At 38.6% G+C, this 132,673-nt stretch overlaps 6 protein-coding genes across 31 annotated transcripts in view; 4 read left to right on the top strand and 2 right to left on the bottom strand.

Annotated features, from left to right (window-relative positions):
• Positions 1–32,116: 32,116 nt before the first annotated feature.
• Positions 32,117–35,052, bottom strand: fgf20a (fibroblast growth factor 20a). Its single transcript, XM_082536468.1, has 3 exons — positions 34,354–35,052; positions 33,431–33,534; positions 32,117–33,298 (listed from the first exon to the last, which is right to left on the bottom strand). Exons 1-3 carry the CDS (start codon positions 34,676–34,678, stop codon positions 33,053–33,055), a joined length of 675 nt encoding a protein of 224 aa, XP_082392594.1. The 5' UTR covers positions 34,679–35,052; the 3' UTR covers positions 32,117–33,052.
• Positions 35,053–38,639: 3,587 nt separating this feature from the next.
• Positions 38,640–82,156, top strand: micu3a (mitochondrial calcium uptake family, member 3a; the record flags this gene model as incomplete). 10 transcript variants are annotated; one of them, XM_082536421.1, is made up of 15 exons in its annotated part: positions 38,640–38,956; positions 48,994–49,141; positions 51,514–51,545; positions 55,088–55,166; positions 59,847–59,894; positions 61,489–61,571; positions 63,794–63,865; positions 65,040–65,081; positions 68,172–68,267; positions 74,719–74,813; positions 74,928–75,099; positions 78,189–78,297; positions 78,441–78,598; positions 80,519–80,583; positions 80,985–81,098. In XM_082536421.1, the coding sequence occupies exons 1-15, from the start codon at positions 38,696–38,698 to the stop codon at positions 80,989–80,991; spliced, it is 1,467 nt and encodes a 488-aa protein (XP_082392547.1). In that variant the 5' UTR covers positions 38,640–38,695. The 10 variants fall into 10 exon arrangements, with proteins under 10 accessions (XP_082392547.1, XP_082392545.1, XP_082392548.1 ...); XM_082536419.1 differs by lacking the exon at positions 80,519–80,583 and having other exon boundaries at positions 80,988–82,156; XM_082536422.1 differs by lacking the exon at positions 80,985–81,098 and having other exon boundaries at positions 80,519–80,587.
• Positions 82,157–82,190: 34 nt separating this feature from the next.
• Positions 82,191–111,596, top strand: vps37a (VPS37A subunit of ESCRT-I). Of its 3 annotated transcripts, XM_082536431.1 has the most exons (13): positions 82,204–82,315; positions 101,188–101,334; positions 102,658–102,732; positions 103,987–104,104; positions 104,898–105,001; positions 105,214–105,427; positions 106,127–106,197; positions 107,291–107,418; positions 107,508–107,566; positions 107,960–108,028; positions 109,025–109,168; positions 109,850–109,938; positions 110,113–111,596. In XM_082536431.1, exons 2-12 carry the CDS (start codon positions 101,225–101,227, stop codon positions 109,928–109,930), a joined length of 1,173 nt encoding a protein of 390 aa, XP_082392557.1. In that variant the 5' UTR covers positions 82,204–82,315; positions 101,188–101,224; the 3' UTR covers positions 109,931–109,938; positions 110,113–111,596. The 3 variants fall into 3 exon arrangements, with proteins under 3 accessions (XP_082392559.1, XP_082392557.1, XP_082392558.1); XM_082536433.1 differs by lacking the exon at positions 101,188–101,334 and having other exon boundaries at positions 82,191–82,315; XM_082536432.1 differs by lacking the exon at positions 82,204–82,315 and having other exon boundaries at positions 100,862–101,334.
• Positions 111,597–112,890: 1,294 nt separating this feature from the next.
• On the top strand, positions 112,891–120,123 carry nsmce1 (NSE1 homolog, SMC5-SMC6 complex component). Of its 14 annotated transcripts, XM_082536458.1 has the most exons (8): positions 112,902–113,031; positions 113,775–113,894; positions 114,530–114,651; positions 114,794–114,871; positions 116,127–116,273; positions 117,577–117,693; positions 119,002–119,128; positions 119,985–120,123. In XM_082536458.1, the coding sequence occupies exons 1-8, from the start codon at positions 112,920–112,922 to the stop codon at positions 120,017–120,019; spliced, it is 858 nt and encodes a 285-aa protein (XP_082392584.1). In that variant the 5' UTR covers positions 112,902–112,919; the 3' UTR covers positions 120,020–120,123. The 14 variants fall into 14 exon arrangements, with proteins under 14 accessions (XP_082392578.1, XP_082392584.1, XP_082392581.1 ...); XM_082536454.1 differs by lacking the exons at positions 117,577–117,693; positions 119,002–119,128; positions 119,985–120,123 and adding exons at positions 113,567–113,621; positions 116,772–117,568 and having other exon boundaries at positions 112,997–113,031; positions 113,730–113,894; positions 114,535–114,651; XM_082536460.1 differs by lacking the exons at positions 117,577–117,693; positions 119,002–119,128; positions 119,985–120,123 and adding exons at positions 113,567–113,621; positions 116,772–117,568 and having other exon boundaries at positions 113,009–113,031; positions 113,730–113,894.
• A 976-nt stretch (positions 120,124–121,099) lies between these two features.
• On the bottom strand, positions 121,100–122,263 carry LOC309708538 (trace amine-associated receptor 13c-like). The gene has a single exon (XM_082536659.1). The coding sequence runs from the start codon at positions 122,126–122,128 to the stop codon at positions 121,133–121,135; it is 996 nt and encodes a 331-aa protein (XP_082392785.1). The 5' UTR covers positions 122,129–122,263; the 3' UTR covers positions 121,100–121,132.
• Positions 122,264–130,322: 8,059 nt separating this feature from the next.
• Positions 130,323–132,673, top strand: part of caly (calcyon neuron-specific vesicular protein) — an 8,790-nt gene continuing 6,439 nt past the window's right edge. Inside the window, exon 1 of one of the 2 annotated variants that reach the window (XM_082538061.1) lies at positions 130,323–130,466. The gene's annotated coding sequence lies outside the window, so the exon portion shown is untranslated. The remainder of the gene's footprint in view (positions 130,467–132,673) is intronic. The other variant, XM_082538060.1, reaches the window with a different exon arrangement.

Raw genomic sequence — 132,673 nt, 5'->3', positions numbered from 1 at the left:
TCGCACTGGAAATTCTGGGGGCTGCAGACGCTTTTGCGTAGGATTAATCTTAGACGGCAGAGGGCAGCACAACATAACAGACAAACTGCTTGCATTTGATCAAAAGAACTGTGACGAAGTTAAAGTCCCTGCTAAATAAAAAGAAGATTTTAAATGTATAATTAATTAGTTCGTGCCTATCGAACAGTTGGTTTTAATTCAGCTGTTTATTTTAGTATGAAGAATAAAAGAAAAAGAAAAAAAAGGTGGAGCTAAACAGTGAAAATGAGAAAATAAATAGATCGAAGTAGTGAAAGAGAAGAAAGTCACTGACAGAGAAAGCTAGCTAGAGAAAAAGTGACAGTGATGGAGTCTCGTCTTCCTCTGTAATGACCAGGAAGGGCCGAACAATAGTCAGAGGTTTCCCTCTGACCAAGTTATACAGTAATCACTTCCTCTTGATAACACTCACACACGCAGAGGGTCATGCGACTGTAAGGGCTCAGACTCATGTGCTGTACTGTGCTGTATAAACACACCAATTTTTTCTACTTCCTCGCCTACAATCAAACGCACAACACAATGCTCATCACAGTTGTTTCCTCTAATGCAGCACCTCAAGAGTCTTTCCCAGACCAACTGCCTCTCTTCTACACACACACACACACACACACACACACACACACACACACACACACACACACACACACACACACACACACATATATATATATATATAAATAGGGCATGCAAACATAAATCTATCCAGCTCAGGTTTACTTTAAATGTGCTTTATATATACAGATAAAACAGCTCAGCCCACTGCAGCTCGACCTCTGCCCACCTGTATAGCCCACTGAGAAGGTCACCAAGCAGCTACAAGGCAGATGTTATACTGAAAAGGTTTTTATACTGAATATTATACATCAGTGTCAGTCATTTGAATGAATCATTAAAAATTTAATTATAAAACAAGGAAAAAGAATGTAAATTCTCCATTTGTGTCATCCTTCCCTGTGTCTGTTTCTCCGGCTCTGCTGTTTTCTCAGTCCTGCTTCACTGTTACTGTCAGATGCAGGAAACCACAGAGGATAATAGAGATGAATGACTTCTCATGCTCTCTGACAACTTATTTTATTGTCATTGAGAGGTCAGAATGTCCTTGAGTGGACAACCAAGCAGCTGTGAGCCTTCAGCAAAAGTGTTATAAGAAACACAAAGACTTAAAGCATCCCTCTCTATGAAGACCCACTTCTTTAATGAAATGTGAACTTTCTGGACAATTACCTGGTGAATTAGAGTGTGCTACCATGTGTGTGTTTCTGTTGGACTTTTGACCTGGAAGTGCTTATGGTTCCTCAGAGACACCCCTGAGGGTGTGGAGTGTTTCTGTCCTGCCCTGTTGCTTTGACTCGTTGTTCGTGTGAACAATGTGGAGTGATTGGAGGAAATTCCACTGTGCAAGTTCAAGGCATTCACACAGTCACACCATACATACAGAGCCCACATACAAGTTAGCAGGAACGCTTGCTCTTACACAACACAGTATCATATATCAGGAACTCCAATGCAGACCTTAGCAGAAAAGTATTAGTTCAATTTTATAATTTATCATAAAAACATTTCTTACCAAATTACAGATGTAAAAATGTACTGAAATGACTAAATATCACTTTCAATTCAATTTTAACAGTTTTCCATAAATAAAAACATTTCAAAAAAGTTCAAATGAAATGACAAAGCAAGCAAACACAATAAATGCATTTTAGTAATTAATGAAAAAACCCACAACATATATATTAGAAATGCTAAACAGATAAAAACTGAGAAGGGAAAGAAAGACAGAGGTAGATATAGACAAGGGAAACAAACAGAACGACAAGGCCAATATGATATATATGAAGAAAGTAGAGTTTCTTAAAATGCTCCTCTAATATTTTGCCATATAGGCAGAGTTTGTGGACACATGCAAAGTGATTTCTCATATTTGGGGACTTTCAGTACTGTAAAACCAGTCCCTTTCATATTTTTCCTTTTACCAGGTTAAGTGTACTTTAATGGCACGGACAACTTTTACTATATGATGAAAGTGCAGCATGACATTTACGCTCACAAAAAGACACATAATCATTACGGTGATTAATGCATTGTTTATTGATGCGTTATTGGTCAGTTGTGAGGTATTTCTAAAAGATTTTTAGTACCAAGATTTTTGTTACTGAATGAGCGGTACAGCTTTTACTGGTACAGCATCTGGGCTACAAACTACAAACTGCATTTAAGAATTTATTAGCAGCTGCTAGAATGAGAATTGCCATTTACACTCAACAAACATTTCATTAGGTACACATCACTACCAGTGGGTTTGAACCTTTTCCCAACTGCCTTCGTTGTGTCATAGATTCAACAAGGTGCTGGAAACATTCCCCAGAGATCTCAGACGTCCATACTGACATGATGGTTGATCTGGTTGCTGTAGATTTACCGACACCACATCTGAATCTCCCATTCCACAAAATCCACCACATCCCAAAGGCGCTCTTCTGGATTCAGGTTTGGTGACTCTGAAGTCCATTTGAGTACAGTGAACTCACTGTCACTGTTCAAGAAACTAGTTTGAGGTCATTTGAGCTTTGCAATGTTGTTGCAATATTTTTCCAAATTTGTTTTGTCTATTTTTAATGAGTCAGTGTGAACTGTAGCCTATGTCCTATTCTTACATCAGTTGCACCACGTATGGTCTTCTGCTGCTGTAGCCCATCTACTTGAAGGTGGTGCCTTCAGAGATGCTCTTCTGCATACTTTGGTTGTTACTGTTACAAGTTATTTTTTACTTATTTGAGTTACTGTTGCCTCTCTGTCTTTCTGTCCCCTGGCCATCAACAAGGAAGTTTTTCAGAGCATTCTCTGTAAATGGCTGTGAAAATGTGAAAATCCCAGTAGATCAGCCATTACTGAAATAATCAGACCAGCTTGTCATAAGCCAAAAACCTGCCACATCCTGAGTGATTTTACCTGTCTTCCCAATTCTGTTTGAACTCAGTTTGAACTTCAGCAAGCCTTCTTGACTATGTTTACATGCTTAAATGCATTGAGTTACTGTACTACAATTTGCTGATTAGATATTTGTGTTAAACAGTTAAACAGGTGTATCTACTCTGTAGTCTATGACTGTATAAGTAAAGGTGACCATTTACCTTTATACAACATTTATACATAACATTTTTACTAAAAGCCTCCCTAATATCCTAATAATGACAGTTAATGGCTTACTAGCAAAAGGTAAGTCTAAAGTTCTAAGTATTTCATTACCTTTTAGTAACGTCATCATTTATGGCTTATAAACCCTGTGCAGGGCTCTCAATGTTGCAGCTTAAAAGGTAGCACATGTTTAAACTGTGGCTTGTGCATTAAGTGTGATAATATTGGTAATAATCCTTTTACAACTTCCCTCCCTTCCTCCGTGCTGGCCCTACCTTCCTTCAGTCTGTCTCCCTATAGATCTATCTTATCGTTCGTCTCTTTTGACTTCTCTCCCTCCCATCCTCCCCGATTCTCAGAACAACTTGAGGTGTCTATGGGAAATCATTAGTATAGATTGCTCTGCAGTGCTGCATCAATACACACACACACAAACACGCCCACACAGACATCAAGATAACATGCCCTCCCCACTTCTAGCAGGGGAGATATGTTGCAGCCCTCTTTGCTGTTTAAAGTGCATTACCAAGGACAGATTCTTGGCAGGACTTTACTTGTTCTAAGTGTGTTAGTCGCTATTGTATTTTAGAAATGGCCTGGACGCAGTCGAACAAACGCATTTCCAAAAACGATGACAAACACTCGTGCAGTGTGGCAAAGACAAAGGTGTCCCTTGTCTGTCTGTGAAAGTCAGCGGTTCTCAGATATCAAAGCCGAGGAGAGAGCAAGAACCACAACAGGATATGGGTTAGAGTGACAGAGAGAGATTTGAGTGTGTGTGTTTATGTGAGATGTGTCAAACATGGAGGGAATTTCCATTGAGAAAACCAAAAATTTGATACTGATATTAGACATCTTTCAAATTCTCAAACAAACTTACATGAATGCTTGCATTTTTTTTATCACTATGCACAGTTTGTACTTGCTATCAAGCCTCAGGTACAACCAATTGCATTTCAAACATCTCTCTTTTTTGCCCTTCTCTTTCTCCTTCTCGCTCTATGTCAGATCTGCATTTAGCTCCTGCCTATTAATATTTCATGTTGGCCCTCCAATACCTGCCTATCAATATCCCAGACATGACACACCTCAGGTGCAATCCATCATACTCATTACTGACCAGGCTGCAGAATTGTGTTTGTGTGTGTGCATGTGTTTGTGTGTGTTGATGGATCATTTCTTTTTGCTGACAAAGCCATAGTTGTTGGTCTATATAGACAGACTCAACAGCTGGGAGATCGAAAGCCATTCATCATTTACTTTAAAACTACACATTAACACTGTTACGTGTGCACATAAATGCATAGACATTCACATAAATACACAACAGATGTTTACTGTCAATCAGGCAACTAAGGAAAAAAATATATGAAAAATTAAGAAACACTGAATACATTTTTTTTAGCTGGGTTTAATTAACGGATCGTTTCATTCTTTAATATTAGTAACCAAAATTGATTTTTAAAAAAATGCAATTCAATGCAGCTCTTTGCATTTCTGGTGTACTGTATGAAAAAGATATAAAGTAGTCAGGCTTTAGTATGGGGAGAACCAAACAATTTGCCTGGATCGTGTTGCCCTGCCGTCATACTCCTCTGATGTCAAATGTGTTGAACAGACTTTTCTGCCTTCATGTTATTGAAATGCTTAAATCCGGAGAGCTAAGCATACCTGCTGTGCAGCCATGCACACCACATGTCTATACAGTACTTTTAGCAGATAATTCCCTGATTTTTTCCCATGTTGCTACATTAATATGTATAAATATACCAAGTTTATGTTGCGGTAAACACAAAATCGGTCAAGTTTGTGTGTATTTATTTTGATGAATTATAAAAAACTGGCTGTTCACTGATACCAGCTGCAGTCAGACCAGTTGTGGTTAGGAAATTTGAAATGTTTACATTGGCTCTGTGAACTAGCGAGAAAAAGAATATTTCATGAAGGTTTTTGACTTTTATTATGCTACACTGATGCTTGGTGAGAATACAGAACTGCTTCAAAGTCAAGGTTGAATTTTCCATTTTAGATAAAATCACAGCTACTGTTTCAGGAAAGTTATTCACTGCAGAAATCCAATTTAAGTTTTCATTTTTCTCAGTCAAAGATGTAAACTGCACAGGAGGTCAAACCAAAAATAAGAGTGTTCCTGAAACATGAAGGCAACATAAGTACAGCGTTTTGTCCTGAAAAGAAAGATACTGCTGTGCCAACTTGACACAGATGTGCGATAGTTAACACCTGTGATAACTGTTTGTGGATGTAGTAAAAGGGAATGAAGACGTTTCATTATATTGTTCTTGGGCCAGTCCAGTCAAACTATCATCAGCATGCAAATGTTAGTCTTGTTTTAATCCATTTGTGTGCTTTCAAAGCAGCTGTGCTATTTCAGCACCTTGGTGACACGCTGTAAAACGTGGAGTTTGTGGAAAAAGTGCACCAATTAACCCAGTCCAGTAATGGTGCCATGGTTCTTACCCATCAATCCATTTTATTAACCCATTTTTAGCCTGCGCACCTGTTGGCCCTAATTTGTGGCTGCATACTTAAGCAAATAAATCCACAAATTAACAAAGTTTAGTTAGGCTCTGAGCTGTATAGGCTCTGCTCCTGAATTATACATTGATTTGTATTTTTCAAGTAACATGCAGCCTCGGAGAGACCAAGTGGCATTATCTGTGGATCAGCCAACTCCCCGTAACAAGAAAGGGAATCAAAGCAGTGAGAGAGACAGGGCGGGGCGGAGGGGGTGCAGAGATGCATGGTAGAGAACTTCAAAGGTGAACACAGAGTTCACACAGATATGAGGCTCATACAACAGGGCAGAGCCCACATAGACATACAAAAAAGAGACGGGGCAGAACTAAGAACATACGTACAATATACAGAGTGTGTGTGTGTGTGTGTGTGTGTGTGTGTGTGTGTGTGTGTGTGTGTGTGGTGGGGGGTCTGCATTGCCGATACTGTCAACAATAACTTCTTTCACTCTTGTTGTGAGTCTGTGCGTACCAAAAAAAAGAAGCAGCTGGCAGGCTGTCAAGAGAAGTTGGGGGGCTTTAGGAGTCCAGTCAGGTCTTTGGAAGGTTAGGTGGTGGATAGATTTTATTGTGGGGGTCTGAGCCAGGTATCAGGTGTATCTAGGCTGAGAGGCCCCTTACATGGGCATCCTATTCACCTGCTGCCTGGATCTGGACAAAGACTGGGGCTCTGGGGCTCTGCTAGGCCACAGACAAACCAAGTAACCCTAGAAGGTCTTAATGGCTCCAAGATGAAGGGAAGATGGTTGAAAGATTACAACATGGGAAAATGTTGGGTTAAAAACACGGCTTTTTGATGATCTGAGGTGCTGCCGTCACCAACGTGACTTGTTTCCCACACTGCTATTTTAAATGTTGATTCTCAGAAACCAGTTCAGTTTTTGCAAGACTACACCTGGTGTTGCCAGTTTCATTACTTGTGTGATTAAAAAATGTAAAGACCAAATTTATCTGATTATTGCAAAAAAAAAAAGCAAATTGTGCCTTTCATGCACTGAGCACTCTGATCAGTTTATAAAAAGCTTTTTTCAAAATTTAATATATGAATTTTCGTTATTTTTATTTTTATTTTTTTTGTACACATCTTTAAAATTAATTATTATTAATTATCAGTGTTTCTTTTAATTTTGTTTCTTTAATTGGGGCAATGCAGAGAGACACATGTTGAATTTGGTTTAAATTAGTTTTGTGGAAGGGATAGTAAAAATGAAACCTTATTAGTGTAGTTAGTAAGTAAATTGTATTTATATAGCACAATTAAAACCAAACTGCTTTATAAAAAACTAGAATAAATAGTTTCCTAAAAAATGTATGCTACATGTATGTACAGTGTTTATGCAATAACTCAATAGCTCAACAGCAGCTAATTCAGAAATCAGAAGTTTATAAAAGCTTGACAGAAGAGGTATGTCTTTAGCTTACAGTTCTCGTCTGTGTCAGGTGACTGAGGAGCTCATTCCAAGGTCTTGGTGCAACAAATACACTTTGACTGTGGGATCATCCGGAGTGACTGAAACACAGACTTTAAAAATTTCAAAGGAGTATAGGGCACATCATATCTACCACATATGCAGGTGCAAGACCACATAAGGCTTATACTGAATTCTGTAATGCACAGGGAGCCAGTGCAAGGCTGCTAACACTGGAGTAATGTCCTCTCTCTTTTCTGTCCCAGTCAGTAATCTGACGACAGCATTTTGGGCTAGTTACTAAAAAAATACTAAAAACAAGCAATAGATGACTAATTCCAGTATACCAAGCAGTACAGTAGACAAGTTTAGATGTAACAAAGGAATGCTTAAATGTTTTAAATAAGGATTACTCCGGAGATTGTTCTTAGTCGGAAAAATACTGCATTTATTTGTTTCCAAAATTTCTAATTTGCATAAAAGATTATCCCACAGTTCTTAACCTTTGTTTGAATAAAAAGGGTAAAAAAAAAGTCCAGGTTAGTGGAGAGGTTAACCCTATAACCCCATGTTTCCAGCTAAAATTAGATAATGGTATTGCCCAAATTGCCCAATTGGTTTTAAGCAGAATAACAGTAATTATAGAAAGTCATAATAGAAAGGGGAGATGGTTCACATGTTGTATTAACAGGCATATATGTGCACATTTGTATTATGATACTCTAAAGGTGAAAAAGTTCAAACCTAGTACACTCGCTCACCACAAGCCTTGCTAATAATGGCATGTGTGATGTCTCACAAAATATTAACCAAAACAGTGGTTTGCGTCTTATTCATGTCATATAATAAGTTATTAAAAAAACTCTTACAGCTGTTTTTGATTGTGAAGTTGGAAAAAAAATCCAAGTACATCAAGGAGTGAACAGATGAGACTAGGTCTTGTGCAAATACTTCAAATGCTCAGCTGTGTTGGAATGATGGAAAAAATTGTTTAATGTAATTCTATTACATCTCTGTGTGTGTTCTTGTTGAAAGAGATTGTGTGTGTGTGTGAAATCGATCCTTGTTTCAGCACCAGCCTCCCTCTGAGACGCCATTAATAAAGTTTATGAAAGAAAAGACGTTTTGATTTCTGCATTGTTCAGTATGTTTTGCTGCTGAAACATACCTACTGCAGTAAAGTAAATCTAAACAATAATTATCATACCTCACTGACATACAGACGTACAGAACTTTTTGTTGAGGACTAAATAAAAACAAGGTCTAAGGCTATACTCACACCAGGCATGTTTGCCTTGTTCCGTGCCAAAGCACATTGTCCCTGCTCCCATGCTGACATGCACTCACACTTCTCGTAACAATCCAGCCTCCTGTCTCTAACTCGTAGGCTCGCTTTCATAAAACAGTGCCGACACGCACCTTTGAAAATCACACTTCAAGAGAAAAATGAATTTCAGGATTTCATGCATTTTTTGGCTTTATTGGGGACATTTTATAGACAGTGAAACACCATCCTTACATGCCTTATATACATTTGTTAACTACTTAACAAAGCAGTTTTTCATGAAGGCAGCTGTACTGGGTGAACATTCATGATTATACTACATGAAATCTAACTGAACCACACCAAGACTCACCTCTTCAAGCAGTCCAGCGCACAATATGCTTTCCTGCACCTGTGCAGAAACCACACTTGTCAAACGACTTTGGAAGTCAGATGTGCTCAGGAATGATACAGATCAATTAGTGTGAGTCATATAATTAGGTCCATCTTTGAAAGATAAATTAGGTCCATCTTTCGCACATTTGAAAATATTTCCATATTTTTACAGTGGCACGGTTTTTTGTAATTTTGGCACCGAACGCTACAACAGTGGATTTCAAATCAAAGAAAATATGACTGAAGTGCAAGTTGTGAGATATTTTGGCCAAGACACTTTTGCAAAATAGATTTTTAATCTAGTCTAATCAATCCATTTGCACAAAGGTCTGATTGTTGGGGTTTTTTAATGCTGTGATGTCTACATTACAATATAAAGTGCCTTGAGGCAATAGTTGTCGTGATTTGCTCCATAAATCACAATTAAATTGAATCAAATTTCACCCAATAGAGTTTTCTGTGATTAGTTTTTTGATCATTATTAAGGATTACCGAATTTTAAAAAATCAATTTTAGAATGCATTAATAGTAAATTGTGGGCTGTTTTGCAAAAAGGGATTGTTTGCAAGGAAGGTTTTATGGAATTGTGTAGACTGCACAAACTGTGACATTACGTTGACAGAGGATTTCTATTTTTTTTTTTAAAAAGCTGCAGTTATAGGAGATGAAAAGGTGAAAGCTGCGCTGGGGAATGATGAGAGAGAGAGATGCAACTATGGTTGGTAGAATGAAAAAAGTGCAGACATCAAAGGGTAGAAACAGCTGGTCAGTGCATGTGTGCCTGTCTGTGTACATGAACACACCTTCAAAGAGGACCCTGGACCCTGATTTCAACATGGCTACAGGGACACGAACACTCATGCACCCATGCACCACTGTCCCACATACACATGCTGCATTTGCAAACCCCACCTGTCATTGCATCTGTGCATGCGCCTGTATGAGTGTGTGTGTGTTCCTTGTCCGTGATTAAAGCACACAAAAGTCACACAGATAAATCACTAGCTCTGTGGATGTTCACGGGGTATGCGTGTCCTGACATGTCCAGGCCCAGCACAAGAGATCGGCCTGGAGTTGCTGGAAGAAAGAACCAGACTAAAAACGGAATGCAGGAATATTTTTCCTTGCATACGTGTACGTTAGACTTTGTCTTTGATGTGGTGGAGGAATTTTATAGGAAGTATTTCACTGTTAATATTATTTTTTAAAAATTGACATTTGCTGGTTTTAATCTAAATCCCATTAAAATCGAATGTGTCGTCCTGTCCAAGTGTTTTCAGATCAGTTTGGGGTTTTTTTTTCTAAAACTGCAATTACTTTCATTTACAGTCATTTACAGTTGCACTGCTACAGAATTAATTCATGATAAAGTGTGATCATTGCTTACGTTCAAGATTTGTCAGTCATTTTAAAAACGTATTAAAGGTAAACAGTTAGCCAACATTGGGTATTACTTTCTCACACTACTCTGTGACACTGAAGTTAGCAGATTATTACATGAAGGAACCTTTTAAAAAACAAAAAACAAGCGCGTCCATGCTCACAGGTGTACACACGGGTGATCACACCCACAAACTACACCCTTTTTGGCTCCTACCTCAAAGCACACTGTGTTCTGTTGATCTTATGTGCTGCACAATAATGTTTAACATTTAGTATTTACTGTCATATTCCCATATATCATTGTGATGTTGTTTATTCTATTACTCTTGTTCTCTTCTGCTTGCTTTCTTTTTTCTTTCTCAGCAGGTGATCCAGGTGATTGATATATGCATTTTTTTTTCTCTGCCCGTTCTGTTGGTTTTTGTCTTTTGCCCTTCTCCCCCGTCCCTCTTCTCAGCTGTTTCTCTTTCCCTCTTGCTTTCTCCCCTTCTTTCCCCCAGTCAAGTCTGTCCCGTATTCAGTAAGTGAAAATAAAATAAACAATAAAAGGTGAATCAAATGGACCATTACGGCAAGGCTGGGATGGTCAGTTTGGTAAAGTAAATCCGTTGGGCATCTTTCTTTGCCTTTAGACACTGAAGTTATCAATGTGCCTCACTGGATTCTCTCTAGATATTCCAGCTTACTTCCAAATCCAAAGATGTGTTTGTTAGAGTCAGTGATTCTTTTAAATTGCCTGTGTGTGTGAATGGCTGTCTATCTCTCAGCAGCAGATTATCAATCTGTCCGGGCAAGGCCGGGGTACACGATTCTTGCGACAGAATTGGACATTGTCCAATTCTTGCGGCATTGCCCAAAGTTCATTCGTGAATAATCAGCAGAAGTAGACTGATTTAAGTCCCCACAACATGTAATATATGTATGAATCACAGACACACACACACACACACACACACACACAAGCAACCATGAAAGGAAACTGTTTGTGTATGTGGGAAGGTGGTGATCACTCATATCCTGATCTTCTGATAACAATGTGTGTGTGTGTGTGTGTGTGTGTGTGTGTGTGTGTGTGTGTGTGTGTGTGTGTGTGTGTGGTTTTTATCAGTGTTTAAGATGTTTTCTATTGTCATAGTTGCTGTCTGCATTCAAGTAGATCTACAGCAGTATGTATAAGACACACATTCCAGAGCTCTTCTGCCATTTGTTCTCCAAACACACACACACACACACACACACACACACACACGCTCACCAATGCTTTTACAAATATTGTCTGTCACCTCCACATGTTCTAACTCCTCAGGTATGGATATTCTCATCACAGCCAAACGCATCCCGGTGTCTTTCTGTACTTCTTTGTTGAAGTTTCTCTCACTATAAATGAAATCATCGGCTAGATGGAGGTGACACAACCACAAAATAGACATGATCCTGTCTGTGTGCTTGTTTGTGCCTGTGTTAACAAAGCAACAATGACCAAAACTAATCATTTGTGTCATGTGTACATTCAAGTATTTTATTAGGGCAATATCATTTTTCAAGGGCATTTGTCCTTTTTATTGTTGTCAATTATTATGCAAAGACTCAATTCAAAATAGTCTCTAGGTCTTGGTTATTTTGGGTTCATCTGTCAATGGGGAAACCAGAAACCGATGGCTTTGAAGCTGCAAACAGAGGAAAATAAATTACTGCAATTTCTGTGTCAGTGATGCCATTTGTCACCAAAAAGGTGACAAATGGTTACAAACAATATATACACGTTATTGAAATAATATTAGCATTTCATTTTTAAACATCATCATTATGGATACTGTGTTGTCATGACACCCGTAGTGTGCAAGATATAATCCTTTATATTTGAATTCGCAGTTTCATGTTTCAGAAAAGATCACACAGACAAAAACCCTGAGGAAATCTGTTGTTGTTATATAGTCATGTTTTGTTCTGAAAATTTGGCTGCTGTCTACACCTCTGTGCACTCACATATACTTTGAGAAGAGGTTTAATAAAACCTCCCTGTCAATCTTTCACATTTGAGGCTTAAGAGTTGTCACACTAAAAGGCAGAAATCACCATGCTTTGATAGGCTCTCCACACTGAACAGAAATCTGAACACAGCATGCTTGGACATGTGTGTGCTTATGTGTTTGTGCTTTCAGTGCATCATGATGTCAGGTTCCACAGCCAATAAGGCTAACTGATATCAACTCCGTTAAGTAGCAGAGGGGATTGGTAATCAGTTTCAACTGCTTTGGTGTTAATGAAATTAGCAACATGAGCACTAGAGGGGAAACAGTGAGACAACTGGCAAAACGAAATGGTTTTATAAGATAAGATAAGATAAGATAAGATAACCTTTATTAGTCCCACACGTGGGAAATTTGTTTTGTCACAGCAGGAAGTGGACAGTGCAAAAGTTATGAGGCAAAAATTAGAATACAATAAGAATAAATACAGTACACAACTGTACAGAATAGAATAAAATACTATATACAGTAGAATAAAATAAAATAAATATACAATAAGATAAAAATAGAATACGAATGCTATATACAACTGAGTAAAAATACAACGATGACAGAAAGGATTATTGCACTTAGTATTATTGCATATGTATGGATGTGTGTGCTTGATCAGTTAAAGTCTTTATTATGGAGTCTGACAGCAGTGGGGAGGAAAGACCTGCGAAATCTCTCCGTCCCACACCGTGGGTGCCGCAGTCTCCCACTGAAGGAGCTGCTCAGTGCTGTCACAGTCTGCTGCATGGGGTGGGAGATGTTGTCCAACAGTGATGACAGCTTAGCCGCCGTTCTCCTGTCACTCACCACCTCCACTGGGTCCAGAGGGCATCCTAGAACAGAGCTGGCCCTTCGGATCACCCTGTTCAGTCTCTTCCTGTCCCCAGCAGAGATGCTGCCGCCCCAGCAGACCACACCATAAAAGATAGCAGAAGCCACCACAGAGTCATAGAAGGTCTTCAGGAGTGGGCCCTCCACTCCAAACGACCTGAGTCTCCGCAGCAGGTACAGCCTGCTCTGCCCTTTCCTGTAGAGGGCGTCTGAGTTATGAGTCCAGTCCAGTCTATTGTTCAGATGAACACCAAGGTACCTGTAGCTGTCCACAGCCTCAATGTCCATACCTTGGATGTTCAGTGGTTGCAGTGGAGAATGCTTGTGCCTGCGGAAGTCTACCACCAGTTCCTTGGTTTTACTGGCGTTGATCTGGAGGTAGTTCTGCTGGCACCAGTCCACAAAGTCTTGGGTCAGACCTCTGTACTTAGGGTTGCCAACTCCCTGAAAAATAAATAAGGGACACCTCGTGGCCAGGGCCGGGCAACCCAGTTGTCTTCACCCTTCCCAGTGTGGTGAATTTTCTAGCTCTTTTTTTATGTGTGAAATTATTTTTTTAACCCTTTGACTTGAATTTGATTTAAGTAGATGTGTATTCTTTGTGATATGAACACATATGAAACAAATGATCATTTAGCCGTTTATTTTTAGCTCAAAATGACAACATTAACACAGTAAAACAGGTCTCTTTCTTTAACAGAAGCCTGTCATGCTTAACTTTTGAGAATATAAGTAAATCTTTCTTTAAAAGAACTCTGTCCTGCTTAACTTAAAATAATAGAAAACAATAGAAAGAAAAATATTCTTGTAACTGTGCACATTTAGTGCATTTAGTACAATTGGCTTCAGTTGAGGTATTATTTCAGCTTTTCTAAAGCTAATCAGCTGCTCCTGTTTGTAAACCCGCTTGTTCCCATGATTACGCATCATAACTCATCATCATTATTCATCTATGTATTACTTTTATGTATTAGTCATCTATTTGTTGTAATCATCTATCCTTGCAGTTGTTTATTACACAAAATAAATTATATTATCACACTTCTGGCCACATAGCGCTGATATTCACTGCACATGCCCATATTAACGTTTTCCAGCCAGGTGTTTTCCTTTTCCCATTCTTCCCTTTCTCTGAGGGGAACAAACATTGCTGCTCTAATGCTGGGCTTAAGCTGGGCAGACACTGTGCGATTTTTGGCCCATTTTGAGACGATTTTTGAGTGATCGGACCGATTTTGGCCTTCATCGTGCGTCGTGTAGTATACGTGGGGTAAAGAGAAGTGATTAACACCTCACGACCAGCTCCCGATCATCAATCGCTCGTGAGGGTCTCACCACAGCCGCTCACACTGCTCACGCGCAAACACGTAAACGTTGGTGAAAAAGACGGAGCAGCACGGCTGTGCAGCGTGTGATCTGGACACAAGCGATGGAGGCACAACTTGTAGAACTTTGGAAAGCTCATCCGAGCCTTTTCAATGTGGCATCACAAAATTATCACGACCACAACAACCGTGAAAATAGTTGGATCTACACTGCTGCTTAATCACAGCTGCCTGATCATGTTTTTCATTAGCAATTTAGCAAAGTTGATGGTGGTGGTGTGTCTGTGTGAGTGAAAGACAGAGAGAGAGAGATTTTCTGTTATAACCTTCATTTTATGGAGGCACAGTGTGAGCACTCAGGTCGCATCAGAGCATCGGGCGGTATAGTGTGAGACCTGCATCGTGACCTACCAACTTCTAACCCCTGCGAGTCAATCGTGCAGTTTGAGCAGGAGCTGAATAACGTGACTGAAAAAATCGCACAGTGTATGTCCAGCTTTAGGTGTACTGTCGTCCGAGACTTGCACCGCAGTGTCGGCGTTTGTTTCCCTGTTGGCCATGCTTGTTGTTGTGGTCATCTGTTGTCTTCCGGTATTTTCTCCGCAAGCGACCTTTCCTCGACCAATGAGATGAGCGGTAATCTGAATTGTCATACTCGAATTGTCATAAGTGTGCTGTCAGCTCATTGGTCACAAAGCAGGAGAGGGGCTGGGAATTATGTTTTCAAACAAAGTGTTAATTCCATTAAAAGTTATAGACTACTTTTGATTCTCACTGTATTACGGGACAAAGTGCGTCCCTTATTAGCTCAATACGGGACGTGTACTTTTGTTTCGAAATACGGGACGATTCCGTATTTTAAGGGACGGTTGGCAACCCTATCTGTACTCCTTGTCGTCCCCATCAGTGATGAGGCCGACTATTGCAGAGTCATCAGAGAACTTCTGCAGGAAGCACTGGGTGGAATTGTGGGAGAAGTCTGCAGTGTAGATGGTGAAGAGGAACGGAGCCAGAACCGTTCCCTGTGGGGCCCCCGTACTGCAGACGACCCTGTCCGACACACAGCCCTGAGTCCTCACATACTGTGGTCGGTCGGTGAGGTAGTCCAGGATCCAGGTAGTGAGGTGATGGTCCACTCCAGAGTTCACCAGCTTGTCCTTTAGAACCGAGGGAAGAATGGTGTTGAAGGCACTGGAGAAATCAAAGAACATGATTCTCACAGTGCTTCCAGCGGTCTCCAGGTGAGCGAGGGAACGATGTAGGAGGTGAATGACGGCATCATCCGCGCCAATGCCAGGCTGGTAGGCAAACTGAAGTGGGTCCAGTGATGAGCTTGTTAGGCGCCGAAGCTGAGCCAGGACCAACCGCTCCAGGGTCTTCATCAGGTGGGATGTCAGAGCCACCGGCCTGTAGCTGTTGAGGTCCTTGGGGCGTGAAGTCTTTGGCACTGGTACAACACAGGAGGTTTTCCAGAGCTGTGGGACTCTTCCCAACCTCAGGCTCAGGTTGAAGAGGTGCTCCATCACCCCACACAGTTGGTCCGCGCAGGACCTGACGACCCTCGAGCTGATGCCATCTGGACCCGCTGCCTTCTTGCCATTAATCCTCCTCAGTTCCCTCCTAACCTGGGTGGTTGAGAGAGACAGGCTGGAGCCTTGTGTTGAGTGTGTATTGGATGCTGCAGTTGGGGGTGGGGGGGAGTGAGCAGGGTGAATAGAGGAGGTGTGAAGTGTAGGCCGGTGGGTCCTACAGATAAGAGCAGGTTCATCTCAGTATAGTGACAAATATGAAAGGGTCTGGAGAAAGCTTGGATAACACTATTGTAACTTCGTTACAGCGTTACAGGTTTAGTGGTGGGCTCAGTGATGGTCTGGGGAGGTATATCCAGGGAGGGACTATCACTGAGCTAAACAATGACACCTTGATTGCCATTAGGTATTGGGATGAAATCCTTGGACCCACTCTCAGACTCTACCTGTTGAGGTGGATCCTGGGTTCCTCCTGGTGCACGAGAATGTCCAGCCTCATATGACGAGAGTATGCAGGCAGTTCCTAGAAGATCAGTGAAGTCTTGGTCACCTGACCTAAATCCAACTCCTCTGGGATATTATGTTTCAGTTCAATGACATGTCACACTGTTCAGTGGCTCAGTGATGGTCTGGTCCAGATCTGGAAAGAGATCCCCCAGGATACCATCCTTTATCTCATTAGGAGCTTGTCCCAACATTTTCAGGCAGCAATACAAGCACATTGGGGGCACACAAATTACTGAGTAACATTTTAAGTCGCTGCATATTTTTTTATAACTGTTTGGACAAAAATGGGGAAGTTAATATGTATTAAAATAAAGCACACCCACACGTATCTAAACATTTTCTAAAGTGGACTGTAAAATTCATTTCAGAAAATTAGTTTTGGGCAGTCAGTCTTTTCTTATTAAACAGCACAGAGCTAAGATAGTAAACCCTGCAGGACTCACTACAGTCCTATAAAAAACTATAATACATGATTCAATAGCTTGGGGAACAATGTTTAGTAATAAGCAATAGCTTGAAGTATTCATTTTCATTACTTTATCAGTCTTTCACATAATTCAGGAAGAATTTAAGCCCACCTTTAAAAAAAAATCAGTTCATTGAGGTTTTCAGACATACACAGCTTTCTTAAGGTGCCAAAACAATATTTCACTCGTGTTGAAATCTGGACTTTGAGTGGACCAACATTGCAGTTTCTTTGAGCACTGCAGGTTCTGGCCTGGGAGTGAGTTTGGTGATGCATTTATTCCTTTTCGCATTGTGTTAACACAACCAAATCCTCCAAACCATCAAATTATGAAAATTCTGCTTCTATAGAGGTGATCACACTTGCTGATGATCAGTTAATCAATTGCATTTGACTAGCAGCACCTTGCAACTTACTCTCTTAATTACTGGCAGGATGTGTGTAATTTTGTACATGATTGAACAGAGTCCTGTGAAAATGTCTTTTTTCTTTTTTGTTAGATACTTGTATATTCCTTTTTTAAACCTGCCAGTGTCTATGAATGAAAAAAGTAAGTGCTCATGTTAATTAATGTGTATTGGTCTCCTTTTTTAAAAAAAATTCATAAGAAATATTAACATTAAATACCAAAAAATACCACGACTTCCACATGACTAAAAAATATAAACTTTTGTTTGTGTTTGTTCAATATTTTTCTTTCTAACAAACAGTTTCTTGGCAATAATTCTTATACCACTGGAAAGCCTTTTTTTATTTCCCCTTTAATTTTGCCACATTTGTAAAGAAAATGCTGGGTTGAGCAGCAGAGTTGAGTATGTGGGTTGCACTCATGTAAAACTTACCAAATCTTATCTGCCAATACCAAACAGCTTATTCTGCTACTGACACTTGTTTTGAGCTTCTGGTACCCCAACAGCTGACAATCAGGTCGCGTGACCAAAGTCCAGATTCTGCCTACAGCAGTTGGATTATACGGTCAAAGTGTGTAGAATACACAGAGAAGGCTATTATGATTGGGCCACATCTCTCTCAACGGAAAAACCAGACTTGTCATAATACAGAGGAAATCTCAATGCTGGGAGATATCAAAATGAGCATGAGGAGGTGGTGCCAGGCTCTTGTGACTGTATATGTTTTTTCCACATCCTACTGTTTGTTAAAAAAATATATTATTAAATTGGCAATATGTCTTGTTTCTTCAGAATTCAATCATCCAATCCAATAAATGATGCCAAACAAGAGTCAATAGCAAAATAAGCTGTTTGGCATGGGTGCAACCCACATACTCAACTCTGCTGCTCAACCCATGAATGAATCCTTACAAATGTGGCACTATTTGAGGGGAAATAAACAGGCTTTCAAGGTTATTGCAAATAAGCATTGTTACATCAAAGAAATAATTGACAAAGTACAAATTTTGTTATTTTTTGAACTAAATTTAGATCACGAGATCAAAAGCTTGATGTGTAAGACGGTATATAACTATATCAGAACATCATGCAATCTACAAGTGTGATTAAAAAATTCAATCACGCATGAAAACACTTAGCTACAGTGGGGCAAAAAAGTATTTAGTCAGCCACCGATTGTGCAAGTTCCCCCACCTAAAATGATGACAGAGGTCAGTAATTTGCACCAGAGGTACACTTCAACTGTGAGAGACAGAATGTGAAAAAAAAAATCCATGAATTCACATGGTAGGATTTGTAAAGAATTTATTCGTAAATCAGGGTGGAAAATAAGTATTTGGTCACCTCAAACAAGGAAAATCTCTGGCTCTCACAGACCTGTAACGTCTTCTGTAAGAAGCTTTTCTGTCCCCCACTCGTTACCTGTATGAATGGCACCTGTTTGAACTCATCATCTGTATAAAAGACACCTGTCCACAGCCTCAAACAGTCAGACTCCAAACTCCGCCATGGCCAAGACCAAAGAGCTTTCGAAGGACACCAGGAAAAGTATTGTAGACCTGCACCAGACTGGGAAGAGTGAATCTACAATAGGCAAGCAGCTTGGTGTGAAAAAATCAACTGTGGGAGCAATCATCAGAAAATGGAAGACATACAAGACTGCTGATAATCTCCCTCGATCTGGGGCTCCACGCAAGATCTCATCCCGTGGGGTCAAAATGATCATGAGAACGGTGAGCAAAGATCCCAGAACCACACGGGGGGACCTGGTGAATGACCTGCAGAGAGCTGGGACCAAAGTAACAAAGGTCACCATCAGTAACACACTACAACGGCAGGGAATCAAATCCCGCAGTGCCAGACGTGTTCCGCTGCTGAAGCCAGTGCATGTCCAGGCCCGTCTGAAGTTTGCCAGAGAGCACATGGATGATACAGCAGAGGATTGGGAGAATGTCATGTGGTCAGATGAAACCAAAGTAGAACTTTTTGGTATAAACTCAACTCGTCGTGTTTGGAGGAAGAAGAATACTGAGTTGCATCCCAAGAACACCATACCTACTGTGAAGCATGGGGGTGGAAACATCATGCTATGGGGCTGTTTTTCTGCCAAGGGGACAGGACGACTGATCCGTGTTAAGGACAGAATGAATGGGGCCATGTATCGTGAGATTTTGAGCCAAAACCTCCTTCCATCAGTGAGAACTTTGAAGATGAAACGAGGCTGGGTCTTCCAACATGACAATGATCCAAAACACACCGCCCGGGCAACAAAGGAGTGGCTCCGTAAGAAGCATTTGAAAGTCCTGGAGTGGCCTAGCCAGTCTCCAGACCTCAACCCCATAGAAAATCTGTGGCGGGAGTTGAAAGTCCGTGTTGCTCGGCGACAGCCCCAAAACATCACTGCTCTCGAGAAGATCTGCATGGAGGAATGGGCCAAAATACCAGCTACTGTGTGTGCAAACCTGGTAAAGACCTATAGTAAACGTTTGACCTCTGTTATTGCCAACAAAGGTTATGTTACAAAGTATTGAGTTGTATTTTTCTTATTGACCAAATACTTATTTTCCACCCTGATTTACGAATAAATTCTTTACAAATCCTACCATGTGGATTCATGGATTTTTTTTTTCACATTCTGTCTCTCACAGTTGAAGTGTACCTCTGGTGCAAATTACTGACCTCTGTCATCATTTTAAGTGGGGGAACTTGCACAATCGGTGGCTGACTAAATACTTTTTTGCCCCACTGTAGTTACAAAAAGAGAGCACTTACTGAGTATTAAGAAAGCAATAAAAAAAATACTCAGGTAATGAAATACAAAGAAGAAAATGTAATTTTAAATGTCTGTTTTCTGCAGTGGTTTCTCTTATTTCTTTAAACTGAATCGTCAAAATAAATGTTTTTTCTTTGCCTATAAGGCAAACAGGGGAATTAACTACTTACAGCTGTGTGAATATTTCTCACTAACTACTAAATTTCTACAGCCTTTCTAGCATTTAGAGAGGTGTGTGGATGAAGAGAGATAGCAAACCTCTTGGAAGAAAAGCTTCATACAAGCACAGGTGCACACTGAAAGAGCAGAGCCAATACATGTTAACACATTTAGCATTGATCACAAATAAGAGATAATCAATTTATCTCCAATTGAATTCACATCAAGCACAAGGGGCGACCCACACAGGGGAAATGCATTTCAACAGAGGAGCAGAGGCGTTCTTCTACTCCACCACTGATGGTGTGCTTGATGCACATTTGTCATGTCGAGACCTTGTGAAAAATTCCTACCAGTTATTCAGTAAAAATCCATGGCCTCCTACTCCCCTACTGTTTGTGGGAAATCTCTGCTGTCATTTCTTTTCTCCCTTGTCACTTCCCATCAACAGAGCTTTGTCCTCCATGTCATAACTAGTCACTGGGGTTATTGGGTATTCATGATTACTATACAGACTGTGTAGACGGCGAGAACACACATAGGCTTCTCCCCACAGATGAACACACAAATGCTATTCCATTGATCTGTTAATCTAGTGGGTTGGAGAAGTGCAAGAGTCTCATTTAGTTAAAATCATTACCCTTCCCACAAGATAGATAGAGATATAGGGATTTAGAGAGAGAGGAGAAAACAAGGACTTGGAAAGACAGAGTGGGGCACACAATGACACAGAACCGATAAAATAATCCCGATGCAAGGAGAGAAAGAGATAAAAAGTTAAACAACGTGAAGGGAAATTTCCTTTGCCAATGCTGCTTCACAAAAAATCTGTTTTCCTGACTTTTTCAGTGTTTTTTCTGCCTCCCTGCCCTATGTTCTGTAGGCTCCAACATATCACATGGACTGCAAAGGGCTTTGCAGTGGGAATTCATTGTAGCGGTCGATAGCGCTTGGTGAGTGATCTATCGACAAAGTAGGAGCGTGTGAGAGAAGAGTTCAATACACTTCAATTTAGCTCCACTTGCTTTAATTACTTCCACCATGTGTATGTGTGTATGCGTGTCCGTGTGTTAGAACACATGAAACTAATAATAAAATTACTGATCTCGGGGTTTGTTGAATGTGTAGACAGGGCTTACGGAAAACTGTGTAATGTGATTGAGTGCAGTTTTATAGAGCATGTCATCAAAGCATTTTCCTTCAAAACTGTCTGAATTCTTCAAGGTGTGGAAACATTCCTCAGAAATGTTGGTCCATATTGACATGAAAGCAACTTATAGTTGGCGCAGAATCTCCCATTCCACCATATCCCAAAGGTGGCCTGTTAGACTGAGATTTAGTGACTGTGGAGCCCATTTCAGTATAATTAACTCAGTGTCATGTTTGAAAACTGAGTTTTAGTTATCCAACAAAAAGCAACCATCAGAAGATGGGTACAATTGGTCATACATTTAAAGCAACAACACCTGGGTAGGTTGTGGTGTTTAGAAGATGCTCAGTTCCCACTGAGAACCCCAAAGTCTGCCAAGAAACGTCCCCCACACATTATACTACCTGAGCCATATAATGTGTGGGCTACAGGGCTGGATGGATCCAAGCTTTCTTACTGTTTATGCCAAATTCAGACCCTACCATTGAAATGTCACAGCAGAAAGTGAGACACATCCGACCAGGCACCATTTAAAAAAAAAGACTTTTAAGACTCTTTTGTCTAATTTGTTTAATTTCTAGCCTAAGTTTCTTGTTCTTAGCTGACAGGAGTGGCACCCATTGGTCTTCTGCTGCTGTTGTCCATCTACTTCAACATTCAATTTGTTGTGCATTCAAAGATGCTCTTCTACATATGTTGAAAGTAACAAATTACTACCTTCCTGTCATCTCAAAGTTGTGTGACCATTCTCTTTTCACCTCAGGTATCAACAAGGTATCTGCACTGCTGCTCACTCTTTGACCTAACCCCCCTCCCAAAACAAAACAATACAGAGCTGCCTTAAACCTACATTTTTTTTCCAAAGGCCACCACAGGAGGACTCCCCGCAGTCTGATTTTAAAAATGTCCATGAGAAAAAGCCCAGCAGCCTTTCCCTGCTTGTAAACACATACCTGCTGGCTTTTTGATATTGTTCACTGCTTTCGTGTCATTTTTAAATCAAAGCGATGCTTATTTTGTAAAATTACTGTTCCCAGCGAGCGTGGGACGTTCATCGTTTACTCAGTCAGATCAGCCCCTTGGTAGTCATGTCAGGTTTTAAAACACCAAGCTATTGATGCCAGAAATGCACAGCTTGAAGTTTCACAGCAGGCTGTCACTAACAAGTGAGTAAGTGGACATTTGCCACACTAACCTATGATTCTTTATCCTTAGAGTTTTTATGTTTGGATCACTCTTTGAAACCCCAATAAAATGCCTGTCTCACCTTTGTGTCGCTTCACAAAATGCTATGTTGTTAACACTTGTCCCTGCTGGCGAGAAAATACTCACTGCTGCTGCTTTTTTCAGCAGTCATCAAACTCTGACTGGTGTTTACAACTGTCCAGTCATAAGAAGAATTAACAAGTCTACTAGGGTTTGATGCACCACAATGAGGTAAAGAAGAGGACACAGACTCCAGACATGGACAAGCAACATAAAGGTGAGAGTTATGATTTTTTTTTTTCAAAGAGGAAGTATTAGTTTCCCAAGAGAAAAAAATTCAGGGATGGAGAGTATCTGTTTTGCACACATAAATCTTTAAATTAAAAAGCAAAGAACATACAGTCCCTTTATTTTACAAAGGAATCTTCCAGGTCTGTTTCCTCTGTGGTGAATGGGTTACTCCCAAAAAATGTAATTGCGCACACAATATGTCCTTTTACTTGCTTCTTTTACATCAAGCTAACAAAGCCAAAACAACTGGAAACTGACCTTTCAAAGTAGTTTTTTAAATGAAACTGAATAATATCAACTCAACATATTTATCTATATAGTTAAAAAAAAGATTTTTTTAATCAAATGTTATCTTTTATATGCTGTAAATGGTGAATATTATATTCTACTCAAGCATAATATTGGTAGTTATCATCCTCTTAGCATTCATATTTGTTCTCTTCTGTTTTCTCTTAAATGCAAATTTGATTTTTCTGTTTTCTCTTCCTCATTGCACTCTTTCTCCCTGTAGTCCCCTTTGTGTCGTATGCTAATGGATAGTTCCCCTCCTATTAAGAATTTAAGAGTGAATTTGTCCACGAATCCATAACATTGAGCAAACATGTTCACAGTAAGCCTCATAAATAATTTTACATCACAAGGGTGGAGAACCACAGGGGATTAAGTGTCTACTGTCTTATCTTTAATCCCTTCTTTTCCTTCATTACTTCCCCCCCCCACATTTTCATTGTTTCTCAAGTTACGGTATCACTTCCCATCTATAAAATGTAACATAAGTTAAAAAGGGAAAACAATCCAATTTATTTGATCTAGAAGTTTATTTTTTTTTCTTAAGCTTCACAATGAGGGGAACTAAAGGTTATAAAACCCACTATAAACAGCAACCTGGCATCCGAAACCCATCTGTAATCCACAAGTACAGGTTCTTAACTTGATGAGTAAAATGATTTGAGACTTGTGGTAGTATTGAAAATGAAGCTGATTGAAAATGTATTTCTGTGATCAAAAGAAAATTGTACAAGTATCACCTAAGGGGCAGTTACTGGAACACTGACCACTTTGCACTACACACTAATTTTCACCATTTTGGTCCAGACAGGAATTTGAATTGTGCATTACACATTCCTGCAGATGTTTCTTAGATTTATGATGTAGTGCAATTTGCACCACTCTCTTGCACAGTCTCAGCCTTACTGTTTTTAACTTTCCTTCACCCTAACCTCATCTATCATCAGCATAAAAATTGGATTTATTTATTTAAGTATTCTACTTACCAATTTTCTTGCCTTCATATTTCACCCCACAATAGACTTGTGACTTGCCCAAAGTGTCCAGGTTTGCACTGTTACAGCAGGGACAGGCTCCACCACCCCCATGACACTAAAACGAATAAGAAGTGAAGACAATGGACAGATGGATGTAAAGGTGGACATTTTTTTTTGCCTAAGGATGAACTGTGATCAACGTTAGTGACCTCAATGATGTTTTCAATCTAGTAAAAATAAAAGGGACAATTTTAGTTTCTCCAATATTTTGGATTTTGGCCAAACAGCTTTGAAACTTTCCCATCAGCCACAGCTAATAGAGTACTAACAGACTAAGACAAGATGGTAAAGATATGTAAATTATTTAACTCTCTGAACATAAGTATATTAATATTACCGTGTCAGCAGAGCATTTAGCTCAAACCATTGCTGTATAGATTCACAAAACTAGCTAGCTGGATACAGATTTACATACTGCACGTAGACACATGGCATGTTTTTGTGTGCTTTTTTCTAAGACAGAAAATATGATATACACTTTGTGTCTACTACAGAAAGAATCAGCCAGTGTACTAGCTCATGTAGTGCATGCCTGCGCACTATCTTCCCTGCGATCTTCTGCAACCTATAATTGACTTTTATATGCATCTACACACAAGGAGGAGGGTAATTCTAGCTTGAGTCTTCTTTTACTCTACACTTGAGTTCGCTGTTCTTTATTTCAAATAATTTAATAGCAGTACAAAAAAGGAAAACAAAGAAAAAGCTAGAGTGGCTGAGGTGCTTTTATTCTTCAGTCAGTTTGAGGTACGAGTACGACTAAATGCAGGAAATGAACTTAAATTATCTTATGGTCCAAAAGAAAACATCCAACCTGGCTAGCTTAATGGGTTATTTTGCTTGACTTCTTTCCCACAATGTGCATTTCCTGTACAGCTTTCAAATACCTCTGCTCCTGTTGTTTTTTTAGTCACACCTGCAGGTTGGACTGAGTTTGTCATCCACTTTATACCTCTGTTTGTGCAAAAACATGCATTAAATGACACCACAAGCATCATTCAGTCATCTAAATTAATTAAAAAGAAGGCAGAAATTGCAGTTAGAGGAAAAACCACTGATTTTATGAACTCTTGCACTGCCAATTATGCCCTGTTGATATGTTTGCATGACTTAAAAGGTAAGGTAATTAAACTACTGCCAGCTGCTAACTGTCAGCAGCCTCTATAAACTAAGAAAACATTGTGATTGTGCAAAAAAAAAAGTTGATTTTTAAAATAAAATCCGTAGAATGTTTTGATCTTACAAAACTTCACCTTTCGTTTTTTTCCCCAATCTCGTGTCCTACCCATGTCTTGTATAATTTGTGGTTTTTAGGTGTGTGGATATGAGCTGAAGTCAGTGGTTAGATGGGTATTTTACATGGACTCTACCTTCTGCTTAACAACATGTTCAACGACTGCTTAAGAACTGTTGATGATAACAGGGTTGAAAATGTGCGCACCGGTGTGAATCTTTCATCTGCAATATGTCAGGTAACACTCTTTCATTGAAACAGACCCAGCAAAAACAGCAGGAGGGTGTGGAGTTGCATTTCAAGTACACTTGGTTTACTTTTTCCTGTGATGTGGTTTACCTCAGTATTGTTGTGTCTTCTGAGATAATTTATCGCTTATTTTTTTCTAGTTTTTTCATGTCCTTTACGCTTTAGTTTCTGTTATTGTCAATGCTTTTGCTTGTAAATTTGTGAGTAGTTTTAATGCATTAAGTAATCTATATAATATGTATTAGATTAACATCTATTGACCAAAAAAAGCCATTTGAACTTGTCCTTGGTGGAAAAAATATTAAAAGAATTAAAGGAAAATTTAGAAATTATTTTTTAAAGCTTTATTTTTTGGAAAGACAGAATAGAAAGATTTTGTTAAAAACAACATGGCCAATGGCAGAGACATACGCAAACGGCTTTAAAGCTGTGTGGCTACCCCCTGGTTTTAGTTCTCTTTATCTGGGACTTCCATTTGGTGCACAGTAAGGCCTCAGTCACACAGAATACCACTAGATCCTCCAGTTGCAAGTCAAAAATCAGTATTTCCCAACCAGTTGGCTGTTGGTTCCTGAAGGTTGCCAGCTGATGCTGGGTGAAGAGGAGACTGCACTAAGATCTCCTTGTCATTGCTTTGGTTGCAAGCAGCCTGTAGTTTGCATGAAAAACATCAGCTGGTCTACAAACACTCTCTGAGATGTAGAGAAGTTGGAATAAAAGTGACAAACAATGGCAATTGTGAACATTCCCCTTCAAAGTAAAGGTGGTGCCTTGCCACTGCAATCAGCATATTTCAAAGGGTAAAACATTTATTTTGAAGGTGAATGCAAATCAGAACATTTCAGATTTGCGTCACACTTTTGACAGTTTGACTACCACTCGGCAATTAGTCTATAAACAAGTCAAACTACAGGATTACTTTGGCAACCAAAGTAATCACAAGGAGGTTTTTGGTCCAGCAACATATACCTCTTTGAGACCAATGCTAGCGGTTGCTGGTAAACTCTACAAACAACTTCCCAATTGAACACGGCACACACACTTCTCCTTAGGTTGTGCCAAAGGCTCACTGACCAGTCTATGCCTGTTTGACTGGGGGCTTTAGCAATCGATTTCACAACGACTGCCAGCAACCTTCACTCGTAACAGATTGCTGAGTATTCATTTTCTCTTCATTACCAGTGGTTGCAAAATGACTCTGCCGAATGAGTGTCTAGGTCTGTCTGACTGAGGCTTAAAGCTAGATAAACATCTACACCTACGAGATACCACCAACAACCTTACAACAACATATAACACACATCACAACTGGCAACAGCCACAACATTTTTATTTATTTTGAGTTGCGTTGCTGACCATCCAAAGAACACCATTCCAGGATTCACTCTCCCTTTTCTGCAGTTTTACTTTCCACTGATATTTATTTAGCTGCCAAATGTTCCATCATGATATCCAACCATTCGATCTATTGGTACTCATCAATGCATCTTTAATCAAACTATATATATTTTTTCAAACTTAGTACCTTGAGATCATTAAAATGAGAGAAACTGAAAATGTTCTCATTAAGCTAAAAAAAGATCCCCAAAAGGTCCATCATTAAGGCAGGCTAAAGCTCAACTACTCAGTTGTTTCTTTCTAGTTTGAACAGCACTTAATTAAGTTTATTAAGACGTATCTATCATAAGGTGGATGAGTTCATAGCTGTCTAATATGTCTAAGAATTTGGGATGAACACTTTTTCTTCTGTGAATTCATCGCAGCTGAGTCACACCCACAGAACCATTAATCTCACACACAGAGACCTGATGAAAGCTTGAGTACGCACACCTTAGGAGTGTGTGTGTGTGTTGACGTCTGCAGGAAGAACACCTGTGTGGATTCTGCTTGTTGCACATACGTACCAGCACACACACTTTATTTTTAAGGGAATACGTTATCACTGTTACGCTTAGAGCTTATAGTTTGTCAGAACAGTACATCTAGAGGCACATTGGCTTAAAAGTACTTTGCTAAAGAAGCAGCGTTTGAAGAAGGTTAAATTTAATTTACTTTCAGCGTTCTGCCCACAAGTTCAAAATTTTGTGTCAAAATAAGGTACTATACTCCTGAAGCAGATAATATCGAATTTTCTTGTTATTTTAGTGGAGATATAAAACGTTTAGCCTTCCAGGAGAAACAACAGTATGTGTAACAGAGTAAGACAAATGCCTCAGAGGAGCTTTTTTTCCACTACTTGGAAGAGAAAGGCGAGAAACATTAGTGGGAGGTTTGACGAGATTTAAAGAATTTTACCACATTTTTTCCCCTTGTTTTCTATGATGATTCCTGCATGGATCCAGCAGTGGAGATCTAACCAGTCAGTGGAAAACCCCACAGAGGATAGACGGAGAAAGAAGAAACAGGATTGAGGCATGGCAATGCACACACACACACACACACACACACACACACACACACACACACACACACACACACACACACACACACACACACACACAGGCCTTCACACATCAGTCAGACAGCCCTCTAGTCAGGAGAACCCCTGGCTCACCTTCACACAGATTCACAGATCACACGCACACACACGCACACACACAGAAGTTGTGCTGACATGAATCTGTGCAGTCACTTTGAGTCACATAAACATGCCTCTCCCTCCCTGCAAACACACACACACACTTCAAAGGAAGATTGTAACCCGACAGACCAGCAAAGCACTAAGAACCCATATAGTTTTTTTCCTCTCTATTTTATCTTCTCCGAAACCCACCTGTTTCTTGAAAACTTTTAAGTCATACATGCCTCTCTCTTTTTCCTAGTTTTTAAGATGTTTCTCTCTTGCTGTGTCTGACATGAAGTTTCAGTCAGTATCCATATGCTGGTACTCAGGTACCGTTTGTGTGATGTTCTTTTCCTCTTAGCCTACACTGTACACCCCTATCAGAGGATTATACACACACTGAACCGTGTCCTAACTAGACACAATGTAACCGTGCTCCAGCCTGTACAACTGGGCAGATATGAACGAAAGCACTATGTAATCTTATCTGAAACATGTTGCCAAGCTGATGAGCCAGTATGCTGGCACCATCCTATGCATGACAGTATCTCCTTGATGTGAAATGCAGCTGGACACATAAAAGAATATCAGGCAAATAAGAAGGAGCTGCTCTCTTCCCAGTTTCACACCAGCCAGATGTTTCAGGGTACAGGTAGTCTTCCATCAGTGCTGTACAGAGTTAGGCTTTGTTAGGCCATTTTAGCCTTGACCCCAGTACACAGGGGTCCTGTGGATGTCACAACAGGGGGTTATTCAGGACTCCGATAACTATAGAGCCTGTTCAAGCACTTAGCCTGCACAAAGTAGATTAAAGGTTACCAAACATTACGTGGGGGGCAAATCCCTTAATCACACGTGGGCCTCAGGTAATTCTAGTCCCGTGTGAAGAGTACTTAAGGTGTGCTAAAGTAATTCTAAAGATTGACATGTTTCTTGGTTATGCTAACTAGCCTACTCCAGTTTCACTCTCCTTTAAGAGCCTTAATTAAATTTTGTTTGAATTATTAAACTTTAACAAACAGATGCACAGAGTAATAAAACATGCTTACCTCAAGGGCCATTTACAAGCTTTTGATCTTCATGCACAGCTTTTATCCAAAGATAGATTTGGATTATTTTGTGGACTATCCTAAGCACCTTTGCCTTTAATTCATTTTGCTATACCCACAAAAGCTTGCAGTGCACTTTAAGTAGCATATCTGTAAAATGTTATTATAGCTAGTTAAGTTGCTAATTATTGGTAGCTCCATGAGATGTTTGAAGAAGGAGCGAAGTTAAGTTGTTCTCACTGGGAACTTTGTTTTTGCCTCCACAGAGGTTTAAGCCTTTACATAATGTTTATATAACCACACAATAATATATAGAATCTGTACAAAAGGAGCCAGATTTTGGTAATACAAGCTTCAGTAGAGGAGGCTTTGGGAAAAAACAGTAAATGAAGAACACATTCACTGACGTGCAATCTCAAAAGCACTCACTGTCATCTTATAGTAAACAAGGAACGGGAAGTCTTGCCCCAGACTTCTAGTTATCTGTTATTTGCATATCTGCTGCAAAGTTTTGCAGTTGTAGAAACATTTCATCACTCATCCAAGTGACTTCTTCACTCTCAGCCAACTGCAGGTTTCCCCAACCTTATAAACACTGCAGTTGCACAATGACTGAAACTAGCACCAAGTTGCAAGCTCAGTTTCATGATCGTTAATATGCAAATTATCATGACCACTGATCAGTGACTATGAGTACTATTCACAAAGTTGGGATGGTGATGATGAAAGAGTTCAGCAATGGTCATTCCCTTTTCACATATAAAGCCTCCCCGAGTTGTCAAAGGAGCTTGCAAAGAAAAGCGTCTGGACTTCTTTAAGTTGCTTGAAGACGTTTCACCTCTCATCCGAGAAGCTTCTTCAGTTCTAAGGTCAAATGGTGGAGAGTCCCAGATATAAATATATATATTTATATCTAGATATATATCCCTGAGTTCCATCAAGTCAAATGCAATCAACTTTCTGTGATTAAGAACTGATGATTTCATAAGACTGGGCCTTTTATAGTAAAAAAGGGGAACTTTAAGATCATAATTTTTGAACAGCTGCTAACTGGACTTTGAAGTGAGCAGCTAGTAAATAATCCTTTGAATTATAGTGTTTGGTCAATATCGATACTGAACTCAACACACCGTGTTGAATGAAACCTGGGAAATATTCTGTGCAAAATGCTTTAAACACTACTAAACAAACATCATGCTTTCTCGTCTTGATGCATTCTCAATCATCCAGGAAAGTAAATCTCCAAAAGTTGATTCTGTTCATCTGGACGTAGCGTTTTGTGGGAGAAACGTTTCGTCACTCATCCAAATGACTTCTTCAGTCTCAGCTGACTGCAGGTTTGGGAGGTCCCCAGCCCATTGTTCCTTCAGTGGGCTGGTTTCAGTCATTATGCAAATGTACTGTTTATAAGATTTGGGAAACCTGCAGTCAGCTGAGACTGAAGAAGTCACTTGGATGAGTGACAAAACGTTTCTCCCACAAAACGCTACGTCCAGATGAACAGAATCAACTTTTGGAGATTTACTTTCTCCTTCATCGTACTCGTCTTTGTCATGTTAGCTTTACCTTTTTAGTAATACAGATAACTGAACACTGTGATTGATAAATGATTAAGGCAGTGAAGACTCTAATGATGATTAAAGCTGGCTGAAAGTCAAACAATGGACTGCAATCTCTCTTTAACTTTTGCCATTGTGAAATTTGACCAAATCAGTTTCAGGTGTGTTAAGAATGAGGGATGACTCACACAGGATATGTGAATGAAAGAGCCATAGCATTAGCCCTGTCAATCACGTGTCTAGTTGGAGATCACAGTAACTCATTGCCCCATCTCGCTGTCTTCCGTACTTCAAATTGTGATCCATTTAACTACAAAAAAGATGCTAAATATTTTTTTTCCAATTCAGGCTTTTTTTTTTTTTAAAACAAATTTTGTGGACGTTGTTAACTAAGAGAGGGCTGATAATCCAGCTATCAGGTTATCTGTGCCATGTAACATGTATAGCATGATGTATAGTATATTGAAGGGGAAATCTAGCAATATTACTTGTCAAAAACAATGTACCAGTTTTTTAAATGACTATTTTAACTGTATAAATAACTTAAATTAATATCAGTGTATAAATCAGTACTATGTGCAGCTCTTGATGTGATTATTAAGAATGGAAAAATGCCCAAATGATGTCATTTCAGTTGTCTTGCTTTTTTTTGGAGAGTAACAAATATTAAAGTTGAAATATGGGAATTTTTCTGTGTGTGTGATTGAATCACAGAATAGGGTAGCTTTCAACTTTTACTTCCTCGTATCTTCTTTCTTCCTGTTTTCTGGATATTGCCCCTGCCTCCCAGTAGACAGGGACTGACAAAAAAGGAGGCTTCTAGAAGAGCTGAGAGGGAGGAATCACACACGTGTGCTATGCAGAAGTCTTATATAAACTTTTTTCACACAAAAATGCTACACCACCACAGTTTAACATTGCAAAAGACTTAAAGTGCATCTATTTCTTATGGATGTCTATTTTTAAGGTTAGTGATTGGTTGTTCCAGACAAGTTCTCCAGATAAATGTTGTACTAGTCATAAAGAAGTCAACGTTTTTAATATCATTGCCAACATGCAGATTAAGTTAACCACATTGGCTCAAACAGACAAAGCACTGGAAAGATTGGAAAGACTGATATGATCGATATTGCAGTTTAAGAAGTCATAGCGTCAATATGCAGAACACAAAGTCTCAAAAACTATGAAAAGACCTCCTTCAATGACCACAAAACAACAGTTTATACTATGATGATAAAATAAATAAGAAAAATCTCGTGCATATTCTGGATGTTTTTATTTTATTTTATCTCATAGCTGTAAAAATATAGTCTCAAAATAAATAAATATATGAAATAAATATACTGTATGTCCTTGGAAAGGAAAACTCATAAATAAGAATAAAGATTTCAAAATGTCTGTAAAGGTGTCTTTGTCAGTCCCATCCATTGTTTGACAGCAGTCGGAATTCCTTCACTGGCTTCCATAAGAGCTCCATTACAAAACACACCATCCCACACACAGGACACTGTTATTCTTCTCTTCCTCCTCATGCATTTTGCAGAAAAATCATAGTCTGGATTGATTTCAAAGGGTACTTCACCCATGCCATCACAACAGTCATTTCAGTACATGTGATTATCCCAGCTCTAAGACCCGTTTTACAGAACAAATGTGGCTGCCTTCCAGTGCATGAACTTTTTTTAATGTAAACCAGCCACACTTTATAGTGGATTTTGCATGTAAATTATTTGTTTACTTAGCAGCCACAGTAATGTTGGAATAAAAGGTCGACTCAAAACATCAAAATTGACAAGACACAGCAGTAAAAGGTTACTAGCAGCCAGTGGTTAATCTCAGCTATCAAGTTCACAGCTTTGTCCTTTTGAACATGCAGTCTGGGCAAGCAGATAGTTGGATTTCATTAGTGAAACTTAATAAAAATTTAAAGATCATCCGTTTGGCCACCAGGGCTTTTGCATAGGCTGATAAGGTGAAAATATGTGGAGCCCCAGTAGTCTCTGTCATGGGGCTCTTCACAGGTTCCACAGAAGATCCCTGATGCTGTTCAGTCACATTCCCCAGCCAGTCGGGTTTTCTTTCCTTCCTCCATGCCAGCAGTGGGGAGTGTTGATTTGGTGCACTTTTACGATCCTATTTTTTCCACATAAACAAGATCATCCATCTCCCTTAAGGGGATGACCTCGGGTGCACTTCTGCTTTTAACCTTGCTTTTCACCAGCTAATTCATTCTGCCTCAGCTCTGACCCAGTATGTCTCTGTACAGCTCTGGAACTCTTTCTGGATCTACAGGTCTTGGTAGGAAGTGAGTGAACCTCTGATGCCTCCTTGATCTTGTTCCATCACGGGACGTCCCATCTTTGTTCAAAGCAACAAAATAAAATGAACCTTTCTCTCCATGCCGATAGATGTTAGAGGAGTAGGTGTTGTACCAGTTTTCTTCAAATTGCTCTCTGAAAACACATTCTGCTGACAGCTTCTCCTGCAGAAAGAGAGGACAACAACGGATGAGTTTTAGGGTGCAAAATGTGCCACCTACTGGCTGTGGACATCATTCTTGAAAAACAGAAATATGTGTGTGCCAATATGTATCTGTTCAAAGGTGTATACTTACAGAGCCGTACAATTCTCCCTTGCTGTTCATGGCAAGGTAAAGGCCACTGTCCACCCCTTTGATGCTGACGAGTCCCACAGCTAAACTGATGAATTCCAGTATACCTGCAAACACACATTACATTACATTAATTAAACAATCATTAATCAATTAAGCAATCATTAGCATATCTGGCAACATGGAAATATTAAATAGCAATTCATATTTGGTATAATAGAGCACTAGTCTTGCTGACAACGTTTCAGTTTACTAAATTGTGTCTGTTCTCCATACAAATTCGTAGAGTATGTCCATCAAATGCCTCTGACAAGTTAGGTTAGAGTGGTTTCTGGTATGAGGTTACAACCAAATCTCAAATGAAATGAATCAAGTACCAGAGGCGCTACAACCTTGCAGCGATAAATAATCTACTTTTGATGTGCCGCAACCTGCAGCTTTTTATCTTGATAGCTGGAGATAAGTTTGTAAAAGCGTCCAATCTAATCTGAAAGAGGAAACGTGGTAAAAAAAAAAAAAAAGTGCAAATATATAATATCTCAAATGTTGTTCCACCTGGAAATAGCGGCTGCATTCATGATTAGCGTTTGATTAAAGCAGCCTGTATTGGCATGGGTATTTCAAGTCACGACGGCTGTGACTGTAGGAGTGATGCAGCTATTTCCCCGTATGAGTTATAAGTCCTCTGTTATAACTCATGGCCACCTCTATTTTATATATTATTTGGTATACAATCCAGTAAGCTTTTCGCTGCTGTATGCTGATTATCACTATTTCCTCCCCTGTTTAGATTCTGTTTGTATGTGAGTCTGTCAGCGTCTCCACCACAATGATACCTGACAGTGTGTCAATCAGTCTGAAAATTCAAAATAGCTTTTCTATGCTCTTACTACTACTTGTGCTGCCAGAATTCACAGGCTCTGTACCGAATCTGCTGTGGTCTTTCCTGGTGCCCTGCACGGTGCCGTCAGGATGAATCTCCAGGTGGAACCCGGTCCTGCAGTACAGCTGCCTCCGCCTCAGAATCCCCTTCAGATGGCTGAGGTCCGCCAGGCTCCGGGACAGCCTCTCCGCAGACATTAGGTGCTCTTGCTGTTGTCCATGTCCCCCCATTATCAATCCGGTCGCCGAATTGTAGTCCACCGCCCCGGCAGGGGTGAGAATAAACTGAGAGCCAACGGGAGCCGGAACGGCACCAAAGCTGTCCAAAAATCCGTTGGCGAAGCTCCCAACCTCGGCCGCTGCCCCCATCACAGATGACACACCAGATCCTGTTTGCAGCGTAGGAGCTCCAAGTCGAGTTCCAAGTGATGAGTAGAGAGCCTCTATATGAGCAAGTGAGCGAAGGTCAAGCCGAAAGGCGAAGAAAGGGAAAAAGTTGACCGTGCGTGCAGAGAAAATCCCTGTGATCAGACTGGCATCTAATTGAGATTAAACTCCTGCGTTATCTTGATGTTGGATGAGTACGCATCCCCGCTTGCTGCAGCGTGTGTCCCCCGTCTCCTCTCTTCTGCTATTTATCCTTCTTTCCTCTCTTCTATTCTCTCCTCTCAACTCGGGATACTCCCCCTTTGCTCCTGTGCGCACCAGGGTTTTCCTCTCTCTCTCCCTCTCGTTCTCACCCCCCTCTCTTGCTCTCTTGCTCTCTCTCGCTAAATTCACTTCAGCCTTTTATTTCTTCTCTCAAGTGATACCTCCCCCAGCAGCAGTGTGTAGCGCAGTGAAACCAGTGAAAACCACTCCACATTTATAGCGCACTGCCTCCTATTAACCCCAGGTTGCCTTTTATGCAAATATGGCCCGATCCCCTCTCTTTATGGCTAATTTTTGTTCTCGCTATTCTCCCGTCTCACCTTTGATGTTCAGTCTTAGCGCAGGGGCACGTGAGAGGAAAATTAATAACCACTAATAAAAATTAGCATGACAGGCGTATTTTCCCTTACTTCCCCTCAAGCCACATGAATGTTTCCCTAACTCACAAACGGACAAAATGTCATTTTTCTCGTGGACACTTTAGCAGCAGATTAAACAGATTAAACTGTACAGGTGTTTATAAGAGTTGCTGCGGAGCGCGCGTCTCTGCAACTTGGGTGTGAAATAGTTGTGGAGAGAAAGAAACAGCGTGTGCATGTCAAATAGGCATGAAAGTGATGTTGCCATTATCTTAAATGCTTTACATCTCAGTGCCCCCATTTCGAAATGGCTCAGGTGCAGAGAGAAAGAGGGGCGAGGAAAGCCCCCATTTGCGTAATTTTCGCACTCGAATGTTGATTTATTGCTCCTGTTTTATGTAACCCAGCCGCACATTTACAGCACCCGCACACACAGACACACACAGCCGTACACATGCACCCACACACACCTGTGCAAACGACATCACTTGACTGTCAATCCTTTCATTGATCTTTCCACGATGCTTTGAACAACACTGGAGCTCATATATACCCTTAATTGTGGTCTTACGAGACGAATCAAAGAAACAGAGGCTTCAAAGCGCAGGGATCTTGTAAGGGGATCAGGCAATAACAACCAGAAGACGGGAACGGGAATATACCTGTTTGAACCACACGCTTAGAAAATACCCCGACACTTGACACTGAAGGGCTTGGGGGGGGGGGGGGTAAAATAAGTGCTATTTTGAGAGACAAAAACGGAGTTTGTTGTGGAAACAAATATTTTAGTGATCATAACAATGAACACGCTCCAGTGGGAAACGTTATACTGAGTATATCAGATTAATGTAAAATATCAGTCTACTATACTGAAGTTGACCGTGATCATGGCGGTTTGGTAATAAAAGCCTGTGGATTCCAAAAAGACGCTTTTTCGAAACACCGGCGAAACAGTCCTTTCTTAATTTTTATGGTGCGGCGTCATTTATTTAGCTCTGAATTGCTCAACACTATTTATCCTCTAATACAGACTGTGATTTTATTTAAACCAAGGGCACGAAGCATGGTCTTGTGTTCCAGATCATGGCATTGATTGGGGCAGCAATACAGACACATGGTCGTGCACACAAACGCACGCGCTCACACTGCCTCCCCTTCCCCTGGGAGTCCCGTTGATAAATGAGTTGAAGGTCCAGAGGTGTTGCTGTGCCATACTCGGGTCATTTTGTACTCATGTCAGGTCTTGCAGCATGACAAAAAGTCATATACCCACACCAATAACACGGGTCTACTTGTCACGCTGCAGGACCTGACATACTTATTAAGTACAAAATGTTTCTTATGACGCCAGTTTTCTGCACTGCCTTTGCACACGTGTGTGTGACAGACAAGTTAGAGGGCATCTATGTGTGTGGCGCGTGTCCTTCTCCCTCTTTCCCTCGGTTCATTAGTATTTATGACCAGCACAAAAAGAACTTTTTTTTTAAAGGGCGACAGGATCAATCGTAATCGCCTCAGGCCGATCTGGTCTAGTATTGGATATCGATTTGGCCTCAGTGAAGACGTCAACTACTACGCCACATCGTCCTGGGAACTGTTCACACAAGGCGCAAGTGATCAGTTCCCAGGACCACATGATTCGCTCCAGTGTAGGTTTTCTTTTACAACGCTGCAAGTGGGACATGGAGGGAAGCCAAGCATATAGGAACATAGCTGTCATGGAGGAGGAGGGTGACGATGATGATGAGGAGGTCCCTAGGGTTATACCCCCACCTCTAACCCCTCACCCACACACACACACACAATACACACACAAAGAAATCACAACCTAATCGAATGCCTGGATAATGGAATAACTGAATAAGTAGCCTAGAGGTTATTAATGCAAGTGGTCTCCAAACTAGGGTCTAGCGAACCCAGGACACGATTCAGAGGGCCCCATGAAAGTGCAGACTTTAATTTCATCATATTTTAATCTTCATAGGTCAGTCAGAAAATGCAGGAGAAAAAAAAAGAAAATCATATTTCTGCAATCTTTCGTGTATAGATAGATTAAAAATAAGTGACCTGCATGCAGATATGGTACTTTGTATCTACCTGAACCCCTATGAATACCTCTATTGTTGTGATCCAGCAAAATATTGAATTTTTTGTGTCAAAGTAAAGATTTGGAGACATTTTACAGCTTTTCAAATTGCAGTTTCATAAAAAAAATGTAACCAGTAAACCAGGAAACTTAATTAGGATTAGTCACCATGCTACATTAATGATGTTTGGGTTGTGAAGAAAATAGAAATCAAAGCAATAATTGAAGCGTTTAATATCAATACTCAGTCTTTTAAATGGTTGATTTCTATCAAGAGGTTTTAGACATTGTTTGATCTGTTTTCAGCTTATGGGCCAAGTGATCCACTGAGCTTCATGTGTGAACAGGTGACAGGCCATCTATTAGACTTCTTCCCTTTATTGTTTTAGCATCAAAGTCATCAGAAAAGCCCCATCAGGTTAACATTAGCCCTACATGTGAGGACTTAAATGAAGAGTTCATCTTTGATATTTGTTTGATATCTGCTCTTTTGGCTCCTTTGATCCATCACTTACAACTGGAAATTCGACACTACATTGACCCTTCGTGAATGACAAAGGCAAAGTGACAAATATCGATATCAATAATATCATTACTCATTTAGAGACACCCCCCCCCCCCCCCCCAAAAAAAAAAAAATACAATCTCTTTAATTTATTTCAAGATGTGCCCATGCTCACCTGACAAGATACTTAAGATGATACCGTGGAATATGTTTTACTGAGTCGTTTTCTTATTCTTTCCATGTGTGTCACAGTTAGTCTGCCAGCTGCCAGTACCTTATGAAGTAGTACAACTGTCTTTGCACATTTTTAAAATACTTCAGAGTAGTCGTTATATACTTCTATTAGGTTATTGCAGGCCTAACTTCTAAATGAGAAAACGCATATATGTTCTACTTTATTCAATGCCACTTTTCAGACGCACTAATCCGTTTAGAAAATAGAGCTGTCTATATATATTTCACTATATTTCACATGCATTTTAATTTAATATTCAGTATTTTTGATTTTGGTGTAGGCTGTTAATATGGCCTCTTTTATGCGAACTGGATAAGCTTGAGTTTAGCTTCATAATAGTTTATCTCTCTGTGTTTATAATTGACCTTGGTTAAAATTAATCACTCAGCGAAGCATCAAATCCTCCGCGCTGTGCGGGACTTTGTTCTCTGTCATGCCAAGAACAGAAAGGCCGTAAATCTCGCGATGAAATCAGGGAAACGCGATACTTTTGAGCTGCCCTCAAAGTTACAATCACAGCAGCCAAGCAGAAGCTAATACCACGGCAGCAATGGCTGCTTTCCGCAGAGTGGCAGCACTGGCCGGCAAGCTCAACCTCTGGTCGGCGACAAGAAACGAGCTGGTCGGTGGGCAGACGGCCAATAGAAGAAGGACCTGGAGGTGTCTGGCAGCCGGGGTTTGCGTTGCAACGGGTGGCGCCGTACTTTACTTCTACAACGGTTTAATAAGCGGCGGAGGCAGGAAGAGGATAAGGAGGCACAGCATCAACGGTTTGCTCCCGTCCATCCCGACTGTTGAAGCCAAAGAGAAGGTAGGTGGCACAAACTGAGCTGCTGCAGATAACGACAAAACCGAAGCTGCCGCGACACACAACGAGGTGGTTGATTGTTGGTCGAAAATGTGTAACTGCTGACACACGGGGCTCAGTGCTCAAGACTGTGGAAGGACATAGTCGAGAGAAGAGGGAGAGAAGGCAAAGAGCGCTGGGTATTTCCTCGTTTCCTTCCGCTAAGATTAGACACACAGGCCCAGTCAGACAGGCCCACTTCTCTTTCTGTAGCCATGGTGAGCTTGTTTTTTATAGAATTTTTTTTCTGGGGTGGATAAAGTGTGTCACTCATTCCTAGGACGCTCAGTGGAAACAGTTTGCTCACTGCTTGGCTGTTGGGCGATGTGAAGGGCGCTCTCCGCTCGAGCTGGTGCTGAAATGACAGCAGGCTCGAGATGTCAATCAGACAGCTTTGTGCAGGTCAGGCAGACAGAAGTTCTCAGAGATTTCCATGAAAATAATAAAGTCATACATTAAAGGTTTGATACAATAAAACAATTTTAAAAACCCCACCATACTATAATTCAAAGTTCTAAAAGTTAAAGTTATCTCTGTAAATCATAGCACATTACAAAAAATATATATATTATAGTATTGAGTATAATTGTTGATTCACTCAAATGTAAAGCACTATAATAACTCATTTGTGATATTAGTATTAATAACTATGAGCCATATGATATCAGTAATTTCTATCTGAAACAAAGGTGTAGGAAGTACAACTTGAAGTGACTCATGTATACTTAAAGCATCAGTTATGCTAGGATGACCCACAATATAGATAAGGCAATATACAATTTGTTGTATATAAGCTGGCCAAGATATCAACACATTATTAAAACATGTAGTTGTTTTAAATGGATTTCCTTGCCATGCTTAATTACAGTCCTTCCATCCACTCATTTATCCATTTTCTTTTGATTGACCAGTTCAGGTACGTGGGGGGGCTGGAGCATATCCCAGTTGTCATATATTGAGAGGTGGGGTACACCTTGGATAGGCTGTTTTTGCAGGGCGAACACAGAGAGCCAGACAGCCGCATTCAGGTGGTCAGTTTATAATAACCAGTTAATCCTAAGCATGACTTTAGACTTGCAAACTCCACACAGAAAGGCCCATAGGCTGGGTTTGAACCTAGGATTTTCTTGCTAGTGAGACAATGTTAACAAACCTCTGCCTCCTTCATTACAGTACTACATTAAATCTAATCTAAATCTATAAACCATAATGTATATGCACCTTCCCAGAAATGTAACTACACATTGCAGAAATGCAAACTTCAGCAAATGTGATAGTGTGTCTATGTGTCTATTTGGAAACAATATCCAGCATATCCACAGTATAATGAAAGAAATATGTTGTGTTGTATTTTTCATTAGCTTTTTCATTATGCTAATAAATGGTAAAATGGCCTGCATTTGTATAGCGCTTTTCTAGTCCCTAAGGACCCCAAAGCGCTACATTCAGTCATCCACCCATTCACACACACATTCACACACTGGCGATGGCAAGCTACATTGTAGCCACAGCTGCCCTGGGGTGCACTGACAGAGGCGAGGCTGCCGGACACTGGCTCCACCGGGCCCTCTGACCACCACCAGTAGGCAAACATGGGGTTAGTACTATACTAATATATTTGGCATGCAGCCAGGAGGCAGCCGGGGATCAAACCACCGACCTTCTGATTAATGGCTGCTCTGCCACCTGAGCTACAGCCACCCCATAAAATAGCTAATATTCTGCTAGTGTTTCAACTAAAGGCGTTTGTTTCTCCTTTTTCTCAAATTTTATAATGTGAGGGTAGAACAGCACAGATACACCATTACACAGCCATACATGCACACTACAGTGTGGATTGAATGCAATGCTTCAAATGACACTTTGTGGTGGTGATTTTAATAAGAGTAATGTTTTGAGAATTTTTTCTAATCAGGATTTCGTTTATCTGAACATAAAAAAATTTTTTTCCAAATGGGCTGAAATGATATCCTTGGATGTCTGTTAAGTAAGATAACAGAGACTCCCTGCCTTAAGATTTGTTGAACAGTTTTGTTTAAAGTCCATTTTTAGCCAGGCAAAATCATCTACATTTGTTTAGCAATTGTTGCATAGTTAATGATCAAGACTTTTAGCCATGCTTCAGAAGTCAAAAATAGGGCTGCTCGATTATGGCAAAAATGATAATCACGATTATTTTCACTGAAATTGAGATCTCGATTATTTGACGATATTTATTTAACCCTTTAAGACCTACCATAGAAACAAGTCCGCCAGAGCTTATATTATTATTTTTTACATGCTGTAGTGCCATTTTTGGGAGCATTTCAAGTTGCTATACATCAATGCAACTGTTATAGCCCATATTTTAGTAATATGTATGCATTAAGTCCATAGTAATTACATTAATTTCAAAAAAGTGCAATAAACAACAAAAAAATTGAAAATCGTTTTTGTTTTTTTTTTACATATATTTCTACTTGGGGAAATTTAAGAGGCTTATCCCTCAAAACTTTAAATACAAAAAAGTTGCAAAAAATAGTTTCCCACCACAGGAAATTTATTTTGAGTGTCTTCATAGTTTTATTTTGGAGATACAGCAATTTTTATATACTGCAGGAAAAACAAAAAACAATCCTATGATGCAAATTTGCAAAGAAAACAGCATGTGCATCAAAACAAACTATTTCCAGCAGTGCAATTCGAGTTCTAAGCATCCCAGCAACTATTCAGAAAAGTATAGAGTCAAACATGACTTATAAAAACACCAGTATAGGCTTTTAAGGCCTACAAGTAAAAAACTACATTTTCCGCCAAAATGACGTCACTTCCGGTTTCGGACAGGAAATGGCGGACATGCGATAGTTTGCGTTGACATCTTTTTCATTGTGGGAAGTGTTACGAACAGCTGATCGGATCGGCAAAGCGTGTTTCTGGAATATTATGTTTTTGTTCCTGCAAGCGCTTTTTATGCAATTTTTGCAAAGCTTTATGTGGAAGGAAACCGTGACCGAGGACAAGCTGATGGCATAAGATGTAAGTACAACTCCTCCGGTTTCATATGCAAAACAAATTATTGCGCTAGCTTACGCGGTTCCGGTTCTACGGGGATTTTAAGGGTTAACAATAACAATGTATTGAATAATGACTTTAAAAAATAATGTAAAATAGTGTGCAAATACTGATAACAGTGCAAATGTTTGCAATATAAAAAATAAATGAAAAATGTAAACATCTATGCTTAGTGAACTTTGCAGTGTTGCTCTGTGGTGCAGCTATGACACCGTAGCAAAGTTTACACACTATGTCTACTTGATCCACGTCTGACTCCGCGAACCCATAATGTTTCCACACCACTGAAGTTTTTTTTTTACCTCTCTTTTCAACCAACGGCAGTCACTCTCCTCTCCAAATAACTTCTGCTTAGCTTTCCGAGCTTCCCTCGGGTCCTCTTAATTGTTGTGATGCGTGTTCAAAATGCAGAGAGGTGCGCTCGATTTGCCACACGGAGCAGCGCGAGAGTAAAGCACGAGGGAGGGGCTAATAATCGGCTCAGTCATTTTTAATGATCGTTGAAAGCCCAGATCGTAATTGTGATTAAAATTCGATTAATTGAGCAGCCCTAGTCAAAAAGCAATACTGAGCATGAAAAAATACTTTCTAAGGCTTTCTGAAGGTCTTTCAAAGTTTTTCTTTGGACATTGGCTACTTTTTCACTCATTTTCAGTCCAGGCCTTCTACTTGATCATTTTCAGAATTAGGATATAATTATTTCAAGCATAAAAAGAGGACCTAAATCAAGGGGTGTACTAGTGTTGTGTCCACACATAACAGGCAAATTAGCATAGACCCATTTTAAATTGTATTTTTAGTCTTATTGTCACTAGGAACCTGCAGTAAAAACACATAGCTTGTTGCAATTCCTTTAATTGAAAATATTAAAAAGCACCAACGATAACAAAGTATAACAGGCATAAAATTATACTTTTACACCAAAAGGTGATTCTCAAAGACCTGTTAGCAGAAAACTAAGCATATCTCACTATTTATGCAGTGCATCCTTAGCAGGCCTAAAATGGCAGGCCTAAAAAAACTATCAACAAAAGTTGAACAATATCTGATATTTATTAAAAAATCATACATTAAAACATTTCCAAAGACCCGACGCAAGACCTGAGAGATGCATCTAGTATCTCGATAATCTGTCTACTGCTTGCCAAAGCCCCATTAGAAAAGGTCTTAATGGAAGGGTGGCTGTCAAGAAGCCATTCTTAAGGAAGAGAAACAAGGAGAAAAGGGTGAGGTATTAAAATCATCTGGAAAGCATTTGAATGGCAATGGCTTCATTTATTCATCATGACAATGATCACAAATGCACTGTGAATCCAGTGAAGCATACCTTGATAGAAAAACACACAGTAAAACACTATCAGTCATGGATTGGCCTCCCCAGAGTCCAGACCTGAATATTATTAATGTAGTGGAGCCACCAATATCCAAAAAAGCTTTCAAATGTCCCTCAGAAAGCTTGCCTAAGATAGTATTGCCTTTCCAGCTTATGAGAATGTACAAACTCTGTTTTTGCCTTATATCCCACGCTTCCATGTTAGCATGTTTCAATGAATCATTGCAACTATTTAATTTTCCTACAAATTGGTTCTTTGCTAAGTTGTCTGTTGTGTGCAAACACGATACTGGTTCATCCCTTAAGTTAGGTGCTCTTCTAATGCAACAAAAAAAAAAATTGAAAATGGTCAGGTAGAAGGCCTGGACTGAAAATTAATTTAAAAGCAGAGTGAAAAAGCAAAGAAAGGCATTGAAAGACCTTCAGAAAATCTGGAGAAGAACTGCTCACAACTTTTGAAAAAGATAAAGGAAAGCCTGGCTCCTTGGAAGCAAAATATAAAGAAATGGAGGGTGGCTTAAGACTTTTGCACATAATTGGCTATAGATACAAACTGCATTTAGTAGCTCATTGAAGTGGACAGTAGCTCAGTGGCACCATTTGCATATCTATCCAGATTGCAAATGTAAAATTATGTCTTCTCAGCCAGCAATGTTGCTTCTTTAGGCTACGTCCACACCAATGCGTTTTCGTTTGAAAACGCATCATTTTCTCTCCGTTTTGACACTGAGGCTACGTCCACACGTACACGGGTATTTTTGAAAACGGAGATTTTCCGTTAAAAAATAATCCCGTCCACACATAAACGCAGAAATGAAGGAAAACGCTGCTAGGAACATGCCAAAGCAACAGGTGGCGATATATTCCTAACCGTGTAGAAATGTTGGCCAATCAGAAGTCTAGAAGCCTCGGTAGGAAATAGTAAACAAAGCTGGGGCGTAGAAGCAGAACCAAGTCGTATGTGTGGAAGAACAGTAACTGTGTGTGTATGTGTAAGAATTTAAACACTGCAGACAGTACAATTAACAGTAACAGTATTGTAGAAATTCATTGCACCGAAACAATAACGTGGCGCACAGTGTGACATCAAAAAGGCGCACACCTTTGACGCTGCGTTTTCTCAGTTTTTCTCGTCCACAGTAAATGCAAAAACTGAGTTTTCGAAAATATCCACCCTGGCAGGCATTTTTAGAAATCTTCGTTTTCAGTGACCGAAAACGCAGTTTACGTGTGGACGAAAGGTGCAAACGCATAGAAAAATCTGCGTGTTCAAAAATACCCGGGTACGTGTGGACGTAGCCTGAGATGGCGTTTTCCCCAAGGAAAAACGCAGCAATTTGAAAACGCTCTCGAAAACGAATACATTTGAAGACGATGCATTTGCGTCGCAGTGTGGACAGGGAAAACGGAGACTTTCTAGAAGGGTGACACATTTTAGTCATGTGATGCATCATGTGACCAATTAAACAATGATAGCGGAGGGCATTATACAGCAGTTGTTTTGTTTGCTCTCAATTTTGACAGCCCTATTAAAGATTAATATCAGTTTGTACATGCTCCAGATAGCTTTTCTTCAAATTATTTAATTCTTACTCGCTTTTGCAACTTTGCACTTTTGTGTTACTCGCAGCAACAATGTCACCTCATTGTGAGTCCATTTAAAAAACTCGTTGCTTTTCCTCAACCTTTTGCCGCCACGTTTCAACGATTCAAAGTAAATAAACGGCTGACAGAAATGAGGCAGGCCGAATCTTCTTGCGCTTCACACACGCTCAGTACTGGAACGTAAGTGTTTTCGGCCGTTTCAATGTGGACGCACAACTCTGTGAAAACAGCTGAAAACGCTAGTGTGGATGTGGAGCGTTTTCAGACGAAAACGCAGTTTTTTTAGTGTTTTGAGAGTTGGGGGTGTGGGTGTGGGGTGGGGAAGGGGGGCATTTTAGAAGATGCAGACATAAATTTTACTTTACTGGGGAAGGAAATGGAATCTGAATAATTTGCCTCAAAAAGTTGGATGACTCATCTGTAGTGACTGAACCTCACTGCAGCTATTCTGGTAAAAGAAAGCCACAGAGGCAGAGAAAAATATGGGGCAGTTGAGACTTGTGCTGAATGGGTATGGGATATATGTTCACACGATCATTTGGCTCTTAAAGGGTTCAGAAGTGTAAGGGTGAGTTCACTGGTGGCACAGAGGGTTTATCAAAGAATGTTTGAGATAGTATTTTTTAACATATGAAGAAGTATACCTGCAGACAAAGTTAATACGTGTAAAACTGGTGGATTACCCCTTTACAAAACCAATGTCTATTTAAAATAACCAATTAATATAAAAAATGACTTCTAGCAAAAGTTTAAATGCTAAGCCTGAGTTTTCTAGGTCATAAGAAAGAAATTAAAACCGTCCTATCAAAAATATAAACTAGAAAAGGAAGCTGCACACCTATTACATTGTATCTGACAAAAGAAGCTCCTACCAGTGTAATGTGTTACACTGTTTCCTGCCTGGCTGTAAGTGCCTTGAAGGTGTCTCAGATGGAGAAAAACAAACAAATATAGACCCCAAAATTACAAGCAAGTACATAACCATTAGAGCTGGGCGATAGAACGATAACGATATGTATCGCGATATAACTTTTACTCGATAGAGAAATTAAGCTATCGCGATAGACCTCGCCGCTCTTGTCCTCTTAAAATAAAAAATAAAAAATAAAAATTAAAAAAAAAGGTCAGCCAATCCAAACTAAGTAGCGCAGAGCCGAACCAATCACAGCCGCAGCGTCACGTCGCGTGACTTGTTACGTACAGCACAAGTGCCAAGCCGCATGTGTGTTTGTTTGGGAAGCAGCCAGCGGGTAATGGAGCCAGCGCGTAATGGAGGAAATGAGTGTGCCGACTAGAAAAATCAACCGAGCGTGACCGAAGAGAAAACAGATGATGGTTCCAACGCCGGAGAGATTGTCGAACGGAAGAGCCATAGAAGTTCCGTAGTGTGAAGGTATTTCGGCTATTTCAAGTCTGACAAAAAACAGAGTAGCATGCACTGTAAATTGTGCCGAAAGCAAGTCTGGAAATACAATAAACTGGTGCATGCGTCACACTGCGCGCCACGTTATTGTTTCGGTGAAATGAATTTCTACAATACTGTTACTGTTAATTCTACTCTCTGCAGTGTTTAAATGCTTACATATACACACAGTTACTGTCCGTCCACACACACGACTCTGTTCTGCTTCTATGCCCCAGCTTTGTTTACTTTTTCCCACTGAGGCTTCTAGACTTCTGATTGGCCAACATTTCTGCACGGTTAGGAATCTAGCTCCACCTGCTGCTTTGGCATGTTCCTAGCAGCGTTTTTCTTCATTTCTGCCTTTATGTGTGGACGGGATTATTTTTTTAAAACGAAAACGGAAAATCTCCGTTTTCAAAAATACCCGTGTACGTGTGGACGTAGCCTCAGTCTCTGACTGGAAGCGCTAATTCGTCATTCGGCTTTTGTCAGACTAAAGTAACTGTTAAAACTGTTTGAAAAGCTCAGCTATACAACAAGGAGAGATTGAGAATTTCCTTTTAGTTCTCAGTTTATTTGATATTGACAAAAGTTAGTCAGTTTTGTCTGTTCTTCTGTAAAACAAACTAAGATTTATTTTTAGAATTAATATTTTGTTTCTAAGTGGAATTGACAATTTAGTCTGTTTCGTTTGTTCTATTTTGAAACTTAAACGCTTTAGCGGCTGCCTTTTGTGTAGTTTGCAATATTTGCCTTTATTTATCTGAAAAAGTCTCATGTTCCTTAAGTACATCTACCCTGTTGAACTTATTATGGGAAATAAATATTTAAATAAAAACAAGCTGCTGATTATTTCACATTTTACTTGTGAGCAACGGCACATTTAAATCTTACAAATATAGTTATTTGGCTTATATCGTGATAGATATCGTTATCGCCTGAAATGAAAAAAACATATCGTGATATGAAAAAATCTCATATCGCCCAGCTCTAATAACCATCCAAGGGTACACAAAGCCTGTTGAGATACAGTCTATCTTTTACAAAGGTAAAAGACAAGAAGTAACCTGAAATTTAAGAACAAACCAGAAAGAGGCACAGGTCAGGCTGCTCACTTGAAATCACAGCTGCTACAAATTACAAGCTTTGACTTGTGAAACAGTTGCCATAATCAGCCGTGTTGTGGTTGTAGCTGGAGACTGGGCTGGACCAATCACAGATGGCAATTGGACGACAAAGAACAGGTTCAGGCACCAAAGCAGAGCAGCACACACTAATAGTTAACCACACATGGGAGGGAGCCCAGCAACCTGGAGTGGTAATACACCTTATATATAAAAGGGTTTATGTACCCTAAATGGTACTGTAAATGACAGAATGGTGCAGAATAGTGACATTAAAATAATAATGGTAGTGGTGCTTTTCCACATGTGCAAACAGTCCTATGCTTTCATTTGTATTGTTGCTTCACTGTGTTTAGACTCAGAGAGAACAAAATAGTTGTTGACCTGCAAAAGCCACTTTTTTCGTTCAAAAAAATGTTTATGGATCAATAAGTCAACTGATGAAGAATCACACCTATAAGCAGAATTGATACTGGGATTTTTGGATAAAATACAGTGACAGTTTTAAGCGTGAAACTGAGCAGAAGGGTTACAGAGCTGCAGCTGCGAAGGGAACACACAACGTTGCCCGAGGGGAAAACACCTGGAGCATCTGCTGAGCAGTTGTGAAAAGACAACAGAAAGTTTTAGTTGTAGTCAAGACACAAAGCAGCGAGCCACACTGAATCTACTTTCTAATCTCTGCAATTTAATTGGTTTTTCTTACATTTCTTTTTCATGTTGTGCAGCATGGCATGTGAACTTAGCTGCCTTTGCAAAACTTTCTAAACTTCATTCATTAGTGAGAGTTAAAGCCATGGGTGCCTATGCTCTTACTTTTGAGTGGGGTGCATTCCCATGAAGCCAAGCACTGATCTCCAATTCACGCTTTCAAAAGCCCCCCTTGGTGCAGGCATCATCAAAGCTTTATGAATGAATCTGTATGCTCATTAGCATGTTAGCTGAGCGGAACAGAAACCACTGTGTGCTGGGGCCTGCAGCTAAACAGGTTTAAATATGGAAGCCTCTCTGTTAATTATACAGTTTCACGCAGTATAGTCGGTTGGTGTAGAAGCTCTCCTACTCTGCAGCTAATCAAGTTGAAGCACTGGCTGCTTGCAGAGAGCGAGAGAGAGAGTGAGAGACAGATGCTAATCAAGTAGAAAGTAGTGACAAAGTATTTTTGTGCATGTGTGCCCATTTTCCCATTACTGCACTGTGCCAGCGGCGCTCGCTCTATTTATAACCACAGGGAGCTAAATGGAGAGAGTTGATGTCAAGAATAGATGAGTTTCCTCATTATAGAAATTGCTTTGTGTGCACAGAAATCTGTCACAGGTCGCATTCACATTATGTCCACTGTGACACAAGTGGAACATTAATTGCTTATCCCTGATTTTAATCACTTAATATGAGAATTAGGATAGTTATTTAACAGTATAAGTGGAATGCATATACTTTGTTTTGTTGTTTTTCTTTTCTTTATTATGGGTTTTCTCTGCAGGCACGTCCATTTGACTTTGAGGATGGAGATGTGTACATGTCTTCCCATGAACATCGTTTCCGCTTGTTCAGCTCAGTGGAGTATGAAGGACAGCTGTACATGACCCCACAAAACTTCATCGAGTCGGTTACCATGAGTGAACCGAGAAGTACGTATGAAAAAATAGCTTGTTTTCTGTTGTTCTCAAAATTGTGTCTCCTTAAGACAAAAATATTTGGGGCTTATTTTATCTGCTTAATCTGCATATATGACATGTACCCAGAGTACTTGACTGCTTCATTTAAATCAATCATTTAACACAAATTTATATTCTGCTTTTATGGGACGTGTATATATCTCAGCACTGCAAAGGATTGCTTTCACAGGGGAACTACCAGAAAATGCAGTTTGTAAATTTCTCCCCTCCTCAACCAAGATCCAAGGAGGAGGGAAGTTTATTTAACCAAGAACTGAATGTCTTGAGAATATCTTTTACAGGGGTGTTAAGCATGAACCTAAATTGTCCTGAGGCAGCAGTGGTCACCACTAAACCATCGTGCTGCTGGCTATTTCTATGAAACACATAACCAAACAATATCATCAGCTGTATCTTCACAGTCTCTCCTATATCCTATTATTGAATATTATTAACTCCTGGTAGACCTAGTTCTGCTCTGCAGTCTCAGTGAACTCTGCATAGTGGCACATGAACCATTTGTCCACCTGGTTCAGGTTAGGGTGGCTTCCAGATCTCTGGTGCAAAACAAGGTCTACTCATGCAGTCCAAAATGGTGGAGTTGGAATCTGTCCAACCACGGCCGAGACTGAGCAAACAAGCTGGCCAGTGAGTCTTCCCGTAGGGAAAACACAGGAAGGGGGCAGGGCTAGCTGGTTGTCCACAAATAAATTAGTTCTGTCAGAGTGCTAAAAATAAAGATGGAAAATGTGCAGAAAAAATGCTAAAATCAGTCACCACTGTAAACTTCTATGCTTCTTTTGCCATTAAAAACTTTTATTTATATAAATACAACTCAAAGTGCTTTGCAATTCAGCTGCAAGGATAATTAAATGTTTTAAAGAAAATCTATAACAGACAGACTTAAAGACTTGTCAGTTAAAGGTTAGATTGAACAGCTGAGTTTGAATGTTCACAGAAAGTTATCCACCAATCAGTAGGTCTGCTATTTAAAAGCAGCGTTCCACCTTTTTGTAATAGCTAACACTGACATCTAAAGAGGCTTTCTGTCATATTTTGAAACATTTTAATTTAGTTATGCACATGATTAATTGACTTAAATGTTGCTGCTCTTGCTAATCGGTGCTAGAAGTACAAGTCGATTAAATGAATCATTCATTTTTAATGAATGAACATGCCAGCTGGGTCTAAAGTCTTATGCAGCTACTCTACACAAGCCTAGATGGCAGCGCCTCTCTCTTTTCAATGAGAAATTGTAAATATGAAAAGTAAGACAAATGACTGCCTTACAAATCGTTTCTTCAAATGGCTCTTAAGTACACATAGTGTTTGATAAGGTAAAATAGCAACCTCAGAGGTTCCTGGGATTCATGGAGAAACATAAAATGATAGGAAGTCTATAGTGTAGGACGGGGAAAAGCTAATTTATACTTCAAGAATTTAAGATATAAATTACATTTAAATTTAAGCAAGATTTGATTGGATACTTGAACCCTTTGTTTTTATAATTTAATTGACAGTGAATACCTCATGTTTACTGATCCCTGTTTGGTGGTTGATTTTAAATATTACATATGTATTTCAGTGCCAGGTATACAATTTTTTGCCATCTCTTAAAAAACTTTAAAAATATGGTTTTAAAACACATCTTTGTAATTTCTGTTGGCCCACTGTCATTTGTAACAGATTAGCCCTGGCTGGCTTCTTCAAAGCAGGTGGCTTTAAAGCTATTGTTTAGTCTGTGGTTAATGTTAGTCAGACACACACATTCCATTTGCTCTCATGTACCCTTTCTCTTACCCTGCAAATATCTAATCTGGAGAATCATCTTAAAATTTTCCTGTGCGACCACTGCTTTAAGTATCTCTTCACATGTGGAAGTTATCACAAACAAAAAGCTGCTATTTATTTATTTAATGGATATATAATTGCGTTGCGTGCAAACTGTGCACCTGTATGTGTGTGTTTACATCTAGCCTTGGCTCGCTGACATACGATACAGCCGCACATGCCCTCTCGGCAGCTGACATCCTCGAATGGCCCCTTTGAAGTTGAATTAGATGAACTTTGTTGTATAAAACAGAACAAAAGTAGTATGTGCTTTTACAGGGACATTCCACATACTACAAAGACAAGCACAGGGCACTTGAGATGGTACAAATGGGCCTGTGATGATGACAGTGTATATAAAATGAGTGTGCCTGTGTGTGTGTGTGTTGTGACTGTACCTGGCACATTAAGACCCATTTCTAGATCACACAGATGCTATCTGACTGAGCCCACCCAAACTCTCTTCTCCTCTTTCCCTTCTTCTTCTCTTCTCTTTTGTCTCGTTTCCCTGGCAGGCAAGAGGCCCTGGAGGTCCCTGACAAAACAGGTGGGAAACACACTCTAACTGTTTTTCGTGCTCCTCTATATTGCAGACAGACATCTGTTGCATGTTACATCTAAATCAGTATACACTGCAAAGTTTAAAACCTATTTTCCTAGTATTTGTCATGAGTTTCTGCATACAAATGTCATGATTCCTCATACGTATGTATTGCAGATTATCTCTAAGTTCAGCAATAATCAGGTTTACTAATTTAAAATCCAAATGTAAAAATGTAAGTGCATTAAAGAAATACTGTATGCAAAATACTGAGGCTCTGAAAATTTCATACAGCACAAACAGGATCTTTAGCTTTATTTAAACTGTAGATCATACCATTGAATGTGAAAATACAGGATATCGCCACATCAGTACTCACCTGGTTATAATCTCAGTACCCTGTGCAGTTTTCATGTTGCACACCCTCCCACACTCATGAAAGCTATGGCTTGCTGTTTGGCTGGCACTGGACAATGGTCACTTAATGCAGGTCTCCTGTGTCTTGCGGGCTATAAAAGCCGGCCCAGGTGAACCACTCAGTCTCTCTCTTCCACTCCACCTGACATCAACTTATTAGCAATCTTTGTGTCTCGGTTAGGTTATGTATAATAAATTATTTTATATCTACGTGAGCTTCTTGTGTGAAATCCCTTTTTCTCACCTTCTTTGAGCCAGTTTGTGACACAGTTTACATTAAGTTTTATTCATATAAACTGTATATAAAATCAGCCACTTTTTAAAAGTCTTGTGTTGAAGGGTTGCATTATTGTGATCCTAATTTTTTAAATTTGATAACATCCATCAAATCTGAAAGGGAACCTGAGGATGCTACACATGCCCGTAATACAGTATCTTATTAATAACAAGATGGCTACATTCTGAAGCATAACTTGTTTAATCTTTTGTTTAACGTAAAATCAGACCATAAAATAGATTTTGAAAAGGATTTGAACATTTAAACAGTGATTTTAGACACAAGTAATTTTTACATTCTTTAGATGAATGCTCAATCATCCAGGTAAGTAAATCTCCAAAAGTTGATTCTGTTTTTTTTTTTCTAAACACTGTGTTTCTGTGACTTTTGAACCCCAAAACACACTGCGCCAAAAATTGGTCCACCCCAAGGATCGGGTGCCCCGACACAAACACAGTAACATAGTGTACGCTGTTAAGTGCCAGGACGATTTCCAGGATTTATACATCGGGGAAACCAAACAACTTCTGGCAAAGCGGATGGCACAACACAGAAGAGCTACCTCGTCAGGCCAGGACTCTGCAGTCTATTCACACCTACAGGCCAGTGGACACTCTTTCAATGGAGGGGGGCCTAAGGGTACATCTTTCACCATCTTACAATGTAGGGCTGAACGATATATCGCATTTGCGATAATATCGCGACATGATCAAGTGCAATTTTCTAACCGCAAAGGCTGCGATTATACTCTGGACATGTCCAAATTCATGGGCTGCATCCTCCTGAGGCCGCATTTGTAGACCGATTACGTCACAGCGACGCGCCGAAGGCTGTCCAAATTACTACCATATCCCAGAATTCATAGCGCGGCCCAGCCAAACTCCAGTTTCCAGCAATGGCGGCCGCTGCTAAGTTTTAAAATTACTCATACTAATCTTTCAGGGTCACAAAATAAACTTTTAACATATTTTCAGGCGAGAAAGTAGTTGTGTAAACATCAAATATCTGCTCGGTTTATCAAGATATCCCATATTTGCAAAAGTGCTTCGACGTTTTCAGAGGCGTCTGCTACCCACCAGCTCGACAGCTAGCCGGGAGCTCGAGGGTTACTGATGCGGCCGAGAACGGCACAACTCCCGGCACATCATTTTCAGATCACCGCGGAGTTTCGCTGCTCGGGTTAAACGTAATATATAAGTCACTTAGACAACCTAAAAATGTTATTGTTGGGCTTTTTTCAGTGTTTTGTTTGTTCGTGAGTAAATCGGTTTGGCTGAGATTAAAGTTATTAGATTAGATAAAATAAAACTTTATTAATCCCCCGGGTGGGTTCCTCCTTGGTTTTCACACAGCTGACTAAACGTCAAACAGAAAACTTATTAAACAGAAGTATGAGACAGTCGAGAATTTACACCAGTGTCTGGTTATATTTTAGATAGCAAGAAGCAGACGGCCGAGTTTATTAAACTCCACCGAGACAGCGGTGACGCTAATCAGAACTAGACCGTCCAATTTCACGCCTTTAAATTTTAAAGGCGTGTTTGTGTGTGTGTTTATACAATTGCTATTATGTTTGCACTTTATGTGTAATGTTACTGACTGCAGAGATCAGTAAGATGTGTGTATTTTTTATTTATTAGTTTTATTTATTTAATATTATTTTTTAATTTAATGACTGTCTAGTAGTTCACAGATGTCGAAAAACTGAGTGTGGTAAAGCCACTGATTTTTTTTATGTATATTTCTGCAATCTGCACATTGTACTGACTTTCATTTTAATGTTTACACCAGGGTTCCTTGTCAGCACTTTATGCTCAGATGTTTGTAAGCTAAAAATAAACTATTGTGTATGTTCAAATATACTGTTGTGATTGAAGAAGTTAAATAAAAATGTCAGTCATCAATTCATGCATCACCTCATGTCATCATAACAGAGGTCTGTCTTCCAGGAAAGAACAGTTTAAAATTAATGTAATATAGTATTGGCCATACTATATGATGTATTGCTTGTCTTTGTTTAATAATACAGAAGACAAAGACCTTAAAAAATAATCGCATATCGCATCGCAATCGCAATATTGGGGCAAAAAATCGCAATTAGATTATTTTCCATAATCGTTCAGCCCTATTACAATGCTGTGATTGCAGCCATTCCCCAACTCTCTGTGAATGGTACTGGTGGCCATTGATCAGTGGGCTTCGATCAGTGGTTGTTGATCAATGGTCATGAGAATTTGCATAATTAAGATGAAGGAACTGACCTCCCATTTTCCCTTCAGTGGGCTGGTTTTGGTCATTATGCAAATGAACTGGGGATTGGGGAAACCTGCAGTCAGCTGAGACTGAAGAACTTGGATGAGTGACGAAACGTTTCTCCCACTGAAAACACTACGTCCAGATAAACAGAATCAACTTTTGGAGGTTTTTACATTTTTGTTAAGTGTTGTAACTTCTTTTTAAGAATCCATAAGGAAATTCTTGTGCTGCTGGAGTGTGAAATCTAAGAAAAATGCAGACTCCACTCAAATCCTAATTCACAGCACCACAAATGGTCAAAGCCTCCACAGGCTACTTTTGGTACTTTATTTTTTCTTTCTTCAAAGCAGTCTTTGTGTCAATTAAAAAAAAAATATATACATACATTCATTTCTATACAAGTCATATAAAATACCACATTAATAACAATACTAAAATAGTTGGCCTGCCAAGCTTTTTTTTTCCTTCTTTCCACGGCATGCTAACCTTTCCTGTTTGCGCTGGATCGGTGTGTGTAAAAGTTGAAGTTTGAAGTTAGAGGTCTGTGTTTTTAGAGTTTATCTTACCTTTTTATTGTGTGTTTGTATGTGTCTGTAAGGAGCTGGAGAAGATCCTATCAGACACTCCTCCCGTGTGGAGAGGATCCTCCAAACTATTTCGCAACCTGAGAGAACGAGGTCAGAGAGCGTACACACACACACACACACACACGCACATACACACAAAACAGGAGCAAAATACCTTTTCACTAAATAAAAAAAGGAACACACATGCACTGTACACAAAACCCATTGACACTGTTTTCTCTTTTAATTGTTATCAGAGCACATAAGTAGGAGTGTAAGAGTCAGATAATAACAAGGTCAGTGAATGTCAGTCAAATAGGACTCGGTTTATATGATGAGTAAACATGGTAAAGTATTTAAGTTTCTTCAGCTTTCAAGTTGTTAAAGATTATTTAAAATACTGAACAATTGTTTGCTGATACACTGTCAGAGAATTTAATGTTGTAAAAATCACGACTGTCATTTTAAGACCATGTATATGTATAATGTCTATTCTCTATGTCTGTATGTTCCCTAACTCCTCCTAATCAGTCACCTTAATCAGTTTGAATGAAACTTTATAAACTGCCTAGAGCACCACGATTATCATTTATTTAGCTTTTGGAAATTATTTTTAAAACACACAAATGAATTGAGTGCTAAATATAATACTTTGTCCTCTTATAAGTCATATATATTATGTGTAGTAACTAATGTCAAAACAAATTGTGACATTACATTCACATTATGTATGTGTACATTGTTCGGAAATACATTTTGGTAATCAAAATTTTAGTGCAGTGACACTTTGGGTTACTGGAATGAGCTGTCATGCATATATGTAAATAAGTGTGCATCAAACAGTGACACTAATAGTACCTGGGATTGATTGCTTTGTCTTATACAATAAACATGTCGCCTGCAAAGAAGAATAGATACAAGTATTTATTATTCATTTGTCTGGTGTTTATGAACAGCCATTTATGCCATATGACTACATAAAAAGATATTAATGAAGATAAAGAGAATAACATGATAAATTAGCATATATGTCTGTGTTTTAGGACAGGAGCAAAGGGGCGGGGTTTTTGCTTGGATCACTAATATAATTATGCATCCTTGCAATTAACTTAATTATCTTTATTATGTATTTTTTTTCTTTTCATTCAGCCCACAAATACCTAACAGAGGTAGTAGAAATCTAAGAGGTATTCTTGCATCATGTTATATTTCTTAGGTGATACACCTGCATGACTGTCAGGGTTCTTACATTATTATACAGTAACTGCGATGACCTAACTGTGCTTTTGTGCACATTTCCCAGTGCTTGGCTCTCAGTGTGTGATAAAATCATACTTGTGAGTTGTGTGTCACTGTAGGGGTCTCTAATCCAAGTTTGTGCCATGCTGTTACTCCGTACAGCTGAACAACCTCCTCTCCTCTCCTCTCCTCTCCTCTCCTCTCCTCTCCTCTACAATTTATGCAACACTAAAAGATAGAGAAAAGCTCACCCTAATTAAGCATTTGCCTCAGGAGTATGTAACAGAGGAATAACACAGTCTGGGACTGATTCCCTGTAGTGATAATTACACAGATACACAGATATACACACACTGGGAGATGCTAAATATAGCAAACCATGTGTGATGCATCCCCTCTCTTCCTCTACCATAATAACAAAGGTATATTCTTAAGCTTGTAACGTTTGAGTGTGTTTGATTTAGTCTACAGGGACAAGTAGCCAGGAGGGTGGTCTGCTTCCTTTTTTCATCAGAGAGATGGAGGGAAAAAAAGAATAGAGTAGGAAAATCAAATCAGGGAGTGAAAAGGAGATTTAAAAGGAGAGTGGGAGAAATATAAGAAACAGATGGAGTGTAAAAGATGGGCTATAAAAGACAAACAGGCAAAGTAGACAGAGAAATGAATATGGTAAGAGAGGAAAAAGAGAAAGTTTGTAAACAGAAACCTCAGGGTAATCTATGGTTATTGTACTTTAACCATTCATTCCTGGTGGAGCACTACTGAGACCACACACACCATCAAGATTTAACAGGGCTGATTTTTTCATTCACATACAGTAAAACATTCTTGATTTCCAAGGTTTTTTTTTTTTTGGTTTTTTTTACATATTTCTCATGTGTCAGAACATCAAACAAATTTAAATGTTAGACAAAGATAACCTGAGTAAATACAAGCTCGCGGCTGTAAGAGACGCTCAGAGCAAAGGCTCCAGCCATCCATTCCAATACAAACACATCAAAGTATGACTAATAATTCAACAATAAAATAGCTTTATGTTGTGGCCATCACATTGTGTTTTCCAAAGTGATTTAGGATCTGAAAGTGAACAGATTTAGGGTACGTAATGCTTTTTTCGGTTTATTTTCATTTCACACGTAAAACACATTTATACATTCATTCCAACTTGCTCTCATTCCCATACCGACAATTTGTCACAGTCGTTGGTATTTTACGCGTCAGGATGAGAACGTGTTGCAAAAAGCAACACATCGTGCCACGATATTAAGAAACAGCCGAAAAACAAAGTCATTGACATCTATCAGTCTGGATTTCAAAGGGTCACAAAACTACTGCATATGTTACCTAGATTTCACAAAATTCATACTACTTTTTTTAATTCAGGTGCTTTCAGTCCCATTCCCACAGGTGTATAAAATGTGTGGCCTTCCATGCATTTGTAAAAGAATGAGTCCTTTTACAGCGCTCACTGAACTCAGTCGTGTCACTGTTGCAACAAGTCAGTCCATTAAATTTAAATCCTATATTTTCACAATCAGCTGTAAGTGGTTTTACTACAAAGTGGAGGGATTTAGTAACCATAGAAACTCAGCCATGAAGTGGCAGACCCCATAAAGTTATATAGCGGGGGTCACCGAGTGCTGAGGTACATAATGTGTAAAGCTCCAAAACTCCAGTGACATTAACATCAGCACACAAGCTGTTCTCAGGAACTTCATGACATGGCTTTTCAGTGGCTGAACAGCTCCTGTGGGTGTGATGTGTACGTGGCCCAGTACGTTTGAAAGTTGAAATCGTTGTAATGTCTTTGGATTTCTGAGCTCAATAGAGTTGAAAATCAGACAAAGACTCAAAGGGGTTCACTGTGTCTGTGTGTTAATGTCAGAACACACTACATTAATTCATGATTGATTAATTGATTATCAGTTATTTATGACTACCACAGTATGGGTAATGCATTACTGTGCTTTAGAAAAATTGACTGTGTAAGTATACAGTAACATGCTGGGTATGTATATCGCAGATTTAACACAATGTTAATCCATGTTTCCATCTGTCACACACAACAGCTGAGTAAATATTCCTTTCATAGTACCAGTATAAAGCATTTGTGTTAACTGGGAATGCCTTTTTGGTTTTTGACTTTCTGACTTTGATAAAGTAAGTGAAATGCCACACATTGGATAATTAAATCAAAAATAATTTCAGACTGCAGTGAAAATATAACTGGAAATATAGTCAAAGCAGTAAAGACTCATTGCAGTCATTTGCATTGCCTGTATGCAACATGGAACATTGTTACCTGTGCCTAATATGTTAATACTCATGTGACACATTCATGTTTTCCATTTAAAACGGTTTATTAGTACTACTGTAATGTCATCATGGTTCACATGTACTTAACTAACCCTTATATTTGTCTTTAGTTGACCTGCACAACAAACACAAAATTTAGATCTTCTTGGGCTTCTTAATATATGCTATTCTAGTGAGTCCATAGCAGATGTCCATAATAGAGGAAGGTGCTTTAGTATTAACATATGCATTGATATAGATTAAGTTAAATAAATTTCTCTGGAGGTAAATATCAGGGTTTTTTGAGTTAATAAAATTTCTTGGGGCTGATTCAAACCATCAGATTTGTTATTATTGGATTACAATGGACTCTTAACATCTTTAACCCACTGACAATTAAAAGAAAAGGAAGGCAAAATCAACAAACATATGGAACATATGTTAATGTTAAAACTATTGGAGAGGACATATAATGCCTGTTTACAGCCCTTTCCATCATGATTAAATATCACCTTGAGATCAGTATTAATCCCTCTTATTCTGTGGTATATCACTGAAAGCATGGGAGCGTAAACACACAACAGACTGTATTATAGAAACCTGAGTAGCTTCAATTTTGTATGCTCTAGTCTATGCAGAGCTCAGGCTACATGGGGGAAAAAGACTTCAGTTCCAAACCAGCTCCTATACACAAAGCAGTCAAGCATCAGCAAAACACAAGGCTCACACTGACTTTAACTGGTGTCGTGTTCACCCTCACACACTCATGCATACATACACACAAATGGGGGAGAAGTCTCCCGTAACACTCAAGCGAACCACCCTGAACTATCTGAACGATCAGACAGAAAGCGAAAAAAGAGGGAGAGAGAGCGTAGATGGAGCTGCAAAGATTCCTGAATGTGCCTGAGGCAAGAAAGGATCACCTCCTGAAACATTTTTCACTTGCTTATCCAAACACAAGACACATACACACACAGACACACGCTAGCCTGTGTCTTTACTCTGGACACTTGGGGTGTAGAAAAAGAATCGGTGTGTGGCCAAATGGCCGCTGGCAGCTCCGCTTTGAGAAGACACATTTTAAGATGCTATCTCCATGAAAGGAAGGATTATGTGTGTTAGTGTGTATGTCTTTGTGTGAGGCCCACAGTCTTTGAACATCTGTAAACATTGTGTATGTGTGTATGTGTGTGTGTGTGTGTGAGTTGAATATGACCTCTTCCTTAACTCTCTCTGTCTTGATCTCATTACCAGGCATCATCTCATACACAGAGTACCTGTTCCTGCTCTGCATCTTGACAAGTGAGTCAATTCAGTTGCACACATTCTCCTTTCACTTAAACTCATCTGCACCTTTTTATCATATCTCTTTCACCCAGTTGTTGTTTGCATTATTATATTCTTATTTTTAGAAAAATTACGTGACAAAGCGAAGTGCGCTAAGTACATATAGAAATTTAAAAAATGTTGATCTCACAAATGCTGTGGTTTTCCCCTTCACCTTAGGGCAAGACAAAAAGAGACAGAGACAGACCAAAGATGAAAAAAATGTAAACGTAAGGAAAGTTGCAAGAACATCTTCTCAAAAGATGAAGAAAAGTAATAGATAAATTTCTTTAACAAAAGAAAAAAAGAAAGTGGCTATAAAATTCCATAAAGTTTATTCTTTTCATCTGGAAGCAACAATTTCAGTACTTTCAGCACTCATCCAAGTGACCCAGTCGCCCCCTAACCTTACAAACAGTCCAGCTGCATAACGATTGAAAGTAGCGCCACTGCATAACAATGAGCAATGAGATCAGTTTCATAATGGTTGATATGCAAATTGGCGTGACCGTTAATCAGTAGCCTCTTGCACTCTTCACAGACAGTTGGGTAATGACTGCGATCAGATGGTTAAAGATTTTCTCTAAGGCCTCCTCAATTCCAACATTGTCATTCCCTTTTCACATAAATGTCCTCCTTGGCTCCTTGATGATACCAGCGTTCCTCCCTGTCCAGGATGTGCACGTCCTTGTAATTGAAAGCGTGACCATTGGCCCGTGTGTCTAAGTGGACTAAAGAGTCAAGGCCAGAGGACGAGGCTCTTCTGTGTTGCGCCGTCCACTTAGCCAGAGGTTGTTTGGTGTCCCCGGTGTATAATTTACAGCCATCCTCTTGACATTTAAGAGTGTACACTGTATTGCTCTGATGCTTGGGGGTGGGCCAGTCACTGGCATAGCATGTTTTAGGGTGTTTTACAAATATGGATCTCAGCTGTACTGACACATAAGGGATCAATAAAAAGTTGTTTCTTTTAATGATTTTTCCACAAATTTTAATTTTAATTCAACCTAAATAGATGATGGATGAAGTTATAGTGAATAAAAATAAGCATACTTGATCTTAACTGCTCAGTTTCTGCTTGCAGGGGGCTGGAGTTTGTCATAGCTGCCACAGGGTGAAAGGCAGTGCACACCCCCACACCAAAAACCATAAGACCATAATTGAAATTACATTTTACTTCATCTCTTAGACGTATGACCAGCATGTGAAACTAGTTTAAATAGAAATTACTGTCTTTTTTTCTTTTTCTTTTTTTTTTACATGCATGCTTCCTTGTTTGGCCTTAAAAATGGTTGAATAAATAGAATAAAATGTCAAATTGAAAGGTCAGTCTGTAGCAAATGTATTTGTTCTGCTATTGTGTTTTTTTTTAAATAACTTTAACCTGGTCAACACTTTAATGTTTTCTTTGGATAAGCAGCTATGTTTGAAACTGTGGCTTCATTTAAGTCATTCTCCCTCCTATTGATGCTTTGAGACACTTTTTCCACTTACTATTTATGGATTTCAAATTGCCTTTAACAAACACATGCACACACTCACCCTATGTGTTCCCTTCTCTGTTCCCCAGAGCCTCATGCTGGCTTTAAGATTGCTTTCAATATGTTTGATGCAGACGGCAACCAGATGGTGGATAAGAGGGAGTTCCTAGTGGTGAGTCGCAGATATTGAGAGAAAACCTGAATTTACATATTAATATTAACCCTTTTTGTTACTCCTTTTACTAAAAAGCAGTGTTAAAGAATAGCTTTAGTATTAAATAACAATCCATGATTTTAGAGTGGACAAAAGACAAAACCTTACTTTTGAAAATCTAATTTTGACTTGTACCATGGTGTTTTAATGTAGTTTATTAAATTACTAAAATTAAAGAGGCCCTATTTTGCCCATTTTCAAGTCAATATTTTAATTCTTGGACTCTTATAGTACAAATATGTTTATGTGATTTACAGGAAAAAGGATACTAAACCTTATACATCAAATGACGGGCTTTAGTGCAGACCCTCAGTTCATCCAGTGTCACCCTCTGACTCATGATGTCTGGTTTTTGAAAAGTAAAGATTGGCGTACCAGAAATCCTCATCTTGAAGCTTTAAAAACAAGATTGCACAAATCAGTCCATCCTAGATGTTTTTTCCTTGCCTGGTTGTTTTCTATGTCAGTATTAGCAACTATAATGAACTTAACACTGTTTATGAACTGTCAAACCAGGCATAGTAGAAACACTTGAATTGTCATAGATCACATTTATAGATCAAATGTCAGTATGTCAAATCTTGTCTACCTTACATTACTAAAATGATTCCTTACCCACTGTGACTTGGGCTGTTACAGTACTACAAGCTCAATACTGATAAATTTAATACCTGACATTCTACCATTTTTGATATCACAGGTCAAAACTCCCCAAAAAGGACAACAAGATTTTTTGATTTTCTGTGGTAGTGCTGTGCTTCTGGTGACTTGGCTCCACATTTTTGTTGCTAATCGAGTAGAGTTGGTAAGGCAGGCTGCTCTAGTTGATGTTAGACTTTTCCTAGCTTCTGTCTGGGATTTTTAAAGAGATTTAACAGTTTTTAGATACAAATAATTGTGCTCTCTGGTTAAATTAACATCACCATGTTACAGATGGGCAAGATTGAGAACATTTGCTGCTACTACCTTATTGAAAACTTAACAGACTGACAGCTTGAAATTAATCTTGATTCTCAGCATGTTACATTACGTTTGTAAACTCAGTAAATCATTTCAGAATTTGGACTAATGCTTGGTCGTGTTTCAGCTTTATCTGCCTGTAAGACTGTTCCTCAAGTCTCATGCAAGCATCCTTGCGCTCTCAAACAATACATTCACAGATTGCATCATTTACAGAAGTCTTTTCCCTATTAAAGTGTCTCCATCATCTTAATCAATAAAAAAAACATTTGGCCAACATTGTAGTACCCTAAGCGAATATACTATTATGTACCTTTATTCCCAGTGCCTTGAGCTTTAACTATATTTTAACGTTTAAAGCAGTTAAAAAGGTTGACTTTGAATTTGCATCTTCTAAAGGCAGCTTATTACAAAGCTGAGAAGACTAACTGTAGGATTTCTTGAGGGCTACACATGTGTTTCTTTCCCTGTGGGATAGAACTGACACGTTTTCAAGTCAAAACACCGCTGCAGGCATGAAGGGATCAGAGTCTCTGAAGGTTGGTGGGAGTGGGATGGCACATCAGCAGGAGGGAGTGGTAATGATTTAAAATCCTGTGGGAGCAGGCAGGTGTGGGACAGAAAAAGATTCTCACATTGAGGGTTTAGATACAGATTTTTCTGTTTTACATGTGATATTGGTTGTCAGAGTAATTAAATATTCTTAAATGGAAATTGAACAATACCAGTGACTATTGCTGTCTTTTATGATCATATGCTCTTAGAGAGCGTTTATGTATCTGTATTTGTGTAGACATCAGGTTGCTGTGTTTGTGGTTGTGCATTTTTTATTTAACTCTTAATTAATTATAACATTTATATTACAAATCTCGTTATTTTATTTCAAAGAAATTAGTATTTTAATTTAAATTTGAATAAGTAAGTATATAAAAACTTACCCGACACTGTAGTGTAGAAGCAGTTGTTTTTTTTTCATATTGAATTCAGCATTGATTTTTCCTTTAATAACACATATGCATAAACATAAATCACTTCCAGAGTGAAACCTGAATACTCCCTTAATCATGCTGCCAAAAGACCATTACCTGAATGACATCATAGATGTGCTTGAAAGAGTGAATGACCTTGTTTGAACTCATTTGAGCATTTCATTTTTTTAACAGCGTTTTAGATCTGACTTTGAATTGTCAATGAGCTCCTCGTCTTTTCTCTCATTACAGCTTCAGGAGATCTTTAGGAAGAAAAACGAGAAGAAAGGAAGGAAAGGAGATGCTGAGAAGTCCGCGCAGTTGGTAAGGAAGATGGTAACGGGGTGTGGGGGTGTATGCTCAGACAAGCATGGGTATTACTGCTAATTAACCTTAATGCTGGCAACAGTGAACCAACCATGAATAGTCTATGTGGACGTGGACTTCATAAATGCTTCTGTTGTTAGTGGGGTAAACTTAAAAGACAGGTAAACATTAATGTAAACTTACTTTACATTTTAATATATCCATGAGTGTAAACTGTCACAACACCTCTTACCATTTAGTTAAGGTTGCTGACAGAAGTGCTGTGTCACACTGCGCACATGGATTTATTAAAAACGATCATCATGATCGTCAAAGTTAACTGTCATTTGTATTCATGCAGGTGTGAAACTAAACCTTTCATGTAACTAGTTTTGAGTGCATGCTGCCTCGTAGAAACTGTTTGGTATCTCTGTGACAGTTATCCCTGCTGTGGACTTGGTATATTTGATTTATATATATGATAGAATATGTGTCTTTCTCAGCACTTTATGCGATTGAGTTTTAGAAATAACACCAAGCACCTCGCATTACTGCTCTCTTTGTGTCAGAGTGTATATGCAACTTAATAACTATCAAAGAGAGCAGGTTTGATGAGTTAGTATTAACTTGTCCCATCCCACATATGTGTTGTGCTACAAACAGATTAATTAAGGTAACTTACAAACAGATAAGCCATTAGGTATCTTGTGCATTAGTTATAGTAAAATGTTCTCAAGGTAAGTTTTTCATGACATGATTTGCAAAAGAAATATTTAAAAGCTTCTTATTAAAATCTTCCTTTTGTTACTTATCTATATCTTATTGATTTTGAAGTAAATCTTTCAAACCCAAGTTTACTAAGAACCTGTGTAGATGTGTAAGCAAATAAGAGATAGAGATTTGTTGATCTAAGCATTGGGTATCTTACAGAACAGTCCTGGTTGTGCTGTTGGCTCACAGGAAATACTGTCACTGAAAAATGAAGGATATGTTTCCCACATAACTTATCTCTTGAAAGTACATGCTTGGTGTTAGGCACAGTGTGTATTCTAAAATGTAATCATAGATGTGTTGAAAATGGCACATCCTCTTTCCTTGCATGTACTAACATGTCTTTTACCTTCTCTCCTCCTCTCTGACTGCATGCTCTGTCCTCTTCTTTCTCTTCCTCGTGTCTCTCTCTGTGTGTTAGAGTATGCAGCTGTATGGATATCAGGTTGCCCCCATGAACAGCGTAGGTATCCACATGGCATAGTCTCGTTTTCTGCTTTTTAGATAGATAAAGATATTTATGGAGCAGAGAATAGGCTGTTTTTATTAGCTGGGTCAGTTCAACAGCTTTATTGTTTAGCAATCAGTCAGAGTAGAAACCTTATGGTAACAAAAAGCTTAAGTTTTGTGAAACCATGTGAGAATATGTTAAACTTTACCTGTGTGGAATTATATTTGTGTCAATAATAATGTGAAATAAAACATAATCATGGGCAAATATTTAAATTGAACACAGTAAACTGAACCTGTCAATCACAGAGGTTATGAGGTCACTTTCAAAGTGACCTTTTCCCTTTGGGCTCTGCCCTCCAAACTGTCAAAAGTCAGAATCATTCAAGCGAGACACAATTCAGCTTCGAGAGCAGAGCCGGCCAAGACAGCGTGAATCTGCTGCAGTGATTACCAAGGAGGTATTTTAACATTTCCGATGAATATTTTTGGGCTGCTGTGTGGAAATGAATAGCTGAAAAAATATAAATGATTTGTCTGTGATTGTGTTTTAGCTCACCTGCCACTTGTGACACATATATATTTCCATACATCTGAACTGTTTCTCAGTCACTAAAACATTTGCTTTGCAGTCTGTGTGTCACCATGCCTTTTAGATACAATTATTAAGTTTAATGTGAAAAATTAGGTGACAAGAGTTACATCAATCATATCTGTTCATTAATTATAAGGACACACCAACCCTGCCAAGTTTAAATTAATATAGATTGCCAGGACCTTTAAATATCACACATTAAATCACACATTAATGGCCTTTATTTTGCGTTCAGTTTAAACATTCCATATAATATATATATATGCAGCAGAGTTTTTTAATACACTGACTCTCTGGAGTCTAAAAACCTTAATAAAAATAAAAAGGCCTGTCATTCCCTTCTGCTCCTGATGATGGAAAAAGCCTTAAATTTGACCCAGTCCACCTGATCCTCTGTTATCAGTGAAATGTACTCTGTAAGCTACTTTGAAGGATGAATGTAAGAGAAAGAGAGAGGGAGAAGGGAAAAATTCAAGAAAGGTTGCCCATCTGTCAAGTCAGCTGATTGATTGATTGAGGGATGATTAATGGACAGACAAAGAAAAGAGTAATACATTTAAGGGGTCAGGAGAGATGAACTCTTACAAAAAGAGAGCGATGTAATTTAAAATGACCTGAGACCCTGTAGAGCTCTAAAGACAATCAGACTCCATTTTAGTCCTTTTTAGGACATGTGCTGTATTTTTTGGCAGTATTGTTTGTTCCTGATGGGGGAAGTTTGTTAATATAAAGATATAGAAGGAGATTTTTTAGGGAAGGAGGCCAAGGGTACATACAAAAATATGTTTCTGTTGTCTGAACAAAATCATATTTACATAAAGAACACAAAGAGGTTGAATTTGTCTGTTGAGCCTTATGAGATCGAAAATGAAACAGATTTTTACCTCTCAAGGATGAATATTTCTTATTTACCAACCCTGTGCAAAATGCTGATAGATTTGACTTATTAATTGTATGTAACCTGATGAGCTCTAAGTCGGAAAACAATTATTAAGGCATCAATCATTAGGAAATAGTTGGAGATTGGCTATTGGGTATCAATGATGATGACTAAAACTACTGAAGCTGCTGTACAAAATTTTGCATATTAATGAATAATAATCACGTGTGACATTTCTGAAATGCTTTATATTATGGTTTAAATATTTAAATAATTAATTATACTTAAATTCTATATGTTTTTTCCTGCCTGGATTGTATTAGAAAAGATTTGCATAATTCAAAGTTCAAAATAATCCTTACTTCTGTTATTCTTGATGCAGCCGAGAAAAACGAGAAAAGCAAATTTAGCTCAAAAGCCACCATCCTTTTAATACAGCTTTCTTTTAATTGGTTGTCCATTGCAAACAAAAAATTTGAACAGCAGGTGAGCGGTGCTTCTGTGATCACAGCCAGAGCCGTGTACTTTAGATCACCGTATTAAGGACATTGCCTCCCTTTTAGCCATAAAAGCAGAAAGAAATGTTTAAAACTGAATGTTTTGGGTTAGGGTTCCAAGCCTGAGCTTTTCGCTCACAGAGATCACCAGGACCTCATTATTTGAAACATTGGACATTTAATTATAGTTCCATTTTATCACTTTCAAGTGCTTTTTTGTACCTAGTGTCTGTTGAGATGTAATGACAGTGACTGTAGCTGTCTGTTATGAGTAGTAATTTATATGTGGAGTGGAAACGGCCTGCAGTGTAGTGAAAATCAGCAGTGTGCTGTCAGAAACAATACACTACCAGCCACTGCTCTCTCTCTCTCTCTCTGTCATGCTGTCTCACACATAGACAGGCACACACAGACAGACACACATATGCACTCCTCCTGTCACTGCTGTGATGGATAGCCGCATTGTCGCACTGAAGTTAAGAGCATTGCAGGGTCATGTTAAAATGGCTGCTGTTGCTTTCTCCCTGGAGAGAGAGACGAGGTGGGTGGTCAGAAGCTCAGCACCGTGGTCAGCCTTTATTAAGGTAGAATAACGTTTGCTAACAGAGCCAACTGTTGCTATAGAACTGCCTAAAGTACTTATTTAATAAAGAAAATGTGCTATAGGGTGACATCTTCATATATTTCTTCTTTAAAAACATTTTTTTTTCCTTGTGTTTGTTGCTGAGTCAGCAACATGAGTGAGTTATAGCTTCAGTGATTTAAACAGAATAGCACATCCATCATCATCCTGATGATTCCCTGTTGGTAGTATCCTTTCCTTTACCTGTAATCTAAACCTAGCTGCAGAGAAGCTAGCTATTTGTGTATGCCCCTTCCTGTTTGATGCTAACATGTTTTTGTGTTTTTTTATGTTTGAATGGATAGGGTCTCCTTTATTGAGAGAACTAGTGAGTGCCATGTGACACCTTTCCTAAATATCCACCTGTATGTTCACATATAAATTCAGAGATATAATCTGTGTATGTTTACTTATAATGACAACTGATTGAATGGGTAATGGACGTTTATTTCCTGTACTGGTTGATTTGGAGGTTGACTGACCCTGGCCCTGCTTGACCACTCCTACAGGTGCTAAAAAAAGACAGTCAGGAGTTTGTGGCGCGGAGTTACTGGGACGTTTTGAGGCGAAGCGCCAGTCAAGTCCTCTTTTCTGACCTGGCGGAGGTACACATACCCAATCGTCCACTGTTCCTTCACCCCTGCATTCATTATCCTTCACTTTTTTCCTCATTCTTCAGCACCAGATAGTTCACATAGAGGATCCAAATACCCCCACACGTTCACAAGAAATATGTTCCATCAAGCTGGCCAGAATCAAACTCGAAATCCTATATACTATATAATACTTTTCCCTGAGAATAAAAGCTTTACTTGAAACACACACCCCAGTTATTCTCCAATCTTCAGAGAAGTCATGTGTTAATGGTTGAAGTGCAAATGCACCAAAAAAGTTACTTTGAATCTTCACTCTAATATAGTCATTTTGGGATTATTGCAAAAGCTTTGGTCGTTCTAACTTTTATTCTGGTTTGGCTTGATAGTGATGATACGTTTCCTTGCTTTCTTTCTTTGTTTCCTAGATGTTAGAACAGAAATATCTCATCATTCTTCCCAGCGTTCCTTCCTTTGTCCCACAGCATTCTTCTTTGTTTTTCTTTCTAAAAATAGTAATAATTTAATTTTAGACTAGTGTAGAAATCATCACTGGTTTTTTTTTCAGTGTGAAATCATGTTTGTTTGGATGAGTTCTAAAAGAAACATTTAAAATCGGCATTCAAGCTCCAATGTTTACCTTTAATTTGTGAGAAAATATCTTTTTCTACTCGACACACTGTGGATTTGAATGAAATAATGTGAGCATCCTCCAAATGTTTCCTGTTTTGCTCCATCCTAAGTCATTTCACTCTGTCTGTGAAGATATTTATTTACTTTTGGATTATGAATATTTTGAAAGACTTTAGCCTTTGTTGTTGATCGGTACTGATCCATTAAATGACAAAGATTTTAATGTCCTTTTTTTAATAACTTGTCTTTTTTTCACCTTCTTTCTGTCTTCATTCTGCTTCATATGTGTATCTGTGCCTTGTTATCTGTGCCGTGTTGTGACTAGTGGCGTAGCTTTGGTGTCAGATCATTCCCACGTTGCGCCACAAGTGTTTAACAAGGATAAGACGGTTGACTGCAGAGCACATACAAAATCTTTGTCTCTTTATCACTACAAACTTAAATTCACGCAGTAGAATTCATGAGGAGTTACAGGACAACATCTTACACTATGATTTACACAAAAGGTTAACATTTGGAAAAAAAAACAACCTGCAAAATCCCTGGGATCAAAATTAAAACCAGATGGTGAGCTGAACTAATCGGAACTAGCAGGCATCCAACCTCATCCTTATTGTTTTAATGCACTATTCCAAGCTAGGAAAAGGCGATGATAGAATAATTGCTGAGACATTACCTCAGAAGCTTTTATGCTCTTTGGATCCCAGAATATCTGTTCATCAAACTGATACTTCTTAACATATTTCATGACTGGTGGTTTAACAAATGAGCTGTCTCAATAAATCAAAGTTAGTGTTTCCAGTTATTTCTACAATTGCAGCTTAAAGTGTCTTCCTGATAGTACTTTCTGAAGACTGGTAATCATTAGTAACAGCTAAAATAGTGCTAACAGACTAGCTCACTAATGACAGGTTGTCTGCTGTGTTGGCAGCGGAAGCTGAGGTTGAGGTAATGACAGTGAAACATAATGGGGTTGACCTTGTATTTACACCGTGCAGCCTTTCATCTGCCGGGATGTCAGACGGACAGAGGAGGAAAATCAGACATGGGGGGAAAAGAGTAAGGATTTTTTTTAATGGAGGGATATATTAAACATAAAAGGGATTAGAAATGATTTAGGATTAAATTAAGTAAGAAAAAAATGTGAAACAGTGACAAACAAGATGACAGCCAGGCAAAAGATGTAATTCAAAGAAATATAACATATCTTTAAGGACGCGATATCAGATAAGTGGAAAACATGAGGGTGAGGAGCACGCGAAGGAGATAAAATCAGAGTAAACAAATGGGTGAAAAAGGCCAAAGGAAGATGACACAGGTCAGCAGGCAGAACAAATGTTCAGGAACAAAGTGAGTGAGAAGAAAAGAAGTTCGGGAAGTACATTTGGGTGAAAAGAAAGAACCAGGTTGTATTTAGAGAAAGATGTGTTTACTCAACAGATTAGTCACCATTATACCTCTTTCCTTTTGTCTGGAGAAGGAGGGACTGACTGACAGGTAGAAAAGGAGGGAGTGTAGGACCGAGCAAATCACCTCTCTGTTTGTCAGGTGAAGGAGGTACTGACGGGTAGTGTGAGGTGAAAGGAAATCAGCGTAATCAGAGCAGGGGGTGGGATAAGATTAAAGGTATGATAAGAGATGTGAAGAAGAAGAAAGAAAGAAAATGTGGGAGATAAAAGTCATTGCAAGAAAATTGAACAAGCCATGAAACGGAAAGGGGGGGTTGGCTGTTTTTCCCCCTGGAAGGTGTGACTGACTGACAGTCTGACTGACTTGACTAAAGACCCACAATGAGCTCTTCCTCCGGAGTATTACTCACAGATGGGGAGGGTGAGGAACAGCGTTTAGCGTTTACATCAGTAATTACTGTTTTTACCCTCAGCTTCGTGATCAAAGACTGCACAAGCTCACAGATAAACACACAGATGGACAAATAGACACATGCATGCACCAGGTGTTGGCTCGTGCCTTGTGGGCGTGGTAACGATTACGTTGTCACGGGGATGATGAGCTCACACTAGTACCGCCACACTTCCAGGAATGATAAGCTTGTTATGATCCGTTTGGCATTACGTCGACAAGTTGGTAGACTGATCTGGATGCTTGAAAGCCTTTGCTATGACAAAGTTATTGCACATCACAATGACAAAATTCTTTTGGTTAGACATGTAAGAAAAAATAGCTCTAAAATTTGTAAGGGAGGTAGGCTCATTGTGATTATGGACTAATTAAAAGGTGGCTGTAGCCTCTGCGCCATTGCTAATTTATTAGCCAACTTGTGTTTTTAAAGCTGAACACTTTGATCGTTGTCATCTAATCTTTTTGAAAAACAGACATTACAGGTGTTACAATTTGACTGTGACACCAAAAGATACCAAATGGAGAAAGATACCAAAGGCACAACTTGCTTTATCATCCTTATGGACACTATTTGCAGCCGTACTTTAGAAGATGAGCATCTTATTGTGTTCAGTAAGAATCGAAGCTAGCAAATAATCCATTGAATTTATCCAGAAAGGGGAATCGAGGGCCATTTACCCATAGATGTCTACACTTTTCTTTTTTTTTTTAATGTATTTATTTATGCAAGTTTCAAAATTTTTTACACATTCACAAACAGTGGGACAGAAGAACACAGACAATAAAGACAATAACAACCAAAAAAAACAAAACAAAACAAAAAACAAAACAAAACAAAAAAACAACAGAGCAACAAACCACACAACAGGGTACACGGCCAGCACTTATTAAAAACAGCAGAGAAGCAAACAAAGCAGATGTCTACACTTTTTGATTTTTTAGCAACCAAAGAAGTCGCCCCGTGCTGGCTGGTAGAAGAGATTACACTTAAAGAGACTTGAACATATAAGATGTATTGGCTAAAATAAACTTCTTTATAGTCTGTGGTCATGGTGAGGGTACACATTATTGATGATCTAGCATCAAACAACATTATAAGACAGCATCCAGTGAAAAATAGGTTACCATGGACTAAACATAAATAATCAAAACTTTAGATCAAATTGTTTCAGTGCTACTACTTTCAATTTCAAAATATCTGACTGCAACTTTATTATTACTTTGGTCTAGCTCATTTTTTAGCAGCATCGGGAGCTTCTTTTGTGAAAAATCTTAATTAAAGTTAATGGAGGAATTGGTAGTGACCAAAGTAGTGGTCAAAAATCTCTTAATGTAGCTTTAGTAATTAATTTTTAACCACATGTTCTATTTTTAACAAAGCTCAGATAACTGGTGTTATATCCTACACCCACAGTGTACAATCAATCTAAGTAATCTAAGTAATTTCCCTTGCTAGTTTGTACACTTCAGTAAATATCACTCCAACCATAGTGTATTCCACTCATTTGCAGGCTTTACTTCCTGTAGCTGTGGATCCATCCTTTTTCAAAATATATCTTGAAGACTCCTGAAATACATTTAGTACAAGTCTTTGTGCAACAGCTGATAACTCACTGCAGCGGTGAATAGACACCCACCAGATACATAAACTCCTCAGTCACAATAGTTTTGAATAAAGATAATGCGAAATGATTTCCTTGTTTTGAGTTCAAAACAACAAAACAGAATTAAGGGAACTCCACGTGGGAGGGAAGAGAGGCAGAGACACACCACCTGGATACTGTCTAGATGTATGAACAGCTCATGTGTCATAAAGACAGTAATGCGTCAGTTCAGAGATAAAAGAGCAAAACAAATTTTGTCCTGTTTGTCCATAATCAGAGACTTAATGAAAAGAACGTCTAGTAAATGAGACACAGAAAACTTAGACACAGCAATGATAAGTCTGTAATTGTTTCAGTTTGTCTTGTGTTTACACAAAGGAAATCTTCCTTTGTCCCTAATCAAAGACTGAAAGACCAGACTCTTAAGTGAATCAGCAACAGACCAAAAGCTAAGACTGGTCTTACTACAGTGTTTACTTTTAATGCTTGTTTCTCACAAGACATTTTTATTGTGTGAGTTACCAGTGTGGTTCCAGTTTAATCTACCATACATTTAAGAATTTTACTGCCTTGAACATCTGCATCTTCCTGCAGCTTATTGTTAATATTGTGCATTGATGACCAAAAGAATCTGTAATTGAAACACGATTTACTTTAACCAGTAGAGTTTTTAGTTGTTTTTATTAATTCATACATAACAACAATTTAATAAAAGCCTAAAATGTAGCCCGGTAAATGCCCAGCAAAATTCTAATGACTTTTGTCACATCAGTTGTTTTTTGTAAGATCACTTTTTTTCATTCTTATCCGTGGGGATGGTTTCCTCTCTATCAGAAAGACTGCAGCTCACTTACAGACATTTCTGACTGACTGAATGAATATTCACTGTGTGACACCAAACAAATCACAAAACAAATCTTGATATTTTGTCCCTTAAATAAACGTGTGATCTTGTTTCACATTTTCTTCTTGTCCCACACTGGATTTTAGGATTTTACTCTTGAGGTAGAACCACGAATGGCATCGTGGTGATGATGATATTTATGATGATGACTGAAATGCCATAAATGCTCCTTCTTAGAAGGACATGAGATTTTATTTAATCTTATGTCTGCGTATTCCTCAGCATGGTGAAAGATTGGAAATGAAGGTTGGCTGGGTGGGGCATGACAGGTCAATAGAGAGAAGATGTGTATTTGAATTCCTCTCTTTTTTGTCCTGATGCCGCCTGATTCATTTCTGGAACTGCTCAAAAGTCACCTTTTTCTGAAAGATACAAGTATGTTACTGTGTATGAACAGAAAATAGTGAACTAAATACTTAGATTAAGTTTCTGCAAAGGCTTAAAATCCTAATTGTGTCACTTTGCTTTAAACAAGGTGTTAACCAGCAGATTAAAGCTAGAGCAAACAGTCGAAACAACCCAAAGCTCATTGAATGGATTTTAAATGACCTGGGTCACAGAGTCAACACACACTCAAGGGAGACTAGAAGGATATGCAACCAAACACATCTGATGACGGAAAAAGGTGGAATCGGCTCACAAAATCTCTGCACTTGTGCTTATGTGGTTTTTGTTTAGTGTTGCTTTTGGTGACTTGAGGTTCTGTTTAGGTGTGTCAATGTGGCATTTGCGAAGAAATGCATGGGATGTGTCTTTGTCATGTATTTGTCTGTGTTGCACTTAGTTGCTCTTCCACAAGTCTTCTTTTCCTTTCATGTCTTCTGCTTACCTCGTCTGTTTCTCTGTCCTTAATGAACTCCACCTGTTTAAAGTGTTGTCTTCCTTCCTCCTGCATTCTTGTTCACCTCCACCGTTACCTTCACACTGGCTCTGTGAATGTAGGCATGACTTATGATCTTACCGCCTTCTCTTTATTTGGGCTGATACTTGAGTACTCCTTAACATTGTATCAGTCTGTGTTTCACGCTGCTACAGCATCACTACTCACCAGTCTAGACTGCATAGAGAATGATTTCTTTAATAGATATAATCTGACTTCCCTTCTTTACTTACCTGCTTTACTTCAGTTTGCTTGTAAATTTTTATTTGGCTCTTCTGACTGTTTTTCACATCATATTATGCTTCCTAGACTGGTAAGTTTGATTTCATGATGGCTGTTGACTGTTTGTCTGAGCTGATGACTGTGACTGAAATTTGTGATGTAATTTGTAATGTAATTTGTAATGCTCATCCAGTGCACGTTTTGCACACGTGCAATAGAACCCTGCTTCCTGCTAATCTGGCACAGCGGTGGCCATGTTGGTCTAATGATGGACTCGTCCTTCTCCACCCATGACGCTTGAGGTTTGTCATTTAGTCACTGATCGTCTCTCGTATCACTCTCTCTCTCTCTCTTTGATAGCGAGCAGATGATAGCATCACAATTGACACCACACTACTGGTCCATTTCTTTGGGAAGAAGGGGAAGGCAGAGCTTACCTTTGATGACTTCTACAGGTACTAGAACCGAAAGAGTGCTAACGCTAACAGTATTAACCACATGGCAGAATGGATGATTTATAGAACAATTCTCTTTTTGTCTTTTTTACTGTCCTTTCTTTCTGTTTTCAGATTTATGGATAACCTCCAGACAGAGGTGTTGGAAATTGAGTTCCTGACTTACTCTAAAGGTATGACGACTATCAGTGAAGAAGACTTTGCCAAAATCCTGCTGCGATTCACAAACGTGGAAAACATTAGTGCCTATCTGGAAAATGTCCGCCAGTGTATACCTGATGAAAAGGTACAGTATACATGTGCGCACAGTTATTTACTGGACAATTCATTGATCAGTAATGAAATAATAATGAAATTCTTCCTTCCTGTATGGGAGCTTCTACCTTCTAGACATCTAGAGTACCTGTAATTTCAAACTGTTGTCTCTGCCTGAGGCTGTTGTGGCTTTCCACACTTGAGCGCTCAATTGCTTCACTACATGTCACACACAAAAACACACATTTCACTACACTTTCAGTTGCATCTATCTATCTATCTATCTATCTATCTATCTATCTATCTATCTATCTATCTATCTATCTATCTATCTATCTATCTATCTATCTATCTATCTATCTATCTATCTATCTATCTATCTATCTAGCTGTGCTATCTAGCTGTGCTATCTAGCTAGACTTTGGCATGTAGTCCTTATGCAACCCGTCTCTATTTCTGTCCCTGCCTTCTTTCCTTTTCATGCTGTGGAAGAAGCAGGAGGTTGGTCTCTGCCTCGTATAATTCACAACCTGCAGTTACAATCTGTCAGTCTATCCTGCTATTAAGTTAATTTGCCACCTTCTCTTTTTTTCTTCATATAAGCAATGTCAAGGTTAAGATACACAGCAAGCTGTTGTATTTTAATTATTTGTATTTATTTTAATCTACATTTCATCATGTAATTAAAAAAAAAAACATTTAGTTATTTGATTAATAATATTTTATCTTCTGAATTATGCATCTGTTATAGGGTTACAGCAAGTTCACAGCAAAGAGCATGAGGTGCACCTCACAACCATTTGCTCAGATGGACTTTGGTTATTCATGATATGAAATACACAATATCCTTTATATCCTTTGTTAGTGCTGGGTGAATGCTGAATGTATGAACACATGCCATCCCAACAATTAGACCGTACATTCCAATTGGTTTTCACTTTATGCTACTTTACGGAGATGAAACACTGCAATGTGTTTTACTGTTTTTTTCAACTGCTTTGGTATATTTCTCCAAACATATCTGAAGGTCACAGAAGCTGAAAAAATGCATTTCCTTAAACAGCTCATGCATGCAGGAAAACACTATAGTTAACCTGCACAATTCATGTGTCTCTGACACTGAGTGCCAACAATACAAGGCTAATATTTTTTCCAAGGATTAGTGACAACTACAGCATGTCCTAGTGACTCTATTCACATGCTGATTTCAGGGGCGCAGTGTTTTACATTCTAATTTGTAAAGCAAAAGACCTATACATTTGCATAGCACGTAAGGAAAAACTGACTGACAACACAGCACTATACAATGAACAGAATAAAACTGAAAATCTTTTGTAGTAGAAGGAATCATCTGAACCTCTGCTGAATTTGTTTGTCTGTTTTCTCACAATTAGAGAATTGAAGAGTCTCTCATTTTTATGGTAGTTCCATTTTAATGGGCAGAGACAGAAAAAACACATAAGATCTCTTACACTCAGTGTTGGGGAGTAACGGAATACATGTTACGTATTTAAAATACAAAACATGAGTAACTGTATTCCGTTACAGTTACCGTTTAAAAAGGTGGTATTTAGAATACAGTTACTTTGCTGAAATAAAAGGATTACACGGTGGTATTTTCCTGTTTCATATGTTCGGCTATGCCCTCTCTATTTTTGGTTTCCACGCCCCAAACAAAAGGCGCATTAAGAGGCTCTAATGTCTGCGTCTCAATCTCGCGGCCCATGTCACCTCTACTTGCAGCCCGCATAATGATGTGAATATTTAAAAAAATGATTCACAAAAATGATTTCATATGAAGGCAATAGGCAGAGTGTTACAGGCATAGCCCTAAAGAATGTAGCCTCATGGGCAGTGTAGTCCGTGCTGCAGGGAGAATGAACTGCCATACCCTTGTGTGTCTGTGAGCGCGAGGAGCGAGTAAAAGGAAAAGTACGAGTTGTCACCGAGCAGAAACGGGAGCTGGAAGCATGTATATATAATAATAACAACTGCAGCCAAAAAGAGTGCCTGATGAGCCCAGTTGTAAGTAAGCTATTAAGACTCGACTATACACTTTTTTCGTGTTTTTCTCCAAAACAATAAGTTCAGTTGGAGCAGCCTTTCAACGCACAGCAAACAACCAAGTAAAGCTAGTTTTCGGCCACGAGCCCGACACGAACCTGACGTATTAACCAGAGGTCGCTTTACTACGGTTCAGAGCCGCGGACCTGTTTTATATACGTGCTGAATAGTTTTCTATACGAGATCGCTGCAAAAAGTGTAGCCTTACCTAACGTCAACCTGCTGTTACTCATTTTATATTAAGATTTAAACATCTGATTGGTATTGGTATGGCGAATAACCTTCAGTAAAAGTAATAAATCACACAGCAATAGTACATTCATGTAGTTGTAAAAAAGCATGATAATGTAATAGGTAATCCAAAGTATTCAGAATACGTTACTCTCATTGAGTAACGTAACGGAATACGTTACAAAATACGTTTTGGGGCATGTATTCTGTATTCTGTAGTGGAATACATTTTAAAAGTAACCTTCCCAACACTGCTTACACTTACTCTTATTACTTACACTACTGACCTAAACATGTGGACAATTAGCTGGACTATTCTGCATGTGATGAGTCAACACAACATTTTATACAGTAAAAAATAAACAGAGTTTTTTATTCCAAAAAGAATCAATAAGTGTTCTGCTTAGTGATTTGCCAAATTGTATTGAAACATTTGAAAATGCCACTGTATAGAGAGCAGCTCTTTCTGAATAACAAAATGCTGTAAAAGATTTCTCATACGAACTTTAACTGCAATTTGAGAATTAAGCCAAAGCCACTGAGGAAAACGAAAAATTTTCCACATCATACACACATACGATGGTTAACCCCATGAATGACTTCTTACGTCCTTCATGAGGCCATGTCATGGAATCGCTTGAATAATCATTTAGCTTTTTAATTTTTCAGACAGATGACTAGATGCACTTTGAGGAATGCTGTATGCACGCCACTTAAATGCACCTTCACAGTCTCGCTCAAACGATATTTGTCATTTCCAAGCTTCTTTCTGTCCAGTACCTCTCCCTGCAGTTGTTTTGTTAACTGTTTCTACTTGTGTTTCAGGGAATCACCTTTGATGAGTTCAGATCCTTCTTCCAGTTTCTCAACAACCTTGAAGACTTTGCCATTGCCATGCAGATGTATAACTTTGCTGCACGCTCCATTGGACAAGGTATTAAAACTGTATTGAGCTTGAAATGCGGGCACTGAAGGTCTCTGCTTACACTCACTGATGCTGTGTTTTCTCCTTCAGGTTTTTCACTCAGCTGCACTTAGACAAATGATCAAAGTCATTTTTACTTTCTCCCCTGATAGATGAGTTTGCCAGAGCGGTGTATGTGGCCACAGGGCTCAAGCTGACACGTCACCTTGTAAACACCATCTTCAAGATCTTCGATGTCGATCACGATGACCAGCTGTCCTACAAAGAGTTCATTGGTATCATGAAGGACCGGCTGCACAGGGGAGCCAGGGTAAAGAACTTCCTTCTTTTTGAGAAAAAGTGCACTCAGCTCCAACTGAAAAATCTTTGTTTAGAAAAAGTTTGAAGCACAGCCAGTCACCAGGACACGAAAAAGGAACCACTTTTGAGAAATATACCTCCCTTCGCAGAAAGGTCTGAGGTCAAGTGGGTTCCAGAGCACTTACAAAGAGACAGGTTTCTCATTAAGATTTAGGGTGTACTCCCACTTGACCAGTTGCCTTATACTCTGCCTGAGTACTGAGCACCCAAAGGCAGCTATAGTTTGGGAGTTCTATGGCCAGATGTAAACTACAGATGAACTGTACATGTGTAGCATGCCTGAGCCCAACTGAACCGCACATGGGCACATGGGCACATACTCCATTAACACAAACAACCTACAGAACCTAAAAGATCTGCTGCTGAACTTCCAGATACCACGAAGCGCCTTCACAGCCTATGACAGCAAAGCGTGTAATAGACACACTGGTCTGCTGTGTCCAGTTCACACTTTACCTCTCTAAAGCATGAAATGGAGACGCAAGTTGCAACAAGGGAAGAAAATATATGTAAAGCCATAAAGTCCACAGTGACCAAGAAAGGTATAAAGTACATTCTAAGCTCCCACTATGCCAGAAATTATTAAGCTAAGTGGCTAATTTGCTCATGAATGCATTAGTAATGTCTCTTTAAATGCTTTACTTTGATTATTTTCATGTTGGCCTGAAATGAAATATCTCCCTCTACTGGTACTGCAGCTTACTGCAGCTTCTGCATGCGTGCCCATTTCACGCTTTGGAGAGGCAAAGTGTGAAATGGACACTGTGGACCGGCGTGTCTATTACACGCTATGCCATGATACCAGGTTGTGTGCACGCCTTGCTTTAGTGGGTCAAAGCTGTTTTGGTGGCACCCAGAGGACCAGAAGAACGGTGTAGTCCAAGCATCTGGGTTCTCAAGTATAAACTCTGACATCCAGCATTACCCAAAAACTTGGTCGAGGTGAAGTTACAATTTCAAAGTTAGCCACATAAACAAATTACAGGGATTTAAAGCTATAGGATGTGTTATTTCTTGAGCATTTTAGATTCAAAAAAGAAGAGCTGAAATTTAAAACATGGGAGCTTCTTGTTGCCTGTTTCATTATAGAATAACAAATCAGTCTCTACCTTAAATGCAAACTAGCTTTACCTGTGCCAGGATTTAGTGTCACAGAGTAACAAAAAAACAGGAAATCCAAAACTACAATTATTATTGTTATTCAGCTGTTTCTTAAACCTTTTTTGTAGAAGAAGTTCTGCTGGTACAACTAAGCCATCCTTTACTCATGACTGTTTGTGCTCTTCAGTTGCAGTCAAGTAGTTAAGGTAAATCAACAGTTACCCAAAACAAAAGAAAAATGCATTTAACATACACACATGATAACAGGGTTAAAAATATTGATGAAAAACTTTTAGTAAGCATCAGGAATGTAACAAAAAAAAGCTTAAATGGAAGATAATTTGAAGGCTTGTGGGTTGGAAATCACCTATAAGCAATTTGGTGATGCTGTCAGAAAAGGCCATACTGCCCCCCAGTGGTGGATTTTGATGCAATAACACTGCTCAGATCCTTTTTTTCTACAGAGGTTGTCATGTGATAATAAACTTGGCACCACTGTAGGCCTGGATGTTGCACTTTATATGGTCCCGTATGTCCCTTTTGATGCTGTCTTGGCCTCACTCTCTTGGCTTTTTAACAGTGTTCTCTTTTGTCCTTACTTTGCTGATGTACCTCTCTCTTCATCTCCTTTCTAACCCATGCTTTTTTCCCTATTGTCATGAATTTACCACACTTATACTTTTGTTTTTCTCACCTTCCATGTGCCCACCACTTTTGCGATTGTTTTCCTGTCTTCCTGCCTCACTCTGGCTGTCTACACACATCTCAGGGCTATAAAGCTGTGGAGCGTGCTACCTCCTTCAAGTCCTGTCTGAAGAAGGAGCTGGCAAGCAGATAAGTATCACTAACAGCTACAGTTCAAGGAGTTTGTTCGTTGTTATTTCTAGAGTTGCAGGTAGTTTCTTGACTTGAATTCAGTCTGGATTATGACTTCTTTTGCGTGTCTGATTCACCTGAACTGTTTAGCCTTATTACAATGTATCTACAGAATGGGTTTTCATATAATTCATAGAGTATACTGTACAATATTTTGTGAACCTGTATGTGTAAGAGTAGGAGCAGTAGGTTGCTGAATATCTTCAGTAATATCTGAGGGCATTTTACTCCACTGTGATACTTTAAAAACTGCCACTGTGTCCCAGTAGTTGCCATATTTTAGTTGACTGTACATTTTGAATAAAGTTTAAAGGTAGTGAGTTGTTGAAGTGAACTGCGTCCGATTGCTCTGTGGTTACCAGGTGAAGGGCAGACAGCACACCTCCTTCTCCAGATGTGTTCGCTCTGAGGCCCGGAGACAGGTGCACCTGTTGTGGAGGAGGTACAAGGAGCCATAGAGAGTGGACGAAATCTGATGGAGCTTCGACGTTAATTAATCAGGAGGAGCCAGTATTTGTGGAGCAGTTCTCCTGTCGACCTTCAGACTGTACATATGTGATTACTGCAAGCATGACCGCACAAAGCCGACTGATTCTCTCTGTGATGATAATAAGTGTCATTCTTTTTGTCTTTTTTTTTTGTTGCCCTGTTTCCAGTCATCCATCCATCCATTGATCTGATGTCAGTTATCCTGGGTATGATTTACATGTAGTTAAATGTTGATTTGTTACGATAGAAATTTAATGTCTGTTCTAACGCGATACCTCCACAATGGTGGGAACTTTGTCATTTTGTTTTTTATAATAAGGAGGAGAACTTTTGGTTAACACCCTGAAATCTATAGGCCCAAAAGTTGCTTTCTTTACTTTAATTATTGCATTTATTAAAAACTTGCTTTGTTAGTTCCGCTACAGCACTGCAATCTATAGGAGCACAAGAATCTTTAAATGAGTTCTAGGGGATTAAAGTAACATCCATATAAAACTGATAACAGTTATACAATATGAAACCTGCATGTTGCTGAAACTATATAATTAATTGAATATGTTGTGGATCTGTAATGTCCTCAACTCATTTATATTATGTTAAGCAGTAGTTCCATCTAACCCCTTACTTTTTGTTGCACGAACAGTATGACTCACACTACTGTTGCAGTTAGGAATGCTTTATTATCTTAATACTACAGCAGGTCTTGGTATGAAAAATGTATTTCAATATTTTTTCGGGGTGAATGTTTTTGCCTCTTTCGTGTTTCCTGGTTTCCTAGTATTCATAAGTAGATGCACACATAGGTGCCTTTGATCCACCCCCCTTTTCCAAAGCAATTCACGAGTTTTTGAGCTTTTAATTTCAAATACAAAACTTATGCATTGATGACTACACTTTGTCTTAGCATGACATATGTCTGATAATTGGAACATCAAGTTGAATTGTCTTAATGTATTATAAATTGTTCTGATATTTAAAGCTATCATTTAAATGTAACGAGTGCGTTTGTTTGATTAATTTCATGCACGAATAAACTATTTTAAGAAAACACGCGAATTTCTTCTCTGTCCCTGAGCATGCGCAACAAAACAAAACGTTAATAACTGGGGAGTCTCCTGGCTATCTGGCTTTATTTTAAAGCTTTTAAAAATTGAGACTGTTTCTTTAAGACAAAGCGAATGTGCTGTTGGACAACATGCTGGTGAGTAGTTTGTTTCAAAGATGATTAAAAATATTTTTATAGAAAGAAAATTGAGATGGAGGCGTGGTGTCTCTGGGTGAAAACATTTATGTTAGCCGATAATTAGCTACAGCCTGTTTAAAATGTAGTTAAAAATACTGTCGACTGAGCCTTTTGTGGCGCACTTTTATTTTAGTTTTCGCCCTTAGTGTGTTGCTTTTAGTTGAAGGTGAAACTATTTCACCTAGCTTTTTCAGTTAAAGTTAGGCGTCCGTGTTGAAGTCATTCGACGCCTAGTGAGTTTTTCTAGGATGTTGTGTACTAATGTAACGGAGTTCTTTTTATTTTTATTATTTTAAGCAAAAATTAACCGAAATATAAATTTTGGCAGTCTTCTAAACATTGAATATCGCGTGACGATTAAACTCTGTTAGCCAATGAAATGCTGCCCTCGTGTGTCGTAACAAGGGTAGCTGCGGTGCTACACGTACAGATTCGACGTCTTATATTACAAAAGAAAAAACAATAGACGTGTCTCTTTTTTGTGATTTATGTATCGTTAATATTTTAACCAATTGTTACAAGTTTAAACTTTTTTTTAATTAAACAAATTGTAATAGTGGTTTCTAAGCGGAACGCTTCCTCTTTTCCAGATTCATGTCAGGAGTATAATAAGCGATGCACCACACAACATTTATTTAAACTTAAGGTTACTGCTATTTCCATGATCAACGCATTGTGTCTTTCAATTTTTATGTTATTCACAACTTTATATTTACGGGAAACAATAAAAATAACGGTTGTTACAGATTTTTGAGTGAAAATAAATAAATTCGTATAGTGATGTATGCGATTGCTTTCGCAAAGCATTGTGGGACTGGAAACTGGATTTTAAAACTTAAATAAACAGCTTTAGCCACACTTTTAGATCTACTTGCATAATCGTAGCTCTGTAAAAGTTATAGTCTACTAACTCCTCGCGGACTGATCGTTTAGGTCATGTTTAACAGTTGACATAAACCGTGAGTGAGAATGGCGTTCCCGAGAATCACTTCTTGCTTCGACCCAGAATTTCGTTAAGACTATACTTTCAGGGATCATTTCTATAGTTTCTAACTTGAGAAATGTGTTTCTAAAGTGTTTGGTCTCGCTAACCACGATGAAGAGTCGTGATATTCCCTTCTGAGCGTGAAGCGGATAGAGAATAATGATTCAGTTCATATGTTCTCTGTCATTGATGACCGGTCTTTACTTCCTTGTGGAGTAATGAGGAAGGGAATATGATCAGAGTGGTTACGAATAGTGTGCAAAAATTATACATGGTATTAAAGTACCTAATTTTGATAACCTTTATCTATAGCAGTGATGAATGTTAAAATAGCAGCTTGAGTTTCAGTGGAACAGTTTACCTCATCTCTAGAACAAGTCTCAAATTAACTCTTTTGTTAAGTCATGTGTACTTAAATTGTGCATTAAAAAAGTCCCTCGTGCTTGAGGGACATTTACACAACCTATCTTATTTGTCAGTAAGAGACTGGCCTTTTGAATCTTTTCTGCTTCAACAGAATGTCGCCACAATCACAAAGTCACTTTTGTAACCTTTATTTACACGTCAGGTTCCCTAATAACTTTTATAAAATTGATCTGTTAGTCTGGCCGTTCTCTCCTGTACATTTGCTGTCAGTATTGTTAGAGGTATCCAGTGATTGGATGTGCTACATAGTATTATTTGCATAAACACAGTTGATTGGCCAAAACATGGTAACAGGCGGAGCGTATTGAATGTCAAAGAGGAACCCTGAGTGCGGAAGACTTTACAGAAAAGCACATGCAGTTTCCACATGTAAATACACTAAGACTATACTTTCAGGGATCATTTCTATAGTTTCTAACTTGAGGAATGTGTTTCTAAAGTGTATGGTCTCGCTAACCACGATGATGAGTCGTGATATTCCCTTCTGAGCGTGAAGCGGATAGAAAATAATGATTCAGTTCATACGTTCTCTATCATTGATGACCGGTCTTTACTTCCTTGTGGAGTAATGAGGAAGGGAATATGATCAGAGTGGTTACAATGGGTACAAAAGAAATCATATAAAGCTATGTTTTCAGCAGAGATGGTTTCCTGTGGCAGGAACAGGCACTACATAAAAGTGTTGTCTTCATTCTTTTTGTTAACACCATTTTGTGAAATAACCGTACAGCCAGTACTTTTAAAATATAAAACAGGGCTTCTTATCATACCCAAGTATCAATAATTATTATCAACACATGATTGTCATGTCATTTTTGAGAGTTTTATGGATTTTATTCTCACCTACTTTGTATGTAGACTGAGTAGATCCCAATAATCTTTCTTACAGATGTTTCGACACTGCTGCATTTTGTGTAGGAAGGAAAATATATTCCGGCAACAAAACCAAATTTATATAGACAACAGAAAAAACAAACAAACAAAAACCTTCCCCCAAAAACAAATTAAGAACAAATTACACAAGGAGGAGGACGAATCCAAGGCCTTCAGCATCGAGCCAGACCGGACTAGCTGAATCCGTACTGATAAAAAAAGAATACCCAGTTCTACTTTAGCACACTGATTACCTGCAGGCCTTACTGAGATATTCAAGTGATAGATTCGGCCCACGGAAACATGTGAAATTGTTTTTTTATTGGAAGTTAAAAAAAAATCTCAAACATGAAGTGAGAACAGGTCTGAATCAAACCTTTTTGTCCAGTCATGTGTTTGTTTATTGTACATAGAACAAAAAAAAGCACATTTAAATTCCAGGTCTACAAAAACAATTTCAGAACATGTATGTGTAAAAGATGTGTAGTTATACTTTTTATGTTTAGTTACGCTTACTATACTACAGTTAAAGAATTCATAATAAACATATTCATGATGCACTCACTTCATAAATCATGAGCCAACTTTATAAGTTAAAAATATCAGTAGTCGGGTCAGCTGTGTCTCTCTGTTGTCTAATAATCTGTCTGTATGTGAAGGAACCTGCAAGTTAGCACAGTCTATTTATGTACTCAGATTGCTAAACCACCTTATATTTTTTGTACTTCATGTTTGAGGGACACTTACACAATCTGTCTAATTTGTCAGTGAGTGAGAGGCGGGCCTTTTGAATCTTTTTAGCTTCAACTGAATGGCGCAACCATCACACTTTTGTTTACTTTTATTTACACGTCATGTTCCCTAAAAACTTTCATAAAGTTGATCTGTTAGTCTGGCCGTTCTCTCTTGTATGTGATTGGATGTGCTACACAGTATTATTTGCATAAATACAGATGATTGGCCAAATCGTGGTAACAGGCGGAGCTTATTGAAAGTCAGAGAGGAACCCTGAGTGATGAAGACTTCACAGAAAAGCAGATGCAGTTTTCTGATGTTAGCACACTAAGACTATACTTTCAGGGATCATTTCTATAGTTTCTAACTTGAGAAATGTGTTTCTAAAGTGTTTGGTCTCGCTAACCACGATGAAGAGTCGTGATATTCCTTTCTGAGCGTGAAGCGGATAGAGAATAATGGTTCAGTTCATATGTTCTCTGTCATTGATGACCGGTCTTTACTTCCTTGTGGAGTAATGAGGAAGGGAATATGATCAGAGTGGTTACTAAAACTGTTTAAATGAAACTGAATGATTGGTTTATACACTGCTACAGTAGTATTACTCCGTGTTAATGGCAATCTGAGCCTTTCCTTAATGTCACTTCTCAGTGGCACTTCTGTGAAATCGCCTTGCACAGTTCAAAACCGGTGATACTTATACCAAATTATTAATGATCAACATGTTTTTCATATCTTCAGTAGATTTAAATGCCTGCTACTTTGTATGTGGGCTGAGTAGGCCCCAGTAAGCTTTGTAAAAGATTTTTCAACTACGGTGGCATCAAGTGTGATCAAATGTTGCTAATTATGCTGATGGAAAATGAAGATGAACAAGAGAAAATCAAATGTCTACATTTGTCATGTTTAACATATTTCGGGGTTCAGTTAGTGTCTTTTTGGGCAGTTTACCTCTTTAGCCTTGGAAACGCTGCAAGTATACATAGGTAGGCTAACCTATAAATATGAGGATATATGACTTATCATTCCTTCCAATCTAAAGGATCATGTGTCCTTGGAACAGATGCAGCCGTGGGCTATTTTTTGACCTCCACAGCTGCATCAGCAAACTGTCCTTTGCTTCTGCTGCTGGAGTTGATGACTTTTAACATTTCAAGGAATTTATGTTGTTATCTGTTTTGTTCTCCACTCTGCTAGTCAAACTTTTAAGCAGAAACTAAGCCAGCAGTTGAAACTGGGGCAAAGCGCACCAAAACCTATATTACTTATGGTCATGTAACACGGGTGTTTCGAACTACACTTTGTAGCAGCGTTTCAAAACATCTGCTTAACACGCTGCTAAAACATAAATATCGAGTCCCATCCCTTTCCATCCTACACACTAGAGGTAGTTCTCAGAGGCATGTCTCAGTGTTATGGAGCAAGAGGATTGACCAACATTGGTATTTTCTCTCCTCTGTGTCTAGTGTGTTGCTCTGGTTTCATCAAACAGCAGATTTACGCAGCTCCTCTAATGCGCACACTCTTTGCTCCTCTGTCTCTTTACATCCTCTGTATTTATGTTCTTTGCATAAACACAGATGATTGGACGAGACATGGCAACTGCACAAGGTTTATAGAATAGCAGAGAAGAACCCTGACTGATGAAGACTTTACTGAAAACCACATGCAGTTTACACATGTGAGCACACTAAGACTATACTTTCAGGGATCATTTCTATAGTTTCTGACTTGGGAAATGTGTTTCAAAAGTGTACTGTCTCGCTAACCACGATGATGAGTCACGATGTTTCCTTCTGAGCATGAAGCTGGTGGAGAATAATGATTCATTTCATACTCTATCATTGATGATTGCTCTTTGCTGAGCACTGAGGAAGGGAACATGATCAGAGTGGTTATAAAAGTGTTAAAAAGTAGTAAAGTGTGATTTAGTTGTTTTCTTGGATGCTTGTGTTTAAAGTTTCTGTTACAGACACTGTTACCTTATTAAAAAGTCATCTTAGTTGTTGCACTGAAATCTTAAAAGAGGACTGAGGACTGTTGGAGTGTCAGGTTAGTAAATTAGAAAGAAAAAAAAGTTATACATCCTTAAATGTTATCCAGGTGCTTTTACACAGTCTTACTTCTTAATGACTCAGAGACATGAACCTTTTGAATCTTTTCAACCTGAAACAAATAGTCTTTTTCATTAAGTCATTGCTTTGTAACCTTTATTTACCATCCCTCTTACCTGTTTTTTTTTTTTCTTTTATTTAGTGCTGTCATTCTCTCTTACATGTTTGTACAGTGTTTTTTACATAGACTGGAGGAGCATGAAGCTGATAGACAGTTTTATTTCATGTGTTGTCTGTTATTGACAATCAGAGTGGTTACGCAGCCATGCCAAGAGTAAAATTACATTAATTCTTTCGAACGGAAAAGCCTCTGAACCTGCTTTTAAAATGTGCTTTATTTTAGTGATTAGAGTTAAGCACCAAACCAGCAAACATCTGTAGGTTTCTATCACCTGGCTCTGATGACAGAGTCCACATTTTACATGTGTTACAAGTGGTGACTGTGATGGTGACTACTGAATTCTATTTCCACGTGGGCTACCTTGCATGGGATGATTGTACCTGTGTTTTTAGTGCTATAACCTCAGCTTGGTGAAACATATTTAAAGCATTTCCTATAACCCCTCAGATCATATTCCCTTTGTCAAAGCTCTGAAAAGAAGTAATGAACATTGATTAATGACAGAAAACACATCCAACAAAAAAAAAAAAAAAGAAAAAACAAGAATTATGCGCCTGAAGTCAAGGTTTATTTGAATTCTGCTAGTTTAGAGAGAAAATGGGGTTACAGGTTGTTTGTTTTTTTGGAGTTGTGGTCCTAAACTCTTGATCAGCTGTAAACAGCCTGTTTCTGTTTAAGCCTTGTTTTTAATAAATTGCATTCTCAAAAAAAGTTTGCTTGAAGAGCTGGTAGACTGACAACATTTAGTCCAAGTTTAAGAAATTCTTCTTCAACAGACTCATCTCTGCCACTCACTAAAAAAAGAAAATTTGTTTAAAGTCCCTAAAATAACCATTTGTGGTTTTTTTAGTTAATACAACCACAGAATTCTACTTACACATGAAGAAACTTGATTGTACCTGTGCTTTTAGTGCTATGACACCAGCATTTCCTAGAACCACTCAGATCATATTCCCTTTGTCAAAGCTCCAAAAATAAACAATGAACAGTCATCAATAACAAAACACATGACAAAGTCACAGTTGTCTGTCATTTTCATGCTCAAAAGGGAACATCTCAACTAATCATCGTGGTTAGCGAGACCATACACTCTAGAAACACATTTCTCAAGTCAAAAACTATAGAAATGATCTCTAAAAGTACAGTCTTAGTTAAGCAATGCCCAGAAAGAGCTAGTGATTCCCAGGACAATCACTCTCACTAATGGTTTGCCTCAGCTTTCAAAGCTGGTCAAACATGAACATTAGCTCAGACAATGAGACGTAAATGCAGTTTGAAATTTGGTAACTGCTGTTCTATGTAAAATGTGTACTTTGTCACCACCTCGAGGTGTGGCAGAGGTTGGCATCCTAGACACTCAAAAGTAAAATATCCAATCTAAAAAAGTGAATGTAATTTTACATTTTGCATGGTTCTGTAACCAAACATACAGCATTTTGCAGTTGCAGATACCATTCTCCAAACCTGAAGGCAATGCGTTACGTGAGGTGCTATCATCATTGTTCCACAGAGTGAGACTGTCAATGCAAAGTTCAGTGCACTTACTGAAATTAAAAACCAAAATCTGCAAATACACAAGTGCAAGGGAGCATAATGTGTGATCTAAAAATAGCAGCCAGAGGTGTGCAAGAAGACCTTAATTCAATTCAATATTTTATTGTCCCACAACACGAAATTAGTATAGCACCAAGGGCAATGTTACACCCCGGCCTAGGCAACCGGCGTGCAACGTATGAAAATAAAAAGAAAAAAAAACACACGAGAAACAAACTAAAGCTCTCCACCAAAATCCCAAAACGAAGGTGTCTCAAACGAAAATATTAACAAACCCATTCACAGCTATTTACAACAGACTATTTCTTTACATCAAACCACCAAACTATTTACAACACGGGGGAGATCGCGACCATGACCAACTGACACACAGGGCTTAAATACATAGAAGGAGCAATCAGGGAATGGACCACAGGAGGGAAACACAGCTGGGGCAAATTAGACCTGACGAGACAAGGAAACGTAAACTGAACACACTAAGATAACAACAGACCTTCAAAGTAAAACAGGAAACACATGACAGTCACGCAAAAACAAAACACTGACAACACCGAAACGTAACATTTCCCCCCACCCAAAAATCAAACATGTAACCCCAAGTGAAATGTTTGATCAAAAGCGGATGAAGGCTGGTGGAGGCTGGAGCGGTCCCACGGACCCTCCAGCAGACGACGAAGGCTGGAGCGGTCCCTCGGACCCTCCAGCGAAGGCGGATGAAGGCTGACGAAGTTGATGAAGGCTGGAGCGGTCCCACTGACCCTCCAGCGACGACGATGAAGGCTGGAGCGGTCCCTCGGACCCTCCAGCGAAGGCGAATGAAGGCCGGAGCGGTCCCTCGGACCCTCCAGCGAAGGCGAATGAAGGCTGGAGCGGTCCCACGGACCCTCCAGCAGACGACAAAGGCTGGGGCGGTCCTCGGACCCCCCAGCAAAGGCAATCCCGGACGAGCCCCCATATGTTACACCCCGGCCTAGGCAACCGGCGTGCAACGTATGGGGGCTCGTCCGGGATTGTCCCACGGACCCTCCAGCAGACGACGAAGGCTGGAGCGGTCCCTCGGACCCTCCAGCGAAGGCGGATGAAGGCTGACGAAGTTGATGGAGGCTGGAGCGGTCCCACGGACCCTCCAGCAGACGACGAAGGCTGGTGCGGTCCCCCGGACCCTCCAGCAGAGGCGGATGAAGGCTGGAGCGGTCCCTCGGACGCTCCAGCGAAGGCGGATGAGCAGCTCACTAGCTGCACACACGGACACGCAGCCCACCAGCTGCACACACGGACACGCAGCCCACCAGCTGCAGAAGGCTGGAGCGGTCCCTCGGATCCTCCAGCGAAGACAGAAGGCCGAAGCTGTCCCTCCTTCGGACCCTCCACCGATCCCGGACCACGGCTGAAGCGGTCCTCGGACCCCTCAGCAATTGGACGAGCCCCCATATGTTACACCCCGGCCTAGGCAACCGGGGTGCAACGTAGAAAAATAAAGATAAGGAAAATAAAACCACGAAGGCTCTCCACCAAAATCCCAAAACGAAGGTGTCTCAAACGAAAATATTAACAAACCCATTCACAGCTATTTACAACAGACTATTTCTTTACATCAAAACACCAAACTATTTACAACACGGGGGAGATCGCGACCATGACCAACTGACACACAGGGCTTAAATACATAGAAGGAGCAATCAGGGAATGGACCACAGGAGGGAAACACAGCTGGGGCAAATTAGACCTGACGAGACAAGGAAACGTAAACTGAACACACTAAGATAACAACAGACCTTCAAAGTAAAACAGGAAACACATGACAGTCACGCAAAAACAAAACACTGACAACACCGAAACGTAACAGGCAACAATAAGAATAAACAAAACAATAACAAAAAGCCACAAGACAGTTATTTTCCATTAAAGAGATGGGTTCAGTAAGGATAAAAGAAACCTCAAGTTTTTTGGTCTTCCTCACAGGTACTCTAAAACAACAGCCAGAGGGCAACAAGTTAAACTCAGTGTGAAGTGAATGGTTAAAACAATTAACAATAGAATGAGCCTTCCTCAGCGCATGCTTGTTATAAATGGTCAAAAGTCTGTCTTGCCAATGCCCTGAGATTTTGCTGGCAGTTTTTACCAAAAGTCCCAACTGATTCTTGTTCTTCAGAGTCACGTTACCAAACCAAGCAGCGATACAGAAAGAAATAACAGATTCAGTAAAACTTCTGTAGAGCAAGGACAACATTTCAGATGAGACAGTAAAGATTTAATATTCCTTAAATGTGAGATTGGCCAAATTTTGATCAGGTAATGCTCTTAGTTTTCACAAATCTGCTGTCAGAACATTTTAATCCCGCCTGATAGGTGGAAAAGTGGACTTTAGATATTTTCAGACTTTTTGAAAGCCAGTATCATCATCAAAGACCCCTCGCACCCTCGACACTCACTTTCCCCCCCCTTCCCTCTGGTAAACGCTACAGGTCCATCAGGTCAAAGACAAACAGACTCAATAGAAGCTTCTACCCACAGGCTGTCAAACATGCCCTACCTCCGCCCTTATTGGAGGATAACTGCACTGCCAACACTCTTGGACATGACCTCTTTAAACAGTATTTATTATAACCATATTTATTATAGTAGCAACAGTATCCCCCCCGCCAAACACACACACTCAATGTGCAATAGCACTGATCACACTGCACCTCACAATGCACATGCTCCTCATGTATGTGTATGTATATATATGTAAGCGTGTATGTGGAAGTTTGTGTGTGTGTGTATATACATATATGTATGTATCTGTATGTATGCATGTATGTAGCCATATGTATGCATGTGTATGTATAAATTGTACATATCTTTCTTGTGTAAATGTAAATGCCTGTGTTATTGTGTAGATTTACAGAAAGATGCCAAACTGTGTTTCATTGTTCTTGTAACAGTGACAATAAAGAGGTATTCTATTCTGTTCTAAGTTCCCTTGCACTTGTGTATCTGCAAATCTTTTTTTTTCAGTAAGTGCATTGAACTTTGCACTGACAGTCTCATTCTGTGAAGCAATGATGATAGCACCTCAAGTGCGTTCAGATTGGAGACTGCTATCTGTAACTGCAAAATGCTGTATGTATGGTTACAGAACCATGCAGAAAGTAAAATTACACTCATTTTTTAGATTGGATATTTTACTTTTGAGTGTCTAGGGTGCCAGCCTCCGCCACACCTCGAGGTGGTGACAAAGGACACATTTTACATAGAACAGCGGTTACCAAATCAAAACTGCATTTAAGTCTGAGCTAATGTTCATGTTTAACCAGTTTTGACAGCTGGGGCAAACCATTAGTGAGAATGACTGTCCTGGGAATCACTAGCTGTTTTTGGCCATTGCGTAACTAAAATTATACTTTCAGGGATCATTTCTATAGTTTTTGACTTGAGAAATGTGTTTCTACAGTGTGTGGTCTCGCTAACCACGATGATGAGTTGTGATTTTCTCTTTTGAGCATGAAGCTGATAGAGTAGTGCTGTACTGCACATGGTCTGTCATTGATGATTACCTTTTGCTCTACTGTAGAGCACTGAGGAAGGGAATTTGATCAGAGTGGCTCTAGAAGAGTTAAAAGAACCAGTAAATTTATTTTATTTTGTCTACTGATTACTCCCACATATGTAGTTATGGGCTTCGGTCATGGTTTAAGACATTGTGACATTTAATGGCCATGTGAACAACTGCATCTGAAATGTGCACTATTTACAATTTCTGGTCATTTCCAAATTTTAACTTCCTGGCAAACGATCACAGTAATGCCAGCTACAGATTTTGGATTGAGTAAATGGTATTATATTTAACTGCTTTTACCAACCATTGATGCTCTCAATACTGGATTTAAATGTTACGTAATCAACTCTAACTTCAGATTTATCTGCGCCAATGTTACTGTAATTACGTACAACAGTAATAGTTCATTAACTTCTCATTAACTCAAGACTTTGGCCATGTTTGACAGCTGAGGCAAACCATTAGTGAGAGTGACTGTGCTGGGACTCAATAGCTCTTTATGGCCATTGCTTAATTAAGACTGTACTTTCAGGGATCATTTCGATAGTTTTTGAAATGTATTTCTAGAGTGTATGGTCTCGCTAACCGTGATGATGAGTTGTGATGTTCGCTTTTGAAAATGACAGACAACCATGATTTTGTCATGTGTTTTGTTATTGATGACTGTTCATTGCTAATTTTTGGAGCTTTGACAAAGGGAATATGATCTGAGTGGTTCTAGGAAATGCTTTAAATATATTTCACTAAGCTGGTGTCATAGCACTAAAAGCACAGGTGCAATCATTCTATGCAAGTCCCTTCATGTGTAAGTCGAATTTAGTAGTTGTATTAATAACTGAAAATGAGAAAACAAATGCTTATTTAAGGGACTTTACACACATTTTCTTTTTTTAGTGAGTGACAGAGACAAGTGTTGAAGAAGAATTTCTTACACTTGGACTAAATGTTGTCAGTCTACCAACTCTTTAAGCAGGTAGAGACATCTAGTGGCCACTTGTATTATTGGTGTCAGATAATAGTTTGTTGAAATAAAAACCAAGATTTCTAGATACACAAGTGCATGGGAGCATAATTATGGGAGTCTAATGAATTAGACTAACTATTCACTTTAGCTAAAGTTATTAAGTCAGCTAAAGAGTTAGGATGCTGTGTAAGACATAAATAAAGCTAAAATACAAAGGTTTGGACACTGTTTTGCATGTTTCCCTACTGTAGGGGTCTCTGCAAGCATACAGGACTCTGAGAGGGTGCAAGATGACAACTTTGGAATTCTACTAGAAACAGTCGATCATATTTGTTTGTCAAAGCTGAATTCAGGGCAAACTACGCTAAATTAGCGTTTTGAGCTAACAGCTACAATAAGCATAAAAGTTACTGTACGGCTATCATTTGTTAACATGACGCTTGTTCTTATACATGTAATACATTTATTACCAACCTGAGAGTTTATCCGCTGGTCATTCGACATAACAAATGACTTCTGATGTCTTAATTCAGCTCAAGATGCTGTAGATTCCCGTCAGTAACACTTTCGGTCCGCTAGTAAAACGTAGTTCTATTAATCTGCGCTCGATTACTCTTGAACCAAAACCGGATGTAAGTCCCAAAAAACTGAATTTTGGAACTGAAATTGAATTGTAGAACTGAAACTGAATGGTGAGAAGTGAATCTGAAATTATTCGAGAGCTACATTTTTAAAGGATAAAATACGGTTTCAAAGCAAATGAATTCATTTTCAAAATATAAAATTCAATTTCAATTAAGTGATGATCATTTTCGAACCAATAAATTGAATTTCAAATTAGGCTAATTCATATTCAGTTTTTAAAAGCATTTATTCAACTTATAATTCAGAATTCAAATTTAACTTATTCAAAAAGTTTCTGATGGCACAGATTTCTGCCCATACATAATGTATGATCTATAAATAGCAGCCAGAGGTGTGCAAGAAGAAGACCTTAAATGTGAGATTGGCCAAATTTCGATCAAGTAGTGCTCTTTGTTTTAATCCCACATGATAGGCGGACAAATGGACTTGAATGTTAATCTAGTCATCTAGTGCCCACTTGTATTATTGGTCTAGGGTTAACAATTTATTTGATAATTTCAGCTTAGCACTGACCTTTATTTGACCATTAAAACCAGAAATCACCAGATGGGGAAAAAAACAGCAACACAAATTCTTTCATCTTAAACAGGACTTCCACTCTTATCTGATTCACTATCTCACTGAGCCACAGGGAAGTAATAATGAGCTATTAAACAGATAAATGTTACACAAATTTTTCAGTGCCTGTTTAACACTTCTACAACCACTCTGATCATATTCTCTCTCTTACTGCTCCACAGTAGAGCAATAAGCAATCATCAATAATGAAACAGCACAACACTTTGTCATCAACTTCATGCTCAAAAGAGAATATCACAACTCATCATTGTGGTTAGCGGGACTATACACTCTGGAAACACATTTCTCAAGGCAAAGCCTATAGAAATGATCCCTGAAAGTATAGTCTCAGGTTACAGGAGGGTTAAAACTGCATCTCATTCATGGTAGCATCATTCTTACTCACGGTTACTTCAGTGGCTCATCCAAAGATACCAGTGCTTTTCTTCCTTATTTTAAGAAATAGTTAAGAAATGTGCCACTAAAACACATTTACTTATTTATTTGATAGATTTGAGGGTTTTTTTTTAAGTTTATGTAGTGGCAATCAAATTGAGTCATCCTCATGAGTCGTAGTCCTGTCTGACTGAGAATTTTTTTCTGTTCTCTTTGCTTAAAATCTAGCTGTTCTCTATCATATTGAGAGTATCTCTCTCCACTCCGTTACATATTCCATATATACGGGGTTGAGAGATAGTCTCTTGCTCAGAGAACCAAGGTTACAGTGTAACCATACGTTACCCCCAACATTTGGTGACTTTTATCTAAAAATTAATTTTCCAGAATGATGTTTGCTTAATCATTTTTTAGAACTCTCACGACTGCATGACACACTATACTAAAACTCACGTAAGTTAAGACTACACTTTCTATAGTTTCTGATTTGAGAAATGTGTGAGTGGTTGCATGAATGTACAAAAAAAATATTGGCTTGACTGCTTTTATCTATGACTGTAGTGATGCTGGCTTAGATGTAGTTTTGATACATTGCTTAGTGGAAAGAAAATTATTTAAGCAATATTTGTTCTGAGAACCACTGTATTAGATAATTCTATTTAGCACTGATCTTTATTTGACCATTTAAAACAAAAAATCACCAGGTGCAAAACAACAAACAAGGTTTTTTAAATTTAGATAAGACTTCCACTCTTGTCTTCACTGTGCTACAGAGAAGCACTGACCAATAAGTAAATAGATGCTACATAAATATTTTTCAGCAATTGTTTTGTTTTTTAACACTTCTACAACCACTCTGAACATATTCCCTTCGTCACTGCTCTGCAGTAGAGCAATAAGCAATCATCAATGATGAAACAGCACAACACTGTGTCATCAGCTTCATGCTCAAAAGAGAATATCACAACTCATCATCGTGGTTAGCGAGACCATACACTCTAGAAACACATTTCTCAAGTCAGAAACTATAGAAATGATCCCTGAAAGTATAGTCTTAACAAAACTGCCAATGGAAACAACAAGTCACTCTCAGTACAATTATTCTCACTCAGGGTGTTGATCTTTTAGAAATCGTCTCATTGTCTAATGTTACTGTTTGTCTGTTTGTTATGATTTTTAGTATAGTGTGTCATTCAATCATGAGTGTTTTAAAAAAAATGGTCAAGCAAACTTCATTCTGAGAAATAAATTTTTAGATAAAATGTTAGATGTTGTATCTATTTCATGCTTAGAAGTATTACAAGTAATCATCGTGGTTAGCAAGACCATACACTTTAGAAACACATTTCTCAAATCAGAAACTATAGAAAGTGTAGTCTTAACTTACATGAGTTTTAGTATAGTGTGTCATGCAATCGTGAGAGTTCTAAAAAATGATTAAGCAAACATCATTCTGGAAAATTAATTTTTAGATAAAAGTCACCAAATGTTGGGGGTAACGTATGGTTACACTGTAACCTTGGTTCTCTGAGCAAGAGACTATCTCTCAACCCCGTATATATGGAATATGTAACGGAGTGGAGAGAGATACTCTCAATATGATAGAGAACAGCTAATTTTAAGCAAAGAGAACAGAAAAAAATTCTCAGTCAGACAGGACTACGACTCATGAGGATGACTCAATTTGATTGCCACACCATAAACTTAAAAAAAATATCTCAAATCTATCAAATAAATAAGTAAATGTGTTTTAGTGGCACATTTCTTAACTATTTCTTAAAATAAGGAAGAAAAGCACTGGTATCTTTGGATGAGCCACTGAAGTAACCGTGAGTAAGAATGATGCTACCATGAATGAGATGCAGTTTTAACCCTCCTGTAACCTGAGACTATACTTTCAGGAATCATTTCTATAAGGTTTGCCTTTAGAAACGTGTTTCTAGAGTGTATAGTCTTGCTACCCACGATGATGAGTTGTGATATTCTCTTTTGAGCATGAAGCTGATGGAGTAGTGCTGTACTGCACACGTTCTCTGTCATGGATGATTGCTTATTGCTCTACTGTAGAGCAGTGAGAAAGGGAATATGTTCAGAGTGGCTCTAGAATAATTAAAGAATAAAACAAAAGTGTGTTTTTGTTTTTTTTGGTTTGGTGATTACTTCCACATAGGTAGTTATGTGCTTTGGTCACAATCTAAGACAGTGTGACATTTAATGGTCATGTGAACAACTGCATCTGAAATGTGCGCTATTTATGATTTTGGGTCATTTTCAAATTTTAACTTTCTGGAAAACGATCACAGTAATGGCAGCAACAGATTTTGGATTGAGTAAATGGTATTATATTAAAATACTTTTACCGAGCATCAAGGCTCTCAAAACTGGATTTAAATGTTACGTAATCAACTTTAAAAGCAGCTTCATCTGAGCTAATGTTGCTGTAGTTACGTACAACAGTGATAATTCATTAACTTCTCATTAACTCAAGACTTTGGCCATGTTTGACAGCTGAGGCAAACTATGAGTGAGAGTAGTCCTGGGAATCGCTAGCTCTTTCTGCCCGCAGTTTTTCTAAGGCTATACTTTGAAGGATCATTCCTATGGTGTTTTATTTGATGTGTTTGTAGAGTGTATGGTCTTGCAAACCAACATGGTTTGCTATGATATTTCCATTGAAGTATGAAGCTGACAAACAGTCATGATTCTGTCATGTGTTTTTTGTCATTCATGATTGTTCTGTGCTTCTTTACAGAATTGAAGTGAGTATGATCTGAGTCGTTTTAAGAAAGCTGAAGAGGAAAACATTGTGTAACTGTTTTTCCAGACACTTGCCCTTTACTAATACCTGAAAAGTCATATGTGACTTCTGAGTTATTTAAATAAGACAGGCATTGAATTTATATTTTTGCAGAAACTTTTAGCCTTCAAAGTCTAAAATGCTTTACATGTTCTGCTGGGCTTTTGTTGAAAGTGTGTTGAATTTCTGTACTGTTTGTTTGGAAATGCCTCTGAGGGACAGAAAAAGGCAATTAGAAAGACAGTAATGATAGCAAGTAAGTTGCTGGGAATTGCATTACCAAGCCTAGAAAGCATTTACAGGGACTGTGTATGAAGTAAAGCAAAATAATATTGTGAGTGAACCATCCACTTGTCTCTTTTAAACTGATGCCATCTCCATGGTTTTATCATCCCCTTTTGTTGACAAAACAAAAACAAAAACAGGTCCAAATTATCTTTTACTCCTATCAAATTTTTGAACACGAACAACATAAATGTTTCCAAATTGGTGTTGCCAAAAAATATTTTTATCAGTAGATTGATCTTGCTTTTGTGAAAGTTATAGTTCAATGTAGTTTTGATGAAGGGAATATGGTCTGAGTGGTCATAGAAAGGATTTAAAGATAAAAATAGTTTCAAGTGCTTAAAGCTCCGGTTTTTATCACAAGGGCTAAAAACACAGATGGTTGTCTCTTCTGGGAAAAAAGCAACTGTTTTAAATAATTTCACTTTGCCTTGTTATGGAGCATAAAGGAAGGAAATATGTTTTAAAGAAGGTTGGCTTTGGTTTTACAATTTCGTACTTTAAATGCACTTTAGTTTAAATCCAAACTTTTGAGCAAATGTTTGAGATAAAAATGTTTCAAAAGTATGTGATAAGAAGTGTTACATGTTCACCATGAATCGTGATCTTGGGGTGGGGGATCCAGCATGCCTTGGCCTTCTCCCCTGTATTTGATTCCCATATTTTAAGAAAAAAAATATATGCCATGTTTGCTTGAATGGTTGGTAATTGTGTTGCATTATAATATGTATTAAATTATCTTTAAGAAACTGAAAGTTGATGGGCATACTCAAGAATTAACTTAAAGCTATGTTGACTTAGTTATGCTAGGACTGATAAGTACAATAATTTTTATCGTCACTATATATATACAGTGGAACTGGATGCAGTATTGTCAGTGCAAAGAATAAAATCTAAACTGTACACCTGACTATGATCAGTTGTGAGATAAATTATTGGGATATTTTTCAACCACCTTTGAAAACCTCTTTGAGTTTTGGAGTTTTTTGGAGTGTTTTGGTTTTTTAATATACTTTATGTCAACTTTAAAAATCATCATCATCATCATTTAGCAAATCACTAGGATCAAAACCCTCCCGGTACTCCTGTTGACTTTCTTCATCTCCCTGATATTTATTTGTTAACCTCTTCTTTTGAATACTTTCCTGCATTTCCATATTCACCGCAAAGCCTCCTTGTCTTCTTTTCTCTATCCAGAGAAAATACCAAAAACCATTTTGGCAATTTCCTTCACCACTTCAGCTCTACCACTTCCAGATATCTGGGAACTCTTCCCTACCACCCAGAGCCTGTGACAATTTTTCCCTGTGCAACGTTATTCCTTCTTAAGCTTCCACTATTAAATCCTTGTGTCTGCCTTCACTTGCTACTTCTTCTTGATTTCTCAAGTCATCCTACAGACTACCATCAAATTCTGCCTATCTACATTCTCACATTGCAGCTGCCTATTTCTTTCAGATTCCTTTTTAGCTACAGGTTTCTTGTTAGACTCAGAAATAACTGACAAAAAAGGGAGAAGACCAATGGTGAAATTGCTACTTTCTTCACACTTTAGAAGAATATGCATCCTAGAGGATGGTCAAAAGAGCTTGCAAAGAAAAGCGTCTGGACTTCTTTAAGTTACTTGAAGACATTTCACCTCTCATCCGAGAAGCTTCTTCAGTTCTAAGGTCAAATGGTGGGAGTCCCAGATATAAACCTAGTGGGAGTAACCCCCATAGATGGACATAGATGGCTTCTTTCAGAGGAGTGAAAGAAGCCATCTATGTCCACTGTGAGCGACCATCTTTGAACAGAGGCGGTGGTTTACGACACCAACTCTCTGCCATCTATAATCCAGTTTTGAGATCCCTTCCCAGACGCCTTAACGCCCACTTACATCCTGGGCCATCTGACCTCAGGAATTCGCATGATAAGGTGGGGCCAGGTTTCACAATGAACTCACCCGAAACTCTGGCTGATGGGGACCCACACCCAGTTTCACACCTTAGCTCAGGCGATTAGAGGATCATCAGGGGGTCCTTTTGTCCCTCTGTGGGGGGATACTCCCACTAGGTTTATATCTGGGACTCTCCACCATTTGACCTTAGAACTGAAGTAGCTTCTCGGATGAGAGGTGAAACGTCTTCAAGCAACTTAAAGAAGTCCAGACGCTTTTCTTTGCAAGCTCTTTTGACTACGATGACCTGGATGACTGAGAACCTTCACAGACATCCTAGAGGATGGATTTTAAAAACAAAAATTTGGAACAATATCTGAATGTGTGGGACAAGTGATAAAAATGTAGTGGAGTCCTACATAAAGAGGGACCCATGCTCACCCTAAAACGTTTTAACACCCACAAAATTATTATCATTTATGTTACTAAAAAATTGCATTTTTAAAATGGTTTTGCTGCTTTATTCTTAAATCTCATATAGTTTATTATAAGGTCCAATCCCCAAAAATATGTTATTCTCATATTTTATTGTGAAAAAAGGTTGAAAACAGGAAGTTGCGCTCTACGTAGGCGTTTGCGTGACGTAACACGTAAATAAGTTGATCAAGCTGTTATTAGCTAGGTTGTTTTCTTCCTTTAGCCTTAATCTCTCGCATGATATTAATGACTGGGTGACATTTACACACAGCTCTTGGGAGATAAACCGGAACTGACACTTTAACCAACAAATGAGGATATGCCATCCGACTTTGTAACATATACAGAAAGTACACCTTGTGAGGACGAGAAACCGAGAGTCAAACAGCTAACAGCGGTCAGCGCCGCAAATCTCCACACCGTGTATCGCTCATGCTGACTTTCTCTTCCATTTCTTCTTCGTTTTTACTCGGCCTTTAGATTCGCCAAGTCCGGTCAGTGGTTTCTCCAGAAGAGAATGAACTGGTTTTTCCCAACCTCCAAAGGCTCTGGATCTCTCCCTCCTCTGAACAGCTTACAGCAACAGAGACAGCGGCAGATCGAGTCCCTAAAAGCTGCCCACCCGAGGTAATAACGATCCGTCACCCCAAAACCCGACCCGTGAGATTGTTTTATGGTCACCACGATGTTTCCTGAACATTTTAATGGGGTTAAATAGAAAACACCCTCACTCAGTTTACCAACACACCTGCTGTTTACTTCTCAGAGCTAGCTACTTCTCATAGTTAAGTTAAAAGTACCTCATGCTAGCAACCAACTTTTCGTTTATTATCGACCACATTTATCCCATCTGTTCTCTAAATATTCAAATTATGTAATACTATTTTAGGTAAACCCACTTTTGTGAAGCCCCTTAGTCTGGTTTGTAAGCTAATCTTGCTAGCCTTTTCTCATGGCTAATTAGCGCGTGCTATGTTAGCATTAAATGACAGGGTCTCGTGGCTGAACATGTCCTGTGGTCATGTGTTTGCCATGCATGTAGTTTTAAAATGAGCTTGTTACTGAGAAGTGGAGATTAAAGTATTAGCCTTTGTTTATCAACGAATGTTTCCAGCGTAAGCCACCATAAACCCACTGTTGTGGTTCATTTCTTGAGGAGTCACAGTCTTCTATCTCCTAATGCGAATTATGCCACGTGTGTGACAAAGAAAAGGGATTACACAGTTTCTGAGAAGGAACCAAGCATATCAAATGCAGATCATGTGCTTTTAGATGCTATGGAGCTCTGTTGAATGCTTCTCATATGATGACACTGATGTTACTAGGTGTAAGGTTAAGGTTTTCTACACGCTGCTTTGACATGGTAATTGATTTTTTGGGGTGCTGACTGTTTAAACCCCTTATATTGACTTCCGGACCAACTTCAACATGAACCTTCTTTGCCCTATTTTTTCAAGTTGTGATTTTATAAACAGTGTGGCATTACAATTATTCCATCATTTCACTGGTGCAGTTTATCTGGTGAAACTGCAGTTATTCAGATAAATAGTGGTATCAGCAGCATTAGAGGCAGTGGAAGGGAAAGTTCATTATTATCAGACACTGACAGACACTTGTGTGTGATTTTAAAACCTAACATGTCAAGTGTATTAATTGCTCTTTTTTGTGAAACAACTTTTTTTTCCCTACCTTTTCCCCAACGATCAACTACTAAGTACCATAAATAGATTGCATTTACTTATTCATGAAAACTATGTTCACCTTCTGTGCCATTTAATCCCTCACCGACAGAATTTGTTGGGTGAGGATAAATACTGAATCTATCATTTGCTCTTCAAACTAGCAGAATTTCATAAACCTTGACCGTAGGTGTATAATTCTTCTTTTGCATTTTCTTTGGATTGCATGTTGATAAATCTTCAAATTTCTGGCCCTGTTCCTGTTTTACAGCCTTGCAGAAATCCAGAAGGATGTGGAATACAGGATACCATTCACAGTCAACAATTCAACCATTAGTGTTAACATGTGAGTACATTTATACACCTACCAGGTGGGGGCAAAAAGTTCTAATTGTATGGCTGTGAAAACAAAGAGCCTTACCTAAGCTCACATTGGAGGTCATTTTCTCATATACATCTGGCTGCTTTTTTTTTTTTTAGATCTCTCACTACTATCATTATATTCTCTTGCATTTCTGCTTGGTTTTTATTTTCAGTAATTGCATTGAACTTTGCACTGGGAGTCTCACACCATTGGGTAATGATAATAGCATCTCATGTACCGCATTGCCTTCAGGCTTGGAGACTGTGGACTGCAAACTGCTGTATTGTTGCCAGAGCCTGTTATAACCAGCCGTGTTTTTTCAGATGAAATTTGGGTCAGTTTAAAAGAGTGGTCAGAATGGGAATAATAGCAGCCATGCTGGAGGCTGCTTAAACATACCCAGCATTATGACTGTCAACATGGGTTAGGCCAAAAAGGATTTTGGATTTTATGGGCCTCTTTTCTGAAACTTTTTGTCACACTGCATACAGTAATTTCAGATTATCAACAGACAATGGTTTGTGTGCCTCAAAGTCAGTCTGTACTTACACCACTGATTGAAATCTGACTGTAAATTAATACAAAAGAAGGCTAACATTACACGAGAAACAAGATAGAAATTTTCAGATTTCCACAAAGAAGATGAGACAAGAAAAACTAGTAAAGCCGGTTGAGAACCCAAATATGTGCCATAGGCTCTAATAACTCTCACATTAGGTAGTCAAATGTTTGTGAGAGCTCTTAGGAAAAACCTTTGTCACACATTCACTCCCATTTCTGCTTCTATTTTTGTCACCTATAAAGAAAATATGGGGTTATATAATATATATAATATATGCTTTATAGGTGTGGAGGACTGTCCAATAATTGGTTTGGGTCTGGGTATTTGAGAACTGTATTTGCCATAAACATTTTTTGACAGATGCCACTTTGGCATGTAACAGCAGGTAAACACAGGTCTTACTAATCCCAAGAACAAAATTTATGACACAATAAATACCTACATTTTCAATAATCCTGCTCTTATAAAGTCTGTTTCTTTGTTTATCAGTGAAGTTCTCATTTGCTTCCTGCATAATTGACTTGTTTCCTATTGATTATCAAGTAATGTTTATTGATTATCCAGCAATACTACATCATAACTAGATTATATTATCTGGGCTGTAAATTGTTGATAGTTAAACCCTTTAATGTTAGCTAAGTTAAACACTTCTCTTTTGTTACCCTTCATTTCAGTTTGCTGCCTCCTCAGTTCCCCCAGGAGAAACCAGTGGTTAGTGTCTTTCCCCCTGTTGGTCATCATTTAGTGGACAGCAATAATGGCACTATGATCAAGAGCCCCCTCATCACTAATGTAAGTAGCTTTTGAGAATTAAAGAGGTTTTTTTTCAGATCTTAAACAAGAATTATAAATTATGGCATCCTGAATCCATACTTAAAATGACACAGATAACACTTTTTTTGTTTAAAGTGTCATTGCACAAATGTGTGTGTGGTTTTCTTTTTTGTTTCTGTTTTTCAATGATCTGTGTGGAAAAAAAAAGAGAGAGAAACAAAGGGAAGTAAAACGCTGCAAAGTGACAGCATTGCTGTGAAAGCAGCAGGACAAGTTGAAAGATCATTACTCATGGTAGTGTCCAAGATAACTACATTTCTCATCTGACTAAAAGTGAAAGTGAAATAAGTAACTTAAAGTCAGGGGGTTTCCAAGCCTGAGCAGTAGGTCTTCTCACCACCGATCAAATGCTCTGTGTCTTCAACCAAGAAGAATAGTCTAATTCTATTATCCAGTTTACTTGGAAATACATATATGTAATCCAGTGTTCTAAAGCTATAATACATCATCTGCACACACAAATAAATAAATAGCATACTTTAGAAAGCATCTTGAATGTAACCAAATTTAAAAAAATAATTTAATACATAATTAAATTGATCCAGATAGAGTGGGGAGAGCTGTCGTCGATGCACAGCTGTGCACATAAACCAGGTGTTCATCAGCTGCAAAAACATGTACTTGTTTGCTTTTTTCTGTTTCTTTCATTGGTTCATTGTGAAGTAAATCCACTTATTTTAGGTTCTTCTGTTAATTCATGCTTTAATTTTATCCATGTTACTGTATTTAGTTGTTGTTATATATGTTCTAGTTTGGGATGCACTCAGACCTGGGAAAGGTCATCCAAAGTCTGCTTGACGAGTTCTGGAAAAGTCCTCCCGCCTTGATGTCTAGCGGTCCTTCTGGCTTTCCTTAGTAAGTCTCCTCCTTCTGTCATTGAGAATATAAGACACTTATTTCTCAGTACTTTCTTATGGCATTCTAAGAAAGTTCGTATATTTTTCAAGTGTGGTCTTATTTTAAATATTATTTTAAAGTGGTTCTAAAAAGCAGTTCGATATATTTTTTCCACATCATTTAAACATTGATGTTATGCCTTTCATTCTTTCCTTTTTTCACTGGAGCAGTATGTACAAATCATCAGGTATAGCACCTTACCCCAATCCGGCTTTTCACTTTGGTTCTCGCCACATGGGACCCAGTCAGACACCACCTTCTGGTCCAGCCCCTGCGCCAATGCCTCACCCAGGGGTCGATAGTGCCCTTGGGCCCCCTCGAGCTCCAGCGCCATATGGAATAATTTCTGACCTGCCACTGCCTGTACCTATTGGAGATTCAGAGGTATGCAATTGATGCACAGTGTATAAAAATGGAATGGTAACAGTCAAGCATATAGCAAGCAAAGCATCACCTTCCCCAACCAGATAAAAGCATTGATCAAAAATTTGTAGGTTCCTCCACCTATATCCCAGGTTCTGGACTGCTTCCAGCACAAATTCTGTTTAATAAAGATTGCTTTGTAAATGTAAACATTAGCCGGGCTGGAAGCAACCCACGAATGGTTGAGAAAATGTCACTGATGGGGAAATTGGCCAAATTTAAAGGTAATTTGGTGGAACTCAAGGATGTATTTTACCCCAAACCAGAACTTTTTGTTGAACCTAATCAAGTAGTTTTCAGCACATGAACCTAACCAGAGTTAAACCAAAAGTGAAAACAAAACAAATCAGCGAATGAAGAAAAAATCCAAGCTTGGGAAACAAGCCATGGTGTCCTGCCAACAGATCTACAACTTGCGCTGTCATTAACACTCCATACAACTAATGTGGACTTTCTAGGTCACTCAAATAAAACTTTAATCTCATGCTGGCCAATATTAGTGCCACTAGTGCATGCACATTACACATTACAGGAAGAAGCAGATAGCATCAGACAAAATTACTCAGCGAACTAGCATTGGACAGTCCGACACAGCTCTAGTGTTCAGACATTAATACACTGAAGATTGTGATGTGAATATATAACTTCTGTTTCTTCTAGACTAGACTAAATGGACACGTGTACAAGATGCCTGAGATTCCTGAGTCTTTTCCTGAACTCTGTGACATGAAGTAAAGTATTCCTTAATGATTTCAAATTAAAATGTTTGCACAGTGTGAAATGTTTGTTCGTGACAAACATTATTTCATACCATTATTGATGTATTCAATATCTGTTTATGTAAAGTGATGGAAATAATTATAAATAATGCTGAATTTATAAGTTGCTCACTTACAAAGAAAGCGATAGTGTCTAATTTTTCATTTTAATGGTGAGAGACAGATTATCAACCAGAAAAATCTCCAAAAAGTATTTGGAAAATCTAGAACTATAAAAATCTTGCTCCAGGGGGTGAGCATGATCATGAGAAAGGTGGTGGATCAACCTGAAACTACACGGGAAGAACTTGTTAGTGATCTGAAGACAGAACACCATGTAAGACTCTTGCCATAAATGACTTAAATCTTTCAGCACATGTAGAGGCATGTCCTAAGTTTGTTAGTGAACATCTAAATCAGCGGTCCCCACCCTTTTTTGCACCACGGACCGGTTTATGCCCAACGATATTTTCACGGACCGGCCTTTAAGGTGTCGCGGATAAATACAACAAAATAAAACTAGTAACGGTACTGAAAAAAAGAAGATTTATTCATAACACACGTGAAAAGACCCAGGAAAACACAGTTAACGATAAAAACGATAACAAAATAACGCTGAAAACCAATAAAAACCCTGAAAACCATACATTTCACACCTGAGCCTCAACTCTCGCGGCCCGGTACCAAACAACTCACGACCCGGTACCGGTCCGAGGCCCGGGGGTTGGGGACCGCTGATCTAAATGATTCAGAACTGGCAGAAAATGCTAGGGCTCAGCTCAACGAGCCGTGTTTGGAGTATGAAATCTGCTGAGTATAACCCAAAGTGCACCAACCCGACAGTCAAGAAGCAGTTAAAACGTTATACGTTGTTTTTTTTCTTCTAAGCGTACACAATGACTTCACTCCATTGAGGGTTTTGGTTAATATTCTGTCTCTATCCATTAAAATGAACCTACAATAAAAGTTACAAGCTTTTCATGTTTTTTGTAAGTGGGCACACACATCAAATAATTACTCTCACATATCTGCCCATTTATCCACTTTTTTCTTTATCCACCCCCAGCCTGACACAGTTGTCAGATATGTCTGAAAACGAAGATGTGTTGCTCAAGTTTTTTGTGAGTTTGCCACAACTGAAACAGGTCACATCTGATAAAGAAGAGTTGGTCAACAGTATACTGGACATGGCCAGTAAGTTCCCCCCCTGTTCTCATAGATGGTCTTGCGAGTCATAGGAAAGTGAAACTCTAATTTAAGTTGGTGTCAATGTGTTTTTGCAGAGAAAAATCTTCAAATGGAGCCACATCTGGAAGGAAAAAGACAAGAGATGCTCTACAAGGTCAGTTCATACGTAATTCCTCTTTGTTTCATAATCAAGTCAAGTCAGTGTATTTATAAGCACATTTTAAAAAATGCAGTTTGACCAACATGCTGTACTAACTGAAAAATAGAAAAGTAATAAATATATACATCAATATAGAAAAATAGAAGATAAGCCACAAAAGCAAAACAACTCAGTCACCGTAAAAAGCTAGGGATTAAAGAGGTGTGTTCAGACAGGTTTTCAAAATGTTAGAGAGGTCAGAATTTGAAAAGGCAGACGGTTTCAGAGTTTAGGCGCAGTAACTGCAAAGGCACGGTCTCCTCTCTGTGTCATACACACATAGCTCACATATTCGTTCATGCCATTGTCCTGCTGCTCATTATGTGTTTTTGTCTCTTGTGCTAACAGTATGAACAGCTGACTCAGATGAAGTCAGCTTTTGAAACAAAGATGCAGAGACAGCACGAACTCAGTGAGGTAAATGGCCACACCAGCACACTCTGGTTTTACATGTAATACATGTTTAGTGCAAATACACGTCTTGAAATGAGAGTTTTGACATTTTCATATGTTTATTCCAATCCTGATTTATCATTTTGTTGATTAAAACTGAGCTTGGGTTGTTTAATATACTGTGTAACTTGTGAATTGTATAACTGTGTAATTGTAGTACTCTTTGTTACTTAACCCTCCTGTTATGTTGCGGGTCAGATTGACCCAGAACAGAAGAGAAGTCTCATGTCATCTGCATCACTACAGAAAAAAAAATCACAATTATAAAAGAAAATTGTAAAATAATCAATGCTAGTGTTTCTGACACTTTTTGATGAGTAAATTTGCCCCGGGTCAAATTAACCCAGGAGCATAATTGGTGTTCCTGGAAACCAACTTAACAGGAGGGTTAAGCTAAGCTTGATTGACTGCTTAGTTTCCAGAAAACCAAGCACAAAAAGAAAAAGTAAAATATAAGATACAGACTTAATTGGTGACTACATGTCGGTCTGCTACAGTTGTGGTCAGAGGTTTATATACACTCATCAATGACGTGAACGTTGTGGTGATTTTTTTGGCTTTTAATTGACTTTTCCAGGGTTTAATGATTGCACAGCATATATCTTTATTCACTTTAAATAGCAAGTATTGGGTGCATAAGTTTGAATTTCTTTTGAATTTTCTTTAATCCACACAAGGTCAAAAGTATACATTAAAGGCTCAAATATATACATACAGTTACTTTAATCTTTCAGCAGGTTATCCTGAAGATTTTACATTGTCTTTTTACTTGACTTGGCCAATACAAGGTCCCTTCACCGTCAGAAAAAGGATTTGTTTAACAGTACTCATTAGATTGAGCAATACTCTAAAGAAGAGCTTATAGATATCAACCCAGACATGTTTGCCTGTAAACACTCTTTGATCATTTTGTATTTCATTTATGTTTTGTCTTTGTTTTTTTATTTTACTCCCTACCAGAGTTGCAGTCTAAGCACTCTACAGGCTCGGTTAAAAGTCGCAGCTCACCAGGCAGAGGAGGAGTCTGAGGAGACGGCTGAAAACTTCCTGGAAGGACGCATTGACATTGACGAATTCCTGAACAGCTTCATGGAAAAAAGAACAGTGAGATGCTAACAACAGCAAGAACGACAAAAAAACATTTATACCTAGAATTGGCCAGGAGTCATTTTTATGCTGTTTTTTAATTCATGTTTCATTCATGTTTTGTTATATGAGTCAGAGTTAGCTGGGTTTGATTGAACGATAAAAAATCATTTTTTTGAGTTTTGAATGGGATGCAAACAGGGTGTTAAACCTGTAAGGAACTGGAGAGAGGCTGATGACGGTCATGATAATGACCAATCTATCATGCAAAGCCTACCCGCTGTGTTGACCCCTTGTTGCAAGGGAAAGCTGAAAGTAGCTTCTTTTATTTGTTATCATTGAGAAAGTAATTAAAAAAACTTATTCAAGAAGTGAAATCTTTGCTTTTGTTGATACTGTTGCATCAGTGGATAAAAATGATGCCGCGTGGCTGTTCTAGGGTTACGTGTTGGCTTTTTTTAACCTTTTAAAAACTGAACCATGAAATAATTGACAGAGATTTTTAATTGTTTAAAAATAGAGGTTTTATTGAACCTCCTGACACTTTTTAAAAAATTATAGTTTTAATTTGTGCCATATTTACTGCATTTGGCTCTATTGTAATTTATTGTAAATTATTGTTAGGTGTGAATGTTATAGGAAGTACTGCACTTAACATTGTAAGGGGAAACTTCAGATGACTTTGGTTTTGTTTTCCAGCTTTGCCACAGCAGAAGAGCCAAAGAAGAGAAGCTGCAACAGTCCATCAACACACATGGCCCGTTTCCTACCAGTCACTAGATCACAAGGTAGAAGAATCACAGCACAGCACACATTACTTAGTCGCATTGCAGTCACATGTCTGCTTTTACAATGACTGTAATAACCTTTCCTCTTTTTTTTGGAAAGGGAAAAAAAAGGAAATTGTATTTTTTATTCTCATTTATTCATTCTGCTTCTCTCACCATTTCTTTGGTCCTCAGATTCAGTGTTTCTCAGCCAACTGCTGCCAAGTAAAAGGAAAAAGGTATTACAGGGGCCGAAAAGCACACTGGGCACTCATCAGTTTGGAGAAACATGAAGATTTTGATTGCAATGCTGGGCTAAAACAAGAAGCCTATGGTGTCCTAATCCAAGCTTAAAAAACAACAAACAACACAACAAAACAAAGCAAAACACAAAAAAGCAGTTAAAGTTGGATCTTGTGAGAGTAACGTTGAGTCACCACAGAAGGCCAAACCTTGGAGGATGAGTGGCACATGCCTAGATGCTCCAGACACATTACTATGGATTCATCACATTGTGGATAATTTTATTGCACTTTTTTTTCCAGTTTTGACATGGCAGTGATTACAACAAGCTTTGTTTTCTCTTTAGATTTATGTCACGTTGCTCATAAAATCTTGCCTGTTCTTAATCAGGAAGGTTGGAGATGTGAAGAAATTTGGAAGAAAGTACAAGTTGTGTAGTACAGTGCCCCTAATCTTCCATTTTCTTTGCTGTGGGCTAGTTAGTATCACTTAAAAAGTTATTCTGAAATATTGGTGTCTGTACCATACATCTCTGAGATCAGTCCTTGCTTAATCATCCCATTACACTTTACGGAGATGTTGTGCAGCCAATGCACTTTCAGCGATAATTTGTCCAAGACAGCCATGACTGTCAGTGAGTAAAACAAAGAAAAGAAGCAAGGACTCAACAGTTCGGTCAGGAGACATTTAATTGGGCTGTTAAAATGTAAACTGTGTTTTCAAAGTGGAAAGTGGTTGATTGTTAATCAAGCTGTCAGTTTGAGGAAATCCTAAACACAGCCTGAATATCATTACATAAACATTCATAGTTAAGGTTTCAGATTTTCTATCAGTACTCTGATAATCCCTCAATTTATGTACTGTAAGTTGTAAAACATTTGTTTCCAATTCAAAGTTAACGTGAACCAAGCAGACCACATAACATACTGTAAGAGCTGTTTCAGTTGTTAGTTCCTGTATTGTAATTCTGCTTATTGAGGGTCACGTGTTGAAACCAATGCTAACACGATTAGCATTTGTGGTTCTTGTTTTTAGCACTGAAAACAAATATTTTTCCACTCAGAGGGCAGGTTAAACTACATTAACTCAAATCTGAATACTTCAGTCCCTCTTTTGCTTTTTACATTGATTTAAAAAAAAATTCTTGATGTAAACATACTGACCACCACTTTTTCCTTATATGCACAGTTATGATCGCCTGAGAAACTGTTTTCTGACACCTGAAACCTCAAACTTGAAATTTCTGCTGAAAAGCCTCAGAAGATGTGGGATAATGTTGAGGAATATTAGTTTAAATGCTGCAGTAAAACTCAATGACATTGGATACTGTATTTAAATAATGTTAATAATAGGCTATATTGTAATCAAACACTCGAGACACCTTGTATTATATGTTCTTATTTAATTTGTTAGAGTAATAAAGCATTTAGAATAAATTCTGTGATCACATTCTTTTTAACATGCCAGCATTGCCTGAAAGCCAGAGGTTCTCAGGGTATCCTTGGGCTGCATGATGTCAATAAGGTGCCTGACCATGATGTGGAATTTGTTCAATGAACATACAGAGAAATCCCCAACAATCAAATTATCACTAAGTGAACAGCCTCTTGGCAATACTGGGAAGGAAAAACTTGTTATGAACAGGAAGACACCTTTAGCAGAACCAGGCTCAGGAAGAGGCAGCTATCTGTCGTGACGAGTTGCGGGTGATGGGAGGAAGACGGGACAAAAAAACACACTCTGGAAGAGAGCCAAGTAATAATAAATAATGATTAAATCCAGAGTGGTGTGTAAGCTCAGAGAGTGAAGGGTGAGTGAAGAAGAAACACTCAGTGCTCTGTAGGAAGCCCTCAGCAGCCTAATCCTATGGTGGTGTGACTAAAGAAGGATTCAGGGTAACCTGAGCCAGCCTTGTATAACTCTATACTTTATAAAATTCAATTTACACTAAAGATTATATGGTGTAATTTTTTCATGGCATTAAAATAAAGCACAACACTGCTACCGTATATATTGTGGTGACGTGCAGTACTGTACACGCAAAACATTAACGCTCAGTACCAATATGCACTTTCACCATTAGAAAATTTGCTTACATTATTATCTGTATGAAACGAGACACAGTTTTTCTTTTTATTCATTCTTTTATATAACATGAATCTTTTTGTTGCTTTGTTTGGTATCACTGGCCTGTGGGTTGCTTTTGCCTGCTGTGGACATCATCTTCATCAGTAAACAGATTACCACCACAGACTCTGTTCTCTCTGCAGTTTCCATGGCACCCAAGTGCATACGTCAAAGATGCAATTTCTCTGTCGACATGGCAACCTGGTAACGTTAAAACACGTCGATTAGATTAAAAAATGAATGAAAGAAAAGGGAGAGACTAGGAAAGAGGTGCCAGTCAGAGGAGGTAAGTCTGAGCTAAAACACTAATAGTCTGCTTTTTATTTAGCTGTTACTTTATTTAGCAGTAGCTCCTGCTTTTCAATGAATGTGGTTTGTCTCTGTATTAATTATTTTGTGTATCTGGCTTTTCTTATGTGTATGTACCATATACTAAATCTATTCATTAAGAATTTTATGTGGAGCTGCCACTTTTATAATATTTCAAACTTAGAGGTTTTTAACATTTAACATGTTATGTATTGCTATTGTAAAAGTAAAGGGAATAATTTTAGTAATGTTAATTTGGTCACTGATATTGTGACAGCTCTAAAAAACAGGTCTGCAGGCTTGAATGAACAGAGGTGGCAGGGATGGCGTCCCGCAGTAGTTCCTCCACAGCAGCAGGTGGCAGTGATTCACCACAAAAACCTACAAAGACGAAGAGAACCCGGAGGAAAAGACGGAAGGCGCGAGCGGTAGGGGGTGAGTAGGTAAACATGTTTAAATGAAACTGGAAAGAATTAAAAAAAAAAATTTTAAACATTAGAGCAACTGCAGAACTGGACAAGCAAATAACCGGGTCCATTAGCAATAACCGTTGATTGACAAAAGACAGCAGATAGTTAAGTTAAAGTTGGCAAAATGTCTGGCTGTAACGTTACCTAGCGTAACCTTTCTAAAAAGATTCAGTCATAGTTACAATATTTATATAGTTGATGCTAAAAGCTAGCATCAGTAGTTTAGCGTAAGTTAGCCGTTCGGCAAAGACGAGGAAACTGTTTCAGAAATGATGCTATTGTTGAGTTTGCAGGAGGGAATAGTTGTAGCATTTTAACTTAAAGAACATCTGCTAACAGTCCTCAGAGAAAGTGCTTATTTCACTTTTTATACACTTTATAACAGAAATACGAAAGTACCGTGAATTTGGTTTGAATAACAATTTGGCAGAACGTCGGATCGGACGCTGGTCTTATTTAGTTTGCTATGTTTTGTTGTTGTTGTTTGTTTGTTTTTATAGATGTCTACATGTGCCTTTTAGATGTTTTATAACTTCTTTTTGTGTCAGTGAAATAGTAAGTGTCACTTTTTCATCACATTCTTATTTATCTATTTGTTTATTATTTACGTTTAGCCAGCACAAAAGTGTTGTGGGATGATCATCTTTTTTGTCTGATTTACAGATATTTAACTATATATATATAAAGACCACCTGTCTGTACCCACAGACATGTCACGACAGATGGGAGAAAGCCATCGAAGGTTTCTTCAGACCATGATGGTCAGTGGAGTAATCGATGAGCAAGCTGCAAAGGCTCTTTATCAATACTGCTGTGAAACGCACCACAGTAAGTAAATTCCTATACATGTGAACAACAATTGAATGAAAATTCAAAATGCACCTCATAGTGTATCTGGAGACTAGTGTAAAGTAGGGCAACAAAAAGTAGTATCACCCCCTTATTAATTATTAATAAATAATTTCTTATTTTCTTACACTAAGAGACTGTTACTATTGATTTACTGTTACACAAAAAAGCAACCTCATTACACTTGAAGGCAGTGTTACAAGACGCCTTGTACCAAAATTAGCTACTAACTAATTTCTGTCTGCAGACCCTGTGCAGCTATATAAATTATTAAATAAGTTGTAAAATACAAATTTTGGGATAGAAGTACAATAAGATGATGGTATATATGTTCCAATTAAAATCCTTCAGCCCAACCCTCCCCAAACATATAGACATTATAAAATATTTTTGTGTGTGTATGCACTAGGGCTGTGCCATTTCATATTGTCCATTGTCCATTATATCATCAGAAATATTGTCACAACTTCCCTTTAAATACTGTGATACAATTTTGAGATTATATCACCAACCTTTAATGTGCACATTATGACACCAGAACCACAATGTGTCTTGTTTTGTTTTGTTTTTGTAGGAGACTAACAAACATTGTTGTTTTTGTTTTTTTTCTGCAGCACAGTATGCACCCGACAAGCTGGAAGATTTTATTGATACTATCAACTCAAGACTGCAGCCAATGTTCATGCAGATTAGGAAAGGGATGTCTGAAAATAACGGTCTGCAGTACTACGCCTTGGTTAGTGATTTAATGCTTGTATTGGGTCTGCCTTGTCGGGCTGTTGTTTAGTACGTGTCCAAGCTGCAAAGACTTTACATGTTTAAGGATCATATTAAAGGAAATACATTATTAATTAAAGTTTAACTTTAATCCCATCCAGGTGAACATGGCTGAAACTGACATCACCAGGATGTCGTCAGATTATGCCGACAATGAACTTGAGCTCTTCAGGAAAACAGTGAGTTAAATTCACAGCAAAACAACATGTTATAGATGCCTCCACTATAAATTTTGGTATTTGTTGGGGTGGGGTTTTAAGTCTCTGGTGGTATATTGATGTAAAACCCTGAAACAACATAACTTGTAGGGGTGGGGGAAAAAATCGATACTGTGTAGTATCGTGATATTTTGTTTGCTAATAATGTATCGATACAGGGACAGCAGAAATCGATATTTTGTTACAAAAAAAGTTTTTGTGGACTGGAACATGCTCTGACTTCAGAGCATGTTGATCCTTTTTCTGAGCAAGAATCCTGACATTCCTTCACTGTCCAAATGTGTTTAACTTTTTTTTGGCAGCAATAAACATAACAGTTTACTTATTTTAATTTAAGACATGTTTTATTTTAATTAAGTTTAAAACTTTTTTATTTAATGTAAAATTATATTTTGTTTTAATTTACTTTCAAATTCTTCAGTTGCTGAAGGGGCTGCATAGTTTTCATAAATTGCATAGTTCAGAATAGCTATAATTGTACCAGATGGTTGCATTCAGTTAAGTTGGACTAGACTGTAATACAAATCGTTCAGTTTGTCAACAATAAAACTGACTGAAATGAGAGAAAGACTGAGTGTGAGACTTTGATATTAGATAAAATGAATATTGATAAAATTTACCTTTATGTACAGAATCTGAATATCGCAAAATATTTAAAAAAAATTGCAATAATATCGAATCGTGCATTAAGTATTGTGATAATATCGTATCGTGGGATGTGTGGTGATTCCCACCTCTAATAACTTGTAGGTTGCAGTTCAGTGTAACAGTCTAATCAGTGACATTATCCATAAACAGTGGTCAACATTATTTTTTTGTTCAAAAGATCATGTAGGAAGTCATGAATAGATTACTGCACACAGATTTGTGTGACTGTGGCTCTTGAGGTAGAACATCAACCATTTAGAAGACTGGGGTTGTGATCCCTGTCCATATGTTAGTTTCCTTGGACAAGAGTATTGAACCCCAAATTCTGGTGTGTGTTAAATTGGCAGTCGTTAACCCTGTAAAGCCCAAACCATGAAAATTCAAAATTTTGGAAAATGGAGTGTTGAGAAAGAAGTTTAAAGAAGTTTTGTATCATATTTGCTACATCAGGAATTCCTAAACATATCATGTTAAAGACACAGAAGAAATGGTATGAATGTGTGTGAATGGGTGAATGTGGCTTGTAGTAAAACTAATGTTATGATCAACTTGAATTGTGCTCATTCAGTTGGACCTCATCGTGTGCTCTGAGAATGGCAAGGCTTCCTCTACTGATATTCTGAACAGCACAGACTCCATGACCACCAGAAAGATGAAGAAGAGCGAAACGGAGCACCTGTTGAGCCGATTAGTGCACGACAAATGGCTCAGTGAGGTAAAATACACCGTCTCTAGTAGGATTTCACAATTCTGATTATTTATTTCCCACAAACTACTTCCTCTTTTTTGTGAACGGATTATTAAAATGATTTCAGTTCAAGTTCAAGTTCAAGGTTCTTTATTTGTCACATGCATAGTTATACAAGTATAACACACAGTGAAATGTAGCCTGACACGCTCCTCGACATGTGCAAAAATTGGGGGGGGGGGGGGGGGGTGTAGAGGAGGAACATTATATATATATATATATATATATATATATATACAGACATATAGTATATACACTGGGTGAATGTGCAGTAGTAGCAGCAAGCAGGTGAATTCTGTACATTAATATGAATAGACATCTGACTATTTTACAGGATAGACAATATAAACATATTTAAAGTTAAAGGAATTGAAATGTACATTGTGCCTTGGTTTAGAGTGTCTGGAAGAGAGTCCTGTCTCAGTCAATTATAGATGATGTGAGAGGGCGGGTGTGTGTGTTTAGGGCACGGATGGCTTGGGGATAGAAGCTCCTCTTGAGTCTCTCTGTCCTTGCCCGGAAGATGCGGAACCTTCTACCAGATTGCAGAAGTTGGAACAGTTTGTTGCCAGGATGGGACGGGTCCTTCAGTATCTGCGCTGCTCTAGTCCGGCATCTCCTGGTGTAGGTGTCCTGAAGCGGGGGGAGAGCAATCCTGCAGCAGCGTTCTGCTGTACGGATCACTCTCTGGAGAGCTTTTTGGTCCTTCACACAGCTGTTCCCGAACCACGATGTCATGTTCTGTGTGAGGATGCTCTCCACAGCGCCTGTATAGAAAATCCTGAGGATCTTTGGAGAGACCCTGAACTTCCTCAGTTGTCGTAGGTGATACAGGCGCTGCCTAGCCTTTTTGGTCTGGACCTGAATGTGGGCAGCCCATGTCAGGTCTGAGGAGATGTGAACACCAAGATACTTGAAGTACTTCTTCAAGTACTTGCCTTCCTATTAACCATATTTAAAATGGGAATGCAGCAGGAGGAGGTCATACAGCTTATTAAGGTCAAATATAATTACTCCATTTATGTTTATCATTCCCATACTGCTTCCTTTATTAATAAGGCGTAAAATGTCATTAATTATGGTTTATTATTATAGGCTTTATTATACAAATAAAATAACGTTTATTTAGACAATCCTTCTCATTTACAGCTTACAAAACAAGATTTCTTTGTTTCAATGATAACAAAAATATAATAATAATAATAACATTTTGGGTATGTGTTTCAGTATGCTAGTATCATTTTAACTTGCGTGCTATTTGTTACCCTAGAAACGGGGCGAATACACCTTGTCCACCCGGTGTATCATAGAGATGGAGCCTTATATTCGCACAATGTATCAAGACCATATCAAAGTGTGCCACATCTGTCGTAACATCGCTTTCCAGGTAAATGTTTCCCTTTTTACACTTAGTAATATCACCCTCGTACCCGCTTGAATTTAGGCACTGATGATCACTGTAAACTGTAAACATTAGGTTGGTGTGGTTATATTACCTCAACTTTAAAAATATAAATTTTTATTTTTAAAACGAACAATGAAGATGACTAGCATGCATATACAATTTATAATTTATATTACAATTACTACAAATTATTGTTTATATTATATTCATTTGCTGTTGAGAAAATTGATCTTGAGAGAGAATTGAAGTAAATATCATCTGTAATGTTGACCGCCTACCGTATTGGACACAACTGCTTGATAAAGCATATCTAATCAGCCATCCAAATTGCAGAAACTCATATAAACGTGCTGAAATCCCAAGTGTCAGCTGGAGAAGGACGGGGACTGAGGTCTCTTTAAATGTGGCATTGTTTATTTGAATATTTCAGAAATGGTTTTCACATAAAACATTTTTTAGAGTTTATAGAGAATGCTCAGGGAAAGAAGAAAGCCATCGTGTGAGTGCTAACTAATTGACGTTGTCTTGTTGATGCTCAAAGAGCTCAAAGAATAATGTCAGAATGGTTCTAGCTGATAGAAACAGTAATACAATCACCCAGTAATTATAACCACGTTATAGATATGAGCATCTCTGACTGCAAAACATGTAGGATAGGTTGGCCACAGCAGCAGAAAACCAGTGTACTCCAGAACCATGTAAGATTGGAAAAACATTGTCTGGTCTGATGAGTTTCAGATGATTGGAACATAATTTGAGATTAAAAGCATAAAAGCATGGCTCCACCCTGCCTTGTTGGTGGTAGGCACATGACTGATGTAATGGAGTACACTTTAGGCCTCTTAGTGTAATCTGAGCACCACTTAAACACCACAGCCTGTTGACTCATGTTGTATTCCTGTATTCCTCCTTTAATGGCAAGTGTTTTAATCGGCTAATGGGCATTTTTGACTGAATAACACACCACAAAGAGCATAAGACCAGTTTCTTTACTGTGCTAATGAGTTCACAGTATTTAAGTGGCCTCTACCACACCAGAACCAGTGGAAATAGAGACTAGCATAATGAAGATGCAGCCCACATAAGTGAATCATCTGGGGCCAGTATGGACCAAAATCTTTGAGGAATGTTTTTAATTGAGAAACATTTAAGATAAAGGATAGTCCAACCTGATATGTGTTAAATGTATCCAAAAAATGACCAGTTACTGTAATGTGTCATCAGCATTATTTGTTTGCTTAGAGTATTTGATCTGAATTATTATTTTTTTTGTCTCTCTTGTTTTTTCAGTGCCAAATCTGTGAGAATCCTACATGTGGCATAAAAATACACAACCCATGTGTGGCCAGATACTTCAAAGGCAAATCGGAGCCACGTTGTCCTTCTTGTGATGACTTCTGGCCACATGAAATCCCTGGTATATGTTGTTTATTCTCAAATGCTGTTTCTGGACACATTAGACCTCCAGTAGTTAGAGACTCCCAAACTTTGGTGCACATTTGATCGGCTTCAACTGGAACTGTGAATGATAAAAATAGAAATGAGTGTGTGGCGTGAATAAGGCACGGCGGGACCACAGAGTATCATTCGGAGCCATCTTTATTTACATCTCACCACAACACCCCCAAACCCCTGAGTCCCCGTGTTTTTAACTAGGCGGGCATGATTAAGGATGCCGTGCAGGTGCGTCCGCCCTCCCTGCACGGCTGCTGAGGTGCCTCACGTGGCTCCTCCACCGCTTCACTGTCCTCGGGACACACCTGTGGGGGTGGCGCCCAGGCCCAGAGCAGTGCCGCCAGCTCCCCAATCCTTTCCCGGTGGCGCTCGGACTGGTCCTGCAGCTCTTCCTGCTGGCGACGCACCTCCGCCGCCTGCTCCCGCTGGGCGGCCGCCATTTCGGCCACCCTCTGGGCCAGCTCCTCCATTCCCTGGCTCCGATACGGACCCGCCGTGCTGCCTCCTGGGTTTTGGCACCAATGTGGCGTAAATAAGGCACGGCGGGACCACAGAGTATCATTCGGAGCCATCTTTATTTACATCTCACCACAACACCCCCAAACCCCTGAGTCCCTATGTTTTTAACTAGGCGGGCGTGATTAAGGATGCCGTGCAGGTGCGTCCGCCCTCCCTGCATGGCACCGCAGACCACACCCCACCACAGAGTGCAAAAAAGATGTGTGATTGCCGTTTTATAATTCATTTAAACATATATTCAAATGGAAGGTGAATAGAACAACATAACAAACTCATGTTCTTTGTTCTTTTTATTACAGAAGTGAAACGTCCTCATTCACAATCCAGGAGATGAAGGCTTCATCAATAGTCTTTCTTAATGGTTTATTAATATAATATAAATGTCTTTATTGTTTTTGCTTTTATACATACAAAATAAAAGATTGTTTCAATACTGTAGTATTTGTATTGCATTTTACAAATATCTACCCCCGCCCCTCAAACAAAACAAGTTTCTCATTGTGAACATTTTTTTTCTGTCTAGATATATATTCACATTTTCTGTTCCACTAGAAGATAAGTTAAGAGAATAATGTCATTCTAAGACATAAAAGATTTTACAGTAATAGCCCATTTTAACTAACATGTGATGGAGATTTGAAAATTAGTTTTGCTGTACAACATACACGAGTATCTGATTTGCTGAAGATAATGACATAAATCCATCTTAAAATGTGTCTCACTGTGTTCACAATAAGAAAGTTTTCACTGATCAGTGGCTGCTCAGTGGTTGAGAGGAAATTAAGGCGATGTCTTTCTTTCAAACCTTTATCAACTTTCCTAAACCCCCTTTTTAAGTCTGTAGCATACAAACTGTTAAACTGAAAGATGTAAGAAACAACAATAACCATTGTTACTTTATCTTGTCCCCAACAAATTACATAATACATTTCAGTAATGATTTTTAATTTAAATGTTTCATCACGATCTTGTGTGTTTTTTAAGTGCTCCTTTAAATTTTGGGGCAGTGAACAATATGGCAAGAAATATAAAAAATACACAAAGAAATGAAGCAGCAATTTGAAAGTTAAAAAGGGAAGCTCAATGAATAAAAAGAATGTAATAAGGAGCACAGTACTTAAAAATCTAAACAGAATAAATACAAGTCCTGTAGTAAAAAGCCTGAAAGATTCTGAGTCATTATAATTATTATTGTTGATTTCATGCAGTAAGGAGGGTAAATCTTTTTTGCCATTATGCATTGATACATGACTTATATGTTCCAGTTCTGACAGGATACAATACTTGTTAGAGACAGTGGGTCATATGAAATAAGACTTTGTGACAGATGTTCTTTGATTCATTGAATAAGTCTATAATTAAAAACCATTATGCTACTGCCACATATAATAATCAGCAGTTTCATTCTCTCATACAGACTGATTTGGTTCAGGATAAATTTGCTATTTTAAAGTATATTTGCCTGAGAGGAGCCCTTCTCTAGTATCTTCAGGGAGACAATGAACCAGATAGCTTTTCTAAACCACGGGTAGAAAAAAGCATATATCAGTGGATTCAGACAAGAATTGAAGTACAGCATCCAGGAAACAATAGCCCAAGATGAAGCACTGTTTGAAATGTCCTGCCCTGCAAGAGAGGGATAGTAATACGGACAGAAACTCATCAAAAACACAAATATCACAACGCCAAGAGTCCTGGCTGCCTTTTTCTCTGATTTCTTTGCGGTGATTTTTACTGTACCAGCTGCAGCAGCTGTAATATGAGACCGCATGGCATGAGCCTGAGACACCGCTACAACAAATACTCTCATGTACAGAATGATAATGACTGAGCAAGGGCCGATGAAAGTAAAGACAAGGTCGATTGCTCCAGAGACATAGTTAATCACCACCAAACACTGACCGTGACAGGTGTTATGCCTGTTTGGCTGCCTGAGATGCTCCTTTAAGATCATCCCGTTGTAGAGGAGCGAACAGGCCCAGCACAGAGTCACAGACAGCTCCGCTCTGCTGTGAGTTATTTTAGTGGGGTACTGCAGAGGATAACAAATAGCTACGTAGCGATCAATTGATATGAGCACCATGTTGCCCACAGAGGCTGAGGTGAGAGTGAAACCGATAATGTAAGTAAAAGCACACATGAGATCTCCCAGCAGCCAGCAGGTTTCTATAAACCGCATTGCTTCCACCGGCATCACAAGCAGCCCGACCAAGAGGTCTGAGATGGCCAGAGAGAGCAGGAGGACATTGGTGGGCATGTGGAGCTGCCTGAAATGAGAGATTGATATGATAACCAGCACATTCAGAGCTACAGTTAGCACAGAGATAGACAAGAACAGTGTATAGAGGAGGACAGCCTCAGGCTGAGGACGTGTTAAGCCCCTGCAAGACAGATTCGCAAGCTCAGGGTAGCAGAGTTCAATTCTGTCCTGCCTGTCCATCATCCAGTATAAAGAAAGGAGGACCTGCTGAGTTCAAGCAACCTGCTCACCCTGTGAGACATTGTACAGCTTATTTATCTCTGATGACACTCCCCCCTTCCAACTCCAGAGTCAACCTTTTCATCACTGTCTGCTAAGTAGTCCCCTGCCCCCCCCCCCCCCCCCGATTCTCTCCTACTGTTCTCTTCCCCCTCTCTCTTCTTCCTCCTCATCTATACTCCTCTCTTGTTTTTTCCAGCTTGCTCCTTTCTTCTCTCTCCCCCCTTTCATCACCCATTTGTATGATGCAAGATTCAAGTTTCTAAGTTCTGTGAAGTAGTTTCAAAGCAGATTAAAGTGTAAAGCCAAAGCATTCATAAGTCAGCAGTCACATCCTTCACTGCTGACAGATGTGTCTGTTTTGACAGTGTTTGACGTTGTGAGACTTGAGCTCCTGTTTAAGATGCATTTGACATTTTTTCCAAGTATTTCAGATTAATCAAAAAGCAAGCATCATCTTTAAATAGAAAGTCATTACTTTGTTACTTAATTTTTCCATACTACAAAAGGACATCCTCGTGTGCAGACATTGGGTTATTATTTACAGCTTAACACAATAAAGGCAACATTATTTAATACATTTAAAACATTTTTATGATATATATCCCATGTGAGGAATCAGTGTTTCAGGGGGATAACTAGAAATAAAAATAAATCTAATAATCAAACAACTAGATTCATCCCTCCATGAATTTCATAGGTTTTTTTTCCCCAAGTCACTCAAATCATTTACTGATTCAAGTATCTATTTCTAGGTTAGCAGTGTGAGCATATTGGCAACACTGACCTTGGTTACGTGTTTGTACGACAGGTTATATTTCCTTGAGTTGAATTTCTTCCACTAAAGTGGTTTTTAGATTAAAGTCAAATGTCTTTGATCTAGTCATTAGAGCCTTGTAAATTTGCTGTTTATTTATTATTGGGAAAGAAGATATTTCTTAGCGTGTCAGAAGATCACTATATGAAATTTTGTCTGCAGCAAACTTTTCAGAGGATGCCGGTAGGTCAAATACTTTCAACAGTCATTATGGGAAAAAGTGGTGGAGATGAATCCAAGTTTAAGGTTTGTGGCATTAGATCAGTGTTATGGAAGATGATGAAGGGTAGAGGTTAATAATAGAGCAGTTAAACTTGGAGGTGTGAATTTTAAGGTCTGCGGCTGTTTTGATACCAATCAGCTAAATAAGAAGGAGCTCTCCTTCTTCAATTGGAAACTTTGCAGAAACAGAATCACGCAGCAACAGCAAATGAGCGCAAACAAACCTCAAAGTTACACAAGAACTACATGAAGAGCAAAGATGTCTAAATGCTGACTTTTGTGGGCTTTTCCTTGCAGCACCTGACCTTAGCTACACTGAACAGTTATGGGAGCACAGACTGGGTTGCCAGGCTTTCCACAAAGTCTTGGAATCCTGTCTGCACCACTTCATATCTGGAGCAGACCCAAAACAACGATGCTCTCACATTTTTAATTTGTATTGTTTTAAGGTCCATGAGAGATGATGGCCTTTTTTGTATTTTTTGCTTTATAATTCACTCAGTATTTTCAGTGGGTGCCTGATCTGGACTGCAGACAAGCCAGATTAGCACTAGGACTTTTTTCACTGAGACATGCTGTAGTGTTTCTGGATCTTGTTTATACCTTTTTTTTCTTTGCATTGTAAAGTTTTACAAGGTTTTTCTATAGAAACACATCTGTGTTTAATGCAGTGCTGCCCGAGGGCTTGAAGATGAGTGCCATTCGATACTGTTTTGGGGCCTCATCTCGATTGGATTCATTTAACAATATTATGTACTGAAGATATGAAATTCTCATGTCTCTACCTGGATGGTATTATTATTATTAAGATAGACTGCAGAAGCCTCAACTTTTGTTTCTTTGTCTCTTTATTTAGGCAGGGAACCGTGCAACATGAGCTTTATGGAAACTTAAACGGACTGTATTAGTTTTGTTAGGAAAAGTTCTGTTTACTTCAGCCCTGTGGTTGTATGTCTGTATGTGGTTGTAGGCCTCAGTAACTGTTCGAATAGACATTTTACACATAAACTATTCATTAATAAAACCACAAAACTAAGAGTAAAGATAGCTGGATTTGATTTTTGGTCTTCTGTATACTGGCACACTGTGACACTGTCATAACTGACTGGGATAAATGAATGATACAAAGCCATTATTAGTCTGTGGAGTGAAATATGCTATTATAGTATCAGAATGTATTGGTGCTATTGTCATTTGCATTAAAGCATCAGTATTATGACCACCCCTTTACTATTATATGGAGTCATCTGTAATCCCTTGATCCCTTTCTATGATGCAGCTTCTCTTGGTTGCCATTATAATTATGTATAATTTTTCTGTTAGGTAAGGCATTGAGCTAATGGGAAACGCTGATTGTAAAATATAACAAAACTCTCTATTCCTGTGGAAAATGCCATCAATTTTAGTCCTAGAAACTTCAGTCTCAGTTTTAGCTCACAGCTTGTCATGCACTGGTCCTGATCACTTGAAGTGTAATAATGCAATTAATTCTCTATAATCGCCTAAATTTTGTTTTTACTCATTTCTACTTAAGTAATTCTATATTTTTTATGTCTATCATATTATGTATGACATTAGTTCCTGTTTAATCACTTATTTGACTCCTTAATTCAGGCACTGTGCATTCATGTGACATTTGGTTGCATCATGTGTTTTTGTTAAAGTTTGTTTATTAACACCTTTGCCTTAAATTCACTTGAGGTTTAATGGGACATCAGACACACAAGGTCTACAAGGAGTAAACTTGTCCCTCTGGCACACAACACACCCAACAACTTTCACGTGTGTTTTTCTTTGTTGGAGCCGATGAGGAAACAATGACTTGTGTCTCATACATAAAGGGAAAAATACAGTTCATGTACTTCTAATACTCTCCTAGTACTAACTTCTATAATATGTCTAAAGGTGTATCAAATACTTTAATTAAATAACTTACCATATTGAACCTTTCACTGATGCAGACGTGTTTATTTATTGTAGCCATCATAGTTTACAGTGAAAGTGCATTTATGGATGTTTAAGCAGGATTCTTGTCACAAGTTGTTTTCATTACTATTTTAGTATTTACATACACTGACACTGACACTTCTATTACTGCATTTCTTATCTTTCTGATACATCCTTTAAATACATAATCCATAAACCAAAGAAAGTCTGGCTTAAAAGACAGATGAGAAAAAAATGTTTTCTTACTATGCACCTTGGACATGGAATAAATTACAGAACCTAGATTTAAACATATATCTATTGGTCAATTTGAAAGCATCATGCGGAAGTGAAAAAGTGAATGTTTTTCTTGAGAAACCACAAATGCTTAATATTATGGGCATGTGTGTATAGTGTATTATGTTGTACATCTTATATTTTAGGGCAGCATGGTGGTGCGGTGGTTAGCACTGTTGCCTCACAGGACAATGCTCCTAAGTTTAAATCCAGGGCCTTTCTGTGTAGATGTTGCGTGGGTTCTCTGCAGATTCTCTCTGGTTACTCCGGGTTCCTCCCACAGTCCAAAGACATGCAGTTAGTGGGGATAGGTTAACTGGTGGTTTTGCCCATAGGTATTAAAGTGAGTGTGAATGATGGTTGTCTGTCTCTCTGTGATGGCCCTGCGTCAGCCTGGTGACCTGTCCAGGTTGTCTCACCCTGTGGTAGCTGGGATAGGATCCTGCCGGGGGTGTCAGCAGCTAAATCGCTTTAACATACCATTAAAAATGTCATGTTATGCTAATTATGGGGTTACAGGAATTTTAAAGAGCTTTGCAGGGGCAAAGAAATTAGAAAAAAAACTACTGATCTGGTTCATTTTTGTGTTGATCAATGAGCTGAGTAAATGAGTAAATTAAAATAAATTAAAAGCACACATTTTGGGGGATAAATTTACACTAAGTTTCATGTTTTAAATAAACATGATTAGACATTAAACATGTGTCTTATATGAATGTTTTAAAGCACAGTGAGTGACTGCAAAGGGTTTTAAGAACTCTCAATAAAGTTTTGCTTTGCCTAACAGCACCAAGCCTTTGCTTAGAAATGGTTAAATCGCTGTTACACCTTTTGTGAATTTTCCACATCTGCATGAAAACTGAAAATGGTTCAAACAACATAAGGCGAACTCTAATTGAATTTGTTTTACTTCTTTAGACTTTAGCCTTCTTTGATCTCATTTGAAACAGTAAGTTATTATCTGATTTAACAGCATTTTATCAGACTGACATAGAGCTGTGATGTCTTGAAAAGAAAAGTACCTCGATGCCCTAGTGCTTTGAAAAATATTTCCGTTGTTAAAAACTAGTGTGTTCTCACAAAGAAGTATATTCTAAATGGTCAGTTCAGCTTAAAGAACATATGTGGTTTAATTAATAACTTAAAAATTTACAGAAGAATAGCTTAAAAGGACAGCTATGATGGGCATCATTTTTTAAAAGTCTGGTAAAATAAAGTAAATCTGTAAGATTAATTTGAGGATGATAAATTGTTGTTCAAAAGTGAACAACTGCTGTCTGAATTATTGCTCCAAAAGAGAGTTTACATCTCGCTGAATTTTACAGTTTAGAGCAAAGACTTTGTCGCATCAGTCAGATCATTTCTGTCACTAAAGTGATGCTGCCATCTGTTGATAATGAACACCAACTGTCTCAGTAATACATCATACTGTACTTACCGAGTGCGTAAACTGCTGGGGCTCATTTTGTTTGATTTATCGGTGCTTAAAAAAAAAAGAACAAACAGTCTTTGTCTCATTGGTCTTTGCCTCTACTTTACTGTGAGGTGACGACTCTGACACTAGATGGCCCTGTTGGTAAATGATCTGTAACCAAACTGCTCTCATCTATTAACTTAACAGTTTACTGCACTGTCCTCCCCGAGATTACTTCTCGCAAATGATACTGAACATACTTTTTTTTTCTGTTGTAAGAACACAAAATGTAAACTAAGTTATAGTAATGTCATTATTGTTCAGTTTGACAACTTAGACGACTTAATGCACATATCTGTTGGAAGAACAGAGAACATGACATTGGTCTTACTAGCTTTTATACGTTTGGAGATTGCATTTTAAATCATGACACTTTTTTGTTGTTCTTTTGTTTTCGCTCCCTCTTTTTACAATATATTACAATATATTATTATTATATATCCTGATAATAAGTTTGCAGTATCTCCTGATCATAGACTATTAAACGATTTGTTATTATTTTATTATAAAACTTTGAATATGGCAATAATTACATTTATTGTCTATTCTTGGGGAAAAAAAAGTGTAAAAAATTAAATATTTGAAAATATATTTTCACTTACGGTACAAATTATTCATTTATCACTAATATTTCCAGTATCAACAATACTGACACTCTAAACAGATTACACTTTCTATTTCAATATAACAAAATGTCTTAAATGTGAAAGGTCTTCATTTCTAAACAACGATAAAGAAGCACCAACTTAACAGTCCTGTTACTGTTGTTTAGGCATTTAACTAATGCTGTTATTCATAGTTCTGTGTTGGCTGTTACAAAAGTCCCCATGTCCATCTAAAAGTAACACTAGCTTATAGTGCAGTGAAGTAAGTAAGATTTTGCTACAGGACAGGAAGTGACTGCAGAGGAGGAACCATAATTTAAGCAGTAGAGAGACAGATTGGCTATTTTAAGACTGCAAGGACAGATTTAACGGTTCTGTGGGAAGGCAGCGATGTTTGTTTCGGAAGGTGAGTTTTCAGTGAAGGGCGGACATCAGCAGTCAGGGTGGAGAAAACTAAAGTGTGCATAGCACTGAGAATTGTGTCTGCATGTTAATTAGTAAAAATGTATATATACTGATATATGAAACATTACATGCTGCGTGCAGTTTTAATGGCTATAAGAATTCAATGGAAAAAGAAAGAAACACTGGTGAACACCAACATCAGTAATAAGTTTGCCAACTTATTGCGCTTTCTTTCCCAATATTTATTTCTTATTTTCCTCTTAAAAATCTTCACATGCCTGCTGTAAAAATACCAAATGTAAGGATTTACTAATGATCATTTTAACTTTTGTAATTCTTCTTGTTACGCTTGATTTTTGTTGGTATTGTTTTTGTTTGTTTTTGACAATTTAAATCTCAGCACCCAGTTCCAGTTATAAAAGTCAGAAACTCCTGCTAACATTATGTGAAAACTTGCATGATTAGTATTAATTCTAGTTGTTGTTGCTCCACTCTAGTTGTAAAACAAAATTAATTTTAAAGTAGGATTTATTGCTGATTTTCAACCTAAGATTTGTTATAATAAAAACTAACAAATGAAAATTACTGATTTTGTTATATTGTAGAAACCCATTGAAATTCCTTGAGCATTTACAGCAACTGAGTCATACAATTTTGAATTCGTTTGATTTTGTGGAGTCTCCTCTCTTCGAACTACAAATGTTAAATCAATTTGCCAGTTGGAGCCACTTTAAATCGAATCACTTTTATTAATAGAGAACTATAGAAATTTTTTACCTTTTTTTTCACGCCTGGTTTGTCACATTTTTTCCTCCATAGACTTTATCCTAAATGATTCTCATTTTAATTATGTTGACCCAGACTCTGTGAATCTTCTACACTGACAACAAAACCAGCGCAGGCCGACAGTCTGCCTCTCACACTGTGAGGATGACACCTCCATCTCCTCATAGAGGAACTAGTCCAGGATCCACTTTGATGTCCCTCTGCCTGAAAGGAAAGGTCAAAATAATAAATGTAGACCCAATTGATGGGTTGGCAGGGGGGCATGGGGGTTCAGCACTCACTTTTGGACGAGTGCTCCCTTTAAGAGGTAATGAATTCATACAGTCAGACACAGCCAAAGAAGAAAACAGCATGAGTCCCCTTTCCATGAAAAGGTTTACCTAAATTTGCAGACAAGCATGGCTTCTTCTTCCCACTAATGCATCACTTTCTTATTTCACTCTCATCACATACACATGTATGATTAAATACTTTCCCCCCCCCGCTTGACTTTACTGAGAGTTACTGACAGAATTAAACTAGGTGACCAAGCACCAATCAAAAAACAAAACAAAACAAAAAACCTCAGTAAGCACCTCTAAATGACTCTCCCTCACAGCAATACACATTTGATTCAAGAGTTTATAAAAAAAAAAAACAACAACAAAGAATAAAAGAAAAAAGAAACAGAAATAAGCTAAAGCTTAAATATGCCTTTGAAGACTCTGCAGGTCACCTGGGTCATGGGATATGTGTTAGTAGGTCAGAGACAACTGGGCTATGTCTGCAGATCTTTAACCTTTTGCCCATCATTACTAAGTTATGTTTTCAAGACCTTTACTTCCAATTCTTTTGAAGATCAAAGATGCTATAAAGTTTAGGCCCAGTTACAGGTAAATGTACATTTAACTAAACATATACATCAGTTTAAAAATACTCACATGAAAGTAAAATCACTCAATTAATATGGAGGTAAAATGTACTAAAATGTGCTACAATATCAACAATAAAACTGGTTTTGCACAATGTTCCCTTTTACAGTTCGTATTTTAAATAGGAACTGCTTTATAGGGCTCTTTTTAAATGTGTAATTGCATTTAAGTTGGTTTAAGTAGGTTTTTTTCCAGTGTAAAATCTTAATCTGTCTGAATCCCACTAAGTAGCACTTTTTAAGCACTTGGTTTGAAACACACTTATTTAAGTTGTGAGAAGATGTAAAGCGTATTAATGTCGTTATCAGCAATTCTAACTCCTCTAGTGGACACCTCACATAGAACATGTCAGCTTGTAAAGCACTGATTAGATATGTTTACATTTATTAAAAATGCTAAATAACGAGACTTGAAGTAAAGCGCACCTTAAACGGAAATTATAGGTGTCAAGTAGCTTAAATGTAATCAAGTAAAAAGTGCAAGATCCTTCAAAAGGACCACAAAACTGCACTGAAGTCCAACACTTGTGTTAATGTACGCAAACCTGGAAACCAAGATGAAGTAATGGTCTCTCCGTCTTTCAATTCAGAGACAAACGAGGCGCTTTCGATCACAAACAGTCTCATATGAATATGTGGCTCACACACGTACATCAGCTGAGGTCCTCGCGAGCCGCGCTGAGACGCGCATTAAGCTGCCAGTTTCTGCTGGAGGACGGAGCCGCTCCAGGCTGAATTACATGCGCAGTCCTGCCGAGAATCTCACATCACCACGGCAACCTGCGTTCACACCGAGTCCCCTTCAGCATCGGTGAGCTCCGATCCCATCCACAGGCAACCGGAGAGCCCGCAAGACCACCGTAAGTTTTTATTCCTCCTTCTGCTTCAGTGTTTCTGACGGTGCAGCGGTTTATTTGTGTTTATTAGACGGACGTGAATGCGGTTTAACAACAGCCTGATCGGTTGCGGGTTATGTAGCTGGGGGATGATTATTTAATATCGATTAGATATGCGTTGCCCAATTAAGTGATTTAGTGCAGGTAGCTTATATTGGGGGGGTTGTCATCCTCTTTGGGGAATGAATGGACAACAATAAAACCTTGATTTGAGTGCTCCATGGGACTGTATGTGTTACTGACATGCGTTGCAATTTCCCCTATACCTCCACATTATATAAGAGGCTACACTTAAATTCTGTGATTGCCCTCGTCTCCTATGGGTATTAATTAAGTCTGCAGTTCATTAAAAACAATAATGTAGAAAATAAACAGTGGAAGAACAAAATAAAAATATATAAGTTTGCAATATTTGTTTAAATAGCCCAATAATTCAAAACACAACTGCACAGAAATGTGTTTTATCAATCCATATTTCTGGTCTCTGATTATTGCATACACAGCCTGTGTATCTTGCAGCAGCAGTCTTCAATGCAGTAAGTTTAGATATGCATGACCAGTGAACCCTGAAGAACTTGACAGGCGCAGGTAGCAAACACTCTGCTACCTATTCATAGCACAGCATGTATTCACCTTTAGACAGCTTCAAGTCTCCTTCAGTGTGTCAGATATAGGTGATGGATAGAACTGTGAAGTAATCATTAATCTTTTACAGTATAATTGTATGTATGATTGAAACGAGCCGTGGTTGTGAATTTGTAGGATGTCATCTGCAGCTCCTTCAATTTCTGGACTCCTTTCCTGTCAGAGTGTGGGAACACTGAATGTTTGACAGCAGCACTCGACTCATTTGTTAATCACAGATTCAGGATGAATCATCGCACCCGCACTTCACTCCAACCGTGGGGAGGAAAAATGGCGGTCAGCGCAGATGACCACATTATAACCACCCACTCATCAAGAAATATGTGTTGTAGTCTTGAGTAATACCCTAGAGTCAGTCAAGATCTTACCTAACAAAGATTTTAAACGTCCAAATGGTTTTTGTTGTTTTCCAAAATGCTGAGAATGTTTGGTAGAAGGCTGTCACATAGTTAAAAATATTTTTATATGCATTTTCCACTTGATGACGGACTAGAGGCTTTAGTAAATGATCCTCTGTCTCCTTCATCAAAAACACATTTCCTGAGCACTGGGGATTTCTCCAGCAGCATACAAACTCTAGCTCTTTGCCTCCTGGTGTGTATCATCATTGTGAGTCACTGGCATCAGTGGGCCAATGGCGTCCTTTGCTGGGGGAAGGTGTTGTGTTGCAATGCGTGAATGAGATAAGTGGCTCTTCACCTCTTCCCTCCACATCTAGTTCATTGTCAGAGGAGAAAAAGAAATCAGACAGTTATCTGAGCAGAACAGCACTGAGAGAATAAAGTTTGTATATGTTGGCTATAAACATTAAAAGTGAGAGGCTGGAGGAAGAGATGGATAGATAGTAGATTCATAGATACAGAGTAATAATGAAATATGTTTACTCCAGACTGTTGGGCTGGATAAACAGGAAACAGAGTTGGCTTCTCTGAGTTACTTAAACACTGTATGTCCTCGAGCTATTACCGCACTGATCAGCCCCAAGATTCAAACCTAATATTGTGTCTAGCACCAGGACATTAGCAGCAGATCCTTTGGGTCCCACGAGTTACTGAGTGTGACTTCCGTTGATGAGGTTTATTTTGGCACACCCCGCAGGTGCTTTGACGAGATTGAGAGTTGTTATGAGTCTTTGATGGGTTTCTCATCAAAGACTCAAACTGAGCAGTTTTTACAGTGTGGCATGCTGGGGAAGGTTGCTGCCGTTGGGGAGTGTGCTTTATCTACAACAATGCGTTGGTGGGTGGTATATGCCAAAGTAACATGCCCATAAATGCCAGGAACTAAGGTTTCCATGCAACAACGGACTGTAACAATATGATCAAAGTCATTCGTGTCGTGTGTCGACAGTTTTAAAAGGCAGTTAGTCAAGAAATAGCTTGAAATCTGCTAAATTGCTTTCTGTCAAGTGCTATAATATGATTCCAGGAATATACTATGAACATTTAGTTAAATAGGCAGTTGGGTAGCTTAGCAGAAAGAGTAAAAATGTCTACACTGCTCCCCGCCAAGAAATAGTAATTTAA

Source organism: Aulonocara stuartgranti, assembly GCF_965226115.1.
Source record: "Aulonocara stuartgranti genome assembly, chromosome: 6".
NCBI lineage: Eukaryota > Metazoa > Chordata > Actinopteri > Cichliformes > Cichlidae > Aulonocara > Aulonocara stuartgranti.
The sequence above is the reverse complement of the archived record's forward strand: the minus strand, read 5'-3'. Positions and strand labels throughout refer to the sequence as shown.

Excerpts from the sequence above, each read along its gene's own strand:
- fgf20a (XM_082536468.1), bottom strand. The coding sequence starts at position 34,678 with ATGGGGGCAGCGGCCGAGGTTGGGAGCTTCGCCAACGGATTTTTGGAC. Across the intron at positions 33,535-34,353 it reads GAAAGACCACAGCAGATTCG|GTATACTGGAATTCATCAGT; the intron begins GTACAGAGCCTG and ends GTGTGTTTGCAG. Across the intron at positions 33,299-33,430 it reads AGGGAGAATTGTACGGCTCT|GAGAAGCTGTCAGCAGAATG; the intron begins GTAAGTATACAC and ends CTCTTTCTGCAG.
- vps37a (XM_082536431.1), top strand. The coding sequence starts at position 101,225 with ATGAACTGGTTTTTCCCAACCTCCAAAGGCTCTGGATCTCTCCCTCCT. Across the intron at positions 102,733-103,986 it reads TCAACCATTAGTGTTAACAT|TTTGCTGCCTCCTCAGTTCC; the intron begins GTGAGTACATTT and ends CCTTCATTTCAG. Across the intron at positions 106,198-107,290 it reads CCTGAACTCTGTGACATGAA|CCTGACACAGTTGTCAGATA; the intron begins GTAAAGTATTCC and ends ATCCACCCCCAG.
- nsmce1 (XM_082536452.1), top strand. The coding sequence starts at position 112,920 with ATGGCGTCCCGCAGTAGTTCCTCCACAGCAGCAGGTGGCAGTGATTCA. Across the intron at positions 113,032-113,774 it reads GAAGGCGCGAGCGGTAGGGG|ACATGTCACGACAGATGGGA; the intron begins GTGAGTAGGTAA and ends CTGTACCCACAG. Across the intron at positions 114,872-116,126 it reads TTGAGCTCTTCAGGAAAACA|TTGGACCTCATCGTGTGCTC; the intron begins GTGAGTTAAATT and ends GTGCTCATTCAG.
- LOC309708538 (XM_082536659.1), bottom strand. The coding sequence starts at position 122,128 with ATGATGGACAGGCAGGACAGAATTGAACTCTGCTACCCTGAGCTTGCG.